Source organism: Aulonocara stuartgranti (assembly GCF_965226115.1).
Source record: "Aulonocara stuartgranti genome assembly, chromosome: 3".
In the NCBI taxonomy this organism is placed as follows: domain Eukaryota; kingdom Metazoa; phylum Chordata; class Actinopteri; order Cichliformes; family Cichlidae; genus Aulonocara; species Aulonocara stuartgranti.
The window spans coordinates 63,226,991-63,371,169 of record NC_138941.1 but is presented as its reverse complement, the minus strand read 5'-3'; the positions used below and the strand labels follow the sequence as shown (position 1 = coordinate 63,371,169).

The 144,179-nt window shown below is 40.3% G+C and overlaps 8 protein-coding genes, 1 long non-coding RNA gene and 1 pseudogene across 12 annotated transcripts in view; 5 read left to right on the top strand and 5 right to left on the bottom strand.

Moving 5' to 3' along the window:
* Positions 1–10,754: 10,754 nt before the first annotated feature.
* Positions 10,755–11,533, top strand: LOC309695950 (uncharacterized protein). The gene is made up of 2 exons (XM_082516978.1): positions 10,755–10,949; positions 11,071–11,533. Exons 1-2 carry the CDS (start codon positions 10,842–10,844, stop codon positions 11,473–11,475), a joined length of 513 nt encoding a protein of 170 aa, XP_082373104.1. The 5' UTR covers positions 10,755–10,841; the 3' UTR covers positions 11,476–11,533.
* Positions 11,534–13,668: 2,135 nt separating this feature from the next.
* LOC309696581 lies at positions 13,669–16,191 on the bottom strand. The gene is made up of 3 exons (XR_014273548.1): positions 15,880–16,191; positions 14,564–14,917; positions 13,669–14,238 (listed from the first exon to the last, which is right to left on the bottom strand). It is a non-coding gene; the product is annotated as an uncharacterized lncRNA (long non-coding RNA).
* A 19,249-nt stretch (positions 16,192–35,440) lies between these two features.
* Positions 35,441–91,915, top strand: LOC309694263 (high affinity immunoglobulin gamma Fc receptor I-like). 2 transcript variants are annotated; one of them, XM_082514200.1, is made up of 9 exons: positions 35,441–35,575; positions 37,944–37,979; positions 38,135–38,398; positions 38,478–38,723; positions 38,810–38,989; positions 40,106–40,204; positions 89,284–89,382; positions 90,303–90,400; positions 91,832–91,915. In XM_082514200.1, the coding sequence occupies exons 1-9, from the start codon at positions 35,545–35,547 to the stop codon at positions 91,889–91,891; spliced, it is 1,113 nt and encodes a 370-aa protein (XP_082370326.1). In that variant the 5' UTR covers positions 35,441–35,544; the 3' UTR covers positions 91,892–91,915. The 2 variants fall into 2 exon arrangements, with proteins under 2 accessions (XP_082370326.1, XP_082370327.1); XM_082514201.1 differs by lacking the exons at positions 40,106–40,204; positions 89,284–89,382; positions 90,303–90,400; positions 91,832–91,915 and adding exons at positions 41,125–41,222; positions 44,038–44,268 and having other exon boundaries at positions 35,548–35,575; positions 37,944–38,398.
* On the top strand, positions 45,155–47,876 carry LOC309693863 (uncharacterized protein). Its single transcript, XM_082513457.1, has 3 exons — positions 45,155–46,281; positions 46,533–46,815; positions 47,051–47,876. Exons 1-3 carry the CDS (start codon positions 45,791–45,793, stop codon positions 47,762–47,764), a joined length of 1,488 nt encoding a protein of 495 aa, XP_082369583.1. The 5' UTR covers positions 45,155–45,790; the 3' UTR covers positions 47,765–47,876.
* Positions 91,916–99,901: 7,986 nt separating the features above from the next.
* On the bottom strand, positions 99,902–102,471 carry LOC309703764 (lipocalin-like). Its single transcript, XM_082528657.1, has 6 exons — positions 101,659–102,471; positions 101,015–101,154; positions 100,850–100,923; positions 100,615–100,728; positions 100,429–100,530; positions 99,902–100,330 (listed from the first exon to the last, which is right to left on the bottom strand). Exons 1-6 carry the CDS (start codon positions 101,752–101,754, stop codon positions 100,302–100,304), a joined length of 555 nt encoding a protein of 184 aa, XP_082384783.1. The 5' UTR covers positions 101,755–102,471; the 3' UTR covers positions 99,902–100,301.
* A 6,388-nt stretch (positions 102,472–108,859) lies between these two features.
* On the bottom strand, positions 108,860–111,123 carry LOC309703442 (lipocalin-like). Its single transcript, XM_082528249.1, has 6 exons — positions 110,339–111,123; positions 109,693–109,832; positions 109,528–109,601; positions 109,293–109,406; positions 109,107–109,208; positions 108,860–109,008 (listed from the first exon to the last, which is right to left on the bottom strand). Exons 1-6 carry the CDS (start codon positions 110,432–110,434, stop codon positions 108,980–108,982), a joined length of 555 nt encoding a protein of 184 aa, XP_082384375.1. The 5' UTR covers positions 110,435–111,123; the 3' UTR covers positions 108,860–108,979.
* Positions 111,124–117,535: 6,412 nt separating this feature from the next.
* LOC309703766 (lipocalin-like) lies at positions 117,536–119,767 on the bottom strand. Its single transcript, XM_082528659.1, has 6 exons — positions 119,015–119,767; positions 118,369–118,508; positions 118,204–118,277; positions 117,969–118,082; positions 117,783–117,884; positions 117,536–117,684 (listed from the first exon to the last, which is right to left on the bottom strand). The coding sequence occupies exons 1-6, from the start codon at positions 119,108–119,110 to the stop codon at positions 117,656–117,658; spliced, it is 555 nt and encodes a 184-aa protein (XP_082384785.1). The 5' UTR covers positions 119,111–119,767; the 3' UTR covers positions 117,536–117,655.
* Positions 119,768–135,371: 15,604 nt separating this feature from the next.
* Positions 135,372–139,292, bottom strand: LOC309704041 (butyrophilin subfamily 1 member A1-like). The gene is made up of 3 exons (XM_082528994.1): positions 139,051–139,292; positions 137,578–137,931; positions 135,372–137,339 (listed from the first exon to the last, which is right to left on the bottom strand). Exons 1-3 carry the CDS (start codon positions 139,103–139,105, stop codon positions 137,155–137,157), a joined length of 594 nt encoding a protein of 197 aa, XP_082385120.1. The 5' UTR covers positions 139,106–139,292; the 3' UTR covers positions 135,372–137,154.
* A 1,481-nt stretch (positions 139,293–140,773) lies between these two features.
* LOC309703175 (platelet-derived growth factor receptor-like protein) lies at positions 140,774–142,235 on the top strand (annotated as a pseudogene). The gene is made up of 4 exons: positions 140,774–140,805; positions 141,289–141,438; positions 141,566–141,629; positions 141,948–142,235. The product of its transcript is annotated as a platelet-derived growth factor receptor-like protein (transcript).
* A 1,143-nt stretch (positions 142,236–143,378) lies between these two features.
* The window catches only part of LOC309694257 (uncharacterized protein), a 12,538-nt gene continuing 11,737 nt past the window's right edge, over positions 143,379–144,179 (top strand). For both annotated transcript variants that reach the window (XM_082514178.1, XM_082514177.1), the window contains exon 1: positions 143,379–143,446. In XM_082514178.1, the coding sequence (XP_082370304.1) occupies positions 143,440–143,446 (7 nt within the window). In that variant the 5' untranslated portion in view covers positions 143,379–143,439. The remainder of the gene's footprint in view (positions 143,447–144,179) is intronic.

Genomic DNA, 144,179 nt, shown 5'->3' with positions numbered 1-144,179 from the left:
ACACTAAATGTTTTTACAGTGTCAGCATCCTCTAGAGCAGGGCTGTCAAACATAAGGCTCGGGGGCCAGAATTGGCCTGTCAAGGACTTTGATTTTCCCGCTGGACAGCTTTGGATCATAACGGGCTGCATATGTGGAAAATCAGTTTGAGAGAAAAGATAAGGACAGAAAGCTGAGAGGGGCACGAACAGACCAACAACAAAGTCAACAACAAAGACGAAAGCACGATCAGATATCTCCTGCACCGAGACGCGGACCCAACAGCTGGATGCGAAGACAGAACATGTGAGAAGAGGGAGCTTAAACAAAAACGTCTTAAACTTTTATATTGTGTATATTTAACTTCAGCTGTGCTCTCAGACAGACTGTGGAGCGGCTCCCAGCAGAACTGGGCCACTAACGTCACCTTCATGTCCCGTGTCCATGGGAGCTCTTCAACACCACCTGGTAAAAAACTATATAGGACCAGTGACTGTAATAAAGAACCCACCACTGTGTGTGGACACAAACCAGTATCTTTGGCAGTGAGGACAGGACGAGTAAACTATCTAAATACTGCAGATTTAATGAGGCTGTGCTAAATGATGAGGTCACTAAACAGGAAGTACAGAAAGATTTAACAGAATGGGTTTTATCACATGATGATGCCACAGTCAATCTGTCTATCCTGTGGGAGGGGCCTAGAGTAGGCATGAGTATTACACCCATTTCCTCCAGACTGAGAAAACAAAGCTGATCCAGAGAAACGAGAGACAGAGCAACAGCAGCCACACAGTCACGTCATTAAAGGACACGTTGACGATATATCCACATCAAAGCACACACACACTGGGATAACAAACAGGAAAATGATGGAAGAGGTGGAAGGCGGAGCAAGTCTCCAGTTTCACTAATCACAGTCCATCAGGACTGGTCATAAAATGAAACGCTCACATCGTGACAAGACGTCAACATGACAAAACTATACCACAGCCATGTTTCTGCTTGCTGTCAGAAGACAAGGACGATCCCATGAAACAGGAAGGATTTAACTATTCTGTGACATCAACGACAGCAGAGGCTGAAACACGTCCTAGCCTTCAAAATCACAGATCCCCACGGGTACACTCCAATCACTGCACCTCCACAGTGCAGCTGGAAGTGTGTACGAGTGTTCAAACACCCCACAGGGATCTGTGATTACTCTCACAGAATATGAATCGTGATACAGACATTTTTCTTTCTCTCTGGTGGAGGTTGGGTGACGTTCTTTACTGCCCTACAGCTGTGTTGGACAGAAACAACCACAGGTTTACCTTACTGAAGGTCACCATGCTCACCTGTTATCAGCGTGGGAGGAGTTTCAGGCCTTCAGACAGACGCTGCAGGTCCAGTGCTGCACCGACGTTTTTGGCTCCCGAGTCATGGGGACAGCAAAAGATTTGTCAAATGATCTGCAGGAGAAGAAAGCTGAACTTTATTAACCAGGAAAAAGATGTAGAACCACTAGATGTCAGTAAAGAGCTGCTCCTCGGCCCCATCACCGTGTGCTTGCATGCTGTAACTTCTACATCAGGTTCTAGTGCACAACAATGAACCTGCGTTCATGAACACTGAACTGAAGTGTAACACCTGAACCTGTCCAGCCGTTCTCAGTCTTTGTGTCTCCACGTCTCTGCTGGATGGACTCACCCACTGAAGCCAGGACTCAGCGTGGAGCTGGGTGTGGAAAATGTCCTGTATCATCATCATATGACACACTGGGCTCCACAGAGGCTGGCACCGGTGACACGGGTAAGCTCATGGTCACTGGGAGGCTGAGAGTGGAGTCAGTGTTGCTGTGGTTTGTCTATGTGTGGAGATGAAACACACCAGTGCTGTGTGTGCTGTTCCTCCTCACATCTGTTTGACCTCTGTCACCATGAGCTGACCTCTGCTCCTCCTGCCATCTCTCACTGAACTAACTTTGTTAAATGGAAATAAATCGTGTCCACAAAATGTTTCCTTACTAGGTGAAGGAGGTTTTATTTAAACCGATGCTTTGATTTTATTGTGAAAAACCTCCTTGAAACACGTCCGAGTGGTACAGTCTGTGGATTTTCCCGCAAACGTTGCTCTCATGCTTCCACACAGCTGTCACACAGACACATTACCAACTTCATGTCCAAACAAAGCTCCCAGATTTATACTTTTCCACGTCCACGTCCATAAATGTGAGTCTTCAAATGAAAAGCGGCACTTCCTGTTTTCATGGAAGAAATGTAAAACCACATGGAAGCTTTAAAAGTTAATGTTTGCGATGCTGTTGACGTCTCATCTTCAGTCTGGCATGTTTTATACTCATGTACGTCTTGTTTGCGTTTCTGTTATGATGTCATCATTTCCCTTGTTGTCATTCATGAATATTAATCCTGTTTTCTGTATCTGATTTGATTGTTTATCAGAAGCTGAGTACAGCTCAGGTGATCATCCACCATGTTTCCTCCAGCCTATGATCAGACTGGTGCTCCACCTGGTGGTGAAGATGCTGCTCAGCTGTTGCCATGGAAACAAAAATGGCTACGTATCATTTTGTGAGATTCAGTCATTTTAACGTGTTTAAAGGGCGAGAGATGCTGAGATCAAAAATGTGTCGCTATGGTTTCAATAAACATTTAAATAAATTCAGCAGAAAATGAGATGATTATGGTGACTCCGCTCCAGTGTTTCTAACATGGAGCAAAGACTGTGGTCACGTGACGCTGATACGGATCAGCAGAACAGACAGATGGAGGATAGAAAGAGTATAGATGGATAAAGGATGCAGGAAGGATGGAGGAAGGATGCACGAAGGATGCACGAAGGATGCACGAAGGATGGAGGTATATTGTATGGAGTACCTTATTGGGAGAGATCAGCTCAAAGTGCTGCCATAGAGGGGAACCCCTTCTTCTGTCGGCAGGCTCCATGGTAACGAGCTCTACGTCACAAGTTAAACTCCAACACGAACACTGACATGCGCATTTTGCGGGGATCCAATCCTCTTTATATATGTTCGTACATCACGGAGACACTACAGCTACGCATTGCTGCATTTGAGCCTCCACACACGTGACTTACATGTGGTCAGGTGATGGCAGCTGCGGGTTAATTTTCCTTGCGCTTCTACACTGAGGTTTACGGTAGCGCATCTCTTTCACTGATTGATCCTCCGATCAAAGAAAAAAATAATTTATGTTTGTGGTAATGACTAAACATGTGATAATTATATTTATTATATTGCACCGTTTAAGATAAAGGCTGTGTGTGTGTCTGTGTGTGTGTTCTTGTTTGTGAGAGAGAGCGACAGAGGTACCATTGTGCACAAGTGCAGAAAAACATGGTCATACATGCAGCTTCAGTAAGTTTGCAGTATTTTTAATATAGATTTGGTTGCTCTAATGTAAAAGGTAAACAACATGAGAGTGAATATAAAACATAACTTTATTGATAGAAGATGAGAGGCAACAGCTGTGATGATTTGGTGCTCTATAAATCAAATTCAATTGAATGAATGGTAAACAACTATCTACACCTCAGCCAGGGGTGGGCAAATCCAGGCCTTGAGGGACGGTGTCCTGCAGGTTTTATGTGTGTCCTTGATTAAACACAGATGATTTAAATGGCTAAATGACCTCTTCAACATTTCTTGAAGTTCTCCAGAGGCCTGGGAATGAACTAATCATGTGATTCAGGTGTGTTGACCCAGGTTAAGATCTAAAACCTGCAGGACACCAGCCCTCGAGGCCTGGAGTTGCCCACCCTTGCCTCAGGCTGAGGTTCAGTGTCTGATCCTGGGTCAGGCAGATCTCCCTGGTTGCAATGAGACGTGACAAAGTGACAAACGAGCAAAGAGAGAGAGGGTGGGACATGAACACTAGAACAGAGACGTAAATGGGACAAGAAGGTGTTTGGAGATAACAAGAAGAATGGAAGTATGAGGTCTGAGGTCTGGTCCTTCTAATAGAGACACATTTCCTTCACCACAGAACGACTAGTATGTGTAACAGACTCTGTAATCCTCACTGTGATCAGTGCTGTCGGTCCAGATAAGAGGACATGTTGGATCTCTTATTGTTTAATGTCCATATTAAGCAGCTGCTGATTCACTCTCATCGCTTGAGGAATCTGTATTTTGCAAATCAAATTTTTGTGACATATGGGTGACATAATAAATAAATAAAACAAATATCATAATAGACCTGTATGTGAAGTTAGGCTAGTTTTTTCTTTTTGATTAGCACCTCTTAATCAACAAACTAATACTCATTCCTAGCTTGCACATGAAAAACCTAAGGCTGCTAATAAACTTTTTTATTTTAAAATCATAAAAGCATAGAAAGTTGAAATCCCCTAAAATATTGAAACTTTGGTTGTCAAAGACCAAGTTTGATCAAACGTATCTTGATTTTTAAGCTAAGTCAGTTCTGAATGTCTAATTTATATGTGGTTTGCTTATTCGGGCTACTTGGCTAAAACATATTTCCAAATTATCAACTAGCTAACCAATATTAGCATCATTGTGAAATAACTTTTTACATTCAGACAGAAAATGCTGAAATTTAGATTTTTGGTGTACTTTTCCTATTCAACAGAAACCTTAAGACATAGATATAAGAAACTTAAAATAAATCTAATCACTTTTCATACCTTTAAAGCTGCTCCTCATGCTGCTGTTGTCCGGCGCACTCGTCCATAGCTGCATTCAAGACCTATGGTGAAATGCACCTCCCCTCTCTGGCCTTTAGGCTATCCCTGCTCTGTCCCTCTCGACTCTCTCACACACAAAAACTCCAGACCTGCATTCACCTCTTCCCTCTGAACCACCTGCCCCACAGCCATACCAAACCATTTATTTTGATCTTTTTATCTTTAAGTTCTTCATTGTTGTTCATACACTGAGGGCCATGGGAGCATTGCAAATTTAAATTCTTGTACATGCTCTGTGCATATGGTCATTACGGTGGCCCCTAGAGACAAAACACATACAAAATCCAAAACACTTCTTTGGAATTAAAGGATTATTATATTTCATTTTTCAAAACCTCTGAGTTTTAATTACTTTTGTCTCTAGTTTTTGGTTCTTTGTTGCCTTCATGTTTGTTTCATTTTTGTGTACAGTCTGTGAAAATAAAAGCAATGTTGTTCAAAGAACGTGTAGGATTTACAGGGAGTGCAGAATTATTAGGCAAGTTGTATTTTTGAGGAATAATTTTATTATTGAACAACAACCATGTTCTCAATGAACCCAAAAAACTCATTAATATCAAAGCTGAATGTTCTTGGAAGTAGTTTTTAGTTTGTTTTTAGTTTTAGCTATTTTAGGGGGATATCTGTGTGTGCAGGTGACTATTACTGTGCATAATTATTAGGCAACTCAACAAAAAACAAATATATACCCATTTCAATTATTTATTTTTACCAGTGAAACCAATATAACATCTCCACATTCACAAATATACATTTCTGACATTCAAAAACAAAACAAAAACAAATCAGCGACCAATATAGCCACCTTTCTTTGCAAGGACACTCAAAAGCCTGCCATCCATGGATCCTGTCAGTGTTTTGATCTGTTCACCATCAACATTGCGTGCAGCAGCAACCACAGCCTCCCAGACACTGTTCAGAGAGGTGTACTGTTTTCCCAAATCTCACATTTGATGATGGACCACAGGTTCTCAATGGGGTTCAGATCAGGTGAACAAGGAGGCCATGTCATTAGTTTTTCTTCTTTTATACCCTTTCTTGCCAGCCACGCTGTGGAGTACTTGGACGCGTGTGATGGAGCATTGTCCTGCATGGAAATCATGTTTTTCTTGAAGGATGCAGACTTCTTCCTGTACCACTGCTTGAAGAAGGTGTCTTCCAGAAACTGGCAGTAGGACTGGGAGTTGAGCTTGACTCCATCCTCAACCCGAAAAGGCCCCACAAGCTCATCTTTGATGATACCAGCCCAAACCAGTACTCCACCTCCACCTTGCTGGCGTCTGAGTGGGACTGGAGCTCTCTGCCCTTTACCAATCCAGCCACGGGCCCATCCATCTGGCCCATCAAGACTCACTCTCATTTCATCAGTCCATAAAACCTTAGAAAAACCAGTCTTGAGATATTTCTTGGCCCAGTCTTGACGTTTCAGCTTGTGTGTCTTGTTCAGTGGTGGTCGTCTTTCAGCCTTTCTTACCTTGGCCATGTCTCTGAGTATTGCACACCTTGTGCTTTTGGGCACTCCAGTGATGTTGCAGCTCTGAAATATGGGCAAACTGGTGGCAAGTGGCATCTTGGCAGCTGCACGCTTGACTTTTCTCAGTTCATGGGCAGTTATTTTGCGCCTTGGTTTTTCCACACGCTTCTTGCGACCCTGTTGACTATTTTGAATGAAACGCTTGATTGTTCGATGATCACGCTTCAGAAGCTTTGCAATTTTGAGACTGCTGCATCCCTCTGCAAGATATCTCACTATTTTTGACTTTTCTGAGCCTGTCAAGTCCTTCTTTTGACCCATTTTGCCAAAGGAAAGGACGTTGCCTAATAATTATGCACACCTGATATAGGGTGTTGATGTCATTAGACCACACCCCTTCTCATTACAGAGATGCACATCACCTAATATGCTTAATTGGTAGTAGGCTTTGGAGCCTATACAGCTTGGAGTAAGACAACATGCATGAAGAGGATGATGTGGACAAAATACTCATTTGCCTAATAATTCTGCACTCCCTGTATTTAACTGAATAGTGGACATTGGTTGCACAAAAATGTTTTGCTTTGACAGAAACTTAAACAACTGAGTTAAAACAACACAACTATTCATATTCAATAAACCTTTTGTGCTGATAAAACGTGATTGAAACATATTTAGATGAAATAAGTGGAGCTCTTGGAATATTTAAATCCTTCGCAATTTTGTCACTTTATTCCAACACTATACAATAACTTTTACCCCAATAGTACTTGGTCCCTTAAGTACTATATGTTGTCTTCATATTACATAATCTTCAACAGTCTAGTTAACTTAAAACGTAATAGATTTATAACAACTTTCACTCCACTCTCTTATCTTCATCGGCGTTGTGGGGGAGCTGGGGCCTATCCCAGATGTGATAGGGTAAGTGGAAGGGTACACCCTGGACAGATCGCCAGTCTATGACAGGGCTAACACATACAGAGAAAAAAACATTAAAATTAGTTTAGAATGACATATTAACCTAGGCGTAATAACTGCAAACCAGATGGAACCCACTGCCCAATTGTGGATTTGAACTCCTTCTCCTACTTCTTGCTGTGAGGTAACAGTGCTAACCACTGCACCACCGAGCTGCCAGTATATGTGTCGCAAAAGTATTAAAACTATGATTGCAAGGTTTGATGCAGCATTTTTTGTCCTTGAGAGGTTAAACCACAATAAATAGCAACAGCATACATGTGATGCGTGCATAGTTGTCTGCCTCTTATAACTCCAGTGTTTTTCCTGTTGTTTGAAATCTTGTGTGATCTTGTGAATTTTGTGAGTCCGGGCAACTAACCACTCTTACTAGATTGTATCATGTCATCTGAACAAGAATAAATGAAGTTGTTAAATTTCATACAAATCCTGCATGATTTAATTACGTTCATCAGAGAAACGTAAAATTATTTTGTACCAATTAAAAGTTAGACTTTTGTAACAACCACCCAATTTCCTTTTTTTTGTTTGTGGAGTGTCACTGTAAAGTGCTTTGACAGGATATCACCAGCAGGTGGAAGCCCAGTCAGACCGACAACACACAAGGCCTTGACTGTGACCTCTGACCTTTAATAAGGGAAAGCTTCTTTAAATCTATCTAAGTCATGCACAGTGATCTTTATGTCATTAAAATGTCTCAAATGGGTGAAATCACAGAATAAATGTTAGAAACTTTCCACTGATAAACAAACTGCTGTTGGGCGTGGCCTTCTCACTCTCTCTATCTCTCTCTCTTGTCAAGTCTCGGAGTACTCGAAACATTTAAATGACTTCCTTTGAGAGCAACAGCAGATTTCCCCATCATTGATTTTCTGAGTCTGTTATTTCGCTGTTCTGCTGAATGACAGAAACAAATAGTTTAAAACTCTGTCTCTGGCTCATCATGTTTCCTTGTCGTTGAAGGAAAACATCACGAGGTGAAGGAATGATGAGAGGTTTTCATACAGCTCTCTTATCATAAAGGATGCTCCAGTGTTTACTCTGCTAATAGAGGTCATAAAGGAAACACCGCTGCATGTTTCCCTGTTATTTAAAGAATCAAAACAGCTCTGATCACAACTACTGTTTTTCGGGTTTTCCATTGAGTCATAGTTCCTGGTACCAGGTACTTTTTAGTATCTGCTCAGCTGGGGTTTCAAACAATCTGAGAAGGTATTAAAATGTCACCTTATCAGACTGCATGCCACCGATTGGCTGATCAGTGGCATCACTTGATAAGTCATGAGAACATCTCATTCATAAGTATCCAATCCGCCATTTTAAAACGTCAGTGTTGTGCCGAAAAAGTCATTGTCTACCAAATACAGATTTTCAGTATATGCCAAAAAAGGATTTCCCATATTTAAACAAATGTACATGACCTATAATACGTGAAACACATTACAGATGGATATAAGTAATGATATCATGTCATTTTGAGCCACAAACCACGTTCCTGTCAGAAGGCAGAAGCTGCAATCAGTTTTTGTCAAACTGATGTATCCTTTATTTATCGAGTTAAAAAGTCTAATTTAAATTAAAAATGTATTTTTTGAAGTAATCTGGCCAAGAGGATATCAGGAATTACAAAAATATAACACTAGCTTTATAAAGGTATATGTTATGTTAAAATAGGCAATTTTTAAATTTGCAAAAACTGTTCACTAACATGTATTTACAAATATAAGTAAAGACATTACACATAAAAAACTACAGACAATCACTTTTGGCACAACTGTCAACAAGAGAAACAGCTACATAAAATAACAGTGTAGTCCCCGAATTCGACGAATAGCCACAGACAGAGTGAAAATGAGTGTTGTTTGGGCCACATGTGGCACAAATGTCACAGCACTGCTGACAATTTACATATAAGAGGGGAAGATGTGGCTGAATTGATACAGTCTGATTTATCCAACTTGTGAAAGCAAGTGTGAGCCAAAAATTACACACAGGCAGCTTGCTGAGGAAACTCCCTCTGATCCAGCTGAATCATCTCTGCTCTGGAGTTTTTCTTTAAAGCATATTTCAGTCTTTCATGAGATGTGTTATCCTGATGACATGATGTTGTGATTTGGCGCTGTATAAATACAATTGAATTGAACTGTAAAACACTAAGAGCAAAGCTATAGAGAAAAAGAAAAAAAGACCCAACAAAAAAACAGGTTCGAGCTGACAACGCACTACTGAATAAACTCATCTGATCACATTTTTAACATCCAGAGTTTGTGCTCAGGCACTTAAACGTTCTTTAGGCATCATTTAAATTTAAATGATAAACTTGTTTTAAAGGAAAAAAATGATTCAGCAGATATTTTTGAGAGAGCTTGGATGGTAGCTGTTCTCCATAAAAACCACTTTTGCTTTTGAACTGTGCAGCAGTGGCGCTTATGTACAATCCAGGCCCTGAGGTGACGGTTGATGATTGCCTGGTTCCTTTCAGAGGTCGCTGTCCCTTCAAGGTGTACATTTTAAGCAATCCAGGGAAATGTGGATGTAATGTTGGACCCAAGAAACATAAGCTGGAGCGAATATGATGACAGCAGAATTTTTATTTAATACTGTGGTTTTTACTGGGACACAGACACACCCGCTCTCTCTCTGCTGTCACGTCCGCTTCCCTCCTCCGACTGTCACTGCCAACATATAAAGAGACACAATCACTGTCAGATCCCAGCACACCTGTTCACCCCGCCCCTGTGCCACCCCAGGAGCTCACTGCGTCACCCCTCCTCTGCAGCTGGCCAGAGACCACACCCACGCCACAGTGGAATAAAGGTCTGGGTAGCATGTGACGCCAGGAGCAGCTATGCCTGAAATATGCAGGTATACACGGGGAACCCCAGTAGTGGAGGAGCCGACGAAAACCAGGGCGTGTGTGTTGTGCTGGACAAAACAACCAGTCTCCAAGTGCATAATACCACATGTGACAACCAGAGATGGGCAGTAACGCGTTAACGCGTTACTGTAATCTGATTACTTTTTTCAAGTAACGAGTAAAGTAAGGGATTACTATTGCAAAAATGGTAATTAGATTACCGTTACTTTCCCGTAGGAACGCTCAGTTACTGCGTTACTAAAACCGTGATTTTTTTGCGAAAATGTCTCATGACAATGACGTAAGCGAGTGCCACGTTCGTGCAGCGTGAGGGTTTAATGGGAAACTCACAGAGAAACTCGCGGATTCTTCCACTGACCGCTCCGGCACACCTGCACCAGAGCACACCTCTGCCTACCCTACTCCTGCTTTACAGGTGAAAATAGAGCAACAGGACCGCTGAGTCTTTGACTTTATTTATGTTCTGCCGTGTTTTACTTGCATCTATTTGAAAGAGTGAGTGTAAACAAAAAAAAAATATTTTATGTGCTGGAATGTGCAGAAAATAGGTTTAAATGTTAAACTAATTTCTTCAAGTCAGAGAATGTTGCATATAATTAAATTTTTGCTTGATGCATAAAGTTAAAAGATTAAAACTAATAAAACAAGTTTTAAAAAGAGACTTTTCCATTTGATTACATTTTGTATGATGGATTATGCAGAAAAAGTAGAGGAAGAGAGGCACTCTCATCAACATGTGCTTTCACTGACACACACACACTTGTGTTGGATTTTCCCACGGAGAATAGAAATGTCATCCCGATGAGCACGCCACACAAAGACGCCGCGGTCAGCACCACAGAGGACAGGAAGCCCCTTATAATCCAGGACTACAAGAAGAACAAAGGAGCTGTTGACTGCCTTGATAAGGTAATGTAAAGTTTCATCGATCCTGCATGTATTTCATTTTCATTTATGTGAATCATAGCATTTTGTGTATGACAGATTCAATATGTTCCCAATCTCTTATTTATTGTTCCTTTTATTGCAGTTTACTGGCACATACACCTGCAAGCTAATGACAGCTCGTTGGCCTGTGGCACTGTTCCACAAGATCCTTGATGTGTCTGCTTTCAACGCATATGTGGTGTGGACAGCCATCAACCCAACCTGGAATCAGGGGAAGCGTTTCAGGAAGAGACTTTTCCTAGCAGAGCTGGGGAAAGCTTTGGTGACTCCTCTTATTCAACGGCGCCAGCACATTCCCCGCACACCAGCCTCTGCCAGTCTGGTGAAGAGTGTGCAAGCCCCAGCCCCAGCCACTGGCCTGGCTGCTCTCCCCCAACACAGACACGAGCAGAAAAGGAAGCGCTGTGAGCTCTGTGCCCCGAGAGACAACAAAACAAGCCTGAGATGCTGCAAATGTGATGCCTATGTTTGCAAGGCCCTCACCTGACTGTCACATGCCACACATGTGCATGATACACACACACACACACACACACACACACACACACACACACACACACACACACACACACACACAAGGCTTCATGTTGAGTTTGGTCTTTGGTTTTTCATTTACTTTCATTTATTCGTTTTGTAATATGTTTTCAGTGCCCATTTGTATTTTTACTGCAGTTAATTCATATTAATATTATAATATTAAACACTACTTTGAGACATTGTTCACAGATGAAGAATGTTGAATAAAAGATTTGTTGGTTGTTGTGCTGATTTAAGAGCAGTTAAAACTGGCTGGTCAATTTTGAAGAATGGGAACACTAAAGTAAGGGGCGGGAGGTGAACACGACAGGAGCGTTTAAAGGGACAGTTCACCTGTGTGCACTCTTTAATCTTCTCACCATTCAAAGACACACATATTTGTAACTGTGACCTGTTTAGTTTATAGAGCTGGGATAAGCTTTATTCCCTGTGTCCCTGAGACCCCCGTGATAGTAATATATGAGTCTTTGTGTTACTTTACTGCTAATGTACATATTGCAGCTGATATTTACTGACCTAGAGCAGTAGGAGCAGGCCTACACATTACATCTTAAGCCTTAGCACCGCAAATCATATAAATAAAGGGACATAAATGTGAACTGCTGACAGTTAAATCTCTTCTATAAAAATATCAAAGATTATAGATGTGACCTGGCACATGGTTTACAGGTTAAGCAAAGTGAAGTGTTTTCTTTATGCAATGTAATATCTATAAAGTGTTAAACAGTCCTGATAAATCTGTGCAGCTCTGTACTCGTCTGGACTCTATTTATCCCCATTGCAAGACCAAAGAGGTGACTTTACCTTTAGTAATGTGAAAGACGTGACTAAGACTAAGTTCCAGTCATAGTCAGGTGTGTGTGTTTGTTTTAGTGTTAATTAAGGCTTGTGTGTTTTTTCTGCCAACATTGCCAATGTTCACGCCTCCTGTCAGTCAACATTATTGCCTCATAGAACACAAGGTAAGAGCAGAATAAATGTCATAAACATTGTCCATTTGAAGCTGGAGATTTTTCCTTCTTTTAATTCATATTAACTTGTTAACAATAACAAGAAATTCCCTGGATTTACCCACTGTGAGATAAAGTCACTTGTTGGATTGTGAGTTTAACTTTGCGCACTTTAAGACTAAAGGAATGAGGAAATAAAAGGAGATGGTAGTGGAACTTTTTTAAATATGCATTTGAAATTCTAATCAGTCAGGAACTAGATTCTCAAGATTCCAGTGTAATTAGATCTTCATGAACACGAGCAACAGCATACCAGAAGAACAAAGGCTTGTATAATCACTTCTCTAGAAAATAACCATGGCTAGTATGATCATCTCTCATATGGACTATTGTTTCACGTCCTGGTCACTTGCTTGTCCAACAACACTTAAAACTATTGAAAACATTTATAAAAGAAGTTTAAAACTACTTGACAAAAAACCGACTTCCAACCACCACTGTCATGTGTTAAAAAAACACAAATTACTGAACTTCAATAACTTAGTGAAATTTAAAAGAGTGTGTTTAATATATAAAGTCTCACGCTCCCTTGCTCCACCACCACTAAAGGAGTTCATTAGGCATAAAGAAAGCTCAGACAGGACCACTCGAGCTACAACCCGAGGAGACTTGTTTATACCCCACAGACGGACAGCATTTGGGCAGAACGTCCTTTCTGTCCAGGGTGGCCATCTGTGGAACAGTCTTCCTCAACCCATTAGAGAATGCTCGACATTCAACTTGTTTAAGGCAAAGGTTAAAAACTGGTTATGGACAAATCAAGTGTGTGATCATGTATAAGTTGTACAGTTTTAATGTTTCATTTGGGAACAGAATGGTGTGTATGTGTGAGTTTGGTGATGGAGTTTTTATTATAAGATAAGATAGAACTTTATTAATCCCTCGGGTGGGTTCCTCTGGGAAATTCGGTTTCCAAAAAAGCACAGCACCGACAGAAGTTACAGTTACAGAATGTTATATATATATATATATATACACACACACACACACACACACACACACACACACACACACACACATATATAAATACAGAGACAAATATAAATAAAATATACGAAGGGGATAAATAGATTATGAATGAATTATGAATTTTTTATGAATTATTATGTTTATTTTTTATGTTTTATGGACAACAGATGGAAATTAGCCCTTGGCTATAATCTGGTATGTTTACATTCATGTAATTTTTTTTTACATGTAATTAACATGCACTTTCCTAAATAAAAAAAAAGTAGACAATAAAAACACACAATCCACAAAAAGAGGTTGTTGCAGGAGTTTTTGATAAAGATGTGCTTTTCCTCTCAGTGGGCTGAGAGAACAACAGTGCACATTAGCTTTAACTCTGTTTTGAGACTTGAAAACAAAAATTTATATATTTAACTCTCCAAAAGTTGATTCTGTTCATTCAGACGTAGCGTTTTGTAGGAGAAACGTTTCATCTCTCGTCCAAGTGACTTCTTCAGTCTGTATTTAACTGTTTAATAGGAGAGGACTCTCGGGTTGGACTTCCATTGTCATCTTTCCAGTTTCCTTGGGAGTCCTGGAAACTGGCTTTTGTTCAGAAGGAGAGCGATAATTTGAATTCGCAAATTTTCTGTAGATCACAAAACCAGCAACAGTAGCAACAAGAAGCCCAGCAGAAGCTGACAGACCAACCATCAGTTCAACAAATCCATCCTCTGTGAGTCCTCGTGGCTGACCTGCAGGTGAGAAACATGCGTGAGGTGCTGTCAGACATTATCAATTAATAAATGGAAGAAGCAGTGAAAGATCATAGTAAACTTTGGAATTTGTTTGTGTTAGTTTCTAATTTGTTTGTAAATTGTAACATCACTGATCAATAAATTTACATTAAAAACACTTGACACGATACTTAAAATGAAACCAATTTAAAATCATATAAACAGACTTCTGATCTTCTTACAATGGTTTTAAGGTATGATGGCTTTTGCTTTATTAAAAAAGAAAAAAAAAGGTGCATTGTGTAGATTTCATCTAACTTAGGCTAAAGATGCCAAAACGTACTTATAGATTTAACTTTCAGCTGCACTACATGCTGGGCTTCAGAAACTGCTCTCTTACGGCGTCCAGCGTGAGTGCCTACCACATAACACTCATATGTTCCAGTGTCATTAGTGGTGGTGTTGAAGAGAATGAGGGACACATTTCCATCTTTAATTTGTGGATCACTCAGCTTCACTCGGCCACGAAAGGATGGATGCTGGATGTTTTCATAGAGGCGATTTTCTCGGTAGAAGAAAACATGCAGATTTGTTCCCACATCTCTCCTGATCCATGATAACTTTTCGATTTTACCGATACTGGAATCACAACACTTCAGTAGTGCATTCTCTCCAGCTTCTACAACTTGTTTTTGGTCTAAGTCAAACAGAAAAGAAAGAAAGAAAATATTTATATAAAGCACGTCACTGTCAAATGAGCCTTTGACGCTTTGACAGTTTAACGTTCTCTTTCCAGAAGAAATATATCTCTGAGCCATAAATGTACAATGTCACGGCGGTGCTGCTCAACCTTTTTTTTAATCTTATATATCCATTCCACCAAGAACCAGTAGTATAATAATTAACTCCATTTATACTATTATACTCCATGTTAGTGTTGTTCTTAATTCAAATGTCAACATTTTTTATCTACAAATGAAATGCAATGACTGACTGTTCATAATCCTTTAAAATTAAATTATCATCATATCAGTTGTCAAGTCTACCTTGGAGTGACTCAAAATACCTGCTTAGCCTGAAGTAAGCAACACAAGTTTCTTGTTAACAGCAGGGGAAAAACCCGAACAGGAAATTCGTTTTTTTTTCTTTCAATCCAGTAGATAAAGGTCGAAAGTAGTAGAGGTAAAAAAGAAAGACAATAATAGGCAGACACTGCTAGTGCTTAATAAAATATAAAACAATATAAAGTTTAAATATACTGTTTCATATCATCAAGCAAAAATGCATTACAGAAGGAGAGAGGGAAGAAGCACAAATCATGCACGTATTTGACATTTGGTTTTACTGGTCTTAATAACTACTGGGTTATAATCAGTGTTGGGGAGTAACGGAATACATGTACCGCCGTTACGTTTTGGGGCATGTATTCTGTATTCTGTAACGGAATACATTTTAAAAGTAACCTTCCCAACACTGGTTATAATGACCTTTTTGAAGACATCAGTGACAAAGTTATTTTAGAACGGTTACTTGAGTTATGAGAGCAACTGTCAGTATACTACAGAAAGCACAGCTTGACCTGAAAAAAAATATTTCAATTAATTATTTTCTATATAATTTTCTAAACTTGTTTGCGTATACTTGTGCTGTTCAGCTTACCATCGAGAGCAGAAGCAAATCCCCAAAAATATGTAGTAAGGAAAAAGCAGAGGAAAGGTGTTAAATCCATGGCTGTCACTGGCTGTGTGGCACACTTTGGGGATGTGGGAAATGAAGACACAAACGTTGGACTCTTTGTGATGAACAGTGCATTTATTTACAGTGGTGTAAATAATTCACACAAAAAACTGCCGTGCACTCCCTTGACTCCCGTGTCGTGCCGTCTCCAAAAAGTCCATGTTTTTCTTTGCTCCCCTGTCTCCTCTCTCTGGCCTTTCACACTCCTCCTGGGGGAGACAGCCATAAAGTAGTGATGGCCCGCTTGAAGCTGACGCTCCGGTGCGTGTGTCGAAGCTTGATTTGTTTGGCCAGAGTCACGTGATCAGTGACGTCCGATGCTTCATTTAGAATCTGACTGCCTCGGTATCTGATTCAATGGTTTATAAGGAAGCGAATCATTCGCGGGATTTGTGGAGTGTTTTGATGGTGACAGATAGCGAACCACTGATATTTCTACTGAGAGATTTGGAGCCAGCGAGGAATAGAGTAGGTTCTGTTGTGTGGGAATATTTTGAGTTGATTTTGGTCAATCGGGTGGGTTTTCCAGCTTTGTGTTCTTGTTGTTTGCTTTTGTTTTGTGCGTGTTTATTTTATCTGACAACGGGACAAACTTAAAATGTCAAAAATCTGCTTTTCATAATATAAATATTGTGGCGAGCTCAGACAAGGAGGAGACGGAGGTATCGTTTGGTCGTGCTTCCCGTGAGCTAGCCAGGGAGCACAGCCGTTTTGCAGAAAAACACACTGCCGCTACCTAACTGCTCAGCGCGGCAACAACACCAACACACAGGGCGCCCTCTGACCCCGGAAGGACACACCGTCGCAGCGAGAGGGCGTCACCCGTCACCATGGCAACATACACAAAACATAACTGTACAAACAGAACCCCGAACAGCCCTGAGCCGCTACAATATCATTAAATAACTTTAGAAAGACTTCTATTTGACTCTTTACATTTAATGTTATAAAAAGAAATAATTTATGTTTTAAATAATCTTAAACTGCTAGTCTGCAAAAAATGTGCAGCAATTTAATTTATTTATTCTCATTAGCTGATAGTTTGTGGGGCCCAGTTAGACCATATAACTGCATCTCTACCAGTTTCTGTGCGCTCCAGCCTCTTCTGTGCCATGTGAAGGGATTTTCCTTAAGGCAAGAGAACTTAGAACGCACACTAGAACAAATTCTCTTCTTAAATACAAATGGAAAAGGGCTACTTTAAATGCATCATGTTTTTAATTTGCAAGTTCATAAGCATTTTCCCTTTCCAGTTCACAATCAAATCTACCTCCAGGTCAAAAATATGTCTGGGAAAATTTCCCAAAATATAATATTATTTATAAAAATACCCGTCTAGCGATTAACTGCATAAGTACATGGAGGCGGGACCTCACAGCAGAAACATACTCCATAATGTGTTGTACATTATCATATGTATATTATATGTAACGTGGTATTTTTCAATTATTGTATTTACCAACATCAAGAAGTCACAAGCAAAGAAAAATCACACAATGGTGCATGTTTAAACAAGCAGAGTTTACTGCTCAAAATTATGTATTAAAGAAAAACAACATTTTTGTCACCCCAAAAAATACACGTTTAAAGCAACACAAAGTGGCCCAACATCAGACAGAATTCCACTCTGTAGAGTGGGCAGTCATTATGAAGCAGTTGGTTTTATTTTGTGGATTCAAGCTGCTCTTCATATTTTTGGCCACCAGATGTCACCAGAGAGGACTGTGTTGAAAAGCTTCGAGTAATGAACCATTTTTCAATCCAAGCTTCAGTGCTTCAGAAAGCTTCATTTGGCCATCACTACCATAAAGCCACTTTTCTACAGCAGGCATCTCACTAAGAATACTGACGTGGAACCTCACTGTAACACTGATGTAGCGCTAATGAGTTAATACAGGCTAGGGATTGAGTGTGATTATGTGGTTATTATTAATCAGAAGATTTAGGAATGCTACTGGAGCTGATGGGCAGTAATTAAATACACACAACACAAAATGCTTTTGCAGGTACCATGTATTTAACCGAAAGCAAAGAAAATTAAGAAAAGAAAATGAAAGCTTAAATAATCATTCCTGCTGTAGCTATTTAATTAATAGAAAAACCCAGTGGGGGTGCACAAAAACAACTAAGCAAATTCTTCTGGCTTATACCAAGCAATATAGATTCTCAAAAAAAGTTCCCCATAAATAACATGTTAACATCGAAAACACTGATCCACATTGAAGTCCATGAGTTTTATCTGAATATCCATGAGAGATGTCCAAGCGCTATTGTCCATAAACGGGGGAACTGGTGTGTATGATTGTGGAAATCAGTGTATTCGGAAATTACGGGACAGAGCGTCGCCTTTGATAGCTTCCTACCAGTCCAGTGGAAGCTTCAATGCAGAATGAGTCCTGCTCCTAGCCGTTCATTGGCTCGCCATCCTTTTCCATACCCAAAAAAGGTTCACCTGGCCAATTCCGTTCTGTTCAGTGCACAACAACATTATGGCTCTGGCTCACAGTAATCAGCATCTGCAACAGCTCTGTCACCTGGCTTGCCTCCACGCATCTGACGGGAGGAAGCCGGGACAGGCTTACTATGGCCTACATGCCATTCGATTGGCTGAGCAAAGTCATGTGGTTGGAGTCATGCATTTGTGATGCGTTCAATGGCAGGAAATAAGTGCAGGAAATTACTCTGGGCTACACCCTCCCCCCTTGAATACATGCAAGGGGGGAATACATGCAAGCAAATCTTCCCCCGATGTCTCATCAGCGTCAAACTCCAATGGGTCTTCCCTCTGGGATCCTGACAGAGCTTCTCCAGCCGATTCCATTTCAGGTGTAGATGTTGGAGGAAGTCTTTCCTCCTCACCACTGGGAAAAGACTGTAGGGGGTTGAGAGACTTCTCCACTCTAAACTCCATTGGGAGCGGGGCAAGGTGGACAAAGGTCGGTTCAAATACATTCTCTTCAACAAAGTACTCAGGAGATTCCTGTTGTTTCTTGGCCTGTTGACGAGTTAAAGAGGGTGTGATTGGAATAGTCTCATCTGATGGTCCTGACTCTGTTGCAGGAAGAAACCCACACGGAAGAAGGAGATCTCTGTGCAATGTGCGAATTGGGCCGTCTTTGCATTCTGGTTTTACAGTGTAGACGGGGAGATCTTTGGCACATTTCAGCACTACAAAGACATCTGGTTCCCATTTGTCAGCAAGTTTATGTTTGCCCCTCAGCCTCATGTTCCGTACCAAAACTCTGCTTCCAACTTCTAGCTTGGACGGTATAATACGTTGGTCAAATCGAGTCTTGTTCCTCTCAGCGTTCTTTGCAGCATTCTTTGAAGATAGCAGATAACTTTCTTTCAACCTAGCTTTTAAGTCTTGTACATACTGTGAATGTGTCTGTTGTTCTTTCTCACGTACAGGAAGATTAAAAGCGAGGTCAATGGGGAGACGAGGACAACGTCCAAACATTAGTTCGTATGGGGTGTAGCCAGTGACTTCATTTTTAGTACAGTTGTAGGCATGGACAAGTGGTTTCACAAACTGTTTCCATTTGGATTTCTGTTTGGATTCAAGAGTTCCCAACATGGCCAGTAGAGTGCGATTAAACCTCTCTACTGGGTTTCCTCTTGGATGGTACGGTGTTGTGTGACACTTTTGGACTCCCAACAGGGCGCATAACTCCTTTATCAATTTCGACTCAAAGTCTGGCCCTTGATCTGTATGGAGTCTTTCTGGAATTCCATAATAAACAATGAAGTTTTCCCAAAGACAGTTAGCCACAGTTTTTGCCTTTTGGTTTGGTGTTGGAATGGCAAGGGCATATTTGGTAAAATGATCTGTCAGTACCAGGATGTCTTTGGTGTTGCTGGTATCGGGCTCGAGACTGAGGAAATCCATACAAATGAGTTCAAGCGGACGTGATGTCCGAATGTTAACCAGAGGAGCAGCTCTCTCCGGCAAGCTTTTCCGGCGAATACACCGGCCACAGGTTTTTATTTTATTTTCCACATCCACTGCCATTCTTGGCCAATAGAACCGAGTCCTGGCAAGGTCAAGGGTCCGTTCCACTCCCAGGTGGCCCATATCATTGTGGAGGCTGTGGAGAACAGTTTGCCGCAGTTCTGTCGGAAGGACCAGTTGGTATGATGGTTGTTCATTTTCATATCTTATCCTATAGAGGATACCATCAATCAGCTCCAATTTGTTCAGTTCGCGAAGGAGAAGAGGAATTTCAGGAAGCTCTTTCCTGGCTGTCAGAGGAACTTTTTCTCCTGACTCCAACTGGTGAATAACCTCCTGAAGAGTTGGATCAGTTCTCTGTTTTTCATAAAGCTCAGAATGGGATATGGTGGAAATAACAGGAAGTCCATGTGAATCTTCTGAGTAATTCTCAGGAAGCACTGCTGTGTTGATGGACAGGGATTCAACCAAACTATTCTCAGCTTGGGTCCTGACAACACCACTTTGGCAAATCGCATCGACAACTTCAGCTGATATTTCACCATCACTGCTGCTTGAGAGATGTTGTTGAGTAAACTGATTAATTAGCTCCTCATCTTTTTGAGCAGGTTCCCCAGAGGAAGTACCATCATGGGGCAGACGGGAAAGTGCATCTGCATCCAGGTTTTGCTTGCCTGCTCGATACTGTATCTTGAACGAGAATGTAGAAAGAGCAGCCAGCCAACGATGGCCGGTAGCATCCAACTTTGCTGATGTCAAGATATAGGTAAGTGGGTTGTTATCCGTGACCACTGTAAAGCTTGCTCCGTACAAGTAATCATGAAATTTTTCTGTCACGCTCCACTTCAGTGCCAAGAATTCAAGCTTGTGAGCTGGGTAACGACTTTCACTGGATGACAACCCCCTACTAGCATAGGCTATCACCCTAAGTCTCCCCTCTTGCTCTTGGTAAAGGGCAGCGCCCAATCCGTTGGTGCTGGCATCTGTGTGGAGAATGTAAGGCAGTGCCGGATCAGCAAAACCTAGAACTGGTGCAGTGGTAAGTTTGTCAATGAGGGTATCAAAAGCCAACTGACATTCAGGACTCCACCTGGAACCAAAGGAGTGCTTGGGATCAAACTGTGAGCTCTTAGAAGTCTCATTTTTGGAGCTTTTGTGTGTGGATGGGTATCCACGTGTGAGGTTGTTGAGTGGCTTGGCGATCATGGCATATCCCTTAATAAAACGCCTATAGTAGCCAGCGAATCCCAGAAAAGATTTCAAGGTCTTCAGGTTGGTTGGAATTGGCCAGGATTTCAAGGTGGCAACCTTTTCTGGGTCTGTCTCAACACCATTTTCTGAAACAATGTGGCCCAAGTATCGGACGGATGTCTGAAAGAATTTGCATTTTTCTGGAGAAAGTTTTAACCCAAATTCTCTCAAGCGATTCAACACCCTCAGCAAACGGTCTTCGTGCTCCTCAAGAGTGTTGGAGAATATGATCAAATCATCCAAAAACACGAGGACCTCTTTCAAGTGCAAGTCTCCCATGCACCTCTCCATGAGTCTTTGGAACGTTGAAGGTGCATTAGTAACTCCTTGAGGCATTCGGTTGAACTCCCAAAACCCAATTGGCGTCACAAAAGCGGTTTTGGCTTTATCAGCTTCATCCATCTCTATCTGATAATAACCAGATTTGAGATCAAGCACAGAGAACCATTTCGATCCAGTGAGTGCTGTAAACGATTCCTCCAAGTTGGGCAATGCGTACACATCCTTAATCGTTTGCAGGTTGAGTTTGCGGTAGTCAATACATAGTCGAATGTCTCCATTTTTCTTCTTGACAACCACTATTGGTGATGAAAATGATGACTCCGACTCCCTGATAACACCAGCATCTAGAAGCTCTCGAAGATGTTTACGAACAGCTTCTATGTCCTGGGGATGAATAGGTCTTGCTTTGTGTTTAAAAGGGGTATTGTCATGGAGCTTGATGTGATGCTTCACTTCCTTAGTGCAACCAAAATCCAAGTCATGATGTGAAAAAACTTCAGACATGGCATTTAGTTTTGTTGTGATCCGTTCTCTCCATTCTGCTGGTATTGGTGACTCGCCAAATTTGAAAGTGAGGGGTGTTGACACCATCTCCCGATCTGGGGGGTTGGTCACACTGTGCTCAGAGACTATGCAGTCATAGGCTCCCAGCTCTGCAATGACACTCAAAGCTGGTATGTAGATGTCTTGCTCTGTTCTGTTTGACACAACAACTGGAACCTGAGTATGTGTACCACCTTTAAGAGCGACTAGACAATTACTGACACACAAACCACCCGGCAGGCCTGAACCCGGGTGCTGAATGACAACACATTGACTAGCTGGGCTGAGAAGCTTGGCAGAACCCTCGACCACAACTGTGCAGCCAGCTGGAATTAGCACAGGAGATTTACTAAGGGTCGTCACAACACCAAGATGATCAATCCAATTCTGTTGGTATGTCACTTGGAGAGTTTGCAGAACTGCTCTGTACCCGTAAGAGGTAGGCTGGAATGATGAACAGTTACTAGAAGAGAATTGTTCATAAAGAATTTCAAGTGTATTCATGCCAACAAGTACTGAGGTTGGATAATCAGGTCTCACATCAGGAACAACAAGTGCAAGCGTTTGAACTGGGAAGTCACTCCCAAGAAAGTCTTTTGGAAATGTCATGGCAACCTCAACATACCCAAGGTATGGAACACATTGACCGGCAGCCCCCTCCACATGAAGAAGCTCATTCAATGGGTGGACTGGCTGATCGGAGAGATGCTCATTATAGAATGAAACTGGAATTGTGGTAACCTGGGAACCAGTATCCAGTAGACACGGGCAGTTGCAACCTGCAATGTTGACTTCTGCTGTACATCTGGATCCAACTAATCCTGGTGGTAATCTAGTGTGGATCTTTGTCTGCGACTTTGCACACTTGGCATGCTTTTTGTTCTCAGCGGGACAAGGTTGGTCCAGCTCAGCTCCTGTTTGCCCCTCAACAGGAACTGGAACTAGTTTAAATCCTCAGAAGCAGAGGACTTTTGCTTCTGCCACTTTTGTTTGCTGTCAAATTGCTTCCGCTTGGCACTTACCAATGCTGAATTGGGTGCATTTTCACATTGTGGCTTAATGTGACCATCTTCTCCACAGCGGAAGCAAAACCCTGGTTTAGGGCTGGAGACGCTAGGTTTTGGATTCTTACCAACCTTCTTTGGCCCATAGAGCTTTGGAGCTGGGCAGGCAGCAACCGGTGGTTTGACATTACACTGCTGTGCTGTCAAAGCTGAAAGCTGCTGTTGTATAGCTGCCATCTGTTGTGAGAGCCGTTTAGTCAGAGTGGTTAGCGCAGCACAGAGGTTAGTTTCTTCTCCAGTATTGGCAAACTGGGCATTAGTGGTGGCTTTCTGTTTTGTCGGTCCCAAATGCTGTTTCATCCTTAATGTCTTTGCTGCCTCTCTGTCCTCTTCAGTTCGAAGGAGTAATAGAAGCTCAGTAAATTTGGGGGGGTTGTGCTTCTTTTGCTTAAGTTGGAGTTCCGATATTAAATTGTTATCCCAACATCCCCTGCAGAATTGATTCAACAGTCTGTTGTCTATGTCTTTCTCTAAAACACCCCCTCTTTTTGCTGCATGCTGTAACACCACCTGCAGACGTTGCAAATAGGCCGAAGGCTTTTCCCCGCTGTCCTGGAAGGTGTCCATGAACTTGGCGTATAACTCATCTCCATCTTGCACAGTGCCATAGGCTGAGTCAAGTTGTTTCATATAGACCTCTGGTGGTGTGTCAAGGCTGAGATGCTTTACCATATTACAGGCAGGAGGCAGTAGACTGTCACGAATCAGTCTGGTGCGCTGCAGATCAGATATAGATGGATCTTTCAGGGCTAATTCGACCCCTGACCGCCATATATCATAATCTGTCTCTTGGATTGGCCTGGGCACTTTACCAGAAAACGCTCTCAGTCGATGGAATGCATGCAGCGAGCTGTCCCCACTCCGAACAACGTGTTCCACAACATAGCGTTGTACTTCAGGAGGGTTGAGATCAGCCGCTGGAATGGAGGCAGAATGCCTCTCTCCGCCGTGCGCTTCAGCACTACTGGTAACAGAAGGGGACTTAGATGGAAGAGGGGCTGGTAGTGAAGAAGGAAAGACTGAATCGGGAGGGTTTGAATCTTCTAGTTCTGGTTTTGCAACCACTGGAGTCTCTGGGTTGAGCTCTGCAAGGGACCGGCGTATCTGGGTCATCCCCTCACTGAGGACTTCTGCATAATCCCTCCCAGATAATTTGGCTATTCTTTTTAAGTCTGCCAAGTAAGTATTTGTCTTGGAACCACTAACTCTTGATGCATAAACTTCAGATAGACTTTCAATATGGAGTTTGTCACCTGAATCTGACATAGATGTGTGCGGTAGCAACTGAGACAACCGCGTTAAAGATAAACCCGAAGCGTACTCAGCGACTAGCATGTCATTAAATTCAGATCCTGGTGAATCTATAGTAACCTTGCGAGCTATGTCACCATACTGTTCAAGGAAAAGTACAACTTCATTAACTGAGTGCTCAGTTACTCCGTCAACTAAAACCGCATTTGGGATCTTAATGGCAAGTGTCTCAAAAACTTCCATTATGGGGAAAAATGAATTGGTGAGTTTGAATATACATTAATTACTAACCAAATCAGCTCCTGGCTGGTTCGCCAAGAAATGTAACACTGATGTAGCGCTAATGAGTTAATACAGGCTAGGGATTGAGTGTGATTTTGTGGTTATTATTAATCAGAAGATTTAGGAATGCTACTGGAGCTGATGGGCAGTAATTAAATACACACAACACAAAATGCTTTTGCAGGTACCATGTATTTAACCGAAAGCAAAGAAAATTAAGAAAAGAAAATGAAAGCTTAAATAATCATTCCTGCTGTAGCTATTTAATTAATAGAAAAACCCAGTGGGGGTGCACAAAAACAACTAAGCAAATTCTTCTGGCTTATACCAAGCAATATAGATTCTCAAAAAAAGTTCCCCATAAATAACATGTTAACATCGAAAACACTGATCCACATTGAAGTCCATGAGTTTTATCTGGATATCCATGAGAGATGTCCAAGCGCTATTGTCCATAAACGGGGGAACTGGTGTGTATGATTGTGGAAATCAGTGTATTCGGAAATTACGGGACAGAGCGTCGCCTTTGATAGCTTCCTACCAGTCCAGTGGAAGCTTCAATGCAGAATGAGTCCTGCTCCTAGCCGTTCATTGGCTCGCCATCCTTTTCCATACCCAAAAAAGGTTCACCTGGCCAATTCCGTTCTGTTCAGTGCACAACAACATTATGGCTCTGGCTCACAGTAATCAGCATCTGCAACAGCTCTGTCACCTGGCTTGCCTCCACGCATCTGACGGGAGGAAGCCGGGACAGGCTTACTATGGCCTACATGCCATTCGATTGGCTGAGCAAAGTCATGTGGTTGGAGTCATGCATTTGTGATGCGTTCAATGGCAGGAAATAAGTGCAGGAAATTACTCTGGGCTACACCACGCAACAATCCACCGTCAAAGAGAGCTCCACCACACTCCTAAGGCTACGTTCACACTGCAGGTCTTAATGCTCAATTCCGATTTTTTGATCAAATCCGATTTTTTTGTCTGCTTGTTCACACTACAAATAAAATGCGACAGCAAACGCGCTCTTGTGTGAACGCTCAAAGCGGCCCACATGCGCAAAAGAAGGCGTCACACACAACGCACTCTGTTTAGACCCAGAGCAAACAGTATTGTTTGACTGATGGCCGTTAATATAAAGTCTTCGGACTTTACGTTTCCCAATTTTTGCTTTAAGTTATTTTGTTATTTACATAATAATGTAAATAACCTAATAATTATCCTTATTGCTGTTTTAGAGAGGAGCGGTGCTTCAAAGGATAGTTGCAGATTTCTGTCAGAATCTGCAGATTACACAGTACAAATAAAATGTTCACGTTTCTCCAACGTTGTCTTCCCAACAGTTTCACTGACATCTACACCGGATGGCCAGGAAGCGTTCGCGATGTCTTCTCGGGCGCTTCTCTGGCGCGTATAATTGGCGTCTGTCTTGTGTCGGTGACGTAAAAGACGTATTTAATGCGACATGACCGTTCAAACAGCAGTCGCTTTCTAAAACATCGGATATGTATCGGATTCAGCACCACATACGAAAGTGACCCAGATCGGATTTGAAAATATCGGATTTGCGACGTTCACACTGTCATACCATGATCGGATATGGGTCGCATAGGGCCAAAAAAATCGGATTTGGTGCGCTTTCACCTGCAGTGTGAACGTAGCCTAAGTAGCTCCTCCTACAGGCTGATCAGCTGCAGGTGCGTAGCATGATCTTCAGGTGTGGTCAGCCACCTGGCAGGGCCACATCCACCAGGCATGAAGGTGCCTATCACACCGACACACATACACCTGCCTATACATACAAGCATGAAAACACAGGAACTGCAGCACAGTGCAGCAAAAACAGATAATATAATATGAGTCACCAACTGCTCATGGACCCTCGGTTCCTTAGACCCAGGTGTCATGGTCTGTGTGAAGGCAGGCAGGAAACTGACCCAATATGCAGACTCACAGAGGCGGAAAATTAAACTCAAAGAATCTCAGGTTTATTGCTGGCAAAAAGGAAAACAGAAACCAAACTGGAAAGCTAGAAAACAGAACACACAGGCTAGGATGGGGATGACGCAACAACGAACGGGAACACACGCAGACATTAAAAAGAGAGGTGGGAAACACGGCTGACAGTAATTACAAATATGAGGTGGGGAGGAAGCAAAACAGAATACAATGACCTTCAAAGTAAAAATCCACAGACTAAACTCAGAGGCACAATGCTAACACAGAACCAAAACCTAAGAACTAACAAAGACACATCAAGAAATCTAAGATTAATAATAGAAAACAGAAAACACTGGCGTCACCGACCCAGGACTGTGACACCAGGTTCCTGACAATGGCATGGAGAACAGACTTTGACATATGACAAATATGACACAACCTCTTTCTTGCAACAATATGGGACTTTAGTGCCAGGGAGGGATCTAGAGGGTGGAAATCAAAGATGCATTGTATATATGGTTAAAATTCATCAAATGCAGTTAGTATGCACGTGTTTCATATAAATATAGTCTATAACTTTATTTTCTTAAGCCCACATAATTAAACATTCGAGTTACATAAAACATGTGAATTTTGACTTTATGTAAATAAGTACGAAAGCTACACAATGTGTGGTGGTTCATGCAAGAATAAATGTTTCACATTTGTTTTTTATTTGAAATAATCAAAATGTTACATCAGGGGTGGGCAACTCCAGGCCTCGAGAGCCGGTGTCCTGCAGGTTTTAGATCTCTCCCTGGGTCAACACACCTGAATCAAATGATTAGTTCATTACCAGGCCTCTGAAGAACTTCAAGACATGTTGAGGAGGTCATTTAGCCGTTTACATCAGCTGTGTTGGATCAAGGACAAATCTAAAACCTGCAGGACACCGGCCCTGGAAAGCTAGAAAACAGAACAGAACTGTTTCAAGCCCTGCTTTCCAGGCCCAGGCTCCAGGTCCAGGCCTGCGTTACATGCTTGCATTTACACAAAATATCAGAAATCTGCAATGTCATGAAAGATTTTTCACCAGTAGTTTAGACCTGATTATTCATGCCGATTGCCGTTTTTTATTTTCACAATCTCTCATCCTGTTTTGCTTCCTTCGTCCTGTTATGGCTGGTTAGTTCCTTCTGTGTTCCCCAGCTGCCTACACTTTTCATTTGTATTTTGCACACCCATATATAAAGACTCACTTTTAGTTAAGGTTCCATTCTGCCTCAAGAGTCTGAATTTGGATCCACATTTAGCGATGTGCAAATAGAAAAGTAAACCAGTATTGAACATTTTTATCAGTTTTATTTAAAATGGGTTCCTTTATTCAATGCTTTGTTTTAGTGACATCTGGTGACAGAAAAACATTTTTTCAATAATCATATGATGATTGTTTTTTTTTTTGTTTTTTTTTGTTTTTTTTGCCTGTCCCGTTTGGCTCTTTTGCCATCAGAATTGTTGTCTAAAGGCAAAGAAAGATGCCCAACGGATTTACTTTACCAAACTGACCATCCCAGCCTTGCCGTAATGGTCCATTTGATTCACCTTTTATTGTTTATTTTATTTTCACTTACTGAATACGGGACAGACTTGACTGGGGGAAAGAAGGGGAGAAAGAAAGAGGGAAAGAGAAACAGCTGAGAAGAGGGACGGGGGAGAAGGGCAAAAGACAAAAACCAACAGAACGGGCAGAGAGAAAAAAATGCATATATCAATCACCTGGATCACCTGCTGAGAAAGAAAAAAGAAAGCAAGCAGAAGAGAACAAGAGTAATAGAATAAACAACATCACAATGATATATGGGAATATGACAGTAAATACTAAATGTTAAACATTATTGTGCAGCACATAAGATCAACAGAACACAGTGTGCTTTGAGGTAGGAGCCAAAAAGGGTGTAGTTTGTGGGTGTGATCACCCGTGTGTACACCTGTGAGCATGGACGCGCTTGTTTTTTGTTTTTTTAAAAGGTTCCTTCATGTAATAATCTGCTAGAGGGTGTGGGGGGGCCACAGCCCCGTCCTCCAGGGCGTGAAGCAGGTGTGGAGGAGATCAAAACTCCAGACATCCAGAGGCCCCCAGAACACAAGAGACCAAGGAAGACCAACAGAGGGGCAGCTGCGCCACTGTCCCGGAAAGAGCTGAGGAGAGTCCCAGATGAGGGCTCACTCAGCAGCCGCGGAGCAGAAGCCAGGGGGAGTTGCAGTGACGCGCCCGTGAGCTCCGCCGGCAGCCAGCTGCGCCTGAGTGACCGAGCCCCAGGCCGAGAGGCCGGGGGCACCCCACCTCCGAAGTGGCCCGAGCGAGCCCCAGGCTCCAGGCCCCGATAAGCGGCCGCCAAGGAGTGAGCCGGTGTGTACCTGGACGCCCATCCCCGGACACAAAGAACCACCAACGCACCGATGTCTGAGGGGGTCCGCCACTGGCAGGGGAAGTGGTGGTAGGGGGAGATAGGCCTCCAAACCTTGGAGGGCCTGAGATGTCCCCAGAGAGGTGGCGCCTGACACCCAACCTGACATATAGACACAGACATACAGGCACACACAGACACAAACATCCATTTCCACCCTCATGCTCTCATATGCACTTACTCCACACTCAACCAACGTGGAGACAGACATAAAGAGACGTTGTACACACGATCACACTCCCCAAGCGTACTCTACAAACCGGGTCTAGGTGCCCCCGCCCCTGGAGGGGGGAACTGCACCCAGACCCAGGTGGTGTTTCCCTTTTCCCTGCGGTGGGGGGAGGCAGACCGCCCCGACTCCGCAGCAGCAGGAAGGCTCCACACTCCAGACCGCAGTCGGACGGCCAACTCCTCCTCCTAGTCCTAGCCCCCCTGCTCCAGCAGGTCGCAGAGAACGGGGGTGAGAGAAGACTCCGAACCTCCCTCCACCCGCTCATTGTAATGTTGATGCATGTGTGTTCTAAGGTGCATTTAAAACCCAGGAGGGCTTGGAGCTACCTGCCAGAGAGCAGCAGGTAAGCGCATGGTCCCTCCTGCTAGCCCTCAATGTCTACGTGTATTTAAAATTGAGAGGTGGGCAACGATGCCAGGGGTGGGGTGTACACCCTGATGGTACTTTGGACTCCGTGTATCGTGCCCACCCCCAAGATCCTATATGTATGTGTAATGAGAGTGTGAGTAATGTCAATGTCTAAGTTGTGGGATAAAATTGAGGCAGAGGCAGCCAGAAGGGGACAGAGGGGGGGGTAGCCTCCTCTGCACCCTGGTGACATACCCCTACTCCAAGGCCCTGCATGTGTGGGTGGTTGTGGTGGAGCGGGAAGAGGGAGGCAGCTGGAGATGGGGAGGGAAGAAAGGGAGGGGCAAGTGACCCCTCCCTGGGGCCAGCTCCCCCGCTGACCCCAGTAGGCACCCCCATACTCCGCGACCCGCCAGGGAAAGGGGGCCCAGGCCCATCCAGACCGGGCCCAGTGCAGCAGCGCCGCCCGGCCCCACAGAGCCCGGGACAGTCCACCCAACCCCACCACAGAGAAAACTGCACCCACCCCACCATCCACTCATCTTCCAGACTACATAAGACAATAAACACCCAGGCTGAGATCTTCCTCCACCTCTCCTGTATCTCCCCCTCCTGCAGAGGCAGCTCCTGAGGAGAGGAAAGCTCCTGCAAGATGTGACAATCTCCCCCACCAGTTGAAGAGCCCCCCAGGTGGCTCGACGCACCGGCGGCACCCTGCTCCAGGGCTGGGCCCCCATGCACCCACCCGCCCACAACCCCGGCAACACACCAACCAGGACCCAAGCCCCCGAGGCCCGGTCCGGGTCCCAGCCCAGAGACGGAGCGCCCCCAGAACCTCACGCCCATCCCGGACCCACCCAGGGGCAGCCAGGCTACCAGGTCAGTAACCCACGTCCGTCAGCACAGACCCTCCCCTAGCCCCGCTGCACGCAGCCGCGAGGAAACAGTCACCGGAGAGCCAACAGAGCCCCTAACCGGACATGACCGCTACCCCGGGTTGAGCCCCCCAAGGAAGATGCCTCCGGGGAACCCCCCGACGCCCTAAGCCTGTCCCTACCCCCACACCAATCACAACAGTGAAGGCGGGACCAAACTATGACCCCCCACCCCCACTAGGTGATGGAGCTGATCAAAGGAGCCCAGAGCAATTGATCTGATGTGGTGGCAGAGGCTGTATCAAGACTAATGTAATCTAATAGATAATTTCTATATTGGTTAGAATTAAGATTATTTTTATTTTTCCAGTTCATAAGGACTGTTTTCTTGGCTATGCATAGGGCAGTGAAAACCATATGGGCGATATTCTTTTCTGAAGTGACATTATCTAAGCTGCCCAACAAACACACTAAGGGGGAAGTTGGAATGTTACATTTCAGACACTTCGATAAGTCTTCACATATCTCGCGCCAAAACTTCTGAACTGGTGGACAGAACCAAAGAGCGTGGATATAATTGTCCGGTGAATTGGTTTGGCAGTGTGAGCAGTTGTTGGTAGACGTAAAGCCCATCTTGAACATCCGATGACCTGTATAGTGCACTCTATGTAATATTTTGTATTGAATTAATTGAAGACTGGGATTTCTAATTAGATGAAAGGTTTTTAAGCAAATCTGAGACCAGAAGTTTAGGTCTAAGTTAACTGATAAATCCGCTTCCCATTTTGCAATAGGAAGTGATATTGATTCATCTGTTTTAGAAAGCATTCTGTATATTTTGGATAGTAATTTGGGGGGTTTAAGAGTAAGAAATTGAACCACACTTGGTGGTGTTTGTAGTTCAACTTGACCCGGTTTAAATTTCTTTTTTACTATGGATTTAATTTGTTGATATTCTAAAAATCTTTTCTTGTTGATCCCATATTGTGTAACTAGTCCGTCAAATGAAATAAATTCTGTCCCTTCTAGTATATGTTCTAAATATTTGATTCCTTTATCACTCCAATCTGAAAAGTTTATCATATTATTGTTTTGTAATATGTCAGGGTTGTTCCAGATAGGTGTACGTTTGCATGGGATTAATGAAGACGCCGTCAATTTTAGAAACTCCCACCATGCTGTCAGAGAAGAGCCGATGTTGATGCTTTTAAAGCATTCATGTCGTTGGATGTTTGAGCTGATAAATGGTAGGTCTGAGATCTCTAGATTATTGCAGAGTGCTTGTTCTACATCTAGCCAAGGTTCATCTAAGAGGGTGTGTTTTAGCCATCCTGAGATAAACTGAAGCCTGTTGGCTAAGAAGTAGTGCTGAAAGTTAGGCAGTTCTAGTCCTCCTTTATCCTTGGTCTTTTGTAGTGTTTTTAAGCTTATACGTGGGGGTTTATTTTTCCAAAGGAATTTGGACATACATGAATCTAGAGATCTGAACCAATCTTGTGGCGGTTTAGTTGGGATCATTGAGAATAAATAATTTATTTTTGGTAAGACCATCATTTTTATAGCGCCAACCCTTCCCATGAGTGATATGGGTAGACATTTCCATCTAGCCAGATCATCTTCTACCTTCTTTAAAAGTGGGATATGGTTTAATTTAGTTAGATCTGCAAGCTTGGGAGAAACATTAATACCTAAATATTTTATATTTCCCGATTGCAGTGGTGTAGAAGAGGAATTATGGAAGGAGCAATTAATCGGTAGGACTGTAGATTTTGACCAGTTAATTGAGTAATCTGATATTCTTGCAGTTTATCAATTCAATCACCCCAGAGATATTGGTTTGTGAATTTTGGAGAAAGAGTAACACATCATCCGCATAAAGGCTGATTTTATGTTCCACGTTCTTGCATTTTATGCCCTTAATTACTGAATTCTGTCTAATTGCTGCTGCTAGTGGTTCAATAAAAATTGCAAATAGTGAAGGGGAGAGTGGGCATCCCTGCCTGGTGCCCCTCAAGAGACAGAAGCTGGAGGATGTCTGGTCATTTGTTCTAACACAAGCTGTTGGGGAATTATATAATATTTTTAACCAGTTTATGAAAGAGGATCCAAAACCAAATTTGTGTAAAGTTGCAAATAGAAATTTCCAGTTAACTCTGTCAAATGCTTTTTCTGCGTCTAAAGAGAATATTGTAGTTTCTAGGTTTTTACTGTATGAGTAGTCTATCAAATTAAGTAATCTACGTGTATTTGTTGATGAGTGCCTACCTTTTATGAAACCAGTTTGGTCAGGATGAATTAAGAGGGGGGTTATTTTCTCCAGTCTCTTTGAGAGAGCTTTGCAGATTATTTTAAGGTCTACATTTATAAGGGATATTGGACGATAGCTTGAGGGATATACAGGGTCTTTGCCTGGTTTTAGCAGGAGATTAATGTTTGCAGAATTCATATTTGATGGAAGTCTGCCCTTTTCTTTAATTTCCAACAACGTTCTGTAGAAAACTGGTGCTAGAATCGACCAGAATTCTTTGTAGAATTCTGCAGGAAAGCCATCTGGACCTGGAGCCTTATTATTGTGCATACTTATCAGGGCTTCCTGGAGTTCACCTGGTGTCAGTGGTGAATCCAGTGCCATTGCTTGAGTGTCCAATAATTTTGGAAGAGTTGTGTTGTTCAAAAACTGATCAATTTCTTTTTTAGATGGGTTTATTTGTGGTGAATACAACGTTTTATAGAAATCCCTGAAAATGTTGTTTATTTGCATCGGATCATATATTGTGTTCCCAGATGAATCTTGAACAGCACATATAGTTGTTTTTTCTTTATTTATTTTTAGCTGGTTTGCTAGAAATTGACCGGATTTATTACCATGTTCATAATTTTGTAGGCGTAGTCTTTGTACTAAGAATTTTGTTTTTTTATTAATTATCTCATTTAATTCTAGTTTTGTTTTGCGTATTTTGTTCAATGTTTCCTGATCTTGGTGGGACGCGTAGGCTTCTTCTAGTGATTTGATGTTTTTTTCTAATTCCTGAATATTTTTGTTTTCTTTTTTCTTTTTATGTGATGAGAAAGAAATTATTTTACCTCTCATCACAGCTTTCCCTGCTTCCCATAGAACAGAAGCTGATGTTTCGGGAGTGTCATTATAGTTCAAATATGAAGTCCACTCTTTTTTAAAATATTTAATAAAGTCTTCATCTTTAAGTAGTGATATATTAAATCTCCAGTTTTTTCTTGGCGTAGTATTATTCTTGTGCATTAGTGTTAAAGATACAGGACCATGATCGCTGACAGCTATAGGGTGAATCTCAGTGTCTGAAATGTCGTTCAGCAGTGAGCTGCTGACCAAAAAATAATCCAGACGAGAGTAGGAGTGATGGACATGTGAGAAAAAAGTATATTCCTTACTGGTGGGGTGAAGGGAGCGCCATGCATCGCAAAGACCAAAGTCGCTCATATACTGTTTGATTATATTTGTGGACTGCCAATTACGCTGAGTTCCCGCTGTATTGAGCCTATCCATGTCTTCATTTAGTCCAAGGTTGAGGTCACCTCCAAGAACAAGTGTGCCATCTAAGTGTTCAGAGAGTGCACTGAAAAAACCGTGAAAGAATGAGGGATCATCAACATTTGGACCATATACACTTGCAATACATAGCTTTTTATCACGTATAGATAGTTTAATGATTAAGAATCTGCCCTCTGGATCTATAACTGTATCGAGTACTGTGAAATTAATATTTTTATGTATTAAAATTGCTGCTCCCCTTTGTCTAGAATTATAACAAGCTGAGAACACATTAGGAAACTCAGGTGTTTTAAGTTCATTCGAACCTCTAAGAGGTCTGTGGGTCTCTTGTAATAGGACAACATCTGCCTGTAGATATGATGATTGTAACTAGGGTTTGGGTGAATGATATGTAATTTTGGGAAAATGGCTTGATTGGTCAGTTGATTCTATAAACTTATGTAATGTAGTAGTTGGCTGTAGAAGTGCTTGGGGAACAGAGGGTGCTGCTTGTGTAACTAAGGAGGATCTGTCATGAACCTCTACAGTAGCAGTGCTGTGGAAGGGGACATTGATTTTTACGAAGCATCTCACATTGTGTAGCAGTACCCATTGGTTTAGACCAGCCATACAATCAGTCAGGGGAAGAACAATTATTGTTCATGTGTGTTTTTCTGGCATTTTCCCTGAATGGTTCAGGAAAAATGCAACTTCGAGTTTGAAGCTTGTATCTGTTTCATATCAGCCATCATTAGTTTAATTATTTTAGAGAATTAAAATGATTATTTAGGAAATGCTTGGGAGAATTACCAGAAATATGGATTTTATGCTTGTGAGGAATGGTACAAAGCAGCATAAGCCTGACTCTCAGAACTAAATCAACAACTGTATTTGGCTGCCTAACTCATTTTTAATAAAAACAATATAAATTGCCATTCTTGTGCAGTTTTACTCCTCTAGGGGGCACAGTTACCCCATTACAGGCCATAACAAATATATTTTCCTAAATACGCCACCATCTGATCTTAATCTGTTACACAATGTTAGAGGCAAAAGGTACAGAAACCTGTGTTTCTGGCTGACTTTTTACTAAAGGTATTTCAAAGACGTAAACAAGAAGAAAATTTGTAGGAAAGAACCTTAAAATAAAATTTTTTTTGGCATGTAAAATACTTTTTTTTAAAGTTCTGAGTTCAGGTTAACCCGTGAAACCTGAAAGCGGGAAACTGGAATGCAGGAATCAAAGAGTAGCCAGGAATATTGCTTAGTCTGGATCCACTAGGATTTCAAGAAGTGCTGCCTGACTAACAACCTGATTTAATGTCAGGGCCTAAATGACAGCTGAACCTGCTAAATCACTTACACTTTCACTTACTTAATTCGTTAATTGCATCGCTCTCTTTTTTCCTTTTATCTCATTGGTTCAGATTCTTTGTCTTTCCTATAGAATAGCGACATTCTTAAAAACTGCACCAATTTTCTTGGTACATTTTCTGCTGTGCACCTCAAGTAGTGGTGAGAGAAAACCACACTACACTGTAAATCTCAAAGAGGAAGGAGGTGGGCTTAACTGCTGTAAGAAATAGTCTGAACCTCATGTGACTTAACGATACGATGGGACAAACCACTCTGCTTTGCCTGCTCTGTAAGTATAGACATTTGCCTATATTATAAAATAATTAATTATTAAAATTTGTCTATATTATAAAAATTACATTACTAATGTCAAAGTTGTACAAAAAGAACACTAAGCTTTTACTTTCAAAGTTGCAGACTTTAATTTTACAAGACAAATTGAACTCTAAAACGTGAGTTTCAACATAAGGAAACAAATGCGATGACCAAATGTGCAAAAAAAAATATTAACTGTTTAAAAGCTGGTGTATGAACTTTGTAGCTACCGATGAATAACATATTCTTTTGTGGGGGGGATTTTACTGTTATATCTTTTTCACACATTTGAGGTATGAAAGGCATAAACTTCAAGAAAGAAGAAAAGAGCTCTCAGGATACAATCACCGTTGAAATGACCAGAAGAGGTCACCTGTAAAACAAAACACTAAACATTAAACTGGTTAAAACTTTTCTTTTGAATGTGATGATGTTTTCATGGATTTAAGCTGGATGCACAGATGCCTTCCTTTGGGTTAAGTTACAATACAATACAATTTTATTTAGATAGCACATTTAAAACCAAAAGTACACCAAAGTGCTTCACAGTAGTGCAATAGTCATTGTTATTAAACATTAACAAAGTACAAAAACAAGCACTCGTACTATCAGATGGGAAGCACTATTTAAACCAGGAGTGTGGGTTAAATAAATTGACCAGATGATCTTAAGGCTCGACTAGGAGTATACAAGCTAAGAAAGTCGGCAAGATAGCTAGGCGCAATGTTATTTATAATTTTAAAGGTAAGCAACAAGATTTTAAAATTAATACGATATTTGATGGATAGTCAGTTTAAGTCAGTGTGAACTGGAGTAATGGAAGCAAATGTTCCAGGAGACAAGCCGCAGCATTTTGAACAAGCTGAAGTCTATGAAGATGGATGGCAAATCCAATAAAATGAAAACAGCGGGGTGACCTGAGTCAGCAATTAAAAGAAGATCGTTAAAGACCCTCTGCAGAGCCGTTTCGGTACTGTGGCGTGGTTTAAAGCCAGACTGAGATTTATCACTAATACTATTTGTGTTTAAGTAGGCCTGTAGTTGCAATAACACAATTTTCTCCAATACTTTAGATAAGAAAGGGAGTTTGGAGATCAGCCTATAGTTTGCAGGATCATTCTGGCTGCTCTTTTTTTTAGAACAGGTTGCACTATCACATGTTTAAAGCGGGACACACAGCCCACTAGTAATGATAGTTCATCATCATCCAAGATAGAATATAAGGCCCAATTCCAACAAAACCATCCACCATCCAGAATTCGAACTGCTCAGCTGTTTAATTAATCTCTTGAGGGTGGACAGTGAAATTGGCTCAAACTGATAGAAAGTTGACATTCATCCTAAAGTAGGAAGAAGATTCACCACAGAAGGGTGTAAAAGTGAGGCCCTTGATAATAATTTTTTTTCTTGTAAAATGATTTAAAAATTGCTCACAGAGAGCTGCGGAGGCCAAAACTGACATTCCCGGACAAGGATTGATCACAGAGTTACAGATTTTGAACAGGATTCGGGGGTTGTGGCTATTAGTCTCAACAATATCCAACAGGAAAGCAGCTTTAGTGAAAAGAAGGAAAAGAGACAGATAGAAATGCATGAGGCAAAACATGAAATCTCAAGACAATAAAATGAAATTGGGCCAAGTGTGCAAAGAAAATCTGAAGTGGTTTAAAAGCTGTTATTAATTACAGTGTTTAAGATGTACTTCTACCTTTGACCTGTTTCAAAATTCTACATGTTGTATGAGTATATACAAAACTATATAGAAAGGAGATGGATGCAGTTTTGTTTTGTTCAAAAGTTGAACGAAAAGAAAACAAAGGATTTGCATGTTGAAGTGTTTCAAGACTGTTCTATCAGCCAAAATTAGCCAAAATTAAATTATTTCCCTCATATACATGACCTTTGATGAACTCCTTAATTATGAGTTTGGACACCTTACTATGTATCAATAAAGACATTGTTCGATAATCATGGCTTTTCCAAGGGTAGCCCTAGTGAAATGTAGGCAGAGATCAAACCCAGCCATTTTTAATGGAAAATGAAATGAAAATGAATCGCCTGAAATATAACAGAAGCCACACATTTCAGAAAGCAGAAAAAAAAAAATTAAAACGATTAATTGACATCCGAGGGGGAAACAGCTACTGTTAATTATGAATGCATCTTGTTAACTGAGCTATCTAGCAAATCCCAGAAAAACTCATTGGTTCTACCTGCTTGTGCAAATTTGCCAAATATGGTCTAGTTTGTTCTGCACAAGCTGTCACAGTAGCTACTTCCTTTATAAAATTTGGTATCTGATCTTTACCAGAGTTAAAACTAACAGACTCATTTCTCTGCAGTGCAGACATCTTTGCTCATCAGCAGATCAACACAAGGTAAGTAAACCTCTTGGAAAAAAGTAACATTTTCAGTGCGTGTGTGTTTCTATATTTTTTTGCTATATTACTAATGAAATATTCACACGAAATACAAGAATGTGAACATTCTACACATGATGCAATAACAGTGAGTGTAATAAATTCTCTCACAGCTCATTTGACTGTGAGTCCCAGCAGCTCTCAGTTGTTTGAGAACGAGTTTGTGTCTCTGAGCTGTGAGGATGTTCAAAGCTCTGCTGGATGGACTCTGAGGAGAAACACAAGTCAAGACATCAGTAGTGAGTGTGGACCTGGTTGGGGAAAACCAGCTGGTTCTTCTTGTAACATCAGCTACACTGACACAGTTGACAGTGGAGTTTACTGGTGTGAGTCCAGAGAGGGTCCCATCAGTAACATGGTTAACCTGACAGTCACTGGTAAGCTGAGTGTGTGGAGTTAGTGTTGATGAAGCTGTGTGTAAATGGATGAAATGCTGTAGTTTGTCTCTGTGTTGAGGTGGATCAGTGATCCTGCAGAGTCCTGTCCTCCCTGTGATGGAGGGAGATGACGTCACTCTGCTCTGTAAAACAAAGACCACTCCCTCCAACCTCCCAGCTGCTTTCTATAAAGATGGCTCCCTCATCAGGAAGCAGCCTACAGGTCACATGACCATCCAGCATGTTTCCAGGTCTGATGAAGGCCTCTACAAGTGTGACATCAGCGGTCATGGAGAGTCTCCATCCAGCTGGATCACTGTCACAGGTGACACACTCACCTGTCTGTGTTTCTGCAGGTTTCAACATTCACAATGTGACGACAACTTAATGACTGTGTTTGCTTTATTTTAGGGGAAGACACCACCACACCTCCACCTACATCCACACCTCCACCTCGTTCTACTTCTCTTCCTCCATCACTTGCTCCTCCAGTTCTCTTTGTGTTGTCATTTGTTGGGTCAGTCTGTGTTGTGACTTTACTGGTGGTACTGGTTCTGCTGGTGAGACGACTTGTTAAAAGGAAACTTAAAGGTGAGGAGATTTCATGGTTTCTCTCTTTTCAGCTTCAATTTTTAGTCTTACTTCATTCACATAGTAAGCATATATAGCAGCTGGATAGCGTATTCAGCTTTGGAACTTCAGATCATCCCTCCATGATGTCTAGATCCAGTAAGGGTCCCCAGGCTAATCAAGCCTAGCCTACCTTGAACATAAGCAAGCAAGAGCAATAACTGGTGTCATATACTGCCCTTTACTTTCAGTGACAAACAACAATGGAGCCGAAATCAAGCCAATATCAGTCACCATCTAATGCGGGATTTCCCAAGGTGCCCTGTCCACACTGCTGTTATAACTTTGTGTGATTATCAACAAGACTGGCTACAGATCCCGACTAAGGAAAGGAGCAAATCTGAACTACCTCTTCTATATGAATGGCATCAAGCCGTATGCCAAGAGTGATTGATAAAACCTCCAGTTCAGTGGAAGGCTCTAACCTATACTTCCCAAATGAAACATCTTTTGCCTGGCTTTGTATTTGCCATCAGTGACATCCGTAGTGGCTCATTCTGCAGCATTATTTGTCCTTGAGATGCTTTCAAAGAGTTGAGACATACTTCAAGATGACAAACTGATTTCAGGTCACAGACAGGAAGGCAGAGATAAGGAGACAGGGCCTGCTATTACAAGACAAAGATCAACACAGCACTAGCGTAACATCACAAAGTGTTCTGGTTATTGTAGGGACCACAGACCTGTTTTGATGATTGTGGGCCATAGATTGCAGAAGCAGCATGCTTCCACTACCCACATGGCCTACTTTTAATCCTTTGGGGGGCGGGGGTTCAGCTCTGTTTTCAGTTTCAAAACAAGACATTTCTGTATGAAAAAAACTTTTCTGTTCTTGTATCCTGTCTTATTTGTACCTGGGATATGGTGCCTGCATCATCTGCACAGTTGCGTCCTCCCTAAAGCAGCTGTTTCACTGCTAGTCGCTGATTTAAGAAATTTAGTTTTTCATTATGTCCAGTTTGAATACTGGAGACAAAAGAAGGGGATCAAATAATTTTGCATCATAATCAAAATATTAACAGCAGTACTTAAATGACTATCTGCAGTGATGTCCTCTGTGTGTGTTTTATTGTGCAGAGACTGAACCAGCTGCAGTCTACTCAGCAGTGAGAACTGAAGACGTCAGTTATGGACCAATTATCATCATAGAGAAGAAAAGAAAATTAAAGAAAAGAGGTACAGCTGCGCTTCTTTGTCTTCATCATGGATAAAAAATGAGAAAGAGAGTCCAGCAGGTGTTGAGATTACTGTCTGCATGAATGTGACACTGTGTACTAATTACTGTTGAGCAAAGCATCTTTATTTAAACAGGGCTGAAGTCAGTGTGAGATCATCACAGTTTTTTCACGGGACGCAGACACGTTTCTTTCATCAGATTCATAAAGCTGTGTGCGTGCATGCCTCGGCTTTAATTACATTTCCACTCTCATCTGTAGAAGTGAAAGCTCCCGCAATGCTTGAAGCAGAGACACCAAGTTAATTGTCCGTTCAGGCTTGTAAGGCCATCGCCTTCAGACTTTTTCATCTTTTCTGTGCATCATGGAAGATGCATGATGTGAAGTTATGGCAGAAGTCTTGACTAATATCTTTAATCATGTGTGGGTGTAGTCATTGCAATATTCATTTTTTTTGCATAGAGAATCACTATTTGCACCAAATGTTATAAGACATGTAAATATCAAAGAAGTGCAAAGAAGTGCAGCTCAGTTAAAAATATTGCAGTTAGTGTGATGTACATGCATCCCATGATTTTAGCATGTTTTCATGAAAACAGTGCTTTGATCAGTTGTTTGGTTTAATATTAACCTTCAGTTCCAGTTCTGTTTTCTTCTTTCATGACAGTAAAGAAAAGGGTCAAATACTATATGAATACACAATAAACCTATAAATGCCAACAGTTTCAGTTTAACATTTTTGTTTGATGTTTGCTGCAGCAGCACTAAACAGATGTGTGTCTGTCTTATTCCTGTTCATACAACATAAAAAAAGAAGTGTAAATAATCGAAATAGTTTTTTTGTCATATTAAATGTAATGGTAAGTGCCAGTATGAATGTAGAACTGCACTGATGTCTTCTTTGTGTGTTTTATTGTGCAGAGTGTGATCCAGCTGGAGTCTACTCATCAGAGCAAACTGGAGACGTCAGTTATGGACAAATCACCATCAGAGACAAGGAAACAGATCAAAGACCAGAGGTACAGCTGCTCTTCTTTGTCTCCATCATGGTTCAGAACAAGTGTTTTTTTCCTTCATAAGGCCGATATTTATTCTAAATATTGAGATGCTATTTGATTATCTGTTTATCTATCATCTATCTATCTATTTTACAATTCGTCTTTTCATTGGAACGTCACAAAAACTTCTAATTCATTACCTTTATGCTAACCATCATTTCAAAGAATTTGAAGTGTGCACTTTGTTTTGAAAACTAAAAAAAATACTGTGTTAGTGCAGTTTTGCAGTTTTTTAAAACTCAGTTTGCTTTAAAATCATTGTAAGTTTAGTGATCTCTGAGGATATTTAGATGTGTTTGCACTTTTTTGTCTCCATAGAAATGCATGCCTTAGTCTACTTTAGCTTATTAAAGACAGTACTATACCATGTACTATACCCAAACAGCAGCACTTTGTCACAAAGTGCTGCTGTTTGGGTTTGGAGTGTTAGGATCAACTTTTCTAGCTTGAGTAAGAAGGCAAGCCACAGCATTCAGAATTTAATACAATTGCACATAGCTCAACATCAGACATGACCAAAAAATGGTCAGAAATACCAGCGTTGTCGATGTTCATATTACAAATATCCAGAGAAAATGAGAGGACCAAATCCAAAGTATGTCCTTTTTTAAAAAAATTGTTAGGCGAAATTATAATGATGTAAATGTTTCCAGTCTCCTGGTCACGTTGGTGTACAAGACAGCCCATTGACTTCAAATATATGAACACTTCAGGAAAAGAAAATCATTCCCACTATGAAGATGTCATAGTGAGTGATCCAAACAACACAGCAATGTATTAATGATTAACTGCGTTTGAGATTTTGAGATTTCCCTTCTTCTTGTGTCACACTGTACTATAGTGATGGGATTTCCGGCTCTTTTTAGAGAGCCGGCTCTTTCGGTTCGGCTCACTAAAAAGAGCCGGCTCTTTCGGCTCCGAACCGGCTCTTCAGGTTGTTTTGTTGCTTTAATTAATTTATTATTAACAATAATATAAAATTATGCACAAAAGGAATTACTAACGTAAAAAAAAGTGGTTTTATTTGTATATGTTTATATATAAATATATGCGGTGGCCCCTAGAGACAAAACACGTACAAACTCCAAAACACATTTCTAGCATGAACTGAACTTCCAAAGCAGAGCTACTAGATCACTTAAATTACACAATTGAAAGCATGTGTGTATTGTTTGTGTATTTATACACAGGCACTTATATATATTCAAATAATTTAAAAAAAAAGTCCATTTACCTGTTACTACCACACACCAAATCCGGTCGTTGGTACTTGCTGGCTTGTGTAGCCACTAGGTAACAAAAGCTCAACACTGCGCCCAGCATCCTGGAGCACTTCTGTTGTCTTTTGTACGTGTTTTGGAGTTTTTACGTGTTTTGGAGTTTGTACGTGTTTTTACGTGTTTTGGAGTTTGTACGTGCTTCAGAGTTCGTACGTGATTTGAAGTTTGTATGTGCTTTGTCTGTAGGGGCCACTGTAAATATACTTTTATTTTTTCACTCCACATAAAATGTAATAAATAAATCATATAATACAAAAATCAACTATTCACATTTCAACTTTTAACTATTTAAATTTTCAGCTTTTTCCTTTTACAAATTTAAAGTGAAAACAACACAAAACACTGCAAACCACAACACAATTAAATATAAATTATAATATGAAAACAAAAAGAAGATGCATATTCTCTGTCATATGGACCTGCATGAATAAACTTTCTGAATCCTTTATCATCTGCAACCGAAAATAGTTGTGGATGATTACTATACCTTTCTAATGTGATGTTGTTGTCCCTGGCTCTCTTTCTCTTTCTCTCTCTCTCCCTCTGGCTCTGTTCCTGTGCTACTGAGTGTAACTACCGCCCCTCCCCCCTCTGCCCAGCGTAAAGCACAAGGCTCAGGTGCGAAGTGAAGCGGAAAAAAAGTGCGAGAGAGAGAGAGAGAGGGTGAGAGAAAGAAAAAAAAACCCACATGACGGCTCGCGATAAGGAGCCGGCTCGCGTCGTTCACGTCAAAGAGCCGGCTCTAAGAGCCATTTCGTTCGCGAACGACCCATCACTACTGTACTAAGCAATTTGTGGAGAACTCAGGACTACGAGGTGAAACAAAAAAGCTTTTATTGTTGGCTATTCAACAAGTTCAAAGCAAACCACAGAAAAAGACTTCTAGGGGAAACAAGGAGCAGACAACTGTGAAAGTAGAACGGACAACTTGACATGAAAGCAGTGGGAGACAGACAATAAATACACAGCAGGTGATTGAACTGGTGGAAAACACAGAAGGAACAAATTAATGTGACAGAGGACGTTAAATTAAACATGATGTACATGAGTCAAGAGCCCTAACAAAATAAAACAGGAAACAGAACAGTGGGACAGAAAATAAAAATAAAACTCAGAGCAGAACAAGATGAGACAGTAGATCAATATATTATGTATATTTTTTGTATATATATATATATATATATATATATATATATATATATATATATATATATATATGTATATGACAAAGCGGAAAAATGGAAAGAAACTAAAAACAAATCAAATACCCTCATAAATGATTATTATTATTATTATTATTATTATTATTATGTATTGCTGATGCCAGAACAATAAACTATATTGTAAAACCTGGGCAAGCAGCCACACTGATTATTTTAACTGAAGGCACATTCTTAAAGTAATAGAGTACTTCTTCGATTTTATCAAGAGTATTTAAAGCAAAACCCATGCATTATTTTAACTGTGGCTGGTCCCATGTTGTTTGAACTTTTCAGAGTCGTCGCCTAGTCCTTGCTGAAGTCCAACCGCTGGAATCCAACTGCTGTTCCACGTGACCTGAGGACATTCATTACAAATCAGATCTGTATATATTGTCTTTAATCTTTTCAATAAATTCAAGTCAACTCCTACTCAAAGAGAAATTAATGTTTGTGGTAAAATAAAAGCTAAACTTCTTTAACGACTTTAAAGAAAAAAAAATACATGTATATTTTCATCACCCTGTCTTTCAGCATCTCAGTATGGCCATAACAGCAACATGTATCTATATAATACATGTTATGTGAACAATAAATAACAATCCTATCTAGTATATATCTAATATATACATGTAAAGTAATATATTTAACATACTTAGTTACTTGTAGAACCCTGCTGTTGTCTCCACTGCAGTGATCTGTATTCTCTGCAGGACTTTAGTTGGACTTGTTCTTCTCGTGTGGTTCTGTGGGTTTCATGAAGATGTCTGATGGAAAATGTGAACTGTTGTGGCTAACACATGCACATGTCTTCAGTGTAGATCAACAAAAGCTTAAGAACAAAGTGTGGATGTGGTTAATGAGTTTTGATTTAAGGAAATGAATTATGTGAGAATTTAGATGCTGTTTAAACTAAAAAATTCTCCATCAGTAGATAACAGTTTGCTTGTGCATCTTAGTTACAGTGTTGTTGATATCTGTGGTTGTCCTTGCACAGGACAGTGAGGACATATGTGCTGTCTATACTCATTCAGTCTGATATGATCTCAGTTTCCATTCAGTCAAAATCGGGGTCAGATTATGCTGCAAAAACAAATGCTCAGAGAAAGACTGATGTACTAAGAGATATACTCAAGTAGAGTTACCAGAATCACCAGGATCTTTCCAGCCACTTTAATTATATGCATAATTAGTCAGTTCACAGCCAACTATAGGTGCATTCCAGCAGCATCCACAGACAGCAAAAAGCACTAACCACAGTTTAAAGCACGGTCTGGTGCTGCCATCTAGTGACACTGAAGAGCTCCAACGACTGATTTTAGGATCATTCTGGGTCACTTTAACTGCTGCACGTATTTTTGATTTCGTCTATCTATGTTTACAAAATGTATAGCGCACAGGGAACACAGAAAGACACATCTATACTACAATCATTATAGTATAATGTTGTGGACGTTATAGTGTGACTGATCATTTTAATCTGACATTTCATTCTTTGCTCAACTGCACTGTGAAAAGCACAGATGTTTACAGTATTTGTATAAGTTATATACATGCTGCCACTCACAGTGCCCTATGTAATGTTAATGCAAAGTTTCATCAAGCTCAGCCCACTCATCTTAGGGAGCACACAGTCACACATGCATTTCTATGCTGCAGTTACAGTTTTTCTCGATTGGTTTGGCTCATTTCCTGAAACCGAGATGACATTCTCAAAATAACATGGACAAATCTCCAAACCACCTTGCAATTGTTCACAACAGAATGTCATTTTCCATTGGTTTTATCAAATTGCAAATGCTTTAGTACATGTCTCAAGTGACTCTGTGCTTCTTTTCAAATGATTATGTACAAGTAGCTACAGTTAGCACAATGAGTCCACATTTAGCACATTTTCCAAATAAATAGATCTTGCCGATCTAAACTGATTAGTTGATTTGTCAGTGAAATGGTTACTCACTCCAAAACATATCAGCATGGTTTCATTGTGTAAGTCATCATATGCACAATTGTCTGTTCAACTGTCAAAATTAGTCAAAGATATAATACCATGAAAGAATATCTTGGAACATTTGATAAAGTTATGACAGTACTTGACAATCAATCAGGTGAAATTAGAACTAACGAAGGAGCAGTTTCCCACATCTCAGATGACCAATCAAACAGGTTGTTTAGATACCTGACAGGTGTTGTCTATGATTATGACTGCTGCCAAAAGTATATAGACAGAGCTTGGCCCGGGGCCAGTTTCATTTGCAGTGTGAACATGGAAGCACCTCGCCAAGTACAACAGCAACTTCCTGCTCGAGGAAGAGGAGGAAGAAGAAGAGGAAGAGGAGGAGTGAGAATGCGTGGAGGAATAGGGGGAAGAGGCCGAGGAGCACGGAGGCACCATGATGTCCCAGATGAAATCCGGGCCACCCTTATTGACCACGTTATAAACCATCGCCTCACAATGGCAGAGGCAGGTCGCCGAGTGCAGCCTAATGTGCCTCGGTCTACAGTCTCCTCCATCATCCAAACCTTTCGCAGGGAAAACAGGTACAGAACTATGCTATTGAACTATTCAGTGTTGGTGTGTGTGTAGGCCTAGAGTACTGTAATATCTTCATGTGATGTTATATGATACTATAAAAATGACAAAGAAAAAAAAATGGAGAAAATACTGTGAATAGTATTCCAGTCACTGTGCAGTGCATCACACTTTTAGTACCATAAAACAGCAGTACAATTACATTGGTAACTCATTTTGTAACAAATTTACAGTGTTGACCTTTGACTTGTATGTCTAGGATTGGACGACAGCCTCAAGTGGGTGGCAGAAGAAAACTTCTAAATGAACAACAAGAACGAGAAATATGCAACATGGTCATTGCAAATAATGCCATCACACTGAGACAGATTCGTAATGCAATCCTGCTAGACAATGTAATGTTCCAAAATATAAACTCTATCAGCATCTCCACAATAGAACGGGTATTGAAGAAACATCAGAAGACCATGAAACAGATTTACAGGGTACCATTTGAGAGAAACTCTGACAGAGTGAAAGGGCTGCGGTACCAGTATGTGCATGTAAGTCAACTACTGGTTGTCTATCATTGTAACACTATTACAGTAAGACATGGTTACCACTGTTTTGTTGTTTTGCGTTATCCTTTTTACCTTCAGAATCCAGCTTTGTGTGACTAGAGCATTTTGCCTAGAAATTGTCTTCAGTTTTCCACTCCCTGTTTTTACAGTACTTTAGATCGTCCCTGCAGTATCTGTCTCTACTTGACTGATTAGATTTATTTCTATTCTATTGTAGAGAATAATGGCATTAGAAGGCAACAAAACCCCTCACATCCTAGTGTTCGTTGATGAAGCTGGCTTCAACCTGGCCAAAGGTCGAAGGCGTGGCCGTAACATCATTGGCCACCGAGCCACTGTGGATGTCCCAGGCCAGCGAGGAGCAAATATAACAATGTGTGCCGCTATATCAGAAAGAGGTGTGGCCACACACATTCCCAGTTTAGGGCCCTACAATACACAAAAGCTCCTCAATTTTTTGGACCACCTTTATACTGATCTGATCCCAGAAAATGAGAGAGGTGAAGAAGGACCTCAGCTACCACATTATGTCATTGTGTGGGATAATGTGAACTTCCACCGCGGCCCACGCATCAGAACCTGGTTCACCACCCATCCCCGGATGCTAATGGAGTTTCTTCCACCTTACTCTCCTTTCCTAAATCCAATTGAGGAGTTCTTTTCAGCTTGGAGGTGGAGGGTGTATGAGCATCAGGCTCAAGACCAGAGGGCCCTGCTGCATGCAATGGATGCTGCATGTGAGGACATCACAGGGGATCAATGTAGGGGATGGTTGAGACATTCACGCCGTTTCTTCCCTCGCTGCCTCGCAAGAGAAAATATCCGTTGCGATGTGGATGAGAATTTATGGCCTGACAGAGAGCAGCGCGTCGATGGCCAGGAGGATGAGGATGGTGGCCAGGAAAGAGAGGGTGACAATGGCGACCACTGAAAATATTACTGTACTATAGTTCTGGAACTTTATTTACAGTATGGTAGGCTAGAGTTTTTTTTGTTTTTTTTTGTTTTTTGTTTGTGTTTATAACTGTTCACATTTACAGAATCCTGTATATGTTTTCTTTTCACAGTATGTTCTCTAATGTTAACATTTCTTTGTACGAATAAAAATGTTTACAGTTTCCTTGAGTATGAGTGGTTTATTGGAGGATGATTTTACTGTAAAATCTTTTAGTTTTATTCATAGTGGTATTCTGTTGCTAGACCTGTGCCTCAGTGACAAAACGTCTAGGCATTTTGACTTGCAGTGCTTAAACAATGCCAAAGGTATAATGCATTTTGGGGGCATTGACTATTTATATGAGAAGGATATTTAGTTTTGACACATGGATAAACTCTTTTGGGAGAGATATGAGCTTTTGCAGGGGATCCATGGTGTTGTGGTAAACCATCCAGGTTATTTTGACAAAAGCACTAAATGAATGCACATGTGCCAAGGCAATTGAGAAGGATCTGTGCTATTTTGACTGTACTGACCTTTTATATGGGAAAGGAATCTGCTTTTGAAGCATGGATGAAGAGTTTGGGGAAAGATATTTGATTTTGCTAGTGAGCTATAATGTTGGGCAGAACTGTAAGACTGTTTGGCCAAATGACCTTATGGTTTTGAGAATGTCATCTCGGTTTCAAGAAATGAGCCAAACCAATCGAGAAAAACTGTAACACAGTATGATACACACAGCAGTCATGGAGTAATGCAGAGTCTTTGTCATTCTCCCAACTCCTTCAGTTCATCATCTCTCACTCACTGTCATCTACATATAGACCTACACATAAACTAGCACATCCTCATCCTAAAATAACCAGGCCTAGCAGAATTACACCACATTGTGCCACCTTACTTGACAATATTTTCACTAACAATATGGAAAACAACATTGTGAGCGTAATATTAATTAATGACATCAGTGATCACCTACCAGTTTTTGCAGTTTATGACACTAATTATAAGAAAAATCAGCATGAAGAACAACTGAGATACAGACGTGTAAGGACAGAAGAAACTATGACTGCATTTAAGAACGATCTATTAAATCAGGACTGGGACAAGGTGTACAAAGAAGCTGATATTGATATTGCATATGGCATATTTTTAAGAATATTCATGGAGTTGTACGATAAAAACTGTCCAACAATAAAATACAACAGAAAGCACAAATATTCAGATAGACCATGGCTCACTAAGGGTTTACAAAATGCATGTAAAAAGAAAAATACACTCTATAGGGAATACCTAAAACAAAGAACAAAAGAAGCTGAAAATAAATATAAAAAATACAAAAATAAGTTGACCAATATTATACGTGTATGTAGAAAGGAGTATTATAGTAAAATATTGAACAACAATAAACATAATATGAAAGGAATATGGGATGTTTTAAACGGTATCAATAAAAATAATTCTGGACAACAAAGTTATCCACAATACTTTATCGATAATGGCAATATTATGGAAAACACTGCTGATAAGGTCAACAGCTTTAATCATTATTTTGTAAATATTGGACCAAAACTGGCAGAACAAATTCCTGAGTCACTGCCATCAGTAGAATGTAGTGAAAACCTGATTGATAGGAACCCTAACTCAATGTTCCTCACATCAGTGGAGGAAAAAGAAATAATTGACATTGTACACATGTGTAAATATAAAACATCCACTGATTGTAATGATATTGACATGAAAATCGTCAAGAAGGTCATTGAAGGAATTGTAGGACCTCTAACATATATTTGCAACTTATCATTTCAGACGGGAAAAGTGCCAAACAAAATGAAAATAGCTAAAGTTGTGCCGCTGTATAAAACCGGGGATAGACGCCACTTCACAAATTACAGGCCTGTTTCTTTACTACCACAATTCTCCAAAATCCTAGAAAACCTGTTTAATAAACGATTAGACAAATTCTTAGATAAATATAAATTACTCTCTGACAGTCAATATGGATTCAGATCAAAAAGATCAACATCTCTGGCATTAATCGAATCAATTGAGGAGATTACGAATGCTATAGATCAGAAACAGTATGCAGCTGGAGTATTTCTGGATCTCAAGAAAGCATTCGACACAATCAATCATGACATATTAATTAATAAACTGGAACGGTATGGGATTAGGGGGGTTATACTGCAATGGGTGAAAAATTATTTAAGTGACCGGAAACAATTTGTGAAGCTGGGTGTCCATTCCTCATCATGCTTGGACATTGCTTGTGGTGTTCCACAAGGCTCTGTACTGGGTCCAAAATTATTTATTATTTATATAAATGATATTTGTAAGGCATCTGATATATTAAAATTAGTATTATTTGCAGATGACACAAATATTTTTTGTTCTGGGGGGAATCTAAAGGAGCTGCTGGATACAATTACTTCAGAAATGTGCAAAATTTAAAAATGGTTTAACAGGAACAAACTATCGCTAAATCTAAGTAAAACTAAAATTATCTTATTTGGGAATTCCCTTAGAAATGCACAAGTGCAGATTCATGTAGATGGTGTGGAAATTGAAAGAGTACTTGAACATAAGTTTCTTGGTGTGATTATAGATGATAAATTAAACTGGAAGTCTCATATAAATCATATACATAACAAAATTTCAAGAAGTGTCTCAATCTTGAGTAAAGTAAAACACATTCTGGACCACAAATCACTCCACATTCTCTATTGTTCCCTGATTGCACCGTATTTGAATTACTGTGCAGAGGTTTGGGGCAATACTTACAAATGTTCGCTATCATCAATCTTTATATTACAAAAAAGGGCCATAAGGATAATCCATAAAACTGGTTACAGAGATCATACAAATCCACTATTCTTAAAATCAAAAATTCAAAAATTCACAGATCTGGTTCATTTTCTCACAGCACAAATTATATATAAAGCAATAAATAACCTGCTTCCTGACAATATTCTAAAAATGTTTTCTAAAAGGGAACGGGGATACAATTTGAGGGGGGAATTAAATTTAAAACATCCTCGTATCCGTACAACATTAAAAAGTTTTTGCATCTCTGTGTGTGGAGTGAAGCTGTGGAACAGACTAAGTAAAGATATGAAGCAATGTCCAAGCATGGCGCAGTTTAAAAAGTGGTTTAAGGATATGGTTTTTACAGGGTACAGGGAAAAGGTAGAGATTTGATAGGGTGTTCTTGTCTAATATTTTCATGTGTGTGCGCATGCACGGGTTTGTTGGTATGGGTATATATGTATGTGTATATATATGTATATGTATGTATGTATGTATATATATATGTGTATATATGTGTATGTGTGTGTATGTATGTGTGTGTGTATATATATATATATATATATATATATATATATATATGTATGTATATATATGTATATATATATATATATATATATATATATATATATATATATGTGTATATGTATATATATATATGTATATATATATAATATATATAATATATATATAAAATTGTTGGTTGTGTATCCTTCAGGTGTTAATGGGGTTATTGAAAATGTGTATATGTGCGTATGTGTGTATATACGTAGGTATGGATAGATAGAAACATATATGTGTATATATTAAAAAAAAAAAAAAAAAAAAAATTACACATAACATATAATGTAATTACAAGGAGGTATTTCTGTAGTCTATTGATACTAGATAGTGGAAAAGGGGTGGGATTAAATAAGCTTATGCTTCTTCCTGCTCCTTTTTGAACATGGACGTTATTTGGAGTTGTGGTTGCTCGTTTTCCTTTTGTTTGCTTTGTTCATTTGTCTCTTTTAATTCTATTTTTTTTTTTATACTTTTTCAACATGTTCAAAATAAAGATTCAATCAATCAATCAATCATGTATATATATATATATATATATATATATATATAGATAGATAGATAGATAGATAGATAGATAGATAGATAGATAGATAGATAGATAGATAGATAGATAGATAGATAGATAGATAGATAGATAGATAGATAGATAGATATAACAACAGTTCTAGATATAGAAGGAAGGGGGCCAGGGACTGGTGAGTGTCAGCACCACTGTCCAGGAGGAGAGAAGGAACATCCAAGAATACATTGGGAAGATGGCCCCAACTGACCGAGTGCTCAGTGAATACCTCAGGCAGCAGAAACCCAAGAAAGAGGAGGGAGACGAGGAACCTTCTTTAAAATACGGTGTGTTTTTAATATCTTAATTCTATTAATCCATAATTATGTGATATGGATATTAAATACTTTTAGTGAAATATAATCCCTCCAGAAAGGCAGGAAAAGCCCTGTAACTTACTTTAAAACTAAATATGTTCCCTAAAACGGTGACAGAGCTACAGACCCATGACACCGTTACCCAGTTAGCTAGCAGCTAATGACCACCACTATTTGTGCAGTTAATGAAAATATAGGTGATGTTTGTTGTGGTGTTGCAAACACAGCACACTCATTTGTTTCAATTCGTCAGTTGTCTAAATGGATTGGTTCTTATAGAGCACTTTTCTACTCTGAGCACCCACAGCGCTTTACACAACTTGCCTCATTGACCCATTCACACAAGCACTTTTTTTTCCTATCTAACACGCACACACATTGGGGTTTAATCTTGGCCAAAGATATTTGCCACGCAGGCTGGAATTTAACCACCAACATTGCCACTTCATTGGGTACACCTGTTCAACTTCTTGTTAATGGAAATATTTAATCAGCCAATCACATGGCAGTAAGTCAATGTATTTAGACATGTATCATTTTATGATGCTTCATGCTACATGTTGATTCCTAAGTGCTTAGCTTCAATTTGATCCCAGTTATAATATAATATAATATTATTTGGAAACTTTTCATGGGAATCATTCAGTCTAAGTCATCAGTCATGCAGGTCTTTCCACACAGCAGCTGTTTCTATGCAGTTTGTTTTCCTTAAATGGAAAGAACTGCTGACCTCCATGGGGAAGTAATTAGACAGTGTTTACAAATTTCAGTTGTTCATTGAGTCATCAAGTGTGATCTGTCAGGGGAGTGTGAGACAGTCCAGGAGGAGAAAATCACAATCAAGCTCAGTATGTTTGTGATGTCATGAGTATGACTAAAATACTTATTGATCATTATTGATGTAGGTCTTTCATTTTTTTAGGAATAAAGTATTTATTTTGCTGCTTCTTGGCAAAATAAGAAGACTTTGTTCATGGATGAAGATTAGATATGATATGAAGGATAACCTGAGACAGGCCTGTAGTCTTAAAAACATCTTCAGCACAGAGGATCATTGGCTGTGCTCTTCTCTCCCTGGAGGTGCTGTAGGGGTCCTGCTGCCACAGGAAAGCCTGCAGCATCCTGAAGGACGCATCCCACCCATCACCTGTCAGAGCTGTTACCATCAGGAAGGTGGTACAGGACCATTAAAGCCAAAACAAACAGACTGAGAAACAGCACATATGCCAGGGCTGTTGCATTAATAAATACAATCGGGGGATAAATCGCTGCGAAAACACAACATTCAACTGTGCAATATTTTCTTTTTAACTGTGCAACATTCTCAGGACTAAATCACAGTGCTCCAACCGTATCCTCACTTGTTTGTATTCTCACTTGTTCATATACAGTCTTGTATATGCTATATTTATTTATTTTATTTATTTATATTTATTTTTAATTTATTGTACATATATGTTTCCTCCTCTTAAAAGTACCCTCTTTCAAATGTACTGAACGGGTCTGCATACAATTTTGGTTGTTTCTGATTCTGATTTAACAAATATGCAGTTAATCACCACACAGACCCATGAAACTTAAGAGTCTGTCAGAGTCCTGCGTTCAGATTCAAAAGAGGTGATTTTTTTTTTCTGATGCAGAATCAGCGTATGTCTGTGGCTGCAGGTCTTATCTCTGAAAACAAACAAATGTTTAATCTCTTTCACAGATCAGAACTGTTTTGTTGTGACAGCTTTGTCACAGTGATGATGATGAAAAGAAACTGCAAACAAAGAACACACATTTTATCTAAGAGCAGCATTTAGCTGCGTGTCATACCAGTTTTCTTTCCTTAAAAAGCAGCTCACAGAAAGTGAAAACTGCACGCAATGAAAAGGTAAATATTTATTTCAGTTTTAAGTGCTTTCATAAAACTTTATATTTGCTGCTCATCTCAGTGTCGTCTTCACACTCTTTAGGATGAATCGACAGACAAGAATACATGAAAATATGAAGCCCATCACATTCAATCTCAGTAGTAATAATTCATGTGACATTAGTTCCTACTCAATTAATGAACATTTTTAGAAGAAAAAAATGTCACTTCTGTGCAGCTTCTTTGCAACATATACAAACCTGGTCATGAAAGGAGGCTCTGTGTTTGAGCATTGTGAGGGGGGATGTTACTCAGGTAAAGGGACCAGGCGAGCTACAATGAGGCCCTCAGGTATTCTTCCGTTTTCTGGTATGTTATTATTCCCGATGAGTCAACACACATCCAGACATGATGCAATCGTGTTGTGTTAGTCTGAGTCCAGAACTCAGAGTCAGAGAGTAACAGATGGCATCTCAGTCTGACATCAGGCTTGTTTCTTTAAATATTCATGCTCACCTGGTCATCAGTGGATTTCTGTCTCCCTGCTGGACTTGACACCCGAGGTCTGTTTCAGCGAGATCTCCGCTCTTATCCTTTTGCTGATAAGCTTAAAGAAATCATGTTCATCTTGGATGTGTTATTAAATCTACTGAGTTACTGAGGCAGCATCACCTGAAGCAAATATGTGTGACATCAGAGGTATGAGTTCACATCACCTCTGAAACTGATACTGTCAGCCTGCAGTATCACAGAGACAATATACATGACGAATACATCATAGAAGATCATAGAAGACCCACTGTTTTAAAAAAATAAAGACACGTCTGTGTCCCATTGTTGGCTTTTAGAGTACAACAGGTTTTCAGTAACTTGTCTGATTCTTTTGTAAGAGAAAAATGCACGACGTTGAACCACTGGATGAAACTGAAATACGTATAATACACAAACAGGTTAAACATGAACAAAATACATCACAGAGCTTCAGATTCTGCCCACATGTCAAGTGTACAGCACTTTGTGTTCAGCTGGTGGCTGATCTGAAAGCGCTACATAAATAAATTGCTTGCTTGCACATGATGTCAGCAGTAATAACTTTCCTTTCAGTAAAACAAGTCCTTGACATCTTTCAAACCCCTTTCATGGCACTGGCACTGGTCATCATGGGAGTTTTGTACTTCTACAAAACTAGCAGATAACATAGTGAAACATCGTCAAGCAAAGCTAAACATTTTTCACAAGGTCATGCTGACACATACAAATACTTCATCTAAGCACGCAAAGGTTATACAAAAAATCTTCTACATCTAAATGTATGACAAGATGATGTCTGTCCCGTCTGTAACATCTGAAAATAAAATATAATAAATAATAAAAACAAAGATCGACCAAATGGACCAATACGGCAATGCCACGATGATCCATTTGGCAAAGTAAAGCCATTGGGTATCCTTGTTGGTCTTCAGAGAACAATTCTGATGGCTAAAGAACCAAATGGGACAGGCAAAAAAAAAAAAAAAAAATGTATGACAAGATGAAGTTTCCTGTGATGTGAAGGCTTTGGAGGTGTGAAACTATGAGGAAACTGAACCCTCTTCTGTGGCAGTCTGCTGTGATGTTTGGCTGCACACACTAAACTGAACTGAAAGAGAGTGTGTGTTTTGGTATGCAATAATAACACACACGTCCACAGCAGCTGCTTTCAGCACGCACACTCACTTTGTTCACATGAGGACAAAAAACTTTATTTAACTCAGCTTGTTTGACAAGAAGACATGAGAGTGTGAGTTTAAAGATCTGCACCGATAAATCACACAAGCTTGGCAGGTATGGCAGGAAGCAGACACACTTTATGACAGCACTCGTCTCCCTGCTGCACACACGGCTCCATCTAAACTCTTCTTCTTCATTTCTCCTCCATCTGCTCTGGAGCAGGTTGATGTGCAGATTAGAGCTCAACAGGCATGAAGTCATCACCTGTGCATTTCCCCTCTTTGATTTATGGACATTGGGCCTCATTTAATAATGTTTGCATGGAAAAGTTCAAACTTCTTAGAGTTTTGACGCAAAATTACCATCAGATTTATTGAATGCGCCTATTTTGTTCTCACCACTCTGCGTATGTTGGAACAAACGTATGCGTATGTTTGTATCTTGAAACACTGGGGCCTAAGCCCAGCCCTGAGGCTCTGGAGTTTCACTGGATAACAGCACCTCTTAAAACTTATTTATTGTATTATTTATTGTTATTGTAATATAAATCATTAAACCGAAAGCTGAACAGAACCATCAGAACCATCTGGGGTCCTTTTTGTTAGTATTTGTATTATTTTGATAAGCTCTTATTGAGCCATGATGGTGCATTTGAAACTCTGCATCTGTTCTGCTCCATCTACTCCATCCAGATCTTTGCATCACCTTATTTTACACACTGACTCCATCAGGTTACAGAGCGCTAAATGATGAATGCCATCAGGCTGCAGATCAGTCGGTGTTCTGATGGCGCTGATCTTTCCACCCAATGACATTTGTCGTCACATGACTTCCCCTTGTGTGAATTAACGTTTTCTATTTTGTTCTGCAGTATTTTATTTTTACAGTACTGCCTGTATTTTATTCATTTCACACAAATTATTGATGTAATCTCATTAAATGTCCACTAGTTGTCACTAGTCATCAGTGGACAGAGTACATCAACATTCATGGCTCTGAATACACAAACGTGCGCTTAAATGAGCTCACATTATTCATCTGGACTGATGGATCACCTTTGTTTTTATAAGTCAGCATTACCATGGGAATTACAGTAAAGCACTATGTAAACAGAAAGTGGATTTATTTGACTTCAGTCTTGATTCTGCATGGAAACAATAACCTGACATCTTTGGCTGGAATCATCAGTTTCAGAGCGTCACCTGAAACCATGGTTACTGACCTGCAGCCTGACGTCACTCTCAGCAGCTGCATGTATGAGTGTAGACACGTGTGTGCAGCTGCTCAGCCGGGTGGATGTGTTAGTGGATACAGTGAGTGTGACAGTGAGGGCCAGACGCAACATGAGCACATGACTGCTGTCAGCACACTCAAGTGTATAAAGGTCTTTACCCTTGCAGTCCTCTTGCTATGAGCGCTCATATCCCCCAAACCCAAGAGGACTAAGGAGCTCTGAGCATTGCACCTCCACTGCTGAGAATACAACCATGTTCAGCAAAGCTGTGTTGGCTTTGATTCTTCTCTGCCGGTTTACAAGATCTGTAGGTGAGTTTTTGCATGAGAAAGATGGAAATCGTGTGTTTTGTCTGCACAGCAGTGTTCATGCACAGGTATATGTGTCTGTTTCTACACGTGTGCATCATGTTAGACTCTTCTAATGTTGGGAAGAAAATGAAAACAGCATTTTCTTCACTTCTCTAACTAAAAATCTGCTGTTTTGTTTTCTGTTTATTTTTGCATCTGTCAAGATTCAGACATGGGCCCTGATTATCCTCAAGTGTTTTTATTACCGTGCGCTCAAATATGAGATTTGGAAGGACCGCTTGATTGTTTTTGTACTAGTGTTTGAAGTTTCTTTGCTAAATGACAGACCCTGATTCATGCACATGAAGGCTGTTGTGTTTATAGGTGTTGACAGACTCATGTTTAAGCATTGCCTCAGGTTTCATTGTGCAGGAAATGGACATGAAAATGAGTGGAAGGGGACTTTTTAAGTACAGAATTTGATACATGAAGATGAAGCTTCACAGCAGTGGCAGTTCCACACCAGATTTAGCAGGTTGGGCTCAGGGTGTTTTTTCATGGGGGCATTGAACCAAACCAAGAGGACAAAATTGAACTGCTTCATCTATGAAGGGGATTTATTTGGAGCACAAACAAAGTGAATGAACATTTAACAATAAAGCAGAAGATTTCACATCCCGTACATGTGCACAGTTAATGTTTAAAAAGCACTGGCTGAAATGTCTATGGACTGAAACGTCTGCACGCATGACAACAGGCAGAGTCCATAGTTACAGAGAAGTCCACCCAAGGAGGACTTTCCTACCAGCTGGGCTGGAAGCTGTGCCCCATTCATGTGGTGGGGAACATCCTCAGACTGGGGTGGGGGGGTCATCCTTGATCCTGCTGATGTCTGAAAAGAGATGAATATGGAGTAAACATGAGGCTGTAACTGAGAACTATAGTAACTCATTACTTTATCTTTTCATTATTATTCATTAGTGTTAATGAAACTGCGTGTATGGAGTGTCATCACAGGGCAGTGTGAGACACACAGGTCTAAGGACTGGTCCACTGTGTGTCCCTCACAGCCCGTATCCTCCTCCTCTCTGTGGCTCCCTCTCATTTCTGGGCTTTTCTGGTCAGATTCAACATGCTTGATCAAAGAAATTATTTTGGTCTTTCCTAGTAACCCAAGTTTACATGTCACATGGTTTACTTTTCACTCATATTATACAATATATACACTACAGTTTAATATTCATGATGATGTGCAATGTTCCCTCTAATTTTTCATGTGTCTGATTTTTCAACTCCCTGAGCGATCCCTTGGACCACTGTGAGCAACAGCAGACGTGTGCACTGTGGTCACGCCAGCATCAAATCCATCCAAGTTACTTGGTTTATTAAAATAATCAAATTACAGCATTTAGATTTATGTTAGACTACTTTTAATTAAGTGCTTTAGCCCACTTACAATGAAAATTTAAAAGTAAATCTTGTTCATGACCTGTGTAGTATGTTAACACTACTGGAAGTAAAAATAACTGGAACTCCAATTTTGAAAGCACAACTTTTTTTTTCTTTTTTTTTTATAAAGCTCTGACTTTATGAGTATGAGTCTGTGGTCTGGGAGAGAGTCCTGTAACCAGGGGTGTCACTAGGTTTTAAGGACAGGGGGGGCTTAGCCCCCAAGAGATGCACACGACATGAACGAACGTAGTGAATGAGCACAAAATTTCACAAACAGAAAACAAAGACTGAGAAATTGTTTTCCTACTTTTTTGGACAGATTAAACATCCTAGGCCACCAATAGATCTATTGTTTTATTTCAGTCTGCTTTATAATACAGTACAACAAAAAAACAGAGGAAATGTGTTTGCTGCATCAATAACAAGAAAAAAACTGAAAATAAAAACGTACATTCTTCTGGCTGCAATCACCAGTTACTTGGTGGGTGGAAGCATCAAAGAATGACGTCTGTTTTTAAGAGTGGCAAATCGGTCAATCACTCTGTTGTGACTCAGATGCTGAAGCGTGTCTTTTTCAATAGACATGACTGCAAGACTGTGAAGTCTTTTCTGACCCATTGTTTGACGCAGCCAGGAGTGCAGCCGACGCAGTGCACTAAAGGACCATTCGCACGAGCAGCTGCTGACAGGCACTGTTAGGGCAACTTGGATGGTTGCCTTCAGAGAGGGAAACATGTCTGAATCAAGGAGGTTGTACACAGACAACATATTTTTGGGTGGACATCCAGCCTCTGTTTTCCGGGTAAGAAAGTTTCTGGCCACCAGAACCTCCTCTTTTTTCAGGTCAAGTCTGTAGTGCTTTGCAAGTTCATTCAAGTGTGGTTCACTCAAGAAGTTCTCAGATTTAGGACTGCATGCCTGGACGCCTTTTAGCAGCCCTGCATCTACACTGCAAAATCTTTGATCAAGCTCGCCAACCATCCGATCCACACAAGGGAAAAGTAACTCTCTTTTCAATGTGTCTGAGTTGTTCAATTCAGTGCGTGAACCCACAGTTGCCTCCAGGACAAAATCCTCCATTTTCCTCTGTTTGTGCCTTGTCTTGGCACCTGGTTCAGGGATACTGTGGGTGTTACACAGGGCCTTGGTTTTCTCATACAGCTCTGTAGCAAATGCATCTGAGTGTTTGCTAGTTCCCTACATGGGAAGCAGAAAGCTGCATTCTGGTTGACTGAATATTCTAACCAGTTGTGCTTTTCAAACCAGCTGTGGTTAAATGCTCGCTTCTGTGTACCAAAAGTATCATGTAGATAGCTCTTCAGCTTCACCTGTCTGGGCCCTGTGTCTTTGTCACCTAAATCAAACCCTGTAGTAGAATGAGTTGCTGCAGCTGCTTCATCATTTTCCCTCTCTTGGCCTGTTTGCTCTCCTCTCTCTGTAATAACTTGATCTTCCTCTGCCTCTCGATCTATTTGCTGCAGCTCCTCTGTCTCTCCTTGCTCTCTCTGACTTGAACTTGCCTGTTGACCTTTTTCTCCCTCAGCCACTCCTTCTGCCTCACCCTTCAAGATACATTAAAACATACTGAATTGTAGTGTAAATTGCTAATATCATGACTTCTGCTCCCGCTCCACAGTAATTTGTTGCTCCCAAATATTTTGAAGTTACAAACATTATATTTTGAGCACGCATGTGACTAAAATGGTTGCAATTTAAAGCCCTGAAAAATATTACTAAATTACTTGAATTGAAGTAATATTAAAATAGAACCCTCAAAAATATGTGAGTCAGGCTAATTTGACTTATATACATATCTCTCTCTTTGCTCTCTCCACTTTCTAACCTTGACTCTCCTAAATAAAAGCTCAAGTTAAACAGGTCTTATATGTTGTACCGTGACTGAAATGTTTCATATTTCATATCCATATTGAGTGCCATAAAATTCTAATCAGACTGTCTGCATCACAAATGACTCCATCCTTTGACTCTCCTCTCCAGCAGACGTCTCTCCCCTCTGCCTCTCTGTGCTCCTCTGCCCTGACTCCTACAGGTTAATGGGGATGGAGTGATTATTATTATTTCCACTGATGATAACCATACCTGAATGAGCTCAGCTGGATTTTTCAGAGCTAAAACGAGTGACAGAAATTAACATTATGCTAACAATTTAACTTAGTGCGCTAGCCAGGTTTTTATTTACAAAATGGGGAGCACCTGGTTCATTATTTACATGGGACTCTCTGCTGTTAGCTGGAGCTAACTAATTGTTACTACCAGCCAGTGATGAAGACTTACTTTCTTGAAAAACTTGCGTATATCCATTAGGGCTGCCACGATTTGTCGACTAGTCACGATTACGTCGACTATCAAAATCGTCGACGACTGATTTAATAGTCGACGTGTCGTTTGAAGCTTTGTAAGATCGCAAAAGACGCAGGAATAATAGCAGGATTTAAGAGTGTAATAACGGACTGAAACAGAAGATGGCAGCACAGCATGTACAAGGATGCCAGCTGCCGTTAAACCCCGAAGAAGAAGAAGCAGCTGTGTCCCAGAATTCATAGCGCGGCCCAGCTTAGTTTCCAACAATGGCGGTAGCTAGTTAGTTTTAATATTACTCTTATTATTCTTTCTGGGTCACAAAATAAACGTTTAACATATTTTCAGGCGAGAATGTAGCTGTGTAAACCTCAAATATCTGCTCAGTTTATCAAGACACCACATATTTTCAAAAGCGCTCCGACGTTTTCGGAGACGTCTGTTACCCACTAGCTCGATAGCTAGCCGGGGGCTAGGTCACTAGCGCCGTGAGAACACCGGACTCCCGGCAAATTGTTTTCAAACCCACCGCCGTCTTTCGCGACTCAGGTTAAATATATATGAGTCACTTAGATAAATTAAAAATGTTATTGTTTGGCTTTTTTTTTTTTTAGTATTTTATTTGTTCCTGAGTAAATCGGTTTGGCTGAGATTAAAGTTATAGTTTTTACACAGCTGAATAAACGTCAAGCAGACAGCTGATTATCAGAAGTGTGAGATGCTGGAGAATATACTCCGGTGTCCTGTTATATTTTAGATAGCAAGGAGTTTATTAAACTTTACCGAAACAATCTGCAAATTTCATTAAAATTGAATAAACTATCATCTTGTCTTTATTTTTAGTTAGCACCTTAAAAGCTTAAAGCTGTAAGCTAATGATAGTTATATAAGAGCAGATGCTGCTGGTGCAATAAGCTGTAGTTTTACGTCCAGTGATGGTTGCTGCATTTTATTTTTGAAGGACTTTTTGTTTATTTTGGATGATGATGATGATCTGATTAGTCGACTAATCGCATAAATAATCGGTGACTAGTCGACTATCAAAATAATCGTTTGTGGCAGCCCTAATATCCATGATTTCTTGCCGTTTGCCACATGCACGCTAGTGTTTCTGCAGGTGTATACGAGCGGAGTGTAAAGTAGCAGTGAAAACGAGGACTGGATTTTCAGTCATGTGGATGTCCCCTGTGAACAACTGGAAGGGATTGGATAACGAAGCACTGACGCTACCTTAACAATGTAAAGCGAAAGGGACCAACCGAGTTATGATCATATTTGTGTGAATAGCGACAGGTTTATATTATTATTTCTTTAAACCCATATTCCTGCATCTTTATATTGAATTTGTCTGCAAGTTCTGTAAAAAAAAAATCGAATAAGTTAAAAAAAAAAAAAAAACCCACCAAATTATTTAGGGGGGCTTAAGAATATTTTAGGGAGGCTTCAGCACCCCTAAAATAGGCCTAACGACGCCACTGCCTGTAACGCTGTCTGCAAAATACAGCATATAATGACCAATGTTGGGAAATTACTTATATAGTTACTTCTTCAACAAAGTTACTGAGTTTTGCAAACAACAAAGTTTTTTGCATCTGTTTATCTAAAGATGCAGCCAAGGCATTTTTTAAATAAACATTTCAAACTATTTACAGAACAATCAGCTGTTCTGCATCAATTTTGATGCCACACAAATTATTTGTTCCAGTCCAAAAAATAATTTCTGTCCACTATGAGATAAAGGAGAACAACAGCCTGATACCTGCAGGCCTGACAGCAGCAGATGTATCACTCCTGTAACACCTGTAACATTCAGCAGTCGCCTCATGTTCTGACACACACAACAAAACAATTGACTACACTACACACTAACTCCACAAGACAACACACTGACTTTAGACTCCAAACACGCTAAACGTTGCAAACGCCGTCACTCCTAAACTTCCCCCTTCTTAAACAACTAAATGTCATGTTTCCATTTCCTTTTTTTAAGGACATGGTACATTTTTCCACCAATAGAAAAGGGTGAGGTTTTTTTGGTTTTGCTCACAGGTGGAGAGGGCTTTCAAATGCATTCCTTATAAAACGCAGTTTTTACCATTTTTCCCGCAGTAAATATAAACAATGATAGTATTCAGGAAAAAAACAAACATTGCAGATATTTTTATCATAACTCTGGTTTTAGGTGGCCTATCAACACAATTTAAAAACTGGTATAAAGTCCACACTTTTTCCGTCAATTGTTCCGTCTGTCCTGCTCACATCTCCAATGGTTGTAAACATTGTCATTGGAGACTGTGCCAGCAGTGCATGATTGCGCACACAGACCAATCATAAGATTGTGTGTGGTTTGTGTGTGTGTGTGTGTGTGTGTGTGTGTGTGTGTGTGTGTGTGTGTGTGTGTGTGTGTGTGTGTGTGTGAGCGTTTGCCTTGAAATGTACTTAGAAAAGATTGATTCTGTCCTGTGTTGTCTCTTCTCTCCTTCAGCCCTGACAATTATCAGAGCTGAGTGTGGACAGGATGTCATTCTGCCGTGTCAGGTCCATAAAGATTATCCCACTGCGGCTGTAGTGTGGAGGAGAACTGACCTAAAGCGAGAAAAAGTACTTTTGTACCAGAGCAAGATGTCTCATCGAGCCAACAAGTATCCATCTTCAACTAGCCGCTTGCATCTGATGGATGGATGGATGGACAGTGGGAATTTGTCCTTGGCTCTGCAGGATGTGACGCAGGCTGAGAATGGAACATATGAGTGTCTGGCCGTCGACAAAGAAAGATACCAATGGAAGACTAACATTGAGAATACTGATACCATCAACACCATCCAGCTGATGATTGCTCCAGTGGGTAAGTTTGTAGAGTCGTCAACAATCTGTTCTCTCTGAGCCTTATGTAGCCTCAAATCACAACTACAGTTGCCTTGGTTATGCTGCAGTCTAGGCTGCTGGGGGATTCCCATGATGCATGAGTGTTTCTTCTTACCTCACTATGTGTTTAGACACCTCTCTACACTGAATCATTAGTAATTATTAATCTCTGGCTCTCTTCCACAGCGTGTCTTTTCTCCTGTCCACGTCAGCTCCCCTCAGCTGGTGTCTCAGATGGCTGCTCCTCTCTGCGACTGGTTCTGCTGGAGGATTTCTTCCTGTTAAAAGGGAGTTTTACCTTCCCACTGTCACCTAAATTGTTTGCTTAAGTGGGTGGGGGTGCACTGCAGGACACCTGAAGCGTTGTTCCTTCAGTTACAGCCCCTTGTGACGATCAGCCTTTGAGCCCCTTTCATAAAACGTCTGCACACATGAGGCCGAGGTTCTAGGAGTTATAGCACAATTAGTTTAATCATGACTTACAATAAACATGATGAAGTTGTTTTCATCAATCTAAACTCACTGCTCATGTTGTTAGGTATACCTTGTTAGCACTGGGTTGGACCCCTTTTACCTTCAGAACTGCCTTAATCCTTCAAGGCATAAATGCAACATGGAGCTGGAAACCTTCCTCTAACATTTTGCTCCATGTTAACATGAAAGCGTTGCACAGTTCCTGCACATCCACGATGTGAATCTCCTGTTCCATCCCAAGATTTCTCCACTGGACCGAGAACTGAGTCACTGTCCTGTTCACCAATTAGTCTCACAGTGTTTTGTCCTGCTGGAAGATGGTGCACTGTGACCAAAATATGATGGACATGGTCAGCAGCAATGCTCACGTATGTTGTAACGTTCACACAATCTCAGACACTGAGGGGTCCAAAATGTGCCATGAAAATGTGCCCAGAGCAGCAGCTGGAACAGGCGGGATGGATCATAGAGAAGGTGTCGGGTTGTTGCTATGGGAGGGGAACGTGTCCTTTTATGCAGATATTGTTGATGAGACTTTGTAGAAAGCAGGAAGTAGATCATGTCTCACACCTGTCTTCTGTTTCTCACCTGCAGCTCCACCACTGAATGCTGGCAAAAGGCGGTTTGCTCCACCTACATGTGATTTGCTTTTGACTTTGGGTCTTCTCTCATATTTCTGTTCCTGTGTTTAATCTTGATGATTCTGTTAACACCGACCTCTGACCTGAAAGTCCTGCCTCTGAGTTTAAACAGAAAACTTTTTTTTTCATTTCGTTGGTTTTTTTCATATAACAGCTGTTACAATGAGTGATAATGCTGAGATTACATGTAAAGGGTGGAAACTCATATGTATGTATTCTTTTTGTGGTTTGTTTTTAAAGATAATCACAGATTTTGATTTCACTGCAGTTTTCCTCTTATAATCTACAGTTTTCATGGCTGTTGCTTTAAAGGAGGTACTTGTTTAGTATGTTTGGACTCACAGGCAGGAGTCACATTAGTTTCACTGATGTTTATGATGAAAACAAGACGATAACTAAACACCTCTGTCAGTGAACAAGATCCAATCAGAAGTGCAGTAAGTTTAAAGCACACGTTCGATCTGCTCCCACCAAACGCTCCACCTCTTTTAGCAAACAGTGAAACTGTTTCTCATCGACTATGACCAAAACTAAAAGACGCTGTTGTCAAAAGACTCTCCACACGTTCACGAACAGACTGAATTTACTCCACTAACAGTACAAACCAACGTTAGCCAATCAAATCACTGTTTGTGGAGCATCAACATCAACTATCAGGGTGTTGCACATGAACACTGTCAGTAACAGGCAGGTAGCATGGCTAACGTTAGCTGCTAATGAAGGCACTGCTTGCATGTGTCACAATTGGCTGGACATGCTTGCTATGCTATATACTGATGCTATGCTAGAGTGTTAACAGTTCCTGTAGTTCATGATTTAGAGCAGGGGTGGCACACTGACTTTAGATGGTGAACCACAATTATAGCTATAAATGGTACCATTACACTTACTGTTATTCTTTGACACAGTGGTATGACCCAGTCTGTCTTTGCCTGTGATTGGCTGTATCATGCCACCCCTGTTTGCATGGAGATCAGCAGGACTGAAGATTCAGCTCCCACATACATTCGGGCCATTAATAACTGACATATGAAAGTGTATTAGGGGCCTGATGTGACCCGCTGGCTGTATGTTGGACATCCCTGTATTAGACGCTAAGTCATGGCTGAACGGGCACAAACAGCGTCATGCATGCCCAGATTTGTTTCTCACTACTTTTTTTTTGAAAAAAGAAAAAAGAAACAAACAAACGCACCCATGAGCTTCAGATTGTACATTTGAATCTGTGTCACAGTGTTACTGTGGGGATGAAGGAGCTGCTCCGTAGCTGTAACAGTCACTGCTAAAGGAGCTCTCAGCTCCTCCACAGCCTCCTGCAGGGGGTGGAGGTACTGTCTATCATGGGGGACAAATAAAATGTAGAATATGAGCCAACAGGCCACAGCACTGACTGTGCTCTAAAACAAAGTGCCATTAGAGCTGATTCAGAGCCAGAGCAGGCAGCTTTAACACTGACTCAGCTGCAGTGTGCCTGATATTTCTTTGTAACATAGCTTGAATGCTGCTTCATGTTTCTTTTGCTTTGTGTCTCTATTTGTAGTGTCGTGACTGTACGATAACTATCCTGTGATGAACCGTGAAACAGCAAGCGCCGTACGAAACACTCAAACACTTAGCCGTCCCTGTTAGCTTTACAACTCCTCTTTTGCTGAGCAGCTTCGCCAAGGAACACTGTTTGTTCTCAGTAAGTCATTTAAACGGTACTCTTTACAACCAACACACACACACACATGCAAAACAAACCAAAGAATCTATTTTCAAACTAAAGTGTTAATACTTTCTGTCTGTGTGTCGCTGCTGATACTTAACACATGAGTGTTGTCAGAAGAAAATGACTCTGTTGCTATGGTAATCCCTGCATGAATGGATGTTTTTAGCCTTGTTTTTCTCTTATTTTTTTTCTCTAACTGCATCATAATTTTCCCAAGTCTGAAAATTACACACGAGGACATAATTACCATCATGAATTAGTCTGAAGTTTAATTGCTGTTGGCAGTTTTTTTTAATGGAGAGAGAAAGAAAATCAACCAACACCCCAGAAAGTTCTAAAGTGTTGACTTGTTTGTGAGCAAACCTGCAGACTGAGCAGGTCTTATGATGATGTCCCTCTGGATAAGTCACCGTCTGTTCTTTACTGTAGAAAAGCCTTTTTAAAAAGCTGCCTTATTCATGCATATTCGCTTGTGTGCAGCCTGACACAGTGTTATCTCTGGGATTTCCCTCAGGTCTGCAGAAAGTGTCCTTAAAGTTGAATATTGTGACAGTAACAGTGAGACTGAGCTGCTCCATCTGTTTCTGCTGCCGCTGACTTCGGCTCCTTAACCCTTTAAGACGTACCATAGAAGAAGTCCACCAGAGCTTATATTATATTTTTACATGCTGTAGTGCCATTATTGGGAGCATTTCAAGTTGATATACATTAATGCAGACATATTTTAATAATATGTCTGCATTAAGTGCATGGTAATTACATAAATTGCAAAAAAGTGCAATAAACTACAAAAAAATTTAAAATCGTTTTTTTTCTGACACACACAACAAATCTACTGACTACACTACACACTAACTACACAAGATTTGCGCTACACGTCTCAAATCTCTCACATCTCAAAGCACCGCCGTCACTCCTAAAATTTCCCCCCGTTTCTTAACAACTAGATGCCACGTTACCATATCATTTTTTGATTGGTCGACATGGTACTTTTTTGGACGAATAGGAAAGAGAGAGGGGGTGGGGGGGTTTGTTTTTGCTCACAGGTGGAGAGCGCTTTCGAGGCTTTTTTCTTATAAAACGCAGTTTTTACCGTTTCTTCCCGCAGTAAATATAAACAACGATAGTATTCAGCAAGGAAACCAAACATTGCATTCTTTTTTTAAAATCACAACTCCGGTTTTACGTGGCCTATCAACACAATTTAAAAACTGGTATAAAGTCCACACTTTTTCCATCAATTGTTTCGTCTGTCCTGCTCACATCTCCAATGGTTGTCCACGTTGTCATTAACGTGGCTTCACTCCACATCAGCTCCGGTGTCGGCACATAAGGACGCTGTCATAGCCTGTCAACGACATCGATTGGCTGCGTATACGAATGTGAATCGCTGGACTATGGGATAACGTGGGATCGTTCTAATCCCATACGGGAGCAGCCAGTCACTTACTGACTAACACTGCAAAACAGAATTGTTGACGTATTCATTTTAATTTCAATTTAGGTTAGATTTTTTTTGTGTGCGCAACACAGATTTTCTGTGCGCAGAGACCGTGCCAGCAGTGCGCAATTGCGCACGTGCGCAGCTTAGAGGGAACATTGCTCACCAGCCTCTGCTGTTCGCGAGTACGGACTTTGTAAGTTCACACGGGAGTCCAGAATTCCACAGAAAGCAGCAGATCACTCTACAATTTCTATGGTGACAACACAGCTCCAGAGTTTTCACTGCCATCCCCTCTTAATTTAACTGTGCTTAATATTTGCAATAGAAATTACAAATGTAGTAGATTAAAAAATATATAATTAAAAAAGTATCTTAAGCACTTTGGCAAAAATCAATTTTACATATCATCAGTTTCATAATGTCTAATAAGCTTCAGCACAACCACTACATGACAGAAACGAGGCTAATGTCTCTATTAATAAAATAGTACACATGTATGTCTGAATAAAAACAAACAGGTGAGATGTTAGAACACTTTTATTTGTATTTTAGTAGACACTAAAACTTACAATACACAGCTGCTGGGGTTTGGAAGAGAATTGAACAAATGTTTAAAATATAATCGGATCATTTTTGGAGCAGCCTTCAGGATCTCCATGCATTAACATGCTGTTTTTGCTGAATTTAATTATTTGTCATCTTAGATGTAATTCTGATCCAGCTGTTTAAATAAGAACAGAACATTTTACATCAGGGGATATGATGGGTGTAATTCAAAATACAGTGACCACTCTCCAAGTAAGAATTCAAGCTTAACTTTAGTCTTCACCAAACCGATTTACTCAGGAACAAATAAAATTGCCATTGCCACTTTTGAGTTAGATTTAGCTGCACCAAGTTCACAGTAGCTGTGGACTCCACTTTATTGCTCGATAAAGTGGAGCGAGAACACATCTGGGAATTTTGAGCATACTTGGGCTTGGCTTGATGCGTACTTTGAATTGATGACTGATGACGTATCACAAGTCCACGAGAACAACTGAGACAATGCATCCATGATATGAGGTTAGTTATTAATATACTGCTGCATATAGATACATTGTGAGGTTTTAAAAACCAAGCTTTAAAATGAGCAGTGATCATAAAAACCGAGAGAGGCCGACAGTGATCACTGACTTTTTTTAGGGACTTGTTGAGATTAAATAGAACAAGATACAAAGCATTAAAAAATGTTAAAAACACAACAGCCTTATTAAACGCAGAGTAATTTGGACCTGGAAGCAGGGTTCATACATCATCACTTAAAGACAGGATTGAGAAACAGCCTGAATTTACATGGGGGACCACATGACTTTAGTTGGGCCGGACCACTGAAACATCCTGTCACTGTGAAGGAGTCACATATTTAAGTGTTTTTCTATATGATGAAGAAAAAGCTCTGTGACAACAACAGAAACCTGTCAGCACGACTCCTTAAACTGTAAGAAATAAAATGATAGAAAAAGTTCTGATAGCTCATCAATCATCACAAAAAACTGAAATTTCTATAGTAGAAAGTGAAAAACAAACTTTTCTGTCTTCAATTGTTTATTGCTGAATGACTTTGTGTAGTATAAATGTTCATAAGGGAGGTTTGTATCTGCAGGAAAAGCTTTAAAACTATGATAATACAGTAAAAATCCAAAATGTCTGCTTGTGTTTGTCTGTGGTGACCAGCGGATCAAACAAGTTAAGAATGATAACTTATAATTGTAATTTGTAATTCTTACAGCTTTAAACGCACAGCAAGCCTGTGAGACTCGTTTAGACTCAGACTGAGCTGTTGCTCATACTTGCCAACCTTGAAGCCTCAGAATTAGGGAGACGTTCAAAAGGGGGGATTACATACACATATACAAAAAACTTGAATTTTACAGTGTTTATTTATTTAAAATTATTTATTTAAAGTAAGTTAAATGTCACTTTTATTACTGTCCAAATTCAGAGGCTGCATCGACCTTCGTGGTCTAAGTGGGCCAAGTCCTCCGAAAGGCGGGTAGGCCGTAAGTGAGCGACTGTGATGGTCTAGCGTTCAGAATTACGTCACGGGCTCTCTCAGTGGAGTGAAACTCTGCCGTCTGCTCCTTGCTATCTAAATATAACCGGACGCTGGCGTAAATTCTTGACCGTCTCACACTTCTGTTTAATCAGTTTGACGTTTGACGTTTTTTTCAGCAGTGTCACAACCCTGGAGGAATCCTCCCGAGGGATTAATAAAGTTTTTATTTAATCTCATCTAATCTAATAACTTTAATCTCAGCAAAACCAATTTACTCAGGAACAAATAAAACACTGAAAAAGTCCAACAATAAAATTTTTAGGTTATCGAGTTACTTAAATATCATGTTTAACCTGAGTAGCGAAAGACCGCAGGGGTTTGAAAACGATGTGCCGGGAGTTTGCTATTCTTGCCGGCTCAGATATTTGAAGTTTATTCTCACCTGAAAATATGCTAAAAGTTTATTTTGTGACCCAGAAAGAGTAATAGGAGTAATCTTAAAACTAAATAGCTGCCGCCATTGTTGGAAACTGGAATTTGCTGGGTTTTGGTTCTGGGATATGGTTTTCATTTTTGTTGTCCGGGTGGAAAATCAGCAGAAATTCAGGAGAATGGTGGCTCTGGGAGATTTTCAGGAGGGGCACTGAAATTCGAGATTCTCCTGGAAAAGATTCAGGAGGGTTTGCATGTATGCTGTTGCTCTGTGTTACATGCTCACATTTCTGCATCTCTGCCATTCAAACACACTTTGTATTCACTTTGTTTGATCTAATATTCAATTATTAGTCGAACGCTGCTCATTTTACATTTTCCTGACACTCTTGTATTTAAATCGGCTTCCGTCTCTCTGTGTACCCGGCCTGTACCCAACCATGGTATGACAGTCTGTCTTTGCATGTGATTGGCTTTATGGTTCCACCCCTGTTTGCATGGAGATCAGCAGAGCTGAACATTCAGCTCCCACATTTGCTCAGGTCATTAATAACTGACATATAAAAGTGTATCAGGACCGGATGTGGCCCGCTGGCCATATGTTGGACATCCCTGCCTTAGATGCTAAGTCATGACTGAACGGGCACAAACAGCGTCATGCATGCCCAGACTTGTTTCTCACTACTTTTTGTGAAAAAAAGAAAAAACAAACAAACAAACAAACCCACTCATATGACTTTAGGAAGTCAGTTAGTATTTGTTCTACCTGCCAGCAGGTGAAAGTCATATCACATGAACGTGACAATCACAGCGACACACAATGATGTAGAACATGATAGTGATGTGCGATTTCCTTTCCGATCCAATACCAAGTAATATTCAGGGTGGTATCGACGATACTGATCCGATACCGATACTTTGTACAAAAGCTTATTTTATTCATTGTATCTTTTATTGTATCTCAAATTATAGCGTCATAGTGATTATAAGACATCAGATTACTTGTTCTTATCACTTAATAATGCAGAGTTCATCATATATAGAAATAAAAAAAAAACTGAAGTTATGCGCTATTTGAACACCTTGCCTGCCTGCAGCACTGAAGGACTCTGTGAGAGACGTCTGTCTCGCCCTAGCAGCACCTGACTCTCTCCTCCTCTTCAGTTCACCTCAACATATCCTCGTCATATTCTGTGATATGATTTACTCTGAGGTGTTTGACGAGGTTAGTGGTCTTGCCACATGTATCACAAACCACGTCGTTTGTGGATGTAAAATGACTCCACGCTCAGCCATTGTTGTGAGTGCGCACGCAAAGGGTCTGCGACACATTTATACAGCCGTATTTCACACATGACTATGAAAGGCGGAAGAGGAAGTAGTTGCTTCCAATGTAGACAATCTGAATGTTATAGTTTCTTTCCACTGATAAACTACAAATATACCCTAAATTACTAAAATATTGATATTTTAATGTGAGAATCGATTCTAGAACATAAATGACTGGTATCGGAGGAATCGATATTTCAGGATCGATCCGCACATCACTAGAATATGAGCCAACAGGCCACGTGCTGACTGTGCTCTAAAACAACGTGCCATCATGATGATGGAAACATATGATTGCTATGATGAGGACGGGTTTCATAAAGCACTTATAAATATCATCCGTCCCCGTGTTTGAATTTAGCTTCAAAACTTTCAAAGAAAAGACTTTGTTTGTTCTCAGTAAGTGATTTAAAGGGTATCCTCTCAAACCCATTACTCTCTGTATCTGCGCTCACAAACACACACAAACACACAGACCGTCTCAAACAAACCAAAAATAAATCCATTAAAAAATATATATATTTCAGTGTCTTCTGAGTCAAGAGGACTCTGTTACCATGGTGACTTCATGTTTTAATGGATGCACCAATGCTGGCCCACTTATGCTTATGTTTTGTTTTTTGTTAGGTTTTGTATTGTTGATTGTCAATTATGCTTAGAAATATCTACTTTTATATGCTTAGTTTTATAATTAGTTTTAGATTGCTTAAATCAAATTCAAGTCAAATGGTTAAAAAATAATTTCACACACAAAAAAAGAGCTACAAAATTCACCACACTGGGAAGGGTGAACTGGGTTGCCCGGCCCTGGCCACGAGGTGTCCCTTATTTATTTTTCAGGGAGTTGGCAACCCTAGCGTTAACAGTTCCTGTAATTCATGATTTAGAGCAGGGGTGGCACACTGACTTTAGATGGTGAACCACAATTATAAATGGTAAATGGTAAATGGCCTGTATTTGTATAGCGCTTTTCTAGTCCCTAAGGACCCCAAAGCGCTTTACACAACCTGTCATCCACCCATTCACACACACATTCACACACTGGTGATGGCAAGCTACAATGTAGCCACAGCCACCCTGGGGCGCACTGACAGAGGCGAGGCTGCCGGACACTGGCGCCACCGGGCCCTCTGACCACCACCAGTAGGCAACGGGTGAAGTGTCTTGCCCAAGGACACAACGACCGAGACTGTCCAAGCCGGGGCTCGAACCGGCAACCTTCCGATTACAAGGCGAACTCCCAACTCTTGAGCCACGATCGCCCCAATTATAGCTATAAATGGTACCATTAAACTTACTGTTATTCTTTGACACAGTGGTATGACCCAGTCTGTCTTTGCATGTGATTGGCTGTATCATCCCACCCCTGTTTGCACGGAGATCAGCAGGACTGAAGATTCAGCTCCCACATACATTCGGGCCATTAATAACTGACATATGAAAGTGTATTAGGGGCCTGATGTGACCCGCTGGCTGTATGTTGGACAGCCCTGTATTAGACGCCAAGTCATGGCTGAACGGGCACAAACAGCGTCATGCATGCCCAGACTTGTTTCTCACTACTTTTTGTGAAAAAAAGAAAAAACAAACAAACAAACAAACCCACTCATATGACTTTAGGAAGTCAGTTAGTATTTGTTCTACCTGCCAGCAGGTGAAAGTCATATCACATGAACGTGACAATCACAGCGACACACAATGATGTAGAACATGATAGTGATGTGCGATTTCCTTTCCGATCCAATACCAAGTAATATGAGGTGTTTGACGAGGTTAGTGGTCTTGCCACATGTATCACAAACCACGTCGTTTGTGGATGTAAAATGACTCCACGCTCAGCCATTGTTGTGAGTGCGCACGCAAAGGGTCTGCGACACATTTATACAGCCGTATTTCACACATGACTATGAAAGGCGGAAGAGGAAGTAGTTGCTTCCAATGTAGACAATCTGAATGTTATAGTTTCTTTCCACTGATAAACTACAAATATACCCTAAATTACTAAAATATTGATATTTTAATGTGAGAATCGATTCTAGAACATAAATGACTGGTATCGGAGGAATCGATATTTCAGGATCGATCCGCACATCACTAGAATATGAGCCAACAGGCCACGTGCTGACTGTGCTCTAAAACAACGTGCCATCATGATGATGGAAACATATGATTGCTATGATGAGGACGGGTTTCATAAAGCACTTATAAATATCATCCATCCCCGTGTCTGAATTTAGCTTCAAAACTTTCAAAGAAAAGACTTTGTTTGTTCTCAGTAAGTGATTTAAACGGTATCCTCGCAAACCCATTAGTCTCTGTATCAGCGCTGACAAACACACACACACACACACACACACACACACACACACACACACACACACACACACACACACACACACACACACACACACAGACCGTCTCAAACAAACCATAAATAAATCCATTAAAAACAAATTTCAGTATCTTCTGAGTCAAGAGGACTCTGTTACCATGGTGAATCATGTTTTAATGGAGACACCAATGCTGGTAGCCCACTTATGCTTCTGTTTTGTTTCTTTTCCTCCAAGTCTGATTTGCTTTTTTTTTTTATAAAAGCAGCAGAAGCAGGAACAGCTTAAATCACAGAAGGGGGAATAATTATCTGATAAGTTACACACAATGAAGTCTTTTGTGTTATGTTTTTTTCATTTTAAAAGAGACAGAACATCAACAAAAGCATGAAGGCTGTGTATGAATTGTTTTCATGTCCCTGAGTGAGGTAAGTATTAGATGTGCTACAACCCAGCCAGAGGCAGTACGGTGGTGCAGTAATTAGCTCTGTTGCCTCACAGCAGGGTTTGAATCCCCCACCTGGCCTTCCTGTGTGGAGTCTGCATGTTCTCTCTGGGTTCTCTGTGTTTGGAGGCTTCCTCCCACAGTCCACAGACATGCAGTTAGTGGGGTTAGGTCACCCGGTGATTCTGCAGGTGTCACTGCAAATGTTACCCTGTGATAAGCTGGTGACCTGGCCAGGGTGTACTCTGGCTCCAGCCTCCTGTAACCCTGAGCTGGATAAGCAGAAGAAAATGCATAGATCTCCCACAGAGTCAAACCAAGTACAGATACTCCTGATCTCAGCTCAGGTGTGGATGAAGCACACCTGTCCACAGAATCACACCGATCACTGCTCTGCTAACGTCTTACAATAACACACTTACAACAACACACTTACAATAACACACTTATTTATTTATGTGAAAAGGTTGCACTCTGGATTCTTTGCACATCATGTCCTACCTGGATTTTGCACTCACCCCACTCATAATCATTGATATTTCATATTTTCTAATTGTATTCTGTATCCATGGGCAGATGAATCGACATGTATATAACATATATACTAAAACAAATAAATAACATATATTCTATTTCTGCCACTGTGTTGTTTCTCGCACTGCAACCGATTCTTGATTCATGTCTGTGTGTCACTGTCTGTTCCTCCAACCTCTGGGCTGCAGCGTCTTCAGCACTAGCTGTTTCTCAGTAAGTGTCTTATTGTGATGTGGACTAGAACACACACACTGTGTGTAAGAGCTCCACAAAGCTACAGTGAAGTGTCTTAGTGCTGCTTTTCTCCTTATATTACTTTTATATTCCTTTTTTGCTCATAGAGCTCCTTATAAATGAATGTCCACTGTTCAAGTGAGGCACTCAGCAGTGTGAGGTTCAGAAACCCAGCTGTGGGTCTGATTCAAACAGTGCTTATTATAGATGCAGCCAGTAATCAGCTACCCTCTGCTCCATCACCACATCTGTTGAAGCTCCAGCAGCAGCTGAAGCAGGAAAACCTCCACCTGCCTGTGCATAAATGAAGCAGTTCTAACTGCAGCGATGCTCCACTGACTCTGATTTGTAGTGGAGGATTTTCCTGTTTCCTGTTTATTCAGGAGGAAGAGAAGATGTGTTTGTCTTTGCTCTTCTTCTCAGGAGCCAACAAAAGCCCAGCTCCATTCCTGATATGCTGGCCTTCAGTGAAAACTGCAACACTAAATGTTTTTACAGTGTCAGCATCCTCTAGAGCAGGGCTGTCAAACATAAGGCTCGGGGGCCAGAATTGGCCTGTCAAGGACTGTGATTTTCCCGCTAGACAGCTTTGGATCATAACGGGCTGCATATGTGGAAAATCAGTTTGAGAGAAAAGATAAGGACAGAAAGCTGAGAGGGGCACGAACAGACCAACAACAAAGTCAACAACAAAGACGAAAGCACGATCAGATATCTCCTGCACCGAGACGCGGACCCAACAGCTGGATGCGAAGACAGAACATGTGAGAAGAGGGAGCTTAAACAAAAACGTCTTAAACTTTTATATTGTGTATATTTAACTTCAGCTGTGCTCTCAGACAGACTGTGGAGCGGCTCCCAGCAGAACTGGGCCACTAACGTCACCTTCATGTCCCGTGTCCATGGGAGCTCTTCAACACCACCTGGTAAAAAACTATATAGGACCAGTGACTGTAATAAAGAACCCACCACTGTGTGTGGACACAAACCAGTATCTTTGGCAGTGAGGACAGGACGAGTAAACTATCTAAATACTGCAGATTTAATGAGGCTGTGCTAAATGATGAGGTCACTAAACAGGAAGTACAGAAAGATTTAACAGAATGGGTTTTATCACATGATGATGCCACAGTCAATCTGTCTATCCTGTGGGAGGGGCCTAGAGTAGGCATGAGTATTACACCCATTTCCTCCAGACTGAGAAAACAAAGCTGATCCAGAGAAACGAGAGACAGAGCAACAGCAGCCACACAGTCACGTCATTAAAGGACACGTTGACGATATATCCACATCAAAGCACACACACACTGGGATAACAAACAGGAAAATGATGGAAGAGGTGGAAGGCGGAGCAAGTCTCCAGTTTCACTAATCACAGTCCATCAGGACTGGTCATAAAATGAAACGCTCACATCGTGACAAGACGTCAACATGACAAAACTATACCACAGCCATGTTTCTGCTTGCTGTCAGAAGACAAGGACGATCCCATGAAACAGGAAGGATTTAACTATTCTGTGACATCAACGACAGCAGAGGCTGAAACACGTCCTAGCCTTCAAAATCACAGATCCCCACGGGTACACTCCAATCACTGCACCTCCACAGTGCAGCTGGAAGTGTGTACGAGTGTTCAAACACCCCACAGGGATCTGTGATTACTCTCACAGAATATGAATCGTGATACAGACATTTTTCTTTCTCTCTGGTGGAGGTTGGGTGACGTTCTTTACTGCCCTACAGCTGTGTTGGACAGAAACAACCACAGGTTTACCTTACTGAAGGTCACCATGCTCACCTGTGATCAGCGTGGGAGGAGTTTCAGGCCTTCAGACAGACGCTGCAGGTCCAGTGCTGCACCGACGTTTTTGGCTCCCGAGTCATGGGGACAGCAAAAGATTTGTCAAATGATCTGCAGGAGAAGAAAGCTGAACTTTATTAACCAGGAAAAAGATGTAGAACCACTAGATGTCAGTAAAGAGCTGCTCCTCGGCCCCATCACCGTGTGCTTGCATGCTGTAACTTCTACATCAGGTTCTAGTGCACAACAATGAACCTGCGTTCATGAACACTGAACTGAAGTGTAACACCTGGACCTGTCCAGCCGTTCTCAGTCTTTGTGTCTCCACGTCTCTGCTGGATGGACTCACCCACTGAAGCCAGGACTCAGCGTGGAGCTGGGTGTGGAAAATGTCCTGTATCATCATCATATGACACACTGGGCTCCACAGAGGCTGGCACCGGTGACACGGGTAAGCTCATGGTCACTGGGAGGCTGAGAGTGGAGTCAGTGTTGCTGTGGTTTGTCTATGTGTGGAGATGAAACACACCAGTGCTGTGTGTGCTGTTCCTCCTCACATCTGTTTGACCTCTGTCACCATGAGCTGACCTCTGCTCCTCCTGCCATCTCTCACTGAACTAACTTTGTTAAATGGAAATAAATCGTGTCCACAAAATGTTTCCTTACTAGGTGAAGGAGGTTTTATTTAAACCGATGCTTTGATTTTATTGTGAAAAACCTCCTTGAAACACGTCCGAGTGGTACAGTCTGTGGATTTTCCCGCAAACGTTGCTCTCATGCTTCCACACAGCTGTCACACAGACACATTACCAACTTCATGTCCAAACAAAGCTCCCAGATTTATACTTTTCCACGTCCACGTCCATAAATGTGAGTCTTCAAATGAAAAGCGGCACTTCCTGTTTTCATGGAAGAAATGTAAAACCACATGGAAGCTTTAAAAGTTAATGTTTGCGATGCTGTTGACGTCTCATCTTCAGTCTGGCATGTTTTATACTCATGTACGTCTTGTTTGCGTTTCTGTTATGATGTCATCATTTCCCTTGTTGTCATTCATGAATATTAATCCTGTTTTCTGTATCTGATTTGATTGTTTATCAGAAGCTGAGTACAGCTCAGGTGATCATCCACCATGTTTCCTCCAGCCTATGATCAGACTGGTGCTCCACCTGGTGGTGAAGATGCTGCTCAGCTGTTGCCATGGAAACAAAAATGGCTACGTATCATTTTGTGAGATTCAGTCATTTTAACGTGTTTAAAGGGCGAGAGATGCTGAGATCAAAAATGTGTCGCTATGGTTTCAATAAACATTTAAATAAATTCAGCAGAAAATGAGATGATTATGGTGACTCCGCTCCAGTGTTTCTAACATGGAGCAAAGACTGTGGTCACGTGACGCTGATACGGATCAGCAGAACAGACAGATGGAGGATAGAAAGAGTATAGATGGATAAAGGATGCAGGAAGGATGGAGGAAGGATGGAGGAAGGATGCACGAAGGATGCACGAAGGATGGAGGTATATTGTATGGAGTACCTTATTGGGAGAGATCAGCTCAAAGTGCTGCCATAGAGGGGAACCCCTTCTTCTGTCGGCAGGCTCCATGGTAACGAGCTCTACGTCACAAGTTAAACTCCAACACGAACACTGACATGCGCATTTTGCGGGGATCCAATCCTCTTTATATATGTTCGTACATCACGGAGACACTACAGCTACGCATTGCTGCATTTGAGCCTCCACACACGTGACTTACATGTGGTCAGGTGATGGCAGCTGCGGGTTAATTTTCCTTGCGCTTCTACACTGAGGTTTATGGTAGCGCATCTCTTTCACTGATTGATCCTCCGATCAAAGAAAAAAATAATTTATGTTTGTGGTAATGACTAAACATGTGATAATTATATTTATTATATTGCACCGTTTAAGATAAAGGCTGTGTGTGTGTCTGTGTGTGTGTTCTTGTTTGTGAGAGAGAGCGACAGAGGTACCATTGTGCACAAGTGCAGAAAAACATGGTCATACATGCAGCTTCAGTAAGTTTGCAGTATTTTTAATATAGATTTGGTTGCTCTAATGTAAAAGGTAAACAACATGAGAGTGAATATAAAACACAACTTTATTGATAGAAGATGAGAGGCAACAGCTGTGATGATTTGGTGCTCTATAAATCAAATTCAATTGAATGAATGGTAAACAACTATCTACACCTCAGCCAGGGGTGGGCAAATCCAGGCCTTGAGGGACGGTGTCCTGCAGGTTTTATGTGTGTCCTTGATTAAACACAGATGATTTAAATGGCTAAATGACCTCTTCAACATTTCTTGAAGTTCTCCAGAGGCCTGGGAATGAACTAATCATGTGATTCAGGTGTGTTGACCCAGGTTAAGATCTAAAACCTGCAGGACACCAGCCCTCGAGGCCTGGAGTTGCCCACCCTTGCCTCAGGCTGAGGTTCAGTGTCTGATCCTGGGTCAGGCAGATCTCCCTGGTTGCAATGAGACGTGACAAAGTGACAAACGAGCAAAGAGAGAGAGGGTGGGACATGAACACTAGAACAGAGACGTAAATGGGACAAGAAGGTGTTTGGAGATAACAAGAAGAATGGAAGTATGAGGTCTGAGGTCTGGTCCTTCTAATAGAGACACATTTCCTTCACCACAGAACGACTAGTATGTGTAACAGACTCTGTAATCCTCACTGTGATCAGTGCTGTCGGTCCAGATAAGAGGACATGTTGGATCTCTTATTGTTTAATGTCCATATTAAGCAGCCGCTGATTCACTCTCATCGCTTGAGGAATCTGTATTTTGCAAATCAAATTTTTGTGACATATGGGTGACATAATAAATAAATAAAACAAATATCATAATAGACCTGTATGTGAAGTTAGGCTAGTTTTTTCTTTTTGATTAGCACCTCTTAATCAACAAACTAATACTCATTCCTAGCTTGCACATGAAAAACCTAAGGCTGCTAATAAACTTTTTTATTTTAAAATCATAAAAGCATAGAAAGTTGAAATCCCCTAAAATATTGAAACTTTGGTTGTCAAAGACCAAGTTTGATCAAACGTATCTTGATTTTTAAGCTAAGTCAGTTCTGAATGTCTAATTTATATGTGGTTTGCTTATTCGGGCTACTTGGCTAAAACATATTTCCAAATTATCAACTAGCTAACCAATATTAGCATCATTGTGAAATAACTTTTTACATTCAGACAGAAAATGCTGAAATTTAGATTTTTGGTGTACTTTTCCTATTCAACAGAGACCTTAAGACATAGATATAAGAAACTTAAAATAAATCTAATCACTTTTCATACCTTTAAAGCTGCTCCACATGCTGCTGTTGTCCGGCGCACTCGTCCATAGCTGCATTCAAGACCTATGGTGAAATGCACCTCCCCTCTCTGGCCTTTAGGCTATCCCTGCTCTGTCCCTCTCGACTCTCTCACACACAAAAACTCCAGACCTGCATTCACCTCTTCCCTCTGAACCACCTGCCCCACAGCCATACCAAACCATTTATTTTGATCTTTTTATCTTTAAGTTCTTCATTGTTGTTCATACACTGAGGGCCATGGGAGCATTGCAAATTTAAATTCTTGTACATGCTCTGTGCATATGGTCATTACGGTGGCCCCTAGAGACGAAACACATACAAAATCCAAAACACTTCTTTGGAATTAAAGGATTATTATATTTCATTTTTCAAAACCTCTGAGTTTTAATTACTTTTGTCTCTAGTTTTTGGATCTTTGTTGCCTTCATGTTTGTTTCATTTTTGTGTACAGTCTGTGAAAATAAAAGCAATGTTGTTCAAAGAACGTGTAGGATTTACAGGGAGTGCAGAATTATTAGGCAAGTTGTATTTTTGAGGAATAATTTTATTATTGAACAACAACCATGTTCTCAATGAACCCAAAAAACTCATTAATATCAAAGCTGAATGTTTTTGGAAGTAGTTTTTAGTTTGTTTTTAGTTTTAGCTATTTTAGGGGGATATCTGTGTGTGCAGGTGACTATTACTGTGCATAATTATTAGGCAACTCAACAAAAAACAAATATATACCCATTTCAATTATTTATTTTTACCAGTGAAACCAATATAACATCTCCACATTCACAAATATACATTTCTGACATTCAAAAACAAAATAAAAACAAATCAGTGACCAATATAGCCACCTTTCTTTGCAAGGACACTCAAAAGCCTGCCATCCATGGATCCTGTCAGTGTTTTGATCTGTTCACCATCAACATTGCGTGCAGCAGCAACCACAGCCTCCCAGACACTGTTCAGAGAGGTGTACTGTTTTCCCAAATCTCACATTTGATGATGGACCACAGGTTCTCAATAGGGTTCAGATCAGGTGAACAAGGAGGCCATGTCATTAGTTTTTCTTCTTTTATACCCTTTCTTGCCAGCCACGCTGTGGAGTACTTGGACGCGTGTGATGGAGCATTGTCCTGCATGAAAATCATGTTTTTCTTGAAGGATGCAGACTTCTTCCTGTACCACTCTGTCTCTCTTCCACAGCATGTCTTTATCCTGTCTTCCTTCTCTCACCCCAACCGGTCGCAGCAGATGGCCCCGCCCCTCTCTGAGCCTGGTTCTGTCTGAGGTTTCTTCCTGTTAAAAGGGAGTTTTTCCTTCCCACTGTCGCCAAAGTGCTTGCTCATAGGGGGTCATATGATTGTTGGGTTTTTCTCTGTATCTATGAAGCGCCTTGAGGCGACTTTTGTTGTGATTTGGCGCTATATAAATAAAATTGAATTGAATTGAATTGAATGGATTTGAGAGGATACAGCTTGAATCTCTTACTGAGAACAAACAAGAAGGCCATTTAAAAAGGGAAAGACCATCTCTGAATGGGGGATCCATGTGTGTGTCTGTGTGTGTGTGTGTGTGTGTGTGTGTGTGTGTGTGTGTGTGTGTGGGAGGGTGGGTGTATTGCGTTGCTTATATTGTTGAGATTTACATTGCTGTGCTTGAGAGTCACCATCTACCTGAACCAAATTCCTTGTATGTGTCTGCGCATATACATGGCCAATAAACACGATTCTGATTCTGATTCTGGTCTTTGATCAGCGATCATAACAGTTCATGTTAATGATCATGAGCTGAGCTCAAGGGCTAAGTAATCGTGTAAACACATGTCTGTGACATTGTGTGTGTGTGTGTGTGCGTGTGTGCGTGCGTGTGTGTGTGTGTGTGTGTGTGTGTGTGCGTGTGTGCACTGCACAGTGTGACTGTGGGGATGAAGGAGCTCCCCTGTGGCTGTAACAGTCACTGCCCTACAGCTATGTTGGACAGTATTTGTTCTACCTGCCAGCAGGTGAAAGTCGTATCATATGGACGTGACGATCACAGCGACACACAATGATGTAGAATATGAGCCAACAGGCCACGTGCTGACTGTGCTCTAAAACAACGTGCCATCATGATGATGGAAGCACTTGATTGCTACGATGAGGACGGGTTTCATAAAGCACTTATAAATATCATCCGTCCCCGTGTCTGAATTTAGCTTCAAAACTTTCAAAGAAAAGACTTTGTTTGTTCTCAGTAAGTGATTTAAACGGTATCCTCGCAAACCCATTAGTCTCTGTATCAGCGCTGACAAACACACACACACACACACACACACACACACACACAGACCGTCTCAAACAAACCAAAAATAAATCCATTAAAAACAAATTTCAGTATCTTCTGAGTCAAGAGGACTCTGTTACCATGGTGAATCATGTTTTAATGGAGACACCAATGCTGGTAGCCCACTTATGCTTCTGTTTTGTTTCTTTTCCTCCAAGTCTGATTTGCTTTTTTTTTTTTATAAAAGCAGCAGAAGCAGGAACAGCTTAAATCACAGAAGGGGGAATAATTATCTGATAAGTTACACACAATGAAGTCTTTTGTGTTATGTTTTTTTCATTTTAAAAGAGACAGAACATCAACAAAAGCATGAAGGCTGTGTATGAATTGTTTTCATGTCCCTGAGTGAGGTAAGTATTAGATGTGCTACAACCCAGCCAGAGGCAGTACGGTGGTGCAGTAATTAGCTCTGTTGCCTCACAGCAGGGTTTGAATCCCCCACCTGGCCTTCCTGTGTGGAGTCTGCATGTTCTCTCTGGGTTCTCTGTGTTTGGAGGCTTCCTCCCACAGTCCACAGACATGCAGTTAGTGGGGTTAGGTCACCCGGTGATTCTGCAGGTGTCACTGCAAATGTTACCCTGTGATAAGCTGGTGACCTGGCCAGGGTGTACTCTGGCTCCAGCCTCCTGTAACCCTGAGCTGGATAAGCAGAAGAAAATGCATAGATCTCCCACAGAGTCAAACCAAGTACAGATACTCCTGATCTCAGCTCAGGTGTGGATGAAGCACACCTGTCCACAGAATCACACCGATCACTGCTCTGCTAACGTCTTACAATAACACACTTACAACAACACACTTACAATAACACACTTATTTATTTATGTGAAAAGGTTGCACTCTGGATTCTTTGCACATCATGTCCTACCTGGATTTTGCACTCACCCCACTCATAATCACTGATATTTCATATTTTCTAATTGTATTCTGTATCCATGGGCAGATGAATCGACATGTATATAACATATATACTAAAATAAATAAATAACATATATTCTATTTCTGCCACTGTGTTGTTTCTCGCACTGCAACCGATTCTTGATTCATGTCTGTGTGTCACTGTCTGTTCCTCCAACCTCTGGGCTGCAGCGTCTTCAGCACTAGCTGTTTCTCAGTAAGTGTCTTATTGTGATGTGGACTAGAACACACACACTGTGTGTAAGAGCTCCACAAAGCTACAGTGAAGTGTCTTAGTGCTGCTTTTCTCCTTATATTACTTTTATATTCCTTTTTTGCTCATAGAGCTCCTTATAAATGAATGTCCACTGTTCAAGTGAGGCACTCAGCAGTGTGAGGTTCAGAAACCCAGCTGTGGGTCTGATTCAAACAGTGCTTATTATAGATGCAGCCAGTAATCAGCTACCCTCTGAGAGAAAGAAAACCAAAGGGGAGAAGAGACGGTGAGAAAGGGGGGGTAAGAGAGGAAAAAATAAATAAATAAAAAAAAAACAAATAAAAAAACAAAAAACAAACAAACAAAACACCTGGATCACCTGTATGGAGAAAAAAAACAGAAGAGAAAGCAAACAACAAAGAGCAACATAATAAAACAGCACCATCACAATAAACTAGCTAGCAGTAGATAACAGTAGATACTAAATATTAAACGATATTGTGCAGCACGCAAGATAGACAGCGCACAATGTGCTTTGAGGCAGCAGCCAAGAAAGCTGTAGTCCGCGTCTGTGAACACCCGTGTGTACACCTGTGTGCATACCTGTGTAGATCAGCATGCTTGTATTCCGAAGGTTTCTCCATGTAACGATCTGCTAGGGAGTGTGGGGAGCCACAGCCCCGTCCTCCAGGGTATGAAGCAGGTATGGAGGAGATCCAGGCCCCAGATATCCAGAGGCCCCAGAGTACAAGGACCCGAGGAGGAACAAACGAGAGGTCACCCAGCAGCTACGGAGCAGAGGCCAGAGGGGGTTGCAGTGGCATGCCCGCGGGCTCTGCCGGCAGCCAGCTGTGCCAGAGAGGACCGAGCCCAGAGGCCTGAGGGCATCCCACCCCCTGGAAGGAGCCCAGCCAGGCCACAGGCGCCCGGCCCCGCCAATCGGCCACCAGGAGTGAGCCGGTACATACATGAGCGCCCAGCCCCAGACGACAAGGACCACCAACACACCAACGTCTGAGGGCATCAGCCACCGGCAGGGAGTGTGGTGAGGGGAGATAGGCCTCCATACTTTAGAGGGCCTGAGTTGTACCCAGAGAGGTTGAGTCTAAGACCCAACCTGACATATAGACACAGACGAACAGGCACACGCGGACACAGACGTGCATTCCCACCCCATATGCACAACCAAATACTCGGCACTCACCCAACGTGTAGACAGACACAAATAGACACTGCACAGACAGTCACACTCCCCAAACATACTCTACATCCCAGGTCCAGGTACCCCCGCCCTCAGAGGGGCAAGCCGCACCTAGACCCAGGAGATGTAACCCTTCTCTCTGGGGTGGAGGCAAGCGGACCACCTCCTTATCTGCAGTAGCGGGGAGGCCCCGCATCCCAGACCCCAGTCTGACGGCCAGCACCTCCTCCCAGCCCCCCAGCCCTGACGGCTAACAGAACCAGGGTGAGTGAAGACCTCAAACCTCCCTACGCCCGCTCATATGTAGTGTTGCTGTGTGCTGTTCTAAAGTGCATTTAAAACTCAGGAGAGCATGGTACTAGCTTCCTCTCAGAGAGCAGCACGGCTCCTCCCGAAAACCCTTAGTGTCTATGTGCATTTAAAACTGAGGGTAGGGCACCAGCTCCAGAGGTGGGTTGGAGTACACCGACCATCCTCTGGATGCTGTAAAACGTGCCCACCCCCAAGGCCCTATATGTATGTGTTATGTGAGAGTGTGAGTAATGTGGATGTCTAGGTTGCAGAATAAAATTGAGGCACAGGCGGCCAGAAGGGGACAGAGGGGGAGTGCCTCCCCTGCACCCTGGTGACATACCTGCACCCCAAGCCCTGCGTGTGTGGGTGGGTCTGGTAGAGTGGGAATAGGGAGGCAGCTGAGGATGGGGAGGGAAGAAAGGGAGGGGCAAGTGGCCCCTCCCTGGGGCCAGCTCCCCCGCTGACGCCAGTAGGCACCCCCACACTCTGGAGCCCACCAGTGCAAGGGGGCCCAGGCCCAACCATCCCGCAGCTGCAGCACCGCCCAGCCCTGCAGAGTCCGGGGCAGCCCACCTGACTCCACCCCAGAGAAGACTGCACCCACCCCGTCATCCAATCAACTCCCAAACTGCACAAGACAATAGACACCCAGGTTGAGTTCATTCTCCACCTCTCCTATATCTCTCCCCCACCTGCAGAGTGAGCTCCTGTTGACATTCATCCTAAAGTAGGAAGAAGATTCACCACAGAGGGGTGTAAAAGTGAGGCCCTTGATAATAAAATTTTTTCTTGTAAAATGATTTAAAAATTGCTCACAGAGAGCTGGGGAGGCCAAAACCGACATTCCCGGACAAGGATTGATCACAGAGTTACAGATTTTGAACAGGATTCGGGGGTTGTGGCTATTGGTCTCAACAATATCTGACAGGAAAGCAGCTTTAGTGAAAAGAAGGAAAAGAGACAGATAGAAATGCATGAGGCAAAACATGAAATCTCAAGACAATAAAATGAAATTGGGCCAAGTGTGCAAAGAAAATCTGAAGTGGTTTAAAAGCTGTTATTAATTACAGTGTTTGAGATGTACTTCTACCTTTGACCTGTTTCAAAATTCTACATGTTGTATGAGCATAAAACTATATAGTGAGGAGATGGATTCAGTTTTGTTTTGTTCAAAATTCAGTTGAACGAAAAGAAAACAAAGGATTTGCATGTTGAAGTGTTTCAAGACTGTTCTATCAGCCAAAATTAAATTATTTCCCTCATACAGATGACCTTTGATGAACTCCTTAATTATGAGTTTGGACACCTTACTATGTATCAATAAAGACATTGTTCGATGATCATGGCTTTTCCAAGGGTAGCCCTAGTGAAATGTAGGCAGAGATCAAACCCAGCCATTTTTAATGGAAAATGAATTGCCTGAAATATGAAATATACACACATTTCAGAAAGGAGAAAAAAATAAGATTAAAACGATTAATTGACATCTGAGGGGGAAACAGCTCTTGTGAATTATGAATGCATCTTGTTAACTGAGCTATCTAGCAAATCCCAGAAAAACTCATTGGTTCTACCTGCTTGTCCAAATTTGCCAAATATGGTTAGTTTGTTCTGCACAAGCTGTCACAGTAGCTACTTCCTTTATAAAATATGGTATCTGATCTTAACCAGAGTTAAAACTAACAGACTCATTTCTCTGCAGTGCAGACATCTTTGCACATCAGCAGATCAACACAAGGTAAGTAAACCTCTTGGAAAAAAGTGTGTTTTAACAGTGTGTTTCTATATTTTTTTTGCTATATTACTAATGAAATATTCACACGAAATACAAGAATGTGAACATTCTACACATGATGCAATAACAGTCAGTGCAATAAATTCTCCCACAGCTCATCTGACTGTGAGTCACAGCAGCTCGCAGTTGTTTGAGAACGAGTTTGTGTCTCTGAGCTGTGAGGATGTTCAAAGCTCTGCTGGATGGACTCTGAGAAGAAACACAAGTCAAGACATCAGTAGTGAGTGTGGACCTGGTTGGGGAAAACCAGCTGGTTCTTTCTGTAACATCAGTTACACTGACACAGTTGACAGTGGAGTTTACTGGTGTGAGTCCAGAGAGGGTCCCATCAGTAACATGGTTAACCTGACAGTCACTGGTAAGCTGAGTGTGTGGAGTTAGTGTTGATGAAGCTGTGTGTAAATGGATGAAATGCTGTAGTTTGTCTCTGTGTTGAGGTGGATCAGTGATCCTGCAGAGTCCTGTCCTCCCTGTGATGGAGGGAGATGACGTCACTCTGCTCTGTAAAACAAAGACCACTCCCTCCAACCTCCCAGCTGCTTTCTATAAAGATGGCTCCCTCATCAGGAAGCAGCCTACAGGTCACATGACCATCCAGCATGTTTCCAGGTCTGATGAAGGCCTCTACAAGTGTGACATCAGCGGTCATGGAGAGTCTCCATCCAGCTGGATCACTGTCACAGGTGACACACTCACCTGTCTGTGTTTCTGCAGCTTTCAACATTCACAATGTGACGACAACTTAATGACTGTGTTTGCTTTATTTTAGGGGAAGACACCACCACACCTCCACCTACATCCACACCTCCACCTCGTTCTACTTCTCTTCCTCCATCACTTGCTCCTCCAGTTCTCTTTGTGTTGTAATTTGTTGGGTCAGTCTGTGTTGTGACTTTACTGGTGGTACTGGTTCTGCTGGTGAGACGACTTGTTAAAAGGAAACTTAAAGGTTAGGAGATTTCATGGTTTCTCTCTTTTCAGCTTCAATTTTTAGTCTTACTTCATTCACATAGTAAGCATATATAGCAGCTGGATAGCGTATTCAGCTTTGGAACTTCAGATCATCCCTCCATGATGTCTAGATCCAGTAAGGGTCCCCAGGCTAATCAAGCCTAGCCTACCTTGAACATAAGCAAGCAAGAGCAATAACTGGTGTCATATACTGCCCTTTACTTTCAGTGACAAACAACAATGGAGCCGAAATCAAGCCAATATCAGTCACCATCTAATGCGGGATTTCCCAAGGTGCCCTGTCCACACTGCTGTTATAACTTTGTGTGATTATCAACAAGACTGGCTACAGATCCCGACTAAGGAAAGGAGCAAATCTGAATTACCTCTTCTATATGAATGGCATCAAGCCGTATGCCAAGAGTGATTGATAAAACCTCCAGTTCAGTGGAAGGCTCTAACCTATACTTCCCAAATGAAACATCTTTTGCCTGGCTTTGTATTTGCCATCAGTGACATCCGTAGTGGCTCATCCTGCAGCATTATTTGTCCTTGAGATGCTTTCAAAGAGTTGAGACATACTTCAAGATGACAAACTGATTTCAGGTCACAGACAGGAAGGCAGAGATAAGGAGACAGGGCCTGCTATTACAAGACAAAGATCAACACAGCACTAGCGTAACATCACAAAGTGTTCTGGTTATTGTAGGGACCACAGACCTGTTTTGATGATTGTGGGCCATAGATTGCAGAAGCAGCATGCTTCCACTACCCACATGGCCTACTTTTAATCCTTTGGGGGGCGGGGGTTCAGCTCTGTTTTCAGTTTCAAAACAAGACATTTCTGTATGAAAAAAACTTTTCTGTTCTTGTATCCTGTCTTATTTGTACCTGGGATATGGTGCCTGCATCATCTGCACAGTTGCGTCCTCCCTAAAGCAGCTGTTTCACTGCTAGTCGCTGATTTAAGAAATTTAGTTTTTCATTATGTCCAGTTTGAATACTGGAGACAAAAGAAGGGGATCAAATAATTTTGCATCATAATCAAAATATTAACAGCAGTACTTAAATGACTATCTGCAGTGATGTCCTCTGTGTGTGTTTTATTGTGCAGAGACTGATCCAGCTGCAGTCTACTCAGCAGTGAGAACTGAAGACGTCAGTTATGGGCAAATCACCATCAAAGAGAAGAAAAGAAAATTAAAGAAAAGAGGTACAGCTGCGCTTCTTTGTCTTCATCATGGATAAAAAATGAGAAAGAGAGTCCAGCAGGTGTTGAGATTACTGTCTGCATGAATGTGACACTGTTTACTAATTACTGTTGAGCAAAGCATCTTTATTTAAACAGGGCTGAAGTCAATGTGAGATCATCACAGTTTTTTCACGGGACGCAGACACGTTTCTTTCATCAGATTCATAAAGCTGTGTGCGTGCATGCCTCGGCTTTAATTACATTTCCACTCTCATCTGTAGAAGTGAAAGCTCCCGCAATGCTTGAAGCAGAGACACCAAGTTAATTGTCCGTTCAGGCTTGTAAGGCCATCGCCTTCAGACTTTTTCATCTTTTCTGTGCATCATGGAAGATGCATGATGTGAAGTTATGGCAGAAGTCTTGACTAATATCTTTAATCATGTGTGGGTGTAGTCATTGCAATATTCATTTTTTTTGCATAGAGAATCACTATTTGCACCAAATGTTATAAGACATGTAAATATCAAAGAAGTGCAAAGAAGTGCAGCTCAGTTAAAAATATTGCAGTTAGTGTGATGTACATGCATCCCATGATTTTAGCATGTTTTCATGAAAACAGTGCTTTGATCAGTTGTTTGGTTTAATAATAACCTTCACTTCCAGTTCTGTTTTCTTCTTTCATGACAGTAAAGAAAAGGGTCAAATACTATATGAATACATAATAAACCTATAAATGCCAACAGTTTCAGTTTAACATTTTTGTTTGATGTTTGCTGCAGCAGCACTAAACAGATGTGTGTCTGTCTTATTCCTGTTCATACAACATAAAAAAAGAAGTGTAAATAATCGAAATAGTTTTTTTGTCATATTAAATGTAATGGTAAGTGCCAGTATGAATGTAGAACTGCACTGATGTCTTCTTTGTGTGTTTTATTGTGCAGAGTGTGATCCAGCTGGAGTCTACTCATCAGAGCAAACTGGAGACGTCAGTTATGGACAAATCACCATCAGAGACAAGGAAACAGATCAAAGACCAGAGGTACAGCTGCTCTTCTTTGTCTCCATCATGGTTCAGAACAAGTGTTTTTTTCCTTCATAAGGCCGATATTTATTCTAAATATTGAGATGCTATTTGATTATCTGTTTATCTATCATCTATCTATCTATTTTACAATTCGTCTTTTCATTGGAACGTCACAAAAACTTCTAATTCATTACCTTTATGCTAACCATCATTTCAAAGAATTTGAAGTGTGCACTTTGTTTTGAAAACTAAAAAAATACTGTGTTAGTGCAGTTTTGCAGTTTTTTAAAACTCAGTTTGCTTTAAAATCATTGTAAGTTTAGTGATCTCTGAGGATATTTAGATGTGTTTGCACTTTTTTGTCTCCATAGAAATGCATGCCTTAGTCTACTTTAGCTTATTAAAGACAGTACTATACCATGTACTATACCCAAACAGCAGCACTTTGTCACAAAGTGCTGCTGTTTGGGTTTGGAGTGTTAGGATCAACTTTTCTAGCTTGAGTAAGAAGGCAAGCCACAGCATTCAGAATTTAATACAATTGCACATAGCTCAACATCATATTGCAAATATCCAGAGAAAATGAGAGGACCAAATCCAAAGTATGTCCTTTTTTAAAAAAAATTGTTAGGCGAAATTATAATGATGTAAATGTTTCCAGTCTCCTGGTCACGTTGGTGTACAAGACAGCCCATTGACTTCAAATATATGAACACTTCAGGAAAAGAAAATCATTCCCACTATGAAGATGTCATAGTGAGTGATCCAAACAACACAGCAATGTATTAATGATTAACTGCGTTTGAGATTTTGAGATTTCCCTTCTTCTTGTGTCACACTGTACTAAGCAATTTGTGGAGAACTCAGGACTATGAGGTGAAACAAAAAAGCTTTTATTGTTGGCTATTCAACAAGTTCAAAGCAAACCACAGACAAAGACTTCTAGGGGAAACAAGGAGCAGACAACTGTGAAAGTAGAACGGACAACTTGACATGAAAGCAGTGGGAGACAGACAATAAATACACAGCAGGTGATTGAACTGGTAGAAAAAACAGAAGGAACAAATTAATGTGACAGAGGATGTTAAATTAAACATGATGTACATGAGTCAAGAGCCCTAACAAAATAAAACAGGAAACAGAACAGTGGGACAGAAAATAAAAATAAACTCAGAGCAGAACAAGATGAGACAGTAGATCAATATATTATGTATGTTTTTTGTATGATGATGATGATGATGATGATGATTATTATTATTATGTATTGCTGATGCCAGAACAATAAACTATATTGTAAAACCTGGGCAAGCAGCCACACTGATTATTTTAACTGAAGGCACATTCTTAAAGTAATAGAGTACTTCTTCGATTTTATCAAGAGTATTTAAAGCAAAACCCATGCATTATTTTAACTGTGGCTGGTCCCATGTTGTTTGAACTTTTCAGAGTCGTCGCCTAGTCCTTGCTGAAGTCCAACCGCTGGAATCCAACTGCTGTTCCACGTGACCTGAGGACATTCATTACAAATCAGATCTGTATATATTGTCTTTAATCTTTTCAATAAACTCAAGTCAACTCCTACTCAAAGAGAAATGAATGTTTTTGGTAAAATAAAAGCTAAACTTCTTTAACGACTTTAAAGAAAAAAAATACATGTATATTTTCATCACCCTGTCTTTCAGCATCTCAGTATGGCCATAACAGCAACATGTATCTATATAATACATGTTATATGAACAATAAATAACAATACTATCTAGTATATATCTAATATATACTGTTACGAAATCAGTTTCTCCCCGGTTCTTTTATTCGTCGAAACTTCCAGAGATGGCACCGGAACTCAGTAGTCATTTTCACAAAACTTTATTCATCTTTTTTAAGCATGTCCTTCTAGAAGGGAGGCCGGTGTGTCCCTCTGCAAATCCTCCCTCCTTTGTTCGTTGCAGCTAGTTTTTATAGCGTCTATCCCCATCATAAACCCCCTACGTGGTGCTGCAAACTCTGTGTTTGTGTCTATGTGCACGAGCACATGAATGCCTACATGTGCGCGCTCCCTTGTGTCTATGTGAGTGCTCGTGTGTGACTGTGTGCGCATACCTGTGTGTATGTGTGAGTGCTCATGAGTGAGTGTGCGTGTGGATGTGTGTGCGTGACAGTTAAAACACTGTGGGTGTAGGTACTCCCTAGAGGTCATAAAACTCTCTCTTTGTTCTACCTTCACAGTTCAAGTGGGGGAGGGGTACAATCTACTCCTAAGTTCACGACACAGTCAGCCTTTATTATATTGCGGGCAGTGTCAGTGTCTCTACAACAGTTCTACATTCTATGATAACACATTTCTAAACTCTAAATCAGAATCAGAATCAGAATCAGAATACTTTATTGATCCCTGGGGGAAATTATTTTTTGTTACAGTGCTCCATTTTAAACCAACATTAAGACAAGACAGACAATACGCTAACTAAGAATAGTACAATATATACATATATATACATACATACATACATAAGTCACTTATAAATAAATAGTTGGAAAAGAAACATGTGTAGTTGTAGCAGCAAACAGTGTGTTAAGTGGATGCGTTGTACAGGGAGATGGCCACAGGCAGGAATGATTTCCTGTGTCGTTCAGTGGTGCTTTTCGGTAATCTCAGTCTCTCACTGAACGAGCTCCTGTGACTGACCAACATGTCATGGAGTGGGTGGGAGGTGATATCCAACATTGTCTTTATAAATCAGCTAAACACTCTTACAATACATGTAAAGTAATATATTTAACATACTTAGTTACTTGTAGAACCCTGCTGTTGTCTCCACTGCAGTGATCTGTATTCTCTGCAGGACTTTAGTTGGACTTGTTCTTCTCGTGTGGTTCTGTGGGTTTCATGAAGATGTCTGATGGAAAATGTGAACTGTTGTTGCTAACACATGCACATGTCTTCAGTGTAGATCAACAAAAGCTTAAGAACAAAGTGTGGATGTGGTTAATGAGTTTTGATTTAAGGAAATGAATTATGTGAGAATTTAGATGCTGTTTAAACTAAAAAATTCTCCATCAGTAGATAACAGTTTGCATGTGCATCTTAGTTACAGTGTTGTTGATATCTGTGGTTGTCCTTGGACAGGACAGTGAGGACATATGTGCTGTCTATACTCATTCAGTCTGATATGATCTCAGTTTCCATTCAGTCAAAATCGGGGTCAGATTATGCTGCAAAAACAAATGCTCAGAGAAAGACTGATGTACTAAGAGATATACTCAAGTAGAGTTACCAGAATCACCAGGATATTTCCAGCCACTTTAATTATATGCATAATTAGTCAGTTCACAGCCAACTATAGGTGCATTCCAGCAGCATCCACAGACAGCAAAAAGCACTAACCACAGTTTAAAGCACAGTCTGGTGCTGCCATCTAGTGACACTGAAGAGCTCCAACGACTGATTTTAGGATCATTCTGGGTCACTTTAACTGCTGCACGTATTTTTGATTTTGTCTATCTATGTTTACAAAATGTATAGCGCACAGGGAACACAGAAAGACACATCTATACTACAATCATTATAGTATAATGTTGTGGACGTTATAGTGTGACTCATTTTAATCTGACATTTCATTCTTTGCTCAACTGCACTGTGAAAAGCACAGATGTATACAGTATTTGTATAAGTTATATACATGCTGCCACTCACAGTGCCCTATGTAATGTTAATGCAAAGTTTCATCAAGCTCAGCCCACTCATCTTAGGGAGCACACAGTCACACATGCATGTCTATGCTGCAGTTAACACAGTATGATACACACAGCAGTCATGGAGTAATGCAGAGTCTTTGTCATTCTCCCAACTCCTTCAGTTCATCATCTCTCACTCACTGTCATCTACATATAGACCTACACATAAACTAGCATATATATATATATATATATATATATATATATATATATATATATATATATATATATATATATATAGATAGATAGATAGATAGATAGATAGATAGATAGATAGATAGATAGATAGATAGATAGATAGATAGATAGATAGATAGATATAACAACAGTTCTAGATATAGAAGGAAGGGGGCCAGGGACTGGTGAGTGTCAGCACCACTGTCCAGGAGGAGAGAAGGAACATCCACGAATACATCACGAAGATGGCCCCAACTGACCGAGTGCTCAGTGAATACCTCAGGCAGCAGAAACCCAAGAAAGAGGAGGGAGACGAGGAACCATCATGGAAGGACAGGCCCCTGCACGGTATGTACCACCGGCAGATAGAGGAGGTGGCTGCTATCCAGAAATCCTACCAGTGGCTGGACAAAGCTGGACTGAAAGACAGCACAGAGGCACTAATCATGGCAGCACAAGAACAAGCTCTGAGTACAAGATCCATAGAGGCTGGGGTCTATCACACCAGGCAAGACCCCAGGTGCAGGCTGTGTAAAGATGCCCCAGAGACAATCCAGCACATAACAGCAGGGTGCAAGATGCTAGCAGGCAAGGCATACTTGGAACGCCATAACCAAGTGGCCGGCATAGTGTACAGGAACATCTGTGCCGAGTATAACCTGGAAGTCCCGAGGTCAAAATGGGAGATGCCCCCAAGGGTGGTGGAGAATGACCGAGCTAAGATCCTGTGGGACTTCCAGACACAGACGGACAAAATGGTGGTGGCTAACCAACCGGACATAGTGGTGGTAGACAAACATGAGAAGACGGCCGTAGTGATCGATGTAGTGGTCCCGAATGACAGCAATATCAGGAAGAAGGAACACGAGAAGCATATAATCTGTTTCTTAGTGTATTTTCTTTAAAATACGGTGTGTTTTTAATATCTTAATTCTATTAATCCATAATTATGTGATATGGATATTAAATACTTTTAGTGAAATATAATCCCTCCAGAAAGGCAGGAAAAGCCCTGTAACTTACTTTAAAACTAAATATGTTCCCTAAAACGGTGACAGAGCTACAGACCCATGACACCGTTACCCAGTTAGCTAGCAGCTAATGACCACCACTATTTGTGCAGTTAATGAAAATATAGGTGATGTTTGTTGTGGTGTTGCAAACACAGCACACTCATTTGTTTCAATTCGTCAGTTGTCTAAATGGATTGGTTCTTATAGAGCACTTTTCTACTCTGAGCACCCACAGCGCTTTACACAACTTGCCTCATTGACCCATTCACACAAGCACTTTTTTTTCCTATCTAACACGCACACACATTGGGGTATAATCTTGGCCAAAGATATTTGCCACGCAGGCTGGAATTTAACCACCAACATTGCCACTTCATTGGGTACACCTGTTCAACTGCTTGTTAATGGAAATATTTAATCAGCCAATCACATGGCAGTAAGTCAATGTATTTAGACATGTATCATTTTATGATGCTTCATGCTACATGTTGATTCCTAAGTGTTTAGTTTCAATTTGATCCCGGTTATAATATAATATTATTTGGAAACTTTTCATGGGAATCATTCAGTCTAAGTCATCAGTCATGCAGGTCTTTCCACACAGCAGCTTCTATGCAGTTCGTTTTCCTTAAATGGAAAGAACTGCTGACCTCCATGGGGAAGTAATTAGACATGGTTTACAAATTTCAGTTGTTCATTGAGTCATCAAGTGTGATCTGTCAGGGGAGTGTGAGACAGTCCAGGAGGAGAAAATCACAATCAAGCTCAGTATGTTTGTGATGTCATGAGTATGACTAAAATACTTATTGATCATTATTGATGTAGGTCTTTCATTTTTTTAGGAATAAAGTATTTATTTTGCTGCTTCTTGGCAAAATAAGAAGACTTTGTTCATGGATGAAGATTAGATATGATATGAAGGATAACCTGAGACAGGCCTGTAGTCTTAAAAACATCTTCAGCACAGAGGATCATTGGCTGTGCTCTTCTCTCCCTGGAGGTGCTGTAGGGGTCCTGCTGCCACAGGAAAGCCTGCAGCATCCTGAAGGACGCATCCCACCCATCACCTGTCAGAGCTGTTACCATCAGGAAGGTGGTTCAGGACCATTAAAGCCAAAACAAACAGACTGAGAAACAGCACATATGCCAGGGCTGTTGCATTAATAAATACAATCGGGGGATAAATCGCTGCGAAAACACAACATTCAACTGTGCAATATTTTCTTTTTAACTGTGCAACATTCTCAGGACTAAATCACAGTGCTCCAACCGTATCCTCACTTGTTTGTATTCTCACTTGTTCATATACAGTCTTGTATATGCTATATTTATTTATTTTATTTATTTATATTTATTTTTAATTTATTGTACATATATGTTTCCTCCTCTTAAAAGTACCCTCTTTCAAATGTACTGAACGGGTCTGCATACAATTTTGGTTGATTCTGATTCTGATTTAACAAATATGCAGTTAATCACCACACAGACCCATGAAACTTAAGAGTCTGTCAGAGTCCTGCGTTCAGATTCAAAAGAGGTGATTTTTTTTTTCTGATGCAGAATCAGCGTATGTCTGTGGCTGCAGGTCTTATCTCTGAAAACAAACAAATGTTTAATCTCTTTCACAGATCAGAACTGTTTTGTTGTGACAGCTTTGTCACAGTGATGATGATGAAAAGAAACTGCAAACAAAGAACACACATTTTATCTAAGAGCAGCATTTAGCTGCGTGTCATACCAGTTTTCTTTCCTTAAAAAGCAGCTCACAGAAAGTGAAAACTGCACGCAATGAAAAGGTAAATATTTATTTCAGTTTTAAGTGCTTTCATAAAACTTTATATTTGCTGCTCATCTCAGTGTCGTCTTCACACTCTTTAGGATGAATCGACAGACAAGAATACATGAAAATATGAAGCCCATCACATTCAATCTCAGTAGTAATAATTCATGTGACATTACTTCCTACTCAATTAATGAACATTTTTAGAAGAAAAAAATGTCACTTCTGTGCAGCTTCTTTGCAACATATACAAACCTGGTCATGAAAGGAGGCTCTGTGTTTGAGCATTGTGAGGGGGGATGTTACTCAGGTAAAGGGACCAGGCGAGCTACAATGAGGCCCTCAGGTATTCTTCCGTTTTCTGGTATGTTATTATTCCCGATGAGTCAACACACATCCAGACATGATGCAATCGTGTTGTGTTAGTCTGAGTCCAGATCTCAGAGTCAGAGAGTAACAGATGGCATCTCAGTCTGACATCAGGCTTGTTTCTTTAAATATGCATGCTCACCTGGTCATCAGTGGATTTCTGTCTCCCTGCTGGACTTGACACCCGAGGTCTGTTTCAGCGAGATCTCCGCTCTTATCCTTTTGCTGATAAGCTTAAAGAAATCATGTTCATCTTGGATGTGTTATTAAATCTACTGAGTTACTGAGGCAGCACCAGCTGAAGCAAATATGTGTGACATCAGAGGTATGAGTTCACATCACCTCTGAAACTGATTCTGTCAGCCTGCAGTATCACAGAGACAAAATACATGACGAATACATCATAGAAGATCATAGAAGACCCACTGTTTTAAAAAAATAAAGACACGTCTGTGTCCCATTGTTGGCTTTTAGAGTACAACAGGTTTTCAGTAACTTGTCTGATTCTTTTGTAAGAGAAAAATGCACGACGTTGAACCACTGGATGAAACTGAAATACGTGTAATACACAAACAGGTTAAACATGAACAAAATACATCACAGAGCTTCAGATTCTGCCCACATGATGTCAGCAGTAATAACTTTCCATTCAGTAAAACAAGTCCTTGACATCTTTCAAACCTCTTTCATATTCATGTAGGAGTTTTGTTTTGTTTTGTTTTTCTGTTGTGTGTGTGTGTGTAGTTTACATCATCAAGGTTATAATTTAATAACATGCTTATAGTGATTGGTGTACGAAGCCCTCTGACAGTTCTTCACCAGCAGGTGGCAGCACAGGAGATTCTGTCAACCCAACAACACATGGAGGATTTCACTGTGACCTCTGACCTTTAAGCCTGAAAACTTTTGAATTAACGAAGCGTGGCGCTGCTCTGTTTTCCTCCATGTTCCTCCAGCGGAGCGGACGGAGGCAGCTACACCCCGCTGCCTCCGTCCGCTCCGCTGAGAGGGAAAAAAAGAAAAGAAAACGAGGAAAACTGTAAATATGAGCTGATAGAGAGCAAAAACATCTACACTCAAAAAAATTAAATTGGGTGGTTGTTACATGTACAAGATTCAAACTTGTAATTTGAACGAAATAATTTCATGTTTCTATGGTGAACGTAATTAAATCATGTAGCATCTGCATGAAATTCAGCAACTTAATTTGTTCTTGTTGAGATGACATGATACAGTCTAGTGAGAGTGGTTAGTTGACTGGACCCACGAAATTCACAAGATCACATTAGATGTCAAACTGCAGAAAATCACTGGAGTTTTAAGAGGCAGACAATTACACCCACATCATGTGTTTGCTATTTATTGTGGTTTAACCTGTCATGGATAAAAACGTACAAAAAATGCTGCATCAAGGCTTGTAAGCATAGCTTTCATAGTTTTGTTAAGCCTGGATTGACAGCTTGGTGGCGTGTTGGTTAGCGCTGTTTCCTCACAGCAAGAAGGGTAAAACAGACAATATAAAACAGGCAGAAGTTTAACCAAAAACAGTTTAAAAAGGTGAGTTTTGAGTTGTTTTTTAAAAACAAAACTGAGTCCACAGTTCTTAATGTATGAGGGAGCGAGTTCCACAGTCTCAGGCCACAGTGGCAAAAGCTCTGTCACCCTTAGTTCTCATCTTAGTCTGTTTTATAGCAAGTAAGCCCTGATCAGATGACCTCAGGGACCTGCTAGGGACATAGGGCTGTAGCAAATAACTGCAACATGAAAATTATTGTCAGATTTATAAAATGTGTACCAACCTGTTTTGTTCTTTCCTTGGTGCATGTTAATGAATCCAAATGAGTGAAAATCAGTGGGCACGTGTTCACCATCTGTAACCTGCACACTGTCACACACTATTTCTCCAAATAAAGAATCATGCTTACCTCATGGTAAGATGGGTACATGGCGAGGATACCGTAAGAGAGCGTGGTTAGGAGAGGGAAAATGAATGAGTAAATAATAAGCTAGGCTTGGCTTCAAATAACATCGGTCTAAATATTGTTTTCCCTGAGACACGCTGGCTCAATTAAACTAGCAAATAAATAAAAAAGAAAAAAAAATCATTTCAATTCAATGTTATTTATATAGCACCAAATCAAAACAGCAGCTGCCTCAAGGTGCTTTATATTGTAAGGTAAAGACTGTACAACAATACTGGGAAACAGAGAAAACTCCAACTATCATATGACCCCCTATGAGCAAGCACTTTGGCAAGAGTGGGAAGGAAAAACTCCCTTTTAACAGGAAGAAACCTCCAGCGTAACCAGGCTCATGGAGGGAAAACCATCTAACAGTCAAATGTTTGATCATTTCTGAGACAGTCCTACACTGTATGGACAAATTCAGGTATGAAAGTATGAATGTTTTGTGTGTGAAATTCACTGTTCATGAACGAGGCACTTAGACTGTAAACAGCATTTTAATGTCACAGCTATTTGAGCTGAGGGTAACTCTATCAGATGGAAGCAAATACTATTTTTATAATGGGTCTATCTGATGATTATTTATTAATCTTTCAACAGTCCAATACTAGAAAACATTAAAACTATTACAAATACACAAAGAAAATGGTGATCACAGTTGTGGAGATAGAATCGTGTGAATGGGGGAAATTTTGGTTGTGTTGTTATGGATGTTCTTCAGTTTATTTCATATAAAGGATGAACAATGAAGAAAAACATTCTAGATTTTTGCATTTTTATTGTTAAAAACTGCTCAAGATGTTGCTCAGTCACATTTCCATAACAGATGGTGTAAGATCTTTATGCAGTGTCGGTGAGACGATCTTGCAGCAGATCAGTCAGGCAAAACACTCCTGCGGACACTCCTCTGTAGAAGGAAAAATGGAAAGTGTACGGTAATCAGTGCACATCAAGTTGTATTTCAGGCTATTTTTATATAGAACTTCACCACCAATGTAAAAGTACCGGTTTTAGGAAGATGAACAATATTTTCAGGAAGGATGCCGGACTGCAAGCAGAGCTGGTTGAACTTCTCCTTCACCTCAGCGCTGAGGTCCAGACTACGTCCTGTGAAACCACGTGATGTAAATCTGCTGCAGTGGCTGCAACTTTACTTAACAGTTTACTGAACACAGCTAAATGCAACTTTACCATATAAGTTGTTTTCAACATAGGTTTCATTCCATCCGGTGTTGATGTAATGATTCAAGGAGTACTCGTCAGGCTTCCCATCGACCACACGAATTTCAGTCGCTACCCCCGTGACTGACAAAAAGGGAAACAGCAGAAGAAAAGATGTTGGAAAAAAAGTAATACTCAATGATGATGATGATGGAGCATTAACCGTGGTGGTTAAAATGTTTCCTGGCTTTGTGGGCGTACTCACAGGGAATGCTGTATGTGAATTTTCCAGGCACGTCAGTCTTGGATGCCACCATGTCTATTTTCCAACAGTTATCACTATGGGTGCAAAGACATAACATTAATCATCAGTGTAAATATTTTAATGCTATCCAAATGGTATTTGCTTTGTCTGTCCTCTCGCACTCACGTAGGAAATGAGTAAGACGCCTTAAAACCCCCATCTTCATTTGGCTCAAGCGTGACCGTGCCAGACTTTATACTGGCTTTGCGACAGACGAACCACTTGGAATTAGAGCACATTCCAGTCAAGTACCACTTACCTGCAATCTGTGGACACACAAATGGAAAGCATTGAGAATTATAGAGAAGCACAAGAGCTGTTTATTGTAACACTGTGTGCGTGTGTGTGTGTGTGTGTGTGCGCATTTGTAATACACTGATGTATATTAGCTTTATTCATGCTATATCTTGAGAAAACATTTGCAGAATTTTACATCAAAGATTGCAATGCTTATATTTTGTTGTTCACACTCTGTTTTATATTTATATAGTTTTTTTGTTTGTTTGTTTTTAAAGCAATGGACAAAATAAATATTATCACACAAAATCCAGGGTGAAAAATAACCAATTAACTTAAATGGTGAAGTCATTATAGAAGTAAATTTTGCAAAGGTCAGCCTCCTGTAAAGACTGCTAAACTGTCTGGGGGGTGCCCTGCCTATCCTTGTTGGATAAGGTCCAGCACCCCTTCTTTCCATAAGACGGAGATATTTGTATGAAAACAGATGGGCGGTGAAATAAAAAATAAAAAGTATTATGGATGACTCTTACCGCCTGTAAATCAAAGTCCGCCTGAGGTAGGATTTCAGAAGCAGAAACCATGAGGGAGCACAGTACCACTCCCAGAAGGGCACGAAGTGAAGCCATAGCTGCTGAAGAGTGAAGAAATGATGATGATGGGTGAAGGAAACGGTTTCCAAGGCCTAATCCGTGGATCGACTTCCTTCGAGGCGTGGACGTCTATCAGCAGAGAATGTACCTTAGTCTGTAACACAGTCAAATATATTCTCAAGTAATATTCAAGCATGCCATTCAGCGTGTTAGTACGAGCTCGGGAGCAGCTTGGGAGAACAAGAAAACAGAGACTGCTTCAGGTTGTCTTCCCAAAGTGACTCAACTTTATTCACAAGTACAACAGTTTATATAGAGGGTAAAATTCATGAGACAGCAGATTATCAGTTTAAACCAGTACAGACCAAGATAAGGCAGCGTCTTCCTGCCCTTGGGTGAAGAAGCATCCTTTGTGTAGTGTATCAGTTCAGCTACAATTGTGATTATCTCAGCGACATATTTTCAAGGCACAAAACAAAGAGTTCTTACATTAGTGAAATCTGAAACAAACCATTTGGCCTTCAACAGGCGTCTAAAAGATTAAGAAACTAATGTAGCTGAGGGAGTGATCTCTGTGGTATTTCAACCTTGTACCAGCCTGTGATTCTCACACATCAATTCTTGGGTCAAAGAGAAAAATAACTAAAACAAAGGGGCCTTATTGAATGACAGAGTTTTCCTGTATAATGTCACTATAAAACAATATCCAGTAAATGCTACCATGGTACTAAAATACCTAACAATGGGGGAGTTCACAAATGAAGATCTGGAAGTTGCTGCCTGGTGACTCTTTATATAGAAGAGTGAGATTATCTCCCCACCAACCGGTTCACACAGTTTTTTTCTAAAGCTGACTGATTAGGAATCTCAAAGTTGGCTTTCCTTATAAGTAATACATGGTCTCAGTCAGACTGGACATGATCACTCCTACAGGAAGCAAAGTAAATGTACTATGATTTTATTTCACCTGTGAAATGATGAAAAACAGCAGAGTAGCTAACGCTAACAAAAGCGTGTTGAAATGTTTCATTTTCTGCTGTTTCATAGGTCAAAAGGGCGTTGAACCAAACTGAACCTGAACTGCTGCTACTGTTGTAGTGCAGCATCTGCTGTGTGGTTAATCATATAACATTTTGTACACAGCAGACAGAGGCTACTGGCACTTAAGTCCATCTGCTAGATAGCTTTTAAAATTGGTTAGGGAAGTGGCTTTGATAATACTGATACACGTTCTTTGCTACTGTGACAGGACAGGGATCCACCAGGGAATAGTTGTGAGGATAAAGAGCCTTCAGTTCTCTAAATATAAACTGGGTACTTGTAGGAAACTTTGGGAAGCGGCATTTTTCCTCATATCGTCTAAATTTAAGTTAGCTCAGGTACTTCTTACATACTTGCTCTACAGAAAGCCCAAATAAAGCCAAGGAGATATGTGAAAATAGGAATAGTAAAATATGCATCATAATCAGTTGTATGTGTCAACTATGTGGGCACCTCAGTCTTGTTGGCATGAAGAAAAGTTGTGTAATGTGTGCCATAAGAGCTGCAAAGGCATCATTTAAACAGTAGTCGTCTATTAGTCATAACGTATCTCCTGTTAAATAGTTAAATGTCCGTTCTCCATCTCTGTCCTCTCACAGCTCGGCGTATACCAACTCCAGGTCCCCACCAGCAGCTGTGGTAACAATGGCTGTGCCCATCAACACACTGAAGCTGAGAAGCCACCGGTTACTATTGGCGGCTCCAATAGGGTTACCTGTCAACTGTGGACACATGAAAGGACACCAGCAGAAGTTAAACAGAAACACAAGACAAGTTTACTGGAACATTTCCTATTGATAGCTTTATGGAAAAGTGTGTTTAAACAATTTTCTATTTTTTATTTTGTTTATGATTAGATTTATTGTGAAAGGAATTTCAAACTTTTACATTTAATTTGACCTTTCCCCTGTTTTTCATACAGAGTGAAGACGAATGGATGGTGCTTTCTTTGTTTGTTTAAAGATAATGAATATAACTCTAAAGACGTCTTAAACCACCCCTCGTTTCTATATATTTTGTTATATAAATGGAAATACAGTATACAAGACAAAAACTGAGCTTATATGATACTAAGGACCCTGTAAGTCAGTCCACCTTTATTATTCAGCACAGCCTTAAGTCTCTTAGTCAAGCTTTTTTGTATTTTCTGTAAAGAAGTATTCAGGAGCAGTTCTTTTCTTGGATGTTGGTTCCCTTTTATTCCATTCTCTGTTAAGACGTTTCAGTAATGTTGAGGTCTGGGGAGGCTAATCCATGACTGAAGTCCTGTGATGCTTCATACTGCATTAGCAGTCTGTTGTCATAGTGAAAAATGAAGCCACTGCCAATCAGACATTTGCATAGTGGATCAACTTCTGATGGTACTTTCCTGAATTCCATACCTATAATATGTTTGCACATGCTGATGAATATTTTCAACTGATTTTCCGTCCAGTTCCTGTGTAATGTGACATACGCCAGTCTTTCTCCCTGTGTCCCTTCCTTAAGAATAGAGCCATCCTTCCATTGAGACTGTTTCTGATGAGGCTTCATTGAGCAGTAGATGGATCCCTCAGCTCATCTAATCGTCCTATTTCTTAACACGTGACTTTCAGAAACTGTTAATCTGCAGTAGCTCGTTAACTCTTGCACTTCTTTTTTTTTTTGTAATCTCTTAGTTTCCTCATTTTGTTAAGGTGGCACTGCACACCAAATCCAAAGTCAACATACTTTTATATAATGGAGTTGAACCTGTGACTGAGTTTGATTTAAACCAACCTAAGCGATTAAGTGAATGATGATGAGTAAAGGCGGAGGTCGTGGATGAAGACAGCTGTTGGCTTCTCATATATTGCAGAGTGAGGTTGTGTTTGCGCATTATTATAAAACCATGTTCACTATATATTTTAGCTGCAGACAATAACATTATTTGTTCTGCTGTGCTGATGTTATTCCACTTTTTATTCCAAGACCCTCAACACAAGCCTTGTAGTCCAACCATATACAGACAAATAAATGGTTGTGGTTGTAACAGCTCATGAACATGAATCATTCCACATTACTTTAAAAATCATTGTAAACTAAAATGGAATAAATGAGTGTTTATATATAGTTTTGTCTCAGCTGTTTACACACAGTGTTTCAGTTCTTATCAGAGAGTCCCACCGTCTCACATGTGATGAACCTTTAGCTCTGTTGTAAGTGTTTTGTTAGACCAGGTTTCCCTCATTTAAAAAATAATCTCTCATTAGAAATGGATATGATGTCTAAGACATAGAAATGCTTATTATGGGTTCACTTGATGCCATTGAAAAGAGAGATGCACATAGGTAACGCGCAGGCCATCCGAGGTTTATCTTCTCACCTCGAGTTTGCGACACTCTCAGATAAGGGCGTGCACGTTTCTGCGTGATCTTCTAAATTAGAAAAAACATTTCACAAAACAGAAGCTGACCATCACAAAACACTCATCACAAACCAAAAATGGCTCCACTGAGTGTCAAATTATCACCAGAATTTACTGATAATCTAAAGACTCACAGAACTAATTTTGTCTCATTTTGTCTTAGTTTGAGACATAAGTGCATGATTATAATACTGTGTAGTTAGATGAGACAGAACTGATGGTTCCTCTTAATTATCCTCTTCATTTTTCCTGAGCCTCAGTAGTGGTAGCTACCATGGATAGAAAAACAATGACTCATCTTAAATCTACCCAACCACAGTGTTAGGTGTGGCTGTGTGCAGGCAGGAATAGGACCCAAGGTGCAGACTCCGGAGACGGACGTGAACTCAAAAAGGCTTTAATTAGGTACTCAAAAATATAACATAACTGAAAAAACTCAAAACAAACTTAAACTGGAGAAATGACAGAACACACAGCTAAGAAAACGGTAGATCGCGACACAGACACTAAGAAACACAGGGCTTAAATACACAGAGGGAGCAATCAGGAAATGAGTAACAGGAGGGAAACACAGCTGGGGCAAATCAGAACTGACGAGACCAAAGAAGCGTAACCTGCACACACTGAGAAAAGACGGAGACCTTCAAAGTAAAACAGGAAACACATAACACAGACTGAACAAAGACACATACTCACATGCAGGCACTACAAAGGGAACAGAGACGTGGGACCAGGGCAGACACAAACACTGACTGAACACGGGGATATAGGAACTTAAGATACACATAGACGCGAACTAGACAAGGGGATGCAGGTGATAGAGGAGACAGAGCAACTAAAGAAGACAGAGACCTAAGCCATAAGACAGAACTCAAAGAAACCAAAAACTAGACAGTATAAATAATATCATAAACTCAAAAACCCTGGGTCGACGACCCAGGCATCCTAACACACAGACTGCAAATCTAAACAAACAAACATACGGTGAAAGAAAACAGGGACTTTAACCGGGGAAGTACACACTCAGACACTGTTGACTTAATGGTATTCCTTATCTGCAGCTGGACTTTCGTCTGAATTACACTGAAACTGGCAATTTCACTTAGTTTTACTGTTTTTTAAGCTATTAGGCTGCTTTGTGGCTCACTTAATACTAAACTAAGATACTTTCAGTGTGAATCATTTGCATGAAGCAGGATTTAAAGTGGCCTGCAGAACTTTACAGTCTCTGTCTCAAAACATGCTAACAGGTCTTTGCTTTTTTTTGTTTTTCCAATTTTCACTGGTTTGATGTAATAAAAGAAATTTTAAAGAAGCAGACAATTTTTGTTATTTTAGTTAGTATTTTAGTTTAGTATTTTATAATTTCATAAATCATGGTATGGATCCAAGTCAACATTAAAAATAAATGAGATAATACAGCACTTTTGATGTTTGCCTTTTTATTTTCCCAGCAGTACTCAAGTTGGTTCTCGGCTACGTTTACATAACAGATTTTAATGTCTTCAGCAGCTGGACACTCATCTGAGGAAGGAACATTGGAAAGGTGGTCAGTGCACAACTGCATTACAAATTTTATGTACGACCCTGTATTTTATTGTATTTATATATTTTTAACATTTTACTTAATAGCTAACCTAGTATTGTGGATAGATGATCTCAGTTGTTCTCCTGACTGAAGTTTAGTCCGTTTACAGCATCCTGCCATGAAATTGCATTGCATTACATTACAGTACCACTTTTGGGAAGGATGAAAATATTTTCAGGAAGGAAGTCAGTCTGCAAGGAGAACTGCCTGAACTTCTCCTGCACGTCAGCACTGAGGTCCACACTGCACCCTGTGAAAACATTAGGTGTTTCAGCTAGACGTTTTAATAATAATAATGGATTGGATTCATATAGCACTTTTCTAGGCACCCAAAGCGCTTCACAATACCACTATTCATTCACTCTCACATTCACACACTGGTGGAGGCAGCTACAGGTGTAGCCACAGCTGCCCTGGGGCAGACTGACAGAAGCGAGGCTGCCATATTGCGCCATCGGCCCCTCTGGCCAACACCCGTAGGCGGTAGGTGAAGTGTCTTGCCCAAGGACACAACGACCAGGACACAGAGAGCAGGGGGATCAAACCGGCAACCTTCCTCCCCTGAGCCACGGTCGCCCGAACCCTCTGCATGAAATTCGGCAACTTAATTTGTTCTTGTTGAGATGACATGATACAGTCTAGTGAGAGTGGTTAGTTGCCTGGACCCACGAAATTCACAAGATCACATTAGATGTCAAACTGCAGAAAATCACTGGAGTTTTAAGAGGCAGACAATTACACCCACATCATGTGTTTGCTATTTATTGTGGTTTAACCTGTCATGGATAAAAACGTACAAAAAATGCTGCATCAAGGCTTGTAATCATAGCTTTCATAGTTTTGTTAAGCCTGGATTGACAGCTTGGTGGCGTGTTGGTTAGTGCTGTTTCCTCACAGTAAGAAGGGTAAAACAGACAATATAAAACAGGCAGAAGTTTAACCAAAAACAGTTTAAAAAGGTGAGTTTTGAGTTGTTTTTTAAAAACAAAACTGAGTCCACAGTTCTTAATGTATGAGGGAGCGAGTTCCACACTCTCAGGCCACAGTGGCAAAAGCTCTGTCACCCTTAGTTCTCATCTTAGTCTGTTTTATAGCAAGTAAGCCCTGATCAGATGACTTCAGGGACCTGCTAGGGACATAGGGCTGTAGCAAATAACTGCAACATGAAAATTATTGTCAGATTTATAAAATGTGTACCAACCTGTTTTGTTCTTTCCTTGGTGCATGTTAATGAATCCAAATGAGTGAAAATCAGTGGGCACGTGTTCACCATCTGTAACCTGCACACTGTCACACACTATTTCTCCAAATAAAGAATCATGCTTACCTTATCATGGTAAGATGGGTGAGGATACTGTAAGAGAGCGTGGTTAAGAGAGGGAAAATGAATGAGTAAATAATAAGCTAGGCTTGGCTTCAAATAACATCGGTCTAAATATTGTTTTCCCTGAGACACGCTGGCTCAATTAAACTAGCAAATAAATAAAAAAGAAAAAAAAATCATTTCAATTCAATGTTATTTATATAGCACCAAATCAAAACAGCAGCTGCCTCAAGGTGCTTTATATTGTAAGGTAAAGACTGCACAACAATACTGGGAAAACAGAGAAAACTCCAACTATCATATGACCCCCTATGAGCAAGCACTTTGGCAAGAGTGGGAAGGAAAAACTCCCTTTTAACAGGAAGAAACCTCCAGCGTAACCAGGCTCATGGAGGGAAAACCATCTAACAGTCAAATGTTTGATCATTTCTGAGACAGTCCTACACTTGTACGGACAAATTCAGGTATGAAAGTATGAATGTTTTGTGTGTGAAATTCACTGTTCATGAACGAGGCACTTAGACTGTAAATATACAGCATTTTAATGTCACAGCTATTTGAGCTGAGGGTAACTCTATCAGATGGAAGCAAATACTATTTTTATAATGGGTCTATCTGATGATTATTTATTAATCTTTCAACAGTCCAATACTAGAAAACATTAAAACTATTACAAATACACAAAGAAAATGGTGATCACAGTTGTGGAGATAGAATCGTGTGAATGGGGGAAATTTTGGTTGTGTTGTTATGGATGTTCTTCAGTTTATTTCATATAAAGGATGAATAATGAAGAAAAACATTCTAGATTTTTGCATTTTTATTGTTAAAAACTGCTCAAGATGTTGCTCAGTCACATTTCCATAACAGATGGTGTAAGATCTTTATGCAGTGTCGGTGAGACGATCTTGCAGCAGATCAGTCAGGCAAAACACTCCTGCGGACACTCCTCTGTAGAAGGAAAAATGGAAAGTGTACGGTAATCAGTGCACATCAATTTGTATTTCAGGCTATTTTTATATAGAACTTCACCACCAATGTAAAAGTACCGGTTTTAGGAAGATGAACAATATTTTCAGGAAGGATGCCGGACTGCAAGCAGAGCTGGTTGAACTTCTCCTTCACCTCAGCGCTGAGGTCCAGACTACGTCCTGTGAAACCACGTGATGTAAATCTGCTGCAGTGGCTGCAACTTTACTTAACAGTTTACTGAACACAGCTAAATGCAACTTTACCATATAAGTTGTTTTCAACATAGGTTTCATTCCATCCGGTGTTGATGTAATGATTCAAGGAGTACTCGTCAGGCTTCTCATCGACCACACGAATTTCAGTCGCTACCCCCGTGACTGACAAAAAGGGAAACAGCAGAAGAAAAGATGTTGGAAAAAAAGTAATACTCAATGATGATGATGATGGAGCATTAACCGTGGTGGTTAAAATGTTTCCTGGCTTTGTGGGCGTACTCACAGGGAATGCTGTATGTGAATTTTCCAGGCACGTCAGTCTTGGATGCCACCACGTCTATTTTCCAACAGTTATCACTATGGGTGCAAAGACATAACATTAATCATCAGTGTAAATATTTTAATGCTATCCAAATGGTATTTGCTTTGTCTGTCCTCTCGCACTCACGTAGGAAATGAGTAAGACGCCTTAAAACCCCCATCTTCATTTGGCTCAAGCGTGACCGTGCCAGACTTTATACTGGCTTTGCGACAGACGAACCACTTGGAATTAGAGCACATTCCAGTCAAGTACCACTTACCTGCAATCTGTGGACACACAAATGGAAAGCATTGAGAATTATAGAGAAGCACAAGAGCTGTTTATTGTAACACTGTGTGCGTGTGTGTGTGTGTGTGTGTGTGCGCATTTGTAATACACTGATGTATATTAGCTTTATTCATGCTATATCTTGAGAAAACATTTGCAGAATTTTACATCAAAGATTGCAATGCTTATATTTTGTTGTTCACACTCTGTTTTATATTTATATAGTTTTTTTGTTTGTTTGTTTTTAAAGCAATGGACAAAATAAATATTATCACGCAAAATCCAGGGTGAAAAATAACCAATTAACTTAAATGGTGAAGTCATTATAGAAGTAAATTTTGCAAAGGTCAGCCTCCTGTAAAGACTGCTAAACTGTCTGGGGGGTGCCCTGCCTATCCTTGTTGGATAAGGTCCAGCACCCCTTCTTTCCATAAGACGGAGATATTTGTATGAAAACAGATGGGCGGTGAAATAAAAAATAAAAAGTATTATGGATGACTCTTACCGCCTGTAAATCAAAGTCCGCCTGAGGTAGGATTTCAGAAGCAGAAACCATGAGGGAGCACAGTACCACTCCCAGAAGGGCACGAAGTGAAGCCATAGCTGCTGAAGAGTGAAGAAATGATGATGATGGGTGAAGGAAACGGTTTCCAAGGCCTAATCCGTGGATCGACTTCCTTCGAGGCGTGGACGTCTATCAGCAGAGAATGTACCTTAGTCTGTAACACAGTCAAATATATTCTCAAGTAATATTCAAGCATGCCATTCAGCGTGTTAGTACGAGCTCGGGAGCAGCTTGGGAGAACAAGAAAACAGAGACTGCTTCAGATTGTCTTCCCAAAGTGACTCAACTTTATTCACAAGTACAACAGTTTATATAGAGGGTAAAATTCATGAGACAGCAGATTATCAGTTTAAACCAGTACAGACCAAGATAAGGCAGCGTCTTCCTGCCCTTGGGTGAAGAAGCATCCTTTGTGTAGTGTATCAGTTCAGCTACAATTGTGATTATCTCAGCGACATATTTTCAAGGCACAAAACAAAGAGTTCTTACATTAGTGAAATCTGAAACAAACCATTTGGCCTTCAACAGGCGTCTAAAAGATTAAGAAACTAATGTAGCTGAGGGAGTGATCTCTGTGGTATTTCAACCTTGTACCAGCCTGTGATTCTCACACATCAATTCTTGGGTCAAAGAGAAAAATAACTAAAACAAAGGGGCCTTATTGAATGACAGAGTTTTCCTGTATAATGTCACTATAAAACAATATCCAGTAAATGCTCCCATGGTACTAAAATACCTAACAATGGGGGAGTTCACAAATGAAGATCTGGAAGTTGCTGCCTGGTGACTCTTTATATAGAAGAGTGAGATTATCTCCCCACCAACCGGTTCACACAGTTTTTTTCTAAAGCTGACTGATTAGGAATCTCAAAGTTGGCTTTCCTTATAAGTAATACATGGTCTCAGTCAGACTGGACATGATCACTCCTACAGGAAGCAAAGTAAATGTACTATGATTTTATTTCACCTGTGAAATGATGAAAAACAGCAGAGTAGCTAACGCTAACAAAAGCGTGTTGAAATGTTTCATTTTCTGCTGTTTCATAGGTCAAAAGGGCGTTGAACCAAACTGAACCTGAACTGCTGCTACTGTTGTAGTGCAGCATCTGCTGTGTGGTTAATCATATAACATTTTGTACACAGCAGACAGAGGCTACTGGCACTTAAGTCCATCTGCTAGATAGCTTTTAAAATTGGTTAGGGAAGTGGCTTTGATAATACTGATACACGTTCTTTGCTACTGTGACAGGACAGGGATCCACCAGGGAATAGTTGTGAGGATAAAGAGCCTTCAGTTCTCTAAATATAAACTGGGTACTTGTAGGAAACTTTGGGAAGCGGCATTTTTCCTCATATCGTCTAAATTTAAGTTAGCTCAGGTACTTCTTACATACTTGCTCTACAGAAAGCCCAAATAAAGCCAAGGAGATATGTGAAAATAGGAATAGTAAAATATGCATCATAATCAGTTGTATGTGTCAACTATGTGGGCACCTCAGTCTTGTTGGCATGAAGAAAAGTTGTGTAATGTGTGCCATAAGAGCTGCAAAGGCATCATTTAAACAGTAGTCGTCTATTAGTCATAACGTATCTCCTGTTAAATAGTTAAATGTCCGTTCTCCATCTCTGTCCTCTCACAGCTCGGCGTATACCAACTCCAGGTCCCCACCAGCAGCTGTGGTAACAATGGCTGTGCCCATCAACACACTGAAGCTGAGAAGCCACCGGTTACTATTGGCGGCTCCAATAGGGTTACCTGTCAACTGTGGACACATGAAAGGACACCAGCAGAAGTTAAACAGAAACACAAGACAAGTTTACTGGAACATTTCCTATTGATAGCTTTATGGAAAAGTGTGTTTAAACAATTTTCTATTTTTTATTTTGTTTATGATTAGATTTATTGTGAAAGGAATTTCAAACTTTTACATTTAATTTGACCTTTCCCCTGTTTTTCATACAGAGTGAAGACGAATGGATGGTGCTTTCTTTGTTTGTTTAAAGATAATGAATATAACTCTAAAGACGTCTTAAACCACCCCTCGTTTCTATATATTTTGTTATATAAATGGAAATACAGTATACAAGACAAAAACTGAGCTTATATGATACTAAGGACCCTGTAAGTCAGTCCACCTTTATTATTCAGCACAGCCTTAAGTCTCTTAGTCAAGCTTTTTTGTATTTTCTGTAAAGAAGTATTCAGGAGCAGTTCTTTTCTTGGATGTTGGTTCCCTTTTATTCCATTCTCTGTTAAGACGTTTCAGTAATGTTGAGGTCTGTGGAGGCTAATCCATGACTGAAGTCCTGTGATGCTTCATACTGCATTAGCAGTTTGTTGTCATAGTGAAAAATGAAGCCACTGCCAATCAGACATTTGCATAGTGGATCAACTTCTGATGGTACTTTCCTGAATTCCATACCTATAATATGTTTGCACATGCTGATGAATATTTTCAACTGATTTTCCGTCCAGTTCCTGTGTAATGTGACATACGCCAGTCTTTCTCCCTGTGTCCCTTCCTTAAGAATAGAGCCATCCTTCCATTGAGACTGTTTCTGATGAGGCTTCATTGAGCAGTAGATGGATCCCTCAGCTCATCTAATCGTCCTATTTCTTAACACGTGACTTTCAGAAACTGTTAATCTGCAGTAGCTCGTTAACTCTTGCACTTCTTTTTTTTTTGTAATCTCTTAGTTTCCTCATTTTGTTAAGGTGGCACTGCACACCAAATCCAAAGTCAACATACTTTTATATAATGGAGTTGAACCTGTAACTGAGTTTGATTTAAACCAACCTAAGCGATTAAGTGAATGATGATGAGTAAAGGCGGAGGTCGTGGATGAAGACAGCTGTTGGCTTCTCATATATTGCAGAGTGAGGTTGTGTTTGCGCATTATTATAAAACCATGTTCACTATATATTTTAGCTGCAGACAATAACATTATTTGTTCTGCTGTGCTGATGTTATTCCACTTTTTATTCCAAGACCCTCAACACAAGCCTTGTAGTCCAACCATATACAGACAAATAAATGGTTGTGGTTGTAACAGCTCATGAACATGAATCATTCCACATTACTTTAAAAATCATTGTAAACTAAAATGGAATAAATGAGTGTTTATATATAGTTTTGTCTCAGCTGTTTACACACAGTGTTTCAGTTCTTATCAGAGAGTCCCACCGTCTCACATGTGATGAACCTTTAGCTCTGTTGTAAGCGTTTTGTTAGACCAGGTTTCCCTCATTTAAAAAATAATCTCTCATTAGAAATGGATATGATGTCTAAGACATAGAAATGCTTATTATGGGTTCACTTGATGCCATTGAAAAGAGAGATGCACATAGGTAACGCGCAGGCCATCCGAGGTTTATCTTCTCACCTCGAGTTTGCGACACTCTCAGATAAGGGCGTGCACGTTTCTGCGTGATCTTCTAAATTAGAAAAAACATTTCACAAAACAGAAGCTGACCATCACAAAACACTCATCACAAACCAAAAATGGCTCCACTGAGTGTCAAATTATCACCAGAATTTACTGATAATCTAAAGACTCACAGAACTAATTTTGTCTCATTTTGTCTTAGTTTGAGACATAAGTGCATGATTATAATACTGTGTAGTTAGATGAGACAGAACTGATGGTTCCTCTTAATTATCCTCTTCATTTTTCCTGAGCCTCAGTAGTGGTAGCTACCATGGATAGAAAAACAATGACTCATCTTAAATCTACCCAACCACAGTGTTAGGTGTGGCTGTGTGCAGGCAGGAATAGGACCCAAGGTGCAGACTCCGGAGACGGACGTGAACTCAAAAAGGCTTTAATTAGGTACTCAAAAATATAACATAACTGAAAAAACTCAAAACAAACTTAAACTGGAGAAATGACAGAACACACAGCTAAGAAAACAGTAGATCGCGACACAGACACTAAGAAACACAGGGCTTAAATACACAGAGGGAGCAATCAGGAAATGAGTAACAGAAGGGAAACACAGCTGGGGCAAATCAGAACTGACGAGACCAAAGAAGCGTAAACTGCACACACTGAGAAAAGACGGAGACCTACAAAGTAAAACAGGAAACACATAACACAGACTGAACAAAGACACAGACTCACATGCAGGCACTACAAAGGGAACAGAGACGTGGGACCAGGGCAGACACAAACACTGACTGAACACGGGGATATAGGAACTTAAGATACACATAGACGCGAACTAGACAAGGGGATGCAGGTGATAGAGGAGACAGAGCAACTAAAGAAGACAGAGACCTAAGCCATAAGACAGAACTCAAAGAAACCAAAAACTAGACAGTATAAATAATATCATAAACTCAAAAACCCTGGGTCGACGACCCAGGCATCCTAACACACAGACTGCAAATCTAAACAAACAAACATACGGTGAAAGAAAACAGGGACTTTAACCGGGGAAGTACACACTCAGACACTGTTGACTTAATGGTATTCCTTATCTGCAGCTGGACTTTCGTCTGAATTACACTGAAACTGGCAATTTCACTTAGTTTTACTGTTTATTAAGCTATTAGGCTGCTTTGTGGCTCACTTAATACTAAACTAAGATACTTTCAGTGTGAATCATTTGCATGAAGCAGGATTTAAAGTGGCCTGCAGAACTTTACAGTCTCTGTCTCAAAACATGCTAACAGGTCTTTGTTTTTTTTTGTTTTTCCAATTTTCACTGGTTTGATGTAATAAAAGAAATTTTAAAGAAGCAGACAATTTTTGTTATTTTAGTTAGTATTTTAGTTTAGTATTTTATAATTTCATAAATCATGGTATGGATCCAAGTCAACATTAAAAATAAATGAGATAATACAGCACTTTTGATGTTTGCCTTTTTATTTTCCCAGCAGTACTCAAGTTGGTTCTCGGCTACGTTTACATAACAGATTTTAATGTCTTCAGCAGCTGGACACTCATCTGAGGAAGGAACATTGGAAAGGTGGTCAGTGCACAACTGCATTACAAATTTTATGTACGACCCTGTATTTTATTGTATTTATATATTTTTAACATTTTACTTAATAGCTAACCTAGTATTGTGGATAGATGATCTCAGTTGTTCTCCTGACTGAAGTTTAGTCCGTTTACAGCATCCTGCCATGAAATTGCATTGCATTACATTACAGTACCACTGGGAAGGATGAAAATATTTTCAGGAAGGAAGTCAGTCTGCAAGGAGAACTGCCTGAACTTCTCCTGCACGTCAGCACTGAGGTCCACACTGCACCCTGTGAAAACATTAGGTGTTTCAGCTAGACGTTTTAATAATAATAATGGATTGGATTCATATAGCACTTTTCTAGGCACCCAAAGCGCTTCACAATACCACTATTCATTCACTCTCACATTCACACACTGGTGGAGGCAGCTACAGGTGTAGCCACAGCTGCCCTGGGGCAGACTGACAGAAGCGAGGCTGCCATATTGCGCCATCGGCCCCTCTGGCCAACACCCGTAGGCGGTAGGTGAAGTGTCTTGCCCAAGGACACAACGACCAGGACACAGAGAGCAGGGGGATCAAACCGGCAACCTTCCTCCCCTGAGCCACGGTCGCCCGAACCCTCTGCATGAAATTCGGCAACTTAATTTGTTCTTGTTGAGATGACATGATACAGTCTAGTGAGAGTGGTTAGTTGCCTGGACCCACGAAATTCACAAGATCACATTAGATGTCAAACTGCAGAAAATCACTGGAGTTTTAAGAGGCAGACAATTACACCCACATCATGTGTTTGCTATTTATTGTGGTTTAACCTGTCATGGATAAAAACGTACAAAAAATGCTGCATCAAGGCTTGTAATCATAGCTTTCATAGTTTTGTTAAGCCTGGATTGACAGCTTGGTGGCGTGTTGGTTAGTGCTGTTTCCTCACAGCAAGAAGGGTAAAACAGACAATATAAAACAGGCAGAAGTTTAACCAAAAACAGTTTAAAAAGGTGAGTTTTGAGTTGTTTTTTAAAAACAAAACTGAGTCCACAGTTCTTAATGTATGAGGGAGCGAGTTCCACACTCTCAGGCCACAGTGGCAAAAGCTCTGTCACCCTTAGTTCTCATCTTAGTCTGTTTTATAGCAAGTAAGCCCTGATCAGATGACTTCAGGGACCTGCTAGGGACATAGGGCTGTAGCAAATAACTGCAACATGAAAATTATTGTCAGATTTATAAAATGTGTACCAACCTGTTTTGTTCTTTCCTTGGTGCATGTTAATGAATCCAAATGAGTGAAAATCAGTGGGCACGTGTTCACCATCTGTAACCTGCACACTGTCACACACTATTTCTCCAAATAAAGAATCATGCTTACCTTATCATGGTAAGATGGGTGAGGATACTGTAAGAGAGCGTGGTTAAGAGAGGGAAAATGAATGAGTAAATAATAAGCTAGGCTTGGCTTCAAATAACATCGGTCTAAATATTGTTTTCCCTGAGACACGCTGGCTCAATTAAACTAGCAAATAAATAAAAAAGAAAAAAAAATCATTTCAATTCAATGTTATTTATATAGCACCAAATCAAAACAGCAGCTGCCTCAAGGTGCTTTATATTGTAAGGTAAAGACTGCACAACAATACTGGGAAAACAGAGAAAACTCCAACTATCATATGACCCCCTATGAGCAAGCACTTTGGCAAGAGTGGGAAGGAAAAACTCCCTTTTAACAGGAAGAAACCTCCAGCGTAACCAGGCTCATGGAGGGAAAACCATCTAACAGTCAAATGTTTGATCATTTCTGAGACAGTCCTACACTTGTACGGACAAATTCAGGTATGAAAGTATGAATGTTTTGTGTGTGAAATTCACTGTTCATGAACGAGGCACTTAGACTGTAAATATACAGCATTTTAATGTCACAGCTATTTGAGCTGAGGGTAACTCTATCAGATGGAAGCAAATACTATTTTTATAATGGGTCTATCTGATGATTATTTATTAATCTTTCAACAGTCCAATACTAGAAAACATTAAAACTATTACAAATACACAAAGAAAATGGTGATCACAGTTGTGGAGATAGAATCGTGTGAATGGGGGAAATTTTGGTTGTGTTGTTATGGATGTTCTTCAGTTTATTTCATATAAAGGATGAATAATGAAGAAAAACATTCTAGATTTTTGCATTTTTATTGTTAAAAACTGCTCAAGATGTTGCTCAGTCACATTTCCATAACAGATGGTGTAAGATCTTTATGCAGTGTCGGTGAGACGATCTTGCAGCAGATCAGTCAGGCAAAACACTCCTGCGGACACTCCTCTGTAGAAGGAAAAATGGAAAGTGTACGGTAATCAGTGCACATCAATTTGTATTTCAGGCTATTTTTATATAGAACTTCACCACCAATGTAAAAGTACCGGTTTTAGGAAGATGAACAATATTTTCAGGAAGGATGCCGGACTGCAAGCAGAGCTGGTTGAACTTCTCCTTCACCTCAGCGCTGAGGTCCAGACTACGTCCTGTGAAACCACGTGATGTAAATCTGCTGCAGTGGCTGCAACTTTACTTAACAGTTTACTGAACACAGCTAAATGCAACTTTACCATATAAGTTGTTTTCAACATAGGTTTCATTCCATCCGGTGTTGATGTAATGATTCAAGGAGTACTCGTCAGGCTTCTCATCGACCACACGAATTTCAGTCGCTACCCCCGTGACTGACAAAAAGGGAAACAGCAGAAGAAAAGATGTTGGAAAAAAAGTAATACTCAATGATGATGATGATGGAGCATTAACCGTGGTGGTTAAAATGTTTCCTGGCTTTGTGGGCGTACTCACAGGGAATGCTGTATGTGAATTTTCCAGGCACGTCAGTCTTGGATGCCACCATGTCTATTTTCCAACAGTTATCACTATGGGTGCAAAGACATAACATTAATCATCAGTGTAAATATTTTAATGCTATCCAAATGGTATTTGCTTTGTCTGTCCTCTCGCACTCACGTAGGAAATGAGTAAGACGCCTTAAAACCCCCATCTTCATTTGGCTCAAGCGTGACCGTGCCAGACTTTATACTGGCTTTGCGACAGACGAACCACTTGGAATTAGAGCACATTCCAGTCAAGTACCACTTACCTGCAATCTGTGGACACACAAATGGAAAGCATTGAGAATTATAGAGAAGCACAAGAGCTGTTTATTGTAACACTGTGTGCGTGTGTGTGTGTGTGTGTGTGTGCGCATTTGTAATACACTGATGTATATTAGCTTTATTCATGCTATATCTTGAGAAAACATTTGCAGAATTTTACATCAAAGATTGCAATGCTTATATTTTGTTGTTCACACTCTGTTTTATATTTATATAGTTTTTTTGTTTGTTTGTTTTTAAAGCAATGGACAAAATAAATATTATCACGCAAAATCCAGGGTGAAAAATAACCAATTAACTTAAATGGTGAAGTCATTATAGAAGTAAATTTTGCAAAGGTCAGCCTCCTGTAAAGACTGCTAAACTGTCTGGGGGGTGCCCTGCCTATCCTTGTTGGATAAGGTCCAGCACCCCTTCTTTCCATAAGACGGAGATATTTGTATGAAAACAGATGGGCGGTGAAATAAAAAATAAAAAGTATTATGGATGACTCTTACCGCCTGTAAATCAAAGTCCGCCTGAGGTAGGATTTCAGAAGCAGAAACCATGAGGGAGCACAGTACCACTCCCAGAAGGGCACGAAGTGAAGCCATAGCTGCTGAAGAGTGAAGAAATGATGATGATGGGTGAAGGAAACGGTTTCCAAGGCCTAATCCGTGGATCGACTTCCTTCGAGGCGTGGACGTCTATCAGCAGAGAATGTACCTTAGTCTGTAACACAGTCAAATATATTCTCAAGTAATATTCAAGCATGCCATTCAGCGTGTTAGTACGAGCTCGGGAGCAGCTTGGGAGAACAAGAAAACAGAGACTGCTTCAGATTGTCTTCCCAAAGTGACTCAACTTTATTCACAAGTACAACAGTTTATATAGAGGGTAAAATTCATGAGACAGCAGATTATCAGTTTAAACCAGTACAGACCAAGATAAGGCAGCGTCTTCCTGCCCTTGGGTGAAGAAGCATCCTTTGTGTAGTGTATCAGTTCAGCTACAATTGTGATTATCTCAGCGACATATTTTCAAGGCACAAAACAAAGAGTTCTTACATTAGTGAAATCTGAAACAAACCATTTGGCCTTCAACAGGCGTCTAAAAGATTAAGAAACTAATGTAGCTGAGGGAGTGATCTCTGTGGTATTTCAACCTTGTACCAGCCTGTGATTCTCACACATCAATTCTTGGGTCAAAGAGAAAAACACTGAAACAAAGGGGCCTTATTGAATGACAGAGTTTTCCTGTATAATGTCACTATAAAACAATATCCAGTAAATGCTCCCATGGTACTAAAATACCTAACAATGGGGGAGTTCACAAATGAAGATCTGGAAGTTGCTGCCTGGTGACTCTTTATATAGAAGAGTGAGATTATCTCCCCACCAACCGGTTCACACAGTTTTTTTCTAAAGCTGACTGATTAGGAATCTCAAAGTTGGCTTTCCTTATAAGTAATACATGGTCTCAGTCAGACTGGACATGATCACTCCTACAGGAAGCAAAGTAAATGTACTATGATTTTATTTCACCTGTGAAATGATGAAAAACAGCAGAGTAGCTAACGCTAACAAAAGCATGTTGAAATGTTTCATTTTCTGCTGTTTCATAGGTCAAAAGGGCGTTGAACCAAACTGAACCTGAACTGCTGCTACTGTTGTAGTGCAGCATCTGCTGTGTGGTTAATCATATAACATTTTGTACACAGCAGACAGAGGCTACTGGCACTTAAGTCCATCTGCTAGATAGCTTTTAAAATTGGTTAGGGAAGTGGCTTTGATAATACTGATACACGTTCTTTGCTACTGTGACAGGACAGGGATCCACCAGGGAATAGTTGTGAGGATAAAGAGCCTTCAGTTCTCTAAATATAAACTGGGTACTTGTAGGAAACTTTGGGAAGCGGCATTTTTCCTCATATCGTCTAAATTTAAGTTAGCTCAGGTACTTCTTACATACTTGCTCTACAGAAAGCCCAAATAAAGCCAAGGAGATATGTGAAAATAGGAATAGTAAAATATGCATCATAATCAGTTGTATGTGTCAACTATGTGGGCACCTCAGTCTTGTTGGCATGAAGAAAAGTTGTGTAATGTGTGCCATAAGAGCTGCAAAGGCATCATTTAAACAGTAGTCGTCTATTAGTCATAACGTATCTCCTGTTAAATAGTTAAATGTCCGTTCTCCATCTCTGTCCTCTCACAGCTCGGCGTATACCAACTCCAGGTCCCCACCAGCAGCTGTGGTAACAATGGCTGTGCCCATCAACACACTGAAGCTGAGAAGCCACCGGTTACTATTGGCGGCTCCAATAGGGTTACCTGTCAACTGTGGACACATGAAAGGACACCAGCAGAAGTTAAACAGAAACACAAGACAAGACAAGTTTACTGGAACATTTCCTATTGATAGCTTTATGGAAAAGTGTGTTTAAACAATTTTCTATTTTTTATTTTGTTTATGATTAGATTTATTGTGAAAGGAATTTCAAACTTTTACATTTAATTTGACCTTTCCCCTGTTTTTCATACAGAGTGAAGACGAATGGATGGTGCTTTCTTTGTTTGTTTAAAGATAATGAATATAACTCTAAAGACGTCTTAAACCACCCCTCGTTTCCAGAGATGGGCAGTAATGGGCTGTAATCTGATTACTTTTTTCAAGTAACGAGTAAAGTAAGGGATTACTATTGCAAAATCGGTAATTAGATTACCGTTACTTTCCCGTAGGAACGCTGCGTTACTGCGTTACTAAAACCGTGATTTTTTTTGCGAGAATGTCTCATGACAGTGACGTAAGCAAGTGCGACGTTGGTGACAACAGCTGTGTGCAGATCAACAATGGATAATATATCGAGTGCAGGAGAGCGTATGAGCGTGCAGCGTTTAAAGCGTGGAAGTACTGACCTTACTTTGAGTTTGATTCCATAAAAAGTGACAAAAACATTAGCGTCCATCGTGCGTGGGAAGAAAACTTCTTTTTACAGCGAAAAAAACCCCTAAACTTCCGAGCAAGCACCGAGTAGCTACGACGTGATGGGAAACTCACAGAGACGCTCGCGCGGATTCTTCAACTGACCGCAGCACACCTACACCAGGGTAACCCTCCGCCTACCCTGCTCCTGCTTTACAGGTGAAAATAGAGCAAAAGGACCGCTGAGTCTTTGACTTTATTTATTTTCTGCTGTGTTTTACTTGCATCTGTTTGAAAGAGTGAGTGAAAACACAAAAAATATTTTATTTTATGTGCTGGAATGTGTAGAAAATAGGTTTAAATGTTAAACTAATTTATTCAAGTCAGAGAATGTTGCATATAATTAAATGTTTTGCTTGATGCATAAAGTTAAAAGATTAAAACTGATAAAACAAGTTAAAAAAAAGACTTTTCCATTTGATTACATTTTGTATGATGGATTATGTAGAAAAAGTAGAATTGGGCTGAAAGATCTATCACTTTATCACCTCTTCAGGTTGTAAATCGTGTTTTTAAAAAGTAACTAAGTAACTAAGTAACTAGCACGGTGGCACGGTGGTTAGCACTGTTGCCGCACAGCAAGAAGGTCCTGAGTTCAATTCCACCATCAGGCCGGGGTCTTTCTGTGTGGAGTTTGCATGTTCTCCCCGTGTTTGCGTGGGTTCCCTCCGGGTACTCCGGCTTCCTCCCACCATCCAAAGACATGCAGCTTGTGGGGATAGGTTAATTGGATAATCCAAATTGCCACTAGGTGTGAATGTGCGAGTGAATGGTTGTTTGTCCCTGTGTGTTGGCCCTGCGACAGACTGGCGACCTGTCCAGGGTGTACCCCGCCTCTCGCCCTATGACAGCTGGGATAGGCTCCAGCGCCCCCCGCGACCCTGAAAAGGATAAGCGGAAGTGAATGGATGGATGGATTATGTAGAAAAAGTAGAATTGGGCTGAAAGATCTATCACTTTATCACCTCTTCAGGTTGTAAATCGTGTTTTTAAAAAGTAACTAAGTAACTAAGTAACTAAGTAATTAATTACTTTTGAAAATAAGTAATCAGTAAAGTAACGGGATTACTTTTTGGGGGGAGTAATCAGTAATTAGTTACTGATTACTTTTTTCAAGTAACTTGACCAACACTGCTCGTTTCTATATATTTTGTTATATAAATGGAAATACAGTATACAAGACAAAAACTGAGCTTATATGATACTAAGGACCCTGTAAGTCAGTCCACCTTTATTATTCAGCACAGCCTTAAGTCTCTTAGTCAAGCTTTTTTGTATTTTCTGTAAAGAAGTATTCAGGAGCAGTTCTTTTCTTGGATGTTGGTTCCCTTTTATTCCATTCTCTGTTAAGACGTTTCAGTAATGTTGAGGTCTGGGGAGGCTAATCCATGACTGAAGTCCTGTGATGCTTCATACTGCATTAGCAGTTTGTTGTCATAGTGAAAAATGAAGCCACTGCCAATCAGACATTTGCATAGTGGATCAACTTCTGATGGTACTTTCCTGAATTCCATACCTATAATATGTTTGCACATGCTGATGAATATTTTCAACTGATTTTCCGTCCAGTTCCTGTGTAATGTGACATACGCCAGTCTTTCTCCCTGTGTCCCTTCCTTAAGAATAGAGCCATCCTTCCATTGAGACTGTTTCTGATGAGGCTTCATTGAGCAGTAGATGGATCCCTCAGCTCATCTAATCGTCCTATTTCTTAACACGTGACTTTCAGAAACTGTTAATCTGCAGTAGCTCGTTAACTCTTGCACTTCTTTTTTTTTTGTAATCTCTTAGTTTCCTCATTTTGTTAAGGTGGCACTGCACACCAAATCCAAAGTCAACATACTTTTATATAATGGAGTTGAACCTGTAACTGAGTTTGATTTAAACCAACCTAAGCGATTAAGTGAATGATGATGAGTAAAGGCGGAGGTCGTGGATGAAGACAGCTGTTGGCTTCTCATATATTGCAGAGTGAGGTTGTGTTTGCGCATTATTATAAAACCATGTTCACTATATATTTTAGCTGCAGACAATAACATTATTTGTTCTGCTGTGCTGATGTTATTCCACTTTTTATTCCAAGACCCTCAACACAAGCCTTGTAGTCCAACCATATACAGACAAATAAATGGTTGTGGTTGTAACAGCTCATGAACATGAATCATTCCACATTACTTTAAAAATCATTGTAAACTAAAATGGAATAAATGAGTGTTTATATATAGTTTTGTCTCAGCTGTTTACACACAGTGTTTCAGTTCTTATCAGAGAGTCCCACCGTCTCACATGTGATGAACCTTTAGCTCTGTTGTAAGCGTTTTGTTAGACCAGGTTTCCCTCATTTAAAAAATAATCTCTCATTAGAAATGGATATGATGTCTAAGACATAGAAATGCTTATTATGGGTTCACTTGATGCCATTGAAAAGAGAGATGCACATAGGTAACGCGCAGGCCATCCGAGGTTTATCTTCTCACCTCGAGTTTGCGACACTCTCAGATAAGGGCGTGCACGTTTCTGCGTGATCTTCTAAATTAGAAAAAACATTTCACAAAACAGAAGCTGACCATCACAAAACACTCATCACAAACCAAAAATGGCTCCACTGAGTGTCAAATTATCACCAGAATTTACTGATAATCTAAAGACTCACAGAACTAATTTTGTCTCATTTTGTCTTAGTTTGAGACATAAGTGCATGATTATAATACTGTGTAGTTAGATGAGACAGAACTGATGGTTCCTCTTAATTATCCTCTTCATTTTTCCTGAGCCTCAGTAGTGGTAGCTACCATGGATAGAAAAACAATGACTCATCTTAAATCTACCCAACCACAGTGTTAGGTGTGGCTGTGTGCAGGCAGGAATAGGACCCAAGGTGCAGACTCCGGAGACGGACGTGAACTCAAAAAGGCTTTAATTAGGTACTCAAAAATATAACATAACTGGAAAAACTCAAAACAAACTTAAACTGGAGAAATGACAGAACACACAGCTAAGAAAACAGTAGATCGCGACACAGACACTAAGAAACACAGGGCTTAAATACACAGAGGGAGCAATCAGGAAATGAGTAACAGAAGGGAAACACAGCTGGGGCAAATCAGAACTGACGAGACCAAAGAAGCGTAAACTGCACACACTGAGAAAAGACGGAGACCTACAAAGTAAAACAGGAAACACATAACACAGACTGAACAAAGACACAGACTCACATGCAGGCACTACAAAGGGAACAGAGACGTGGGACCAGGGCAGACACAAACACTGACTGAACACGGGGATATAGGAACTTAAGATACACATAGACGCGAACTAGACAAGGGGATGCAGGTGATAGAGGAGACAGAGCAACTAAAGAAGACAGAGACCTAAGCCATAAGACAGAACTCAAAGAAACCAAAAACTAGAAAATATAAATAATATCATACACTCAAAAACCCTGGGTCGACGACCCAGGCATCCTAACACACAGACTGCAAATCTAAACAAACAAACATACGGTGAAAGAAAACAGGGACTTTAACCGGGGAAGTACACACTCAGACACTGTTGACTTAATGGTATTCCTTATCTGCAGCTGGACTTTCGTCTGAATTACACTGAAACTGGCAATTTCACTTAGTTTTACTGTTTTTTAAGCTATTAGGCTGCTTTGTGGCTCACTTAATACTAAACTAAGATACTTTCAGTGTGAATCATTTGCATGAAGCAGGATTTAAAGTGGCCTGCAGAACTTTACAGTCTCTGTCTCAAAACATGCTAACAGGTCTTTGTTTTTTTTTGTTTTTCCAATTTTCACTGGTTTGATGTAATAAAAGAAATTTTAAAGAAGCAGACAATTTTTGTTATTTTAGTTAGTATTTTAGTTTAGTATTTTATAATTTCATAAATCATGGTATGGATCCAAGTCAACATTAAAAATAAATGAGATAATACAGCACTTTTGATGTTTGCCTTTTTATTTTCCCAGCAGTACTCAAGTTGGTTCTCGGCTACGTTTACATAACAGATTTTAATGTCTTCAGCAGCTGGACACTCATCTGAGGAAGGAACATTGGAAAGGTGGTCAGTGCACAACTGCATTACAAATTTTATGTACGACCCTGTATTTTATTGTATTTATATATTTTTAACATTTTACTTAATAGCTAACCTAGTATTGTGGATAGATGATCTCAGTTGTTCTCCTGACTGAAGTTTAGTCCGTTTACAGCATCCTGCCATGAAATTGCATTGCATTACATTACAGTACCACTTTTGGGAAGGATGAAAATATTTTCAGGAAGGAAGTCAGTCTGCAAGGAGAACTGCCTGAACTTCTCCTGCACGTCAGCACTGAGGTCCACACTGCACCCTGTGAAAACATTAGGTGTTTCAGCTAGACGTTTTAATAATAATAATGGATTGGATTCATATAGCACTTTTCTAGGCACCCAAAGCGCTTCACAATACCACTATTCATTCACTCTCACATTCACACACTGGTGGAGGCAGCTACAGGTGTAGCCACAGCTGCCCTGGGGCAGACTGACAGAAGCGAGGCTGCCATATTGCGCCATCGGCCCCTCTGGCCAACACCCGTAGGCGGTAGGTGAAGTGTCTTGCCCAAGGACACAACGACCAGGACACAGAGAGCAGGGGGATCAAACCGGCAACCTTCCTCCCCTGAGCCACGGTCGCCCGAACCCTTAAAAAAAAGGATTCGTCAGAGTGTGAAATTATGCCTAAATACTGTTACTGTCTAGTTTGTTAGCAGATAGGTTTCATTCCCCTTGGTGTTGATGGAGTAAGTCAGGGTGTATTCATCATACTTCACATCAACAATGAGCAACTCGCTCAAATGTCCAAAGCCTGACAAAAGAATATAACTGAAATAATGAAAATTCTAAAAGGTGAAACTATTAATATCTTTCTCCCAGTGTGGGCGCACCCACTCTGACTTATGTGTCTCAACTTTCCAGGCACGTCGGTCTTATTGGCCACTTTTTCCATTTTCCGACATGTGCCATTATAGCTGAAAAGACATCATTGAAACCTGATTAATCTTCATTTTAAATTATTTATTTATATTTATATTTATTTATATGTAAAAGACTACAAGTTTAACTTCACATAATTATATGTTAATTGTTACCCTGTTAAAATGCTGTAGCTGGCATTTGTAACCAGTTCTGTTTAGAAACTCGTGGGTTTGCAGTGTGCTATGGGTCACTATTCATTTGAAATGGGAAGTGCTGTTCAGTTTTGTGATGGCTGCTGAAGGTGGCTGCTGTAAAGGCCTAGCAGAGCATCTCAAGGGAGGAAACACAGCATTTGGTAGTGATGTGACGTTCTGTATCGAGGCTTCGAAGCGATGCGCGTTTCGAGGCTTGCTTCATTTATGGGAGGAGCTGAAAATGATGACGTCCGAAGCCTCGCTGCCCGGCTGTACCACGTGACTGGTTCATGAAGTGGTTCGAACTTAGCCGCGAGATATGACAGCGATATAAACCCTCAGACTTCATTCAAAATGTGAGTGTTTGATGGAGAGTTGCGGTTAGTGAGAGTTTGGAGGTTTATGAGAGTGAGGAGAGAAAGTCAGGAGAGAATGGAGCCAGCTAAGAAGAGGAGGATGTCCTCCCCTGTGTGGGAACATTTTGATTTTATTCCTCCCAACAAGGTATGGAAATTTCTACAGAAGATGTATTTTCATAATACTGATGGTGCAATACAATTTATGTTGAGCTGTCTTGACTTTTGTACAAGGTGAAGTGTTTGCTCTGTGCCAGGGAGCTGGGATATAACAACAACACCTCATCCATGCTTAGGCACTACAGAGCTTTGCATGAGAATAAGGGGAACACCGATTGTGGAGCAAGACCAGGTGAGCCATCAAATGCCATCATAATACAGCATGCAGTAATGTTACTAAATGAAACAATATTATACAGCTGTAATAAGTTACGTGTGTGATATTTATATTTGTGCTTTGTCTTTATTGTCTTTCCTCAGGAGAACAATCTCAAATAGATGAAGACCTGGTTAGCATGGTGATTGAGGACTCCCAGCCATTTAGCATTGTGGAGGACAAAGGATTCAAAAGATTTGTTAAATCATTAAATCCTAGCTATGTTCTCCCCACTAAAAAGGTCATAAAAGCAGTGAAAATTTAGTTTTTACAGAATAAAATGTGAACAGGCAGGACTGAGGCTCAAAGCCTCAGTGTGTAGCTGTCCATACCTCAACGTCACAAAAGCACAACCACTGTCCACACCCCAACCACACCTCACCTCACAGTAAATGATCATTTCCATTTTAAGCATTTCCAAATGATCATTTTCCATACATATACACAGTATACTGCATCACTACAATATACATGTGTTACACACTCCTTTTGTTGTTGACATTTACAGGCTGTGTGCAAAATGCCACACTCTTCAAATTCATGCCAACTAATATTTTTACGTCCAGTAGGTGTCCTGCTAGAGCAAATGAAGCTTCAAGAAGCTTTGCGCTGGGGTGAAGCAATTGGATGAAAAGCTTCAGTGCTTCATGAAGCTTCATCTGCCCATCACTAGCATTTGGCACTGTCCATGAATTCTGTGCTTCAGAATTTCACCCAAGCAATATAATCAGTTGTTAAAAAGGGCACATTATGTGCAAAATTGCTGTAATTAATAATTAGTTAATGAATATAGTCAGGGGCGATTCTAGGATCAGAGCTTTGGGGGTGCTGAGCACCAGGAGAGCTGCCCAGTCAGGCAGGGTAAACTTTACTCGTCACAATGAGACTTCTTCCCCGTCTCTGTCAGTCCCTGCGTCCTTAAATGTCTCCAGTTGTCCCGGGTTCCCTCTGACTGTCTCCTTGGTGCATTTAAACCCCTGTCCCTCCCTGTCCTCGTCGTCTGTTGTCTTCATCTCCGTTATCAGTCATCATAATTTTACCATCTCTGTGCAAGTCTGCAAATTTCTTTATTAAATCATAAGATTCTTAAATTCATCAAGTCTCAAAACATGACATCATTGTTTTGTACATTTTAACACAATTTAATAAGCATATGCTTCAGCCAGTACCTTTTGATTATTGTCTCGGTTTCTTGCTTTGTGGTAGATCTTTATTCTGTTTTCACTGAGATATTTGAATGCTAATGAATAAATCAATATTCAATTCTAAAAAAAATAGAATCCCTACATTTGTGAAAGAAACGCAAAACACTTTTTTGAAAAGTCTGTAACAAAACCATCAAATCTGATAAAGGTTATTTAAATGCTGCAAAAGAAGAATGGATTGGAATAAAAAAATTACATATCCTAACCTTACTTACTGTGGGAGAATAATCAATGATGCTCACAGTGAGTGAAAAGTAAACTGAGTGCATTTTTTGGACAGAGATTCACTTTTAAAGTGTACGAATAATATAATACAGATACATAGAAAATACACTGCAAAAATAGAAGAGCCCTTGAAATGTACAAATGTACAAAATCTTAATTAAAAAAATTATAAAAATGGAGGCAACTGTGCCTATGGTATGATGTATGAAAGGATCTTTACTGCAGATGCTACTACCATGGCTCTGCAGATTTAGTCTTTTATTTTAACCTATGTCACCTCACCTTGAGGTTGGCAAATCTGTCACTGTTTGGTGATCAACTCTCTCAAGCAGTTTAACAGTTTGTGTTGTGCCTGTCACTGTTCCCTGTCTGTTTCCTTACCTGATTCTTCCTGATCTTGTACTTTCCTCTTTCCTCTCTCCCTCTTTGGACTGACAATCATACGCAAGATTGTATTAGATGAAAAAATTAAATTAATATGAAAAAAATTACTATTGAAATCACTAATAATAAAGTCCTCTCTCAGTGTACTTTCAACCAAAAGGCAAATAACCAAAGATTAAATATTGAAACACTGATCCAACATTATCCTTTATTGACGGATCATTTGATCTTACAATTTTACCTGAATGTGGCTCCTGTTTTTGAAAAAACGTCCTTATATCCATTATGAACCTGGCTGTCTCTCTGTACACCACACACACACACACACACACACACACACACACACACACACACACACACACACACACACACACACACACACACACACACACACACAGTAACAGGATGGTCAAATGTCGCTGATTTTACTACAGAACAGGACGGATTGTAGGGTAGCAAACATCGTCGGAAAACATGTTTTCAACACTGCAGGTTACCTGGTGTAATGTTTTTCAGCTAAAAAGAAACATGGCCTGACTCCTATCAAAGTATATAAAGAGTAACTGAAGGTTAATTGCAGCTATTATGTCCTGTTTTAAGCCAGGCACTTACACCTCCGCTCTGCTGCGTCTCAGCCACTATCGCTCTGGCACAAAGGGCACCAGAGCCAGAGATGGGGAGAGGCGAGCTGGAACAAACCATTTTGGGACTGGGGGTAACTATACTTTTGTTGTTAAAATATTACATCTCAACCAAGTACTATATGCTTTCTATATTTTTTGTAGTGTATCACACAAACACCAAATATTGTCAAAAAAGTAAGAAATCTTTGGGGGTGCTTTGATTCATTTTGGGGGGTGTTTAAATGGGCTAAAAACGGCCCTTCTTACTAAGAAGGGGTTCAAATCCACAATCTGGTTGGTTTGCAATGTGTAATTAGAGTTAGGTTAATTGGTGATTGTAAATTACCCATGAATGTAAGTGCAAATGGGTGTTTGTCTCTATAAAACCATCAACCCCCATATTGGTTCATTAAGGAAGACTAGCAGTAATTGCCTTGATTAACAAAGTAGTTCTTCAAACAACAAGATTTCATTGTGTTTTCCTAAAGTTTTTAACTTGTGTAGAATGAATTAAAACAAATTTTACTCTACATACTTAAATAAATCACTTCAAGTCAATCATAGAGTCCATCCTCACCTCCTCCATCACCGTGTAGTACGCTGGAGCCACTATCAGGGACAAACAGAGACTGCAGCATGTTGTGCGCTCTGCTGAGAAGGTGATTGGCTGCAGACTCCCATCTCTGCAGGACCTGTACACCTCCAGGACACTGGGGCGTGCAGCTCGGATCTCAGCTGACCCTTCTCACCCTGGACACAGTCTGTTTGACCTGCTCCCCTCAGGCAGGAGGCTCCGGTCCATTCGCACCAGAACCTCTCGCCATAAGAACAGTTTCTTCCCCTCTGCTGTTGGTCACATGAACAATAACCGTATGACTGTTCCCACCACTAACACATGACCCTACGCTGTGTTCACTGCATCATTCCATGTTTGGCACTGATCACCACCTGCACTCATGTATATATCATGTATATATCTATCTACTTAGCACTTTTAATTCTTATTCTTATTTTTATTTTCATGTCTATTTAAGCGTAATTTATGACAGTATGTTTGCACTGAAGCACCGCAGCAATTTCCTAATGTTGTAAACCTGCTCAACATTTGGCAATAAAACCCTTTCTGATTCTGATTCTGATGTATGTATACTACATTGATCCAACGTAATCTGATTACATTAAACCACCAAATGCCAAATGTGTTGGTTTGATACTGTCAAAAATAGGTTTTTGTACTTGGTTAAATCACGTGGAAAAAGGTGCCATGATTAAATTGTGTTCATCCAACAACAGATTTTTTTGAGTGTACGTTACAGTAGATCAGAGAAGTTAAACAATCAGTGAATATTAAACAGAAAATGGGCTTCTCCTGCCACCACCAGACACTAAATATTCTAAACAGCCAATTATATAATAATAATAATCCAGATTAGCAGTAATGTAGGCGATAAGAGTTTCTCAGGTCTTTGAATTCCAGCTAAACACCCCCACAGTAACAGCTCAGCCAGCTTCAGCTCCTGCTGTAGATGAATCCAGGAACGTGTTTAAAGCTTTTTTCTATATTTGCTCTGACTGTTAGGGACAAACATACAAATGAAGGTTATATATTTATATAGAGGAGGAAGGAGGCAGGCAAAGGAGAGATCAGATGTAAACAGGACACTCAGACTGAAAGTCAACCAGTGCCAACATGTTTTCTTTTGAAACATCGCTGAACTGCATTCCAGACATGATGAGACAGGATTGAATGCTTCCTGATAGTTCCCAACAATAAACACATTCAGACACTCCTGTAAGTCAAAACTCTGATTAAAGAGAATTTCTAACATAAATATTAGAGGTCCATGAATAAATATGTGTCATGTTCACAAGAGCAGCCTCTGTGTTTAAATCTGACCTCCAGAGGGCCCCAAAGCTCCTGCTGGCTCATCTATAATGAGGTCATTTGTTTTAAGTGATTCTTTTTTCTGCATATTAAAAAACCTGCACCGAAGCTTCTGTTCATCCATCTGAGTCATGCACAATGTTCCTTATATCATTAAAATGTCTAAAACGAGTAAAATCACAGAATAAATGTTGGCAACTTTCCACTGATAAACAAAATGCTGGTGGGTGTGGCCTTCTCTCTCACTTTCATTTCTTCTAAAACGAAGCTCAGTGCGTAACTTTCTTTTTCCCTCTTTTGGAATTTTATGTTTTAATACTTCAGAATAACTGATAATAACCAGTGAAATTCCCTGACTCCTAAACAGCTTCAGTTTAACTCATTTGTTTGTTTGTTTTTTGCTCTTCACAGAGCCATCACACTGAGGACAGAGTACAGCGTATATATATATATATATATATATATATATAGTATATACATTGGGTGAATGTGCAGTAGTAGCAGCAAGCAGGTGAATTCTGTACATTAACAAAAATAGACATCTGACTATTTTACAGGATAGACAATATAGACATATTTAAAATCAAAGGAATTTGAAATGTACATTGTGCCTGGGTTTAGAGTTTTTGGATGAGAAATTCTCAGAGAAACAGACAAAACAGACTCCCTGACATGCGAGACTATTGGTATTTGATCCTGGAGACAAATCCCATTGTTTGCCCATCAAACAGAAGCAGGTGAGCAGAACAGGTGACACCGTATACACACAATGCTTGTCCTGTTGTCCTCCTGCTCACCTTTAAAAGCTCACAGCAGATGACCACCCGTCCATTAATGTGATTCTAAGGTTTCTTTCTGCTAAATGGATTTTTGTTCTTCCAACCGTCACCAAGTGCTCGCTGTGTTATTGTACGGTCTTTACCTTACAGTGCAAAGCACCTTGAGGTGACTGTTCTTGTAATTTGGGGCTATAGAAATCAAACTGGACTGACACCAAATTGTAAAATAACTGAAGAATTATGAATAACCTTTAGACACATGGTTGAAATAGACACACCTCACTTCCGATGTTTCCGGCTGTCTGTGGACTGAAGCCCTCAGAGTCTGTGTTTTGTACACACACACACAGTCAGGGTTAAACTACTGTACACTTTGTCCTTCTGAAGTATTAACACACACTCACATTCTACCAGGCTGCACCTTCTTCTCCTAATTATACACCATTTAATATTTAAAAAGTTGTTAGAAATGAAATTATAAATCTCATCTCTCTTTGTGTCTTGTGTCGCCAGCTTCTCTTGCTATGCTGAGCAGAAAGATGAGTGATGCATGAGCTGAGGCTCTTTTAACAGACAGACTTTGATGTAAGGAAAGGATGGAGGCGCCCGTGTGTGCGACTGTTTTAGAGGACTCCACAAAGTGCATCCCACAATCCTACAACACAGTCCAACACGAGTTCCACATCATCAGTGATGTGAAACAACCGCAACCTCAACTCTCTCTATCAAATATTTTTATTTGTTTTTGCCAATAGAGCGCACAGAGTATTTGCAGAAATTACACGGACCTCACAGCAGGAAACAGGAAACTGTTCATCACCCTGAACACAGGATCCTGATATTGTTTTGAGTTGAACCTATGAAAGAGTTCATAAGGCAGAGCTGTATTCGTTTTTGGGCTTCTGGTCTATTGTTTACATCACTTCGGCTTTCCCGCACTTTAAAACTCATTTCTGTTGTCATCAGTCTGGTCCAATCATCTCACAGCCCTCCTTCAGTGAGCCAATCAGCCTCTGCTCTGTGCACTTCAAATGTCAATAAAGTCTGTCCCTCATAACACCGCCTCATTAAACCCACCCTGTGGCTCAGAACAAACATAAACACTATTACACAACCGTATATAAACACTCTTCATGTGAGCCTTGGTCACACAGACCTTTGCCACAGAGTGTGACATGTGTGAAGGAGGAAATGTGACACTCTGGATTTTTTTGTGAGTCGGCCTAAACAGAAGGCTCTCTGCATGGTGCATGAAGCAACTTCCTGATTCAGTCTGCAAGCTCGAAACCACAGTGCAACAGCTTCAACCACAAACACTGTGCACATATGTGTGTACACCCATTTTGTTATCTCTGCTGTCTCTCAGGGACGGACCCCTAACTGACATTTAGAGATAAACACATTTTAGTTTTGATTCTTACACAGTAAAAACAAACTTTACTATTTGTATTTTCCAAGGAAATTTTTTAAAGCTGAGTTTTTCCCCCAGAGCAACATTTATGTTTCATCTTTCTGAGTCACAGAGTGACTAACCACACACACCAGACGGCACATGTGGAACTTAACCTGGCCCACATTAAGACCTTTATAGCTGAGGAGCTGACGAGGTCTAAAATGAGTGCTGTGTGGGCCAGATGTGGTAGAAGTGTCAGAAAACAGCGTACGTCTGACCTATAAGAGATGAAGCCGTGGCTGAGTTGAGACAGTCCGACTCACTCAACTTGTCACTTTCACATACGTTCCCCTTCAGGTTCATGTCCATATTTGACATTTAAAACCATCTTATCAAATTACTGCATCCCACAAATATCACAGTGTCACATGACCTACAGCTTTAACTTCCTCTGATCCAGATGATGATGATCTCTGCTGTGATGATGACCTGGATGACTGAGAACCTTCACAAACAGATCTAACCACACACTGAGCTCTGTTTACAGTCGCAGGCTCGTTAGGAGCTGTGCAGGTTACATTTTAACTTCAGTTTCTTTGTTGCACACTGCAGTTAAAGCAGGTCAATGATCAGGTTTAGTGTCAGCCTCTGCATAAAGAAATATGTTTAATTATTCAGTGCTGCAGCTGCTCTCTGAGTGTTTTTCACCTGGTGATGCCTGAAGCTGATCTCACGTGGTGTGTTTGACTCTGGAACTGGATCAGCAGGTTTCCAGTAAAACTAGACCTGCATGAACACGCCCACTCGCAGCGCTGAACACATCAACAGAAAAGAAAACAAGCATAAATCCTTTTTAAATAGAGAAATGCATCACAGTACAATACAGAAACAGAACAATTGTTTTCATAGTGTGTTTTTTGAGTATGTATTAAGAACATCATAATAGAAAGTTTTAATACAGCCCTTGTTATTATTTAAACCACTGTTTTCTCTTTTAGGATCATATATTAATACTTACAGTCAGACGATTAAACAACCTTTCGGTTCATAAAGATTTCAAGCATTTTACAGTAAAAAGATACTCTGCAAATAAGTTCATGGCATCAGGAATAGGCACCAAATTAATTTTGTGCAAACGCTTTTAAAAAGCATGTTTAAACATGCAAAATATTTAAGGACGATGGCTAAGCCTTTAAGAGGGAGCCTGCTCTTATCCAGGAGCTGCTGAGCTGATAAATGTGCAGATTAAACCATAGCCTGAAGCAGCTGAATCAAAGATCAGCAGTGTTTACACATCAGGCTTCGTTTGCACTTTAGACTCACAGAAGAAGAACGGAAACCTTCTTCCTGCCTCAAGCTGAGAAACAGCTGAAGCTGAACTTCAGGCAACAACATGAACCTTTTTGCTTCTAGTTACAGTCACAGGCTCATCAGGAGCTTTGGCTGAATTTAAGTTTAATCCAAAGTATTTTTGCTACATACTGTAGTTAATGAAAGTCAGTCCAATCACTTTATCACCAGCTTTTATTGAGTATAATCAGTGTGTGTTCTACACAGAGAACTTTGTTCAAGGAATAACTGATAAGCAGCCTTTATATCAGGTATAAAGAGCTTCAGACTCAAATGTGTCTTGAGGGAAAAGATTATTGACTTTTAAATCTTCAGTGCTGCAGCTTCTCTCTCTGGGCTGAGTTCAGGTGGTTCCCAGTGAGATTAGACCTGCATGAACATGATAATAGCTAGTTGTTGCTTTTTTTTCATATTCACCAGTAAAGGAAAGAACCTGAGCACGAAACAACAGAAAAAAACAAAAACAATATAAACTGATAGTTTTCCCTTTAATTTCATTTCACACTAGTACTTCAAAAGGCACATTAAAGCATCAGAAGGTAATCATACAGGTAATATCACCCAAACAGGATTTTGTTTAAAAAGCTGATGCTAAATAAAAATGCAAGAAACAGTAAAGAAGTGAAATGAATACTATGTTTAACTGTAGCTTATGAGAGGACTTCTGCTTCAAACAAGACATTGATATTAAACATTCAATCATTTCAATTGGCTCACAGTGACTGATCTACTTATATACGTCATTACCAGACAGACACTCAATCCAAACACCAGAACAGCAAATCTTTAGTTCATGTTCTGACAGACAGAGACAGGATGCATTCAATTTATAATTTATATAAAACTGTGGAAGTTTTAGTTTTTGTTATTTTCTATTCTTGCATTTTTCTTGTTGTTTTATATTTATTTGCCCTTAACAGACATTTTATTGCTAGACCAGCAATAAAAGGCTTAACATTTAGATTAAGTGATTTCATTTTCTCTTTGCTCTGTTTTGAGGTGAGGATGATAAATGTTTATTAACTGCCCTGTACAAAGAAACTGAAGATGAAAGGCCTATTGGGAGAATTTTTCTTATCCAGGTAATTTCAAACTTCAGGGTTCAATCTGTACTATGAAGGTGGTTCACTTTTTCCTGGGGTTCCTTGTTAATCTATGACCTAACCTGTTCAATAGCAGGTTAGGTCATAGATTAGAGATCTGTAGGTATGAAATGAGGTGTGAGATCACTTCCTACTGACAAACTAAGTCTGTGGCAAACAGCATCACCATTCCTGGAAGATCCTTCAGACCAGCGTGTGGATAGTAGTAGTTGTCCAAACTCTTTATATTATATTATTATTATCTTATAAGATTTTACATCAGTTCCAGGTGGACAGAGTGTACATTGGACAGTATACAGTATGTTATTCATATTGTAGTCTTATCTTTGCTATATAACACTGTCTGTGAAGGTTCTCAGTCATCCAGGTCATCGTAGTCAAAGGAGCTTGGAAAGAAAAGTGTCTGGACATCTTTAAGTTGCTTGAAGATGTTTCACCTCTCATCCGAGAAGCTTCTTCAGAACTGAAGAAGCTTCTCAGAAACATCTCGGAAACATCTTCAAGTAACTTAAAGATGTCCAGACACTTTTCTTTGCAAGCTCCTTTGACTATATAACACTGTCCACTTTCTGCTGTGACAAAACAAATTTTCCACGTGTGGGACTAATACAGGTTATCTTATCTTTATTCACTCATGGGTTAACCAAGCAACTAGATGACAAGCTTCTTATGACCACCAATGTCAGGAAAGATACCCTGGGTATTTTGAACTTGCTTCATAGTACAGGGCCCAGATTCGGACCTATATTATATTTCCACATGCTGAATGTCAGAAGTGAGAACTTGGAACAGCAGCAGGAAATTTAAAGTAAAGCTGAAAAAAGCTCTGAAAATTTTCAGACAGGCGGTTGTTCAGCTGGAGGCTGGTATGATTCCTGACTCTGCTGTTGTTTATGTTTTCTGTAGATCACAAAGCCAACAACAGCAGCAACAAGAAGCACAGCAAAAACTGACAGAATAGCTGCAGGTCCAACAGATCCAATCTTCCCTCCTCCATCGTCTGGGTTTTCTCCTGTCTGACCTGCAGGTGAGAAACAGGTGTGAGGTGTCAGCTGTCAGGTAGGTGATGAGTGAAGAACAGAACAGAATCCATTTCCTCTTCAAACTGCTGTCAGACATTATCTACTGCACTCTGATCACATCACTCAGACCAGCTGCTTTCTACAAAGTCTCATCAACAACATCTTTAGAAAAAAACATCAACAACCAGGAAGCAGCTTCACCTCTGATCACACACACACTCAACTCTGCTCACTCACCTGGAGGATCAACAACACTCAGGTTTATGCTGCTGATGGTTTTCACAGCTCTCTTTCTCCGTTCTCCCCCATGCGTGAGGATGCGGCACTCGTATGTTCCATTATCTGCAGCTTTCACTTTCTCCAGAATCAAAGACACGTCTCCATTTTTCATCTGTTGGTCCTGGAGTTCCACCCGGTCTTTAAAAGATGATTGCTGGTCTTCTGGAACAATGTGCCCGTCTCGGAGCAAAAGAACATATTCTGGCTCCAGGTCCTGTCTGCTCCACTCCACACCTGCGAGGTTGTTGCTGTTTGGAGCTTGACATGGCAGAGTGACTTTTTCTCCAAGCCTAGCTGTGATGGTTTTTATGTCTGAAAGAGGAAACAACAAAGATCAGAGAGGTTAAAGGGGTCAGAGTATAGGTCTTCACTTTTACAGCAGCCAATAGGAACAAGTAACTTTAAAGAGGAACTGCAAAGCTCTGATGAACTGGGCAAGAAGAGACAAAACAACAGACATACTTGGCATCATCTGATGTGTGGTGGATAAATCATTACACCACTTACACAGAATCGACTCTCTTTCTCTGTGAGGACCTGCACTGATGTGTGTTCCCAGACCTTAACCTTAAATGACTTTAACCTGAACATTAAAATCAGGAAAATCATATCAACGTCTTCTGTACTATAAAAGCATAAAAGCACACACACAAACCTTCTGTTGACTGTTCCCTTTGATATGAATCTCCACAGCCACTGAGTTTGCTCCTTTGTATCCTTTTGATCCACATATTTAATAGGAGTGAGGAAAAAAATTGAAGCAGCCAAAGTACCACAATATTATGATTGGCTATACTGTATTAATACCTTAGTAGCATCTATTATTGTAGGGTCTTTTCCTTACAATATAGAGAACCTTGAAACAACTGTTGTTGGGATTTGATGCTAAATAAATAAAACTGAACTGAAATTATAAACAAGGAGATAAATTAGAATTAACTACAAATTAAAACTAAGGCGATGGCAGCTTCTAGCTTTGCTTGCCAGTGTCTAGAAAAAAAAACAGATGGCGCAAACTAGTCTTAGAAGGTTAGAAGTCAAGAAAAAACACATCACAGTTATTGACAGTTTGATAATAATAAGTTTGTTTGCAGGTTTGCAGGGGCGATTTCCAATACGCCAGCAGATGTCGCTGTTTGAAATAGCAGGAAACAAATGCGTCAGCGTTTCCGTGTTTTACGAAGCCTTTTCTTTCCACATCACTATCGATACTGTTTTTAAGATAGACATATTTATACGTTTATGTCATATCTTACAGGCACTTTGTACTGTCGCATTAACTTCCCATGTAAAGGTTTTTTTTATGAAAAACAAAAAGACTAAATATAGACTACAATAAAAAAGCAACAAATTAAACTCACATAAAATGTATTAACTTGTTATTTAATCGTTTTTCACACATTCACATTGATCTACTAATACAATGCTCACCTTGTGCGGCAGAAATCAGTGGGTTTAGAGACAGAAGAATCAGGAAGGGCAGCATTTTCTCTCTCTTTTCATTATGTACACGTCCAGTTTTGTGTACTCCAGACGTAGCAAACAACTGAAGTTTAATATTAAATTTGTAATATTACGCCTCTAATATTAAACTTCAGTTGTTCGCTGTAGAATCTTACAGCAAGAAGTGTTGTTAAGTTTCGTTTTCCTTTCCACACAAAGGGAACATCCACGCCCTGTGCACACCACGTGATTGCCGATAACACATAGGTTTCATGCATTCTTACTTCTGTTCCCGTCCTAGCTCAGACGCCATATAGATAGATAGATAGATATGGCGTCTGAGCTAGGAAGGGAACATTTTATACAGATAAAAAAATATAAAATATAAATAAATAATAATAATAATAATAATAATAATAATAATAATAATAATAATAATAATATGTATGTACCCTTACATAACAGGAAACAGTTTTATGCTGTTTAAGTTGTGTTGTGGTGCCGTTGTCATTAATGGGTGTGTATAGTCTAAGAATATCTCACAGTTAAAATTGTTTAACCAGGTTTGACCTGTTAAACTGTTAAAAACCAGGAAGCTCAGAGGAGCAGTTTTTACGCGCTTTTACGTTACATTACAAAGTTTGACTGAAACAACAGACCGCGCACATATTTGAACTCTCTGATTGGCTCTTCTTCAATTTATTGACCAATAGCTGTTCTCCTACAGCAGCGCACACTGTTGTCAGGTGTGTGTGGTGTAGCCGATTCTGTGCTGAGTGTTTTTAAATCCACTCACGTTCGTTAGCTGTGAATATTCGTGGATAACACTCTTTAACTGTAAACTATTAGACCAGTTAGTCTGGGTGGTAAGGACAATACTATCGGTCAGGTTAATGTGTAAGAATATTTATGTACTCTAAGGAGCTTAGAAAGGAAAATGACTGGACTTCTTTAAGTTTCTTGAAGACGTTTCATGTGTTTGTTCTGACAAATAACAAAGCAGTGTTGTAGGTACGAAGTGAAAACAGAACTGCACGAAACTAGGATGTATTTGTATTATGTGGAGGGTTGTAGTTTTTTCTTTTGTATGGCACTTTGCTGCTCTCTAGTGACAGACACAAAATAAAGTAGTCAACTGAGTGATTACTGTTAATATTTTGGGATATTTTTACATGTAGACAACAATCAGCCAACACGTAAATAAAGACTTGAAGTCCATTTGAAACAGAGGCCATCTGACAACAGCACGAGCACAGGCAGCTCCTCGTGTGATGGTTTCTTTTCTTCCTTCCATTCTTTCTCTCTCACCTTTTAGATGGAACTGTAATCTGGTTTTACACGTTTTTGGGTGGCTCCTGTTCATTATCAATTCATAAAGCCTGCAGTATTTAAAAACACAAGTCTTATTCAAGTAACTCCACATTCACAGTACTACGAAGGTGTGTCTGTGAAGATGCTCAGTCATCAAGGTCAATTGTAGAACCACCTTCTCTACTATGAAGGTAGTTCAGTTCTCATATCTCTCGTATTAGCCAGTAGAATGTTCTTGGATTATTCCTGCAAACTCAACCCACTTTGGTCCTGTACTACAAAGCAAATCCACCATAACCTGGATGTCTTTTCTTTGATTTCATTAAAAAATGAAATTGAACATTAGTAACAAATACAGATTAGTAGACATAATTATTCGTTGGTCTTTCTTTATTCATTGATGTATATAAAAGAACTGAAGAAGCTTCTCAGGTGAGAGGTTAAACATCTTCAAGAAACTTAAAGTCCAGTCACTTTTCTTTTCAAGCTCTTTAGAATATATAAATATTCTTCAACAATGTACACATTAACCTGACTGACCATAAACTCATTAGCATACCACACTGACTAACCAGTCTAACCATTTACTCTTTAAGCATGATATCCATAGTTATCCATTACAGTCAAGCTGTGTGATGTAACAAAGCACAGTGTGGTGCTCTGATACAGCTTCAGAGTTTTAAACAATTGATGGGTTAAAGTTCCTTAATCAATTTTATATTTGACATATTTTACTCAGCTGAGTGTTGTTACAGACACACACACCCATTAATGACAGTGATAGTCTTGCACAAAGCAAGGTCCATAAGGTCAGGTAACATTTCATGTCTACAGATCTTTACTCATAAAGTGCAGTGTCAGCTTGAGTAAGCAAGAAAATGTGTTCTTTTGCTCCTTTTTGCTTTGGCTGTGCAGAATTGTTCAGTATGAGCGATATGGGGTTCTGATGCTGGTCAACCCCTCTGGTGCAGACACGGGGGAGTACACATGCTACCCAATGAACTGTGAACACACTGACTGCAGGAAGGAATACAGCAAAGCTGTTAGTCTTCGTCTTCTTTCCAGGTGTGATTAATACATTTTATTGATGCTTAGCCTTGCATTTCTCTGAACTGCAGACTTGACATGAATCTTTTTTACATCCTAATAATCTCATCATAAATCTGCCATATCTGGTCTCTGTACGGACCAGATCCACAAGAACTGTTTGTTCCATCAACTGAGTATTACAAGGCGATTCAGCTGAGGAGCATACATTCTTATATAGTTCTATACTGTGTATTGTGTATTTTGTTGTACAGTTATTTTATTTTCAACTTTAATTTATATATTTTATCTTATTCTTTCCCAGTTAAATTTACCCTTCATTCTAATTTGTGTTGCACAGTTATTTCATTTTTAACCTTAATTTTTTTATATTTTATTCCTTCCTAGTTAAATTTACACTTTATTAATTTTTCATATTTATTTCCTTTTTTTTTTCTTCTTTAGGTCACGAGCAGTTGTCTAAGCATTTCACTGCATATCGTACTGTGTATGACTGTGTACGTGACAAATAAAAATTTGAATTTGAGCAACTGGCCTGCAGTCCTCCCCTGTCAGGTGACGTCACCTGAGGCTAAAGTAACTCTGCTCCGTGAGTACCCACCCGTGGAGGTGGACAGAAGGGAGATCTCCTTTAATGTAAGAAGGGCTTCACAATCCATCGACCTCGGCCATATCATGCCGGAGCTTTATACTGTGTTTCCAGTCTGGGAAACCTGAGGCAGAGCTCTATAAAGTACATGCTTATTTATGTTAACACAATGCTGCACTCCACTCTCTTGACTGCCCAGCACAGAGTCCTGACATCCACTCATTAGAACACCTTTGGGAGGAATTGGAGCGGAGACTACAACCCGGGCCTTTTTGTCAAACATTAGCGTCTAACCTTACAAATGGAAAAATTAAGAAAAAATCCTATAAACATGCTCCTAAACCTTGTGGAAAGAGTTCCTGGAACAGATTAAGCTGCTATAGCTGTAAATCATATTAAACCCTATGAATTAAGAATGGGATTTCACTCAAGTTCACATGTGTGTGAGGGCACACAAAACAATACTTTTGGCAATATAGTGTAGCTTTGTGTGACAGTACAGGATGTAAAGCCTATTTGCACTCACTTGATGTATTCATAAGGTGGCATCCAATATCACCAGTGGATAGGAGTCGTGGCTTGGCAGTGTCTGGCACACGAATGGCAGATGCAAAGTAGCTCTGTTATATTGCAGGACATGGTATCAAAAAGAGAAGCCGACAATAACACAAGACTGCTTGTTGTGTTGTGTTTCAACACAGTAAACATCAGTATGCATCTGAGTGAATACTGTGTTCATCCAGTGTGTTATAGATATAGTAAATTAAGCAAAAAAATCGTTCAAAAACATTGGACATGCTAGGGATGTCATGCTCAATATTGATGTGTGGCTCAAAAAACCCATGTCAGGTGACCACGGGTAACTGAGGTTTTGGTGCATGTTGAGTCATGGCTTGCCCACTGGTTTGCCAGAGTATTGAAAAATATTTATGATGCCACAAACTCCCACACACACACACACACACACACACACACACACACACACACACACACACACACACACACACACACACACACACACAAACTACAAGCACTTTTTCTAGGTCCAAGTGCTTTCTGTCTCACATTTGCACATGTTCAAACGCCAGTGACAATGTGTGACAATAGCAAAAGTGGCCATTGGGTGTCGCTGTTCAGATGGTTTTGAAACCTTGACTGACCAATAGAAGAAGAATGTTTGGTCTAGGGGACAGAGACACTCTCCCGTCCCTAATGACAGAGCAATCATTATTTATTCCCATCTGGCAGACCTGATAGGGAGAAAAAATTAGTGAAGGAGGACAAAGAGAGAGAGAGCGTAACAGAGAGAGGAAGCAAACGCAGGGGAGGGCCTACATACAGTTAGGGGAAGGGGGCGGGCTTTAGTTGGTGTCATTTAAAAATAAGAAAAAGAAATCTAATTACCGAGAACAGAAATAAAGAACACAACCATGCCAAGTAAGTAATATATATATATATTTATACATCTTTGTACTCTGATTGTATGCTTTGGTTGGTAACTGAGGGCTGGGTTTGGGATGATGACAGAGAGCAGAGTCTAAACTTTGATTTAGAAGTTGTGGCTTTATTATGTGCATCCCATGTCACAAGCATAGCAAAGGAAGAAGGTGTAAAATGAACATTAATGGCATCAAATATGAGCTAAAGCCTTACACAAACAGTGGAGCATGAACAATAATTATAGAGAAGAATTTGAATTTAAGTGTTAGAGAGCGCACACGTGTGTGGGTGGGAATAGTTATGACTATTAGTTAATTGTTTAAATTCTGTTGATCTACTGGACGGTTGGCCATGTTGTTTCATAACCAAGAACTGAAGCCAAACCTGAAAATCTTTTATATTACGTTTAGTTTTTGGTTCAGTTTCAGTGACACCAGTTTCTCTATGATCGTGTTCAACAAAAGGCACAGGGGTCCTAAATGTCCTAAAACTGCTTGAAATTTGAAAATTTCGATTGTGGATTTTTGAATGCTGATGTTTTAAGATTCAAAGCAAAAATAACTTTAAGACATGAATGATCTAAAAATGTTTGTGCATTATTCTTAAATCAACCAAATGCATTTACAGTCATGGCTCTAATTTGACAAATAAATGTTTTTGACAAATAAAGTGGGATTTCTCCCACTGATAACACTGCGTCCAGATGAACAGAATCAACTTTTTGGGATTG

Excerpts from the sequence above, each read along its gene's own strand:
- LOC309693863 (XM_082513457.1), top strand. The coding sequence starts at position 45,791 with ATGAAAGAATATCTTGGAACATTTGATAAAGTTATGACAGTACTTGAC. Across the intron at positions 46,282-46,532 it reads ACCTTTCGCAGGGAAAACAG|GATTGGACGACAGCCTCAAG; the intron begins GTACAGAACTAT and ends TTGTATGTCTAG. Across the intron at positions 46,816-47,050 it reads TGCGGTACCAGTATGTGCAT|AGAATAATGGCATTAGAAGG; the intron begins GTAAGTCAACTA and ends ATTCTATTGTAG.
- LOC309704041 (XM_082528994.1), bottom strand. The coding sequence starts at position 139,105 with ATGCTGCCCTTCCTGATTCTTCTGTCTCTAAACCCACTGATTTCTGCC. Across the intron at positions 137,932-139,050 it reads ACTGATTTCTGCCGCACAAG|ACATAAAAACCATCACAGCT; the intron begins GTGAGCATTGTA and ends TTCCTCTTTCAG. Across the intron at positions 137,340-137,577 it reads GAGTGTTGTTGATCCTCCAG|GTCAGACAGGAGAAAACCCA; the intron begins GTGAGTGAGCAG and ends TCTCACCTGCAG.
- LOC309703442 (XM_082528249.1), bottom strand. The coding sequence starts at position 110,434 with ATGGCTTCACTTCGTGCCCTTCTGGGAGTGGTACTGTGCTCCCTCATG. Across the intron at positions 109,602-109,692 it reads GCGTCTTACTCATTTCCTAC|TGATAACTGTTGGAAAATAG; the intron begins GTGAGTGCGAGA and ends TTGCACCCATAG. Across the intron at positions 109,009-109,106 it reads TGTTCATCTTCCTAAAACCG|AGGAGTGTCCGCAGGAGTGT; the intron begins GTACTTTTACAT and ends TTCCTTCTACAG.
- LOC309695950 (XM_082516978.1), top strand. The coding sequence starts at position 10,842 with ATGAGCACGCCACACAAAGACGCCGCGGTCAGCACCACAGAGGACAGG. Across the intron at positions 10,950-11,070 it reads CTGTTGACTGCCTTGATAAG|TTTACTGGCACATACACCTG; the intron begins GTAATGTAAAGT and ends CTTTTATTGCAG.
- LOC309703764 (XM_082528657.1), bottom strand. The coding sequence starts at position 101,754 with ATGGCTTCACTTCGTGCCCTTCTGGGAGTGGTACTGTGCTCCCTCATG. Across the intron at positions 100,729-100,849 it reads ATTCACATACAGCATTCCCT|TCACGGGGGTAGCGACTGAA; the intron begins GTGAGTACGCCC and ends CCTTTTTGTCAG. Across the intron at positions 100,331-100,428 it reads TGTTCATCTTCCTAAAACCG|AGGAGTGTCCGCAGGAGTGT; the intron begins GTACTTTTACAT and ends TTCCTTCTACAG.
- LOC309703766 (XM_082528659.1), bottom strand. The coding sequence starts at position 119,110 with ATGGCTTCACTTCGTGCCCTTCTGGGAGTGGTACTGTGCTCCCTCATG. Across the intron at positions 118,509-119,014 it reads CGGACTTTGATTTACAGGCG|ATTGCAGGTAAGTGGTACTT; the intron begins GTAAGAGTCATC and ends GTGTGTCCACAG. Across the intron at positions 117,885-117,968 it reads TGTTGAAAACAACTTATATG|GACGTAGTCTGGACCTCAGC; the intron begins GTAAAGTTGCAT and ends GTGGTTTCACAG.
- LOC309694263 (XM_082514200.1), top strand. The coding sequence starts at position 35,545 with ATGGGACAAACCACTCTGCTTTGCCTGCTCT. Across the intron at positions 38,724-38,809 it reads CAGCTGGATCACTGTCACAG|GGGAAGACACCACCACACCT; the intron begins GTGACACACTCA and ends GCTTTATTTTAG. Across the intron at positions 40,205-89,283 it reads AAGAAAATTAAAGAAAAGAG|AGACTGATCCAGCTGCAGTC; the intron begins GTACAGCTGCGC and ends TTTATTGTGCAG.